The sequence below is a fragment of the Cibotium barometz genome, chromosome 25 (assembly GCF_041138505.1).
Source record: "Cibotium barometz isolate CiBa-2024 chromosome 25, ASM4113850v1, whole genome shotgun sequence".
Taxonomy (NCBI): Eukaryota; Viridiplantae; Streptophyta; class Polypodiopsida; order Cyatheales; family Cibotiaceae; genus Cibotium; species Cibotium barometz.
The window spans coordinates 46,495,746-46,639,924 of record NC_141070.1 but is presented as its reverse complement, the minus strand read 5'-3'; the positions used below and the strand labels follow the sequence as shown (position 1 = coordinate 46,639,924).

General features: G+C 42.6%; 2 protein-coding genes across 4 annotated transcripts; both read left to right on the top strand.

The window, feature by feature from the left end:
- The first annotated feature begins 38,055 nt into the window (after positions 1-38,055).
- On the top strand, positions 38,056-127,523 carry LOC147624635 (mitochondrial fission protein ELM1-like). Of its 2 annotated transcripts, XM_086819653.1 has the most exons (11): positions 38,060-38,416; positions 83,905-84,143; positions 84,329-84,425; positions 90,153-90,302; positions 90,391-90,517; positions 90,620-90,732; positions 126,304-126,367; positions 126,519-126,612; positions 126,694-126,802; positions 126,907-127,007; positions 127,108-127,523. In XM_086819653.1, exons 1-11 carry the CDS (start codon positions 38,231-38,233, stop codon positions 127,265-127,267), a joined length of 1,440 nt encoding a protein of 479 aa, XP_086675779.1. In that variant the 5' UTR covers positions 38,060-38,230; the 3' UTR covers positions 127,268-127,523. The 2 variants fall into 2 exon arrangements, with proteins under 2 accessions (XP_086675780.1, XP_086675779.1); XM_086819654.1 differs by lacking the exons at positions 90,620-90,732; positions 126,304-126,367 and having other exon boundaries at positions 38,056-38,416.
- Positions 115,989-118,758, top strand: LOC147624636 (uncharacterized). Of its 2 annotated transcripts, none has more exons than XM_086819656.1 (2): positions 115,989-117,818; positions 117,926-118,758. In XM_086819656.1, exons 1-2 carry the CDS (start codon positions 117,639-117,641, stop codon positions 118,085-118,087), a joined length of 342 nt encoding a protein of 113 aa, XP_086675782.1. In that variant the 5' UTR covers positions 115,989-117,638; the 3' UTR covers positions 118,088-118,758. The 2 variants fall into 2 exon arrangements, 1 of the variants encoding a protein (XP_086675782.1); XR_015269117.1 differs by having other exon boundaries at positions 116,199-117,818.
- Positions 127,524-144,179: the final 16,656 nt, after the last annotated feature.

Here is a 144,179-nt window from a genome sequence, read left to right as displayed (position 1 = left end):
TAAAAACAACACCCATCATTAGGAAGCACTAGCGTCTCTATATCAATCGGGTGAGTCATTTGCTCTAGCCACAAAGCCAATTTTGGTGAGTAAAGATATCTTTGTTGAGAACTCAGTCCATCCCATGCTTTTATGCAAGAAACATCAAAATGTATGCTCACAGGACTTCCTTATTGATACACTCATTTTAGCCCTTGTTTTTATGCAAAAAATATCAAAATGTATGCATGCTCGAGTAGAATGAAACCCCCCCCCCCCCCAATTAGTGTCAAAATATCATGTTACTACTTAGCATTAGCAATATTTGACACTATAGCTAACACTAATTTCTCGACATAAAAGCATCAGACCTAGAGTCATTTTCCACTTGTATTCCCTAGCTTTTTCAAGTTAAGTTTTTTCAATTTTCATCCCACCCTTGCCCTCATCGCTTTTGTCTCCTTGGCCCTCATCATTGCCCCCTTATCACCTCCTCTTCCTTATTGCCTAACTTCCTTGCCCTCATCACCTCCTCCTCATCCTTGCCACATCTCCTCATCCTTGTTAAGCATCATGCAGCCTCTTATATGTATCATGTTGCTCGGCCTTCTTTGCATATGCTCATTGACCAAGGCTACTACATTCATGATGTCCTCAAGGATACTCTCCATCCATTTAGGGAGGCAATGGTGGATCAAATACGGTATGCAATGGACCTCCTCCAGGGAGAGATCATTCCCTCAACACACCCACACAACTGTCATTCAAGAGGGTGGCTCCTACAGTTATGCAGTCACATCAGCATATTCTCCCGCTACATACCCACAGTAGCTCTCGCTACATATTCAATGGCTCTCTTGCTACATAGTAGTTTACCTTGAAGTTCTGGTTGAGAGATCGAAACACGAAGTTTATTGTGTATCGACCGAGATAGACACTTGTTAATTATCTCATGATCCACCTGACACAACATCCAAATGTGGTTTCATGGGACTCTACATAAATTGACTAATTAGTCATGGGACTCTACATAAATTGACTAATTAGTCCCACTACATAACATAGATCTGGTTTAGTAATGGTCAAGTAAATCAAGTTGCCGACCATCTTCCTATACATAGTAACATCATTCAACTCATCACCAAGATCAGCCCTTAGCTTTATGTTCTACTCCAATGGTGTTGTCATAGGCTTGCTTCCAATCATGCCATACTTTGCCAACATATCCAAGGCATATTGCCTTTCCTGAGACTCTGCATAAACTGACTAATTAATCCCACTACATAACATAGATCCGGTCTAGTAATAGTCAAGTAAATCAAACTGCCAACCATCTCCCTATACATAGTAACAGCATTCAACTCATCACCAAGATCAGCCCTTAGCTTTATGTTCTATTCGTTCTACTCCAATGGTGTTGTCATAGGCTTGCATCTGATCATGCCATACTTTGCCAACATATCTCAGGCATATTGCCTTTGCACCAACCAAATACCATGTGATGCCTTGTAACCTCAATGCCAAGAAAGAATCTTAGCCCTTCCAAATCTTTCATGTCAAACTGGTTGCTTAATGCTACCTTCACATTGGCAATTTCATTCCCGCAATCACTTGTGACTATTAAGTCATCCACATTAATGACAATCAGCACCATACCATTCTTTGTCTTCTTCACATATAGTGAAGAATCCAAATTTTCCACATGAAATCCAATGCTTATGATATACCTACTAATCTTGTGACTCCTCGTGGTGCTTGCTTCAGCCCATATAATGCTTTCTTCAATCTACATACATATGTGGGAAAGTTTAGGTGTGCATAACCCTCTCATAAGTATTGAATTTCCCACATGAAATCCAATGCTTATGATATACCTACTAATCTTGTGACTCCATGCTTGTGGTGCTTGTTGCAACCCATATAATGATTTCTTCAATCTACAAATATATGTGGGAAAGTTTAGGTGTACATAACCCTGTGTCTATTCCGAAAACACTTCCTCTTGCAAATATCCATTCAAGAATGCATTCTTAACATCCATTTGATGCAATTCCTGAGCTTTAGACATAGCCAATGAAATCAAAGATCTTACTATAGCCATTTTAGCCAATGGGCTAAATGCCTCATCATAACTAAGACCATGTGTTTGTGCATAAACTTTAGTGACCAACCTTGCCTTATATCTTTCATCACTGATCCATTTGGCTTGCATTTGACTTTGTAAACCCATTTAGCGACAAAACTTGACTTATATCTTTCCACTAGTCCATTTGACTTTGTAAACCCATTTCCATCCAATCATATTCTTTCCTTTTGGTAACTCAACCAAATCCCATTATGTACCATTATGTTCCAAAGCATCCATCTCTTCATCCATTGTTTTGTTCCATGCATCTTTACCAATAGCCTCATCAAAACAAGAAGGCTCCACATTCTTAACCATAGATTTCATATACATAATACATATCATGCCCACTATATGTGAATCTGTGTACATCTCACCCTTTGTGACCTCCTCAATGGCCATGGGTCACTACGAGCTCCTTGAGCTCTAGCATGTGGCAGTGCATACCTGTCATTTTAGTAGATCTACTCATAGGTTTTTGCTCAAAATTATGGGATTTGCAGGATTTATTATTTCATGTAGCTGCTTGTTCATGGAGGAATTCAAGTGGGTAATTGGTTGTATGTAGATGCACAGAGATGGGGCTTGCAGGAGGTGCTCTAGAGGGAGAGTAGAGACTCTGAAGCACTATATATGTATTTTTCCTAGGGACCATTAAGATCATTAGGAGGGTATCACTTGACCTCGATTTCATCACATGGGGTTCTTTTTACTTATTATATGAGATAGATCTAGGCTACATATTTCTGATGGAATATAATAAGCCTTGTCTTTTCTTGAAAAAAAATAAGACCCAAATCTTGCATGTGCTCTTAGTTTGTTAATACACCTAAACTTAATTGCAAGCAAAAGTTTTCGTGGATGAAATGGCATCTCTCCACACATTCTACTACACCAACCTCTTTGTTGACTATGAGCACATGCTTAAGTTGATTTACAATAGACACAAGCTTAAGTTGATTTACAACAAACACTCTAGTCTAATAATATGAATCTCTCTCTCTCTCTCTCTCTCTCTCTCTCTCTCTCTCTCTCTCTCTCTCTCTCTCTCTCTCTCTCTCTCTCTCTTTCTCTCTTTGTTTTGAGTCTACTTTATAGTTAAAGGTATCTTACCTAAGGTTGTTATGCCTATGGTTCATAATCCTACCTAAGGTTGTTATGCCTAAGGTATCTTATCTAAGGTTGTTACACCTAAGGTATCTTATCTAAGGTTATTATGCCTAAAGTACTATGGTTCATAATCCTTGCCATCCGGGATGTCAAACCAGTCACTCACTCCATTCATCTTCGAAATCTTGTCTATAGTGCAAAATGATTTGCTTTTAGCTATCTTAGATTGGCTGCAAAACCAAACTTTAAGCTTGAAATACACACCAATATAAAATGTATGAAAAAAATAGACTAAGAGAAGTAAAAAATATAAATTGTTAAGATAAAAATGTTTATATTCAGCCAAACAATATGGAAATTTGGTAGATATAGCCAAAGGAGGTCCTGCATGCGAAGTGTGAATGCATGATTAACTATATCGTGCTAGATCGCTCTGGTCTCTTGCTAGATTGTGAGGTCATAGTGCTATTGGTTATAGTGTTGTTGGTGATAGTGAGTACTAGAAGGATAATATTTTTTTGCAAACTTTTGTCTGCGAGCTTTTTAAAAATTTACAAGATTTTTTTCAAAATCTAGATTGTTGGGGAAAACTTTTAAAAGAAAGAATAAGCACACTTTTAAAAACGAGGGCTCAAGGAGTCCCAAATTCCATCATTAGATTTAAAGCTTTTTTGAGTGTAGAATTTGGCTTTTTTGACACTTGAAATGAGCTCAGAAGGCCCAAAAAATGATAGAATCAGTTATGAACACGCCTATGTTCTGACCATCTTTCTCCGGCTCTAATGTTTAGGAAAGGGGGATGTGCTGCCAGCCCCTTGACTGTCAGCATTAGGGGGTGCTGCCAGTCCTTGGACCATTAGTGCCAACACTAATGGTTGAGGGGCTGGAAACACACCTCCCTTTCCTGAATATCAAAGCCAGAGAAAGATGATTAGAACATAGACATATTTATGGTTGATTCTACCATTTTGGGGCCATTTGAGCTCATTTATGATGTAAAAAATGACAAATTCTATAGTCATTAAAAAAATCTAATGTATGTATTTAAGCCCTTTAGAGGCCCCTTTTTCTTTTAAATAGTGTAGCTCCTCAAATAATGTAGGTTACGTCTAAACATTTTGAGTGATAGGTAAATATATTACTGCTTTGATGTTGATCTTAATGCTATAAACTTGGTGTGATGGTTTTGAGAGTTGGAAAAAAGCTCACAAAAATTGGAAAAAATCTTGCATGATGCAGAAGATCGCAAAAAATCACACTCCTGCCATGACATCACAAGGGGCAGTAGAGGTAGACGAAGGAGCGCTTAAGTCAAAGTTGAGGTTAGAGTCAGAGTTAGAGTTGGAGCTGCACCTGTCAGAGTAGCCTTTACCACATGGTAGCTACAGTGAATAGGAAGTGAGGACTTGCATTACAAAAGTCTCTTTGTCTCTATCTCTATCTCTCTTAATATATATACATACTTCTCCAAATATTACAATATCCAAATTTGTTACAAAAACAAAAGCTATCTATTTATGTCTCATTTATGCAACAATTTATCCATCTATCTAAGTTTCTATATATTAGTTAGCTAATTTAGAATCTACCCTCATATTAATATAAGGGCTCAAATCCCATGGGATGAAAGTAGAAATCTCATGAGATGTGTGTATAGAAACCCAAAACCTTTTAGCCTCTTCGCACTCTAAGAAGTCTACAAAGCTAATGACCTCTCATTAAATATGACAAAGAATAAGCTCATTATTATCACAAGACAATCCAACTATTGGAGGTATATCTATATCTATCTATTGATGTGCACATGTATCTATCAATTTACTTATATATCCAACTTTGATCTATCGACCTTTCTATATCTATCTATCTTCCAACTATCGATTTACTGATCTACCCATTCATCCATCCATCCATTCATCTATTGACCTTTCTATATCTATCTATCTTCCAACTATCGATTTACTGATCTACCCATTCATCCATCCATCCATCCATCTACCTACCTATCCATCTATCCATCTATTGGAGGTATATCTATATCTATATCTATTGGAGGTATATCTATATCTATCTATTGATGTGCACATGTATCTATTAATTTACTTATATATCCAACTTTGATCTATTGATCTTTATATCTATCTATCTTCCAACTATCGATTTATTGATCTACCCATTCATCCATCCATCCCTCTACCTATCCATCTATCCATCTATCTAGCTATGTAGGTATGCAATCTATCTTTCTATCTATTGATGTGTTGACCTATCTGTTAGGCATTTTTCTGAAAGGCGTTTTAGGCTTGTGTACATATGGGATGTATGGCATGTGTGAGAGTTTTGCTCTCAGGAACGCCCTGGCAGATGTATAGAGCGGGTGGTTTTGCAGTGAGCTGGTATATGCACGTGTTTTTTTTGGAGCAGATGCTTGAGATTTGGGAGTTTTTATGGCAACAGTGTGGTGTGCGGATGGTTGCTAAAAGCAAAGCACCAACTGGGAAATGATTGTGTCTTGGTAAGTTGCTGATGCTGATGATGAGCTACGGGCAGCTCTCGCATAATTTTGGAAGGTTATGGGCGCGGCGCGATGACCTGAAGCACAAGGAGAAGGAGAGGCTATTGTAGCAATGTTGTGACCATCATTGAGCTAAATAAATAAATAATATAATATAATAGTATGGCCACCTTATAAAGGAGCTTGACGTGGAAGCTTGATGCGCTGCTAGCGGGTTCCCTCTAGAAGAGGCGAAGATGCGAAGAAGTGAAGGGCTGCTTTGAAAGAACAAGACCCCGGGTCGCCGAGGAAAGGATTGCGAAGATGCCTGGCGTGGCGCTGCAGCAGAGGTGAAGGAGTTGCCTCCAAGTTTTGACCGCCAGAAGAGAGGAATCGCCTTGCAGAGTCTGCAGCAGTTGGCGAAGAAGGGGAGGTTGCTCTGGGTACGCAAAGAGGCTGGCTGACAGGCGCAGAGAAGGTGAGCGTGGTCGAGATACGACTGGAAGATGCTGTAGCAGCTGGCGTGAAGACGTAGGCAGCCTGGAGGGACGCTGCAGGCAGACGGGCATGTGTGGAGAGTAGCTGGCTGGCTGAGACCACGGGGAGGCAGCTACAGACTGGTGAAGAGAGAAGGGGTCGAGCTAGTTGCTCTTGGCGGTGACTGGGCACGAGTAGAGGCTGGTGAAGAGAGCAAGAGAGGTGACCGCCTTGCTGCGCAGCCAGGGGTCCATGAGGAGGTCGCGCTTACTGTAGTGAAGCGTCCGGGTGATCGTGAGACCAGAGGAGAGGTGTGAAGCGCTGGAGTGGCCGCCTGGTAGTAGAGGCCTGGCTGGGCGTTTGTGAAAACAGACGCGGGAGTGTAAAGGAGGTCGCCAGAGCCAGGGCCGCCAGGTAGAAAAACGGCCTTGTAGAGGCTCAGCAGAGGAGATGCTGCGGGGACAGGCAGAGTGGAGGCCTTGTGAGAGAGTGATCGTCTCGTCATGGGTGAAGGAGCTCTGGTGAGCTGCAGACAGAAATAAGAGAGTTGCCACCTTGCAGTAGAGGTGCTGGGGCGGCTCTGGTGATTCTGAAGAAAGCTGGATGCAGGCAAAGCGAAGGCTGGTGTAGGCCTTGGGTGATGTGGCTTGGGCTGGTGTTGGTTGATGCTGGGAAGCTGCAAGGTTCTGGTGGTTAGCGAAGCTGCTGGTCATGACACACAGAGAGTGGGAGCTGCTGAGTTGAAGGTTAGTTGGTGTGGGCGCCTTCTGAAGAGAGTAGCTGGTTTTGTGTGGGCGACGATTGCAGGCAGAGAGTGGATGCTGACCAGAGAGAGAGCCTTGGTTTTTTGTGTGCATTGGTGATAGCCTCCGATTTCGTCACCAAAAAGGCTAAAAGATGTGGGGTTTTTATCACATTGTCATTATCTTGTCCATGTTTTTGAGGCATCTATGCCTAGTTGTATCCTTGTTGTTATCATCTATGTAAATGTGCTTGGCTAAATAGCGGGTTCGCAAAAAATTTCAAAGCCAATGCAGAGAAACTCTCTCCATGTTGTGTAAAGGTCCAAGCTATGTATACACACAAGTGAAAGCCTAAGCCTAAAGTTCAAACTTTTGTACCTTTTAATTTTTGGAATCAATAAAAGAAAAGGAGAGGAGTGTGTCGTGTGATTTGAAGAGGTGGGGAGTTGGAAAGTTGGTTACAACTTCTCCCTTCCTATATCTTTCTTTGGCACAACTCATTTTTCTCTCTCTTCCCTTGGCACAACTCTCTCTCTCTTTCTTGTTTCTTGTCTCTCTTGTGCTGCATTGTAAGATCTAATGGAGAGTGAGGATGATGAAGATAGTGAGGATGATATGCATGTGTATTTTCTGCGTGCCATAGCATAGGCTAGGCTTTCTACGTGTGTGTGTGTGGCTATGGCCATTCTAGAGAGAGAAGGAGAGAGATGAGGTGTGTGAGTGTGTGTACGTTTGAGAGTCTTTCCTGCAGTTTTCATGGCTATGGGCTGAGCCCAATACATATACTTTGCATGCTTGAGCCTGGATTTGTTGCAGATTTGGTGTGCTTGGAAGGCCATTCAATTGGCCGCAGAGGTGCTGATGTGTGGGCTGGAGATAATGGGGCTCGCCTACGACACTTGGCAGGTAGCAGCTGGACAGAGAGTAGCCGAGCTACAGAGAAAGTGAAGGAGGGTTAGCTGGTGTGGGCGCCCTTTGGAGAGTGCAGAGATCGGGAGACACAGGCTTGGTTGTCAGACGCAAGGGTGTATTCCCTTGGCAGTAAATCCTGGCCAGAATCCTGGTTTGGTGTAATTGCTGAGTTTGTACATGGTGTTTGGTGCTCTGTATGTTTTTGCTGGATAATCAATTGTTTATCGGGGTTTTGAGTTATCTTTATGGTGTGGGTGGGTGGTGCATGGTCAGAGTGTTCCAACCGGTGGCTGGTGGTGCCCCCATTCGTGTGTGTGTTTCCAAGTTTGCGAGGTGAAGGGCTATAGAGGCAGGTTCTTTCTTTCTTTTTTTCACCTCACACTATCTATACCTATGTATGTATCTATTAATTTACCCATCCATCCATCTATCTAGCTATCTATCCATCCACCCATGTATCTATCTATCCAACTACCTAATTTTCTATCAATCTATCTATGTACTCTAACTTTTTGAATTTCCTAAGGTGCATTAGAAATAAATTATAATCTGCTCAAAAGACCTTAGTCTAAGATCTAGATTTTTTAAAAATTTTAGATTAAGGTTCTGAGGGACCAATAAGATTAATCCAAATGTAGGGAGGAGATAAATTGAAGAAATAAAGAAAAACCTCCCAAAAATGAGTAAATACTCACATAAGATGGAGTGGACTAAGGACCAAAGGAAACATTTAAAAAATGAATTTTTGACACCTCAGAGTGGGGATTCTCCCTCATGAAGGAGGTGCCTTTTTTCTCATCATTTCTTTCCATTTTAAATCAATAAAATGAGATATTTCATCTCTCCTCTCTCGTATTTTAAGGCTAGTTCCAAAAAGTAAGGTGAACTGACCCAAAAATGGTCAAAAATTGACCAAACTGATCTAGAAAATTCTAGAATCAGTTTGTTTCATTTGAGGCTCACTTTTTCCTATAAATAAAAGCCTCCCCCTTTGTAAAAGCTTAATAGTGTTTATGCACTGTTACTCTACTCCTTCCCAGAGCCAATTACATTGAATTCACTTGATAATTCAATTGTTTTTAACTAAATCCTCTCCAAAAGAATTGGTGGCCACTCTTGATCCAAACAAAGAGTAGAACCCTCAATCCCTCAAGCTAAAGGAAAGTTCACAAAACTCCATGTAAGCTAAAAATTCTACTTTTTAATTTCTAATCTATGGTTTTGTGATTTCTTTGCTTTTTTTTGTTGATTAAAGTGAATCTTGATGTTATGCCTTGATGAAAAGGCTACCCCCTTCTCTTCCTTAAAAATTCAGCCCTTCTTTATCTAAAAATGAGTAACAAATAAATTGATTTAAACTTTTCTTATTGTTTACTCTTTAGAAAGTGAAAATTGAATAGATTAGAGAGTGTAAAAATTGAATAGATTAGAGAATGTAAAAATTGAGAAATGGTCAGCCATACAAAGGAGGTTATGGTAAAATTTTCTTGAATTTTATGGAAAATAAAGTTTATCTTTATGTTATTCTAAAAGAGTAATTCCCACCGTTTGTGCATTCTAAAAGAAATATTTTTATTTACTCCATGTACATATTCACCTATGAGTATCCATGGATATCATTGATATTAATTATTGAAATTAATTTCTATGCATAGAAAGATGCATATTGGAAATTTTTTTATTATAAAAGTGTTATTTTCATTAGATTTAATTTCTATGCATGGAAAGATGCATAATAGAAATTTTTTTATTATAAAAGTGTTATAGAAAGATGCATATTGGAAATCTTTTTATTATAAAAGTGTTATTTTCATTAGATTTTATTTTTATGCATGGAAAGATGTATAATAGAAACTTTTTTATTATAAAAGTGTTATTTTCATTAGATTTAATTTCTATGCATGGAAAGATGCATAATAGAAATTTTTTATTATAAAAGTGTTATTTTCATTGAATTTAAATTCTATGCATAGAAAGATGCATATTGGAAATCTTTTTATTATAAAAGTGTTATTTTCATTAGATTTTATTTCTATGCATGGAAAGATGTATAATAGAAACTTTTTTATTATAAAAGTGTTATTTTCATTAGATTGAATTTCTATGCATGGAAAGATGCATAATAGAAATTTTTTTATTATAAAAGTGTTATTTTCATTGAATTTAATTTCTATGCATAGAAAGATGCATAATAGAAAATTTTTTTTTATAAAAGTGTTATTTTCATTGAATTTAATTTCTATGCATGGAAAGATGCATAATAGAATTTTTTTATTACAAAAGTGTTTTTTTCATTGAATTTAATTTCTATGCATGGAAAGATGCATAATAGAATTTTTTTATTATAAAAGTGTTATTTTCATTGAATTTAATTTCTATGCATAAAAAGATGCATAAAGAAATTCTTTTTATTTTAAAAGTGTTATTCCTATTAAATTGATTTTTTTGCATAAATAGATGCATAAAAGGATTTTCTTTTATATAAAAGTGTTATTTCCATTGAAGTTGGATTTTATGCATAAATAGATGCATAAAGAATTTTTATATCAAAATTAGATTCTCTTTAATTCTATGTTTAATTTCCATGAATATTTGATAAAAGAATAAGTAAATACTCTGAGAGGGAAATTTCTATCATTTTATATTCACTCGGATTGTAAAGAGAAAATTCAAAAAATCTATCGAAGTTGGAATTTCAGATAAATGATTAATTTATTCCTCATCAGAATTCATGATTAATTTAGAAATCAGTTAAATGAATATTTAATGAATGAAATTCAGTAAAATAGTAACTGAAATATCACCCCCTTTTTCGAGAAAGATAGTTCAGGAAAAACCTTATCAGACTCGAACCTTGAATCAGACTATAACCAAGACCAAACTCTTTCGTCAATTTCGAGGAAAGAAGATATGACTAGTTCAGGAAAATACACTCAAATCTCCCACCAAATCTGAAACTAAGTTAAGACCCTTCGAATTGATCTGAGAATCAAGGTTATAGAATTCGAGGAATTCTGTTTTGAAATTCAGTATTACGATTATGAAGTTTTGGGGATACTGATTTAAGATATACTCATTGTATTCAAAAGAAAATCAAACTGAAAACTTGTATAGAAACCCTGTTTTGGGGATACTGATTTAAGATATACTCATTGTATTCAAAAGAAAATCAAACTGAAAACTTGTATAGAAACCCTGTTTTGGGGATACTGATTTAAGATATACTCATTGTATTCAAAAGAAAATCAAACTGAAAACTTGTATAAAAACCATGTTTTCTTAAAGGGTTGTCTTACGCCAGAATGCTGGAGGGAGCATTTGGTATGTGTTTTTCTAAGGGAGGTTCGGTTGTTGCAACAGCTGGCGGGGAGTGTTCAAAGGATAGCTCGCGGCAAAACCTGCCCAGGTCTTGACCAACCTCGGTACGATTAAATGGTGCACTTCCAGTATGATGGACGAGGGCCGACAAAGCGGTCCCTGAGTGAAGTGCCAGGACGCCTAAGCAGGATTCTAAGGTTATGACCAGGCGATGCACGGGCTCGTGGTGCCGAGGACACCCATGCGTATGGAAGATATTGTATGATGGACCAATGATTATTATAAACTGTTACTGGATCTCGTTGATGACCAGCTGGTCCTAACGGAGAGTCCAGAGTGATACTATTTTTTTAAAAAAAACAAGGATTGGATGGAAATTTTGAGTATGACATCTGTATTCAATAACTGTTTGTCAATGGATTGTTTTATAAGTTAAAGTTTAAAGAGGAGTGTGTGCGTATCTGTATTCGAAAGCAAAAGTTAAGAAAGGCATTCAATTTTGGGTGGGTGATTGTCTGGTTCTACTAATTCCAGTGGGTTGGTAACCCATGGGCCGAAGGTTGGAATCAGTAGAGTTTTAATAATGAAATTGATTAATAGGAATACGCTTAGAACTCGAGTAGTTAAATAAATACCGAAAGACTTCTCAAATGAATAGATCAATGGCTGTGCTTGATTCAATTAGGAAAAAAGCGTTGATTTCTTCAAGTTAAGTCTGTAATAGTTTTCCTTCTCTCTGGTTTAATCAGGTGAAGGTTAGTTTAGTCTCTTGGCCTCGTTAGAAAATTTGTTAAGGAAATCAAAAAGGTGAAATCATCCCCGTTTTTCGGGCAAGGAAAATTTTCTCGGTTTCGGTTTTCGGAATGACCACCAGATTAGTCTCGTGTCCGGACATTCGAGGGTGAGGCCCCGAGTGCCCGAGTGGGAAACCCTGCCCCCCGCGTAAGAAGAAGCTACTTTCGCTGCTAGCAACCAGGAATCCGGTGCACGGAGGGGGCAGTGGGATCTCACATGTTGACTCTTCTCCTTGCATAGCTCTACGGCCAAATGAGATCTAAACTAGAGTCCATAAAACAACGTAAATGGAGAAAATCTAGTCATGAACAACAAAAAACACATTCCAAAGGTGAGAGATACTCCTCTCCACTAGATTATTCATCTATGCTCAAGAATATTCTCTAGAACCTCGTTGGGTTTTTAGTTTAACCACCATCAATCTGCAGATAGTTGACCTCACTCTTACTTAGAGTATTATTTAAGGCTTTAAATATTTTGCTTCAAAGATCACTATCAAACTTTCTATCTCTACCCCACTGAGATGTTTGATAAAGAGCCTAGCAAGCTCAAATGTTTTCACATATTTTTTGTTAGAAGAAACTTTGTCAACCTATTTACTCTTTTCTTTAAGAGAAGAGTTTTTTCTGCAAAAATGGTTCAAAAAGCTGTAAACAAGTGTCTGCATGTAGACCATATGGTCATCTATGCATGTGACTTCCCTAAGTACTATGACAAGGAAAGCAAGACACACAGCACATATTTTCCTTAAGCACTATGATCGAGGAAACATGAAACACTCATGTTTCATCTAGAACACCAAACCATAGTTTCCACTTGCAACTATGAAAGCTGTCAATAAAACACAAATCGTTACTAAGGCATAGAATAACATCATGCCTTTAGTATAGGCAATAAGTTCTTAAATCCTCAAGAACTTCATAATAAATGTGCTCTGACATTCAAGAAATTCCTTTGCATGTTCTACGACATCAAAGATGTTTTTCTCTTGTGGTTAGAAACCACATGGAATTTAATTCAACAAATTTACATAATTATTACAAGTCTTTAGCAAATTGTTCTATAATGTGGTAAAGTTCAATCAACCTTACACATAGTTAAGGAAAGCTACACTTTCCTCTCTCTAAAAGTTCTTGCATTCTTCAAGAATAATTTACACATTTTGCAACGAAGATGATTTCCACATAGACAACATCTATGTGATGTATAGTGTCTAAGCACTACTAGAAAATCAAGAGTAACGTGCACCAATGAGAGTTCCACTCCCAACCCATGAGTAATACAAATCTACTTCGGCAACCACTTTGGGTACTTGGCAATACATATCTATGTCTCTACGGACATGTTTATAGGCTATCTATGGTCACACATCCAAAAGCTAATAACACCATCCAGACACACCCCTACAAGTGTGGTCTCATTGGACAGCTCTACTAGGTGAAACAATATCATAAACCATTTCAATTATGGGAAATGATTTACTATAAAGTAATGAATGAGAAATTCTTTATTGCTAACCTAATTTGTATATACATATGTGGATTAGGTATACCTTCAACACACCTTACACTGATAGACAAATAAAATTAATCTTTGTACTTTGAGACTGCTTTAACGTGAGTTTAACATCCTTGGAATTTGTGTTCAAATACCAATATGAAGTTCAGAATATAACAAATTTTTGTTGCCTCCTCATTATAGTGGCAATGTACTAGGTGGCAATATACTACCCAATTGTAACCGATGACAACAAAAAAATAACGAGTCCTTGTACGTACTTCATAAACATATTACAAAACACAAATGTGTATAATTTCTCTTTTTGCTAGCAAAGTAAAGAGGAACAACATCCACTTTACCCTGTCTATCAAAACACCAAATCTCTCTCTTGATTTGGTCAAGTAACTCCATACTTTTTATTAATAACTTCGTACACTCAAGGATATACTCTTTTGTGTCAAAGTATCCAAAACTGCCATATCTTACAAGACCGCTAAGCCACTTACTAGAAGTGCTCACCTCAATTGAAGTAAAACCTTTGTCTCCTATGGCACAAAGTCAAGGGCATTCCAGCACCCAATCCTTGTTGATCTAATGACATCTAATCAAAAACTATGTCAATCTCTGAGCTCTACGATTCAGTATCTAGCTATGAGTCCTCCTAGGCCATGATAGTAGTCATAGGCTCAATTTTAATGTAAATAAAAATAGCAAGCCATGCACTTAGCTTGCGTCTCTTACAAACCAAGCAAACAACACTTCGGTTGTTAAATAGCACAACTCTACGATTGTTAATCACCCAAAGATTCATATCATTTAGTGATAAGAGTAGTGGGTCTAGTTTTGCGTCAATCACACTCCCGTGAAACTTAAAGCCAAAGCCAAAGCCAAGCAAGGTTGGTCTAAACTTGAAATGACAAACTAGTCAATCAAGCAAATGTATCGCAGACACGGTTTCCCTCCATAAAAACAATTTCCAAAGAAGGATGGTCAAACGACCATAATTTAGTGTGGCCAAGCGAGCACAACTCCTCGGCCCAACAAATAAAAACCAACAAACATGAGACCAAGAAGCGCAAAGGATTAATATCCTGGTTAGCAAAATCTGATATCCATGTGAGCTAACATAACTTGTTAGCAGAATCTTACACCTCTCAAAACTTATAAAAAGTTTTTAAAACTTTAAAATCTTTACATGTATCGAACAACTGCAGTCGCTTGGTGTTCCACCCAAGATGATCTATTAAACAAAGTACCACTATGTGCACATGTAAAATTTGCAAAGTTTGCAAACTATACATCGACAACATAATTTTTAGGGGCAAGAAAATGAGTCGTGTACATACAAGTACACTCTTCTCATAAATGTATACATATGGTGTGGTTGTATCTTTGTACAATACTCACAATCAATTATATGACAACTACATAGGTCATGAATTCAAAATCTTCATAAGACAAGTGTCTAAATAACATGCCACAAAATGTGTTACCATTGCTGGCTATGCAGCATAACATCACACTAGTAGAGAGAAGTAGATGTGGTAGGTAACCACATCTAGTCATTTGCACATGTGTTGAAGAGCACTATGACTACCCCTAAACATGTACCTTGAGAAACATCTCATGCGATGCATCAAAAATAGCCATGCCTGCCAAAGCCCCACCTACTTTTGAATCCATGATGCTGTCGCGTGTGACTAAGCACACGTGAGAAATTGATGACAAATACAAGTATGTACACTCACAAATTGATGATCACTTGTTTTATAAACGCGCAATTGTGCTTTGCCTTAGCACACACATGCTACCTGCTTAGTAATTATGTCATCGTGTGTGTGTGTAGGTGTGTGTCTCACACACACCTACACACACACTCACACACACCTAAAGTGTGTGCAAGGTTACTTTCTGTGGGAGCCTCCCCCAAAGCTTTTTTTATAGAAAAATTTCCTATGATTAAGGTGGGGCTACACTTTCCTATGATTAAAGTGGAGGATAAGGAGAAGAAGAATAAGAAGGAGAAGAAGAAGGAGAAGAGAAGGAAAAAGAAAAAGTGGAGAAGCAAGGTAATTAGAGCAAACAAGCCAACAACAAACCTGACAACCAAGAAGGAAAGCAACCCAAAAAATCTCTTTCAAGAGGTAAGCATAAAGAGAAGAACGATGTGCACCAAGGTCAATGCTTGGGAAACCAACTGAATCAAAGCTAAGAAAAACCCTTGCAATTACTATATACACACCTTGAAGGTCCAAAAAAGAACTCCTTACCCTTGGGATCGAAAGCAAGGTTACCCTCTTCCAAAACAAAGATCTCATTATCATTTTTTTTATCTTTCTACTTAGTTGTTATCCATAGAGTCTTGTTTTTCTCAAGTCCAACTCTCTTTCTTGTATTGCACTGGAGTTACTTATGGAATAGTCATTATATAGGAGTAAGGTATGAAATAACCATTAAATGAGAATTAGTTTGTATTGCACTGGAGTTACTTATGGAATAATCATTATATAAGAGTAAAATATGAAATAACCATTAAATGAGAATTAGTTATGCAAGCATTTATTATATAGTATAATTATTGAAAATGAATTTTAGATTTTTTGTATTAATGACATTATTTATATAATGATTGCAAATTGTTTTTATGTTTGTCATAATAATGATTATTTTTTAAAAATGAGTATAATATTTTTTTAATCTTTTATATATAGAATTAGTGTTTAGATTTAGAATTCGTTTTCATTAGTTTGTTGTGTGTTTGTGAGCTTGTTTTCTAAGAGCTTGTGTGTTTGTGAGCTGGTTTTCTGTGAGCTTTTCTTGCCATGGAGAACGCTTCTTTTCACATTTTTGTGGGAGGTTTGGAGAGTGATCCTATTGTTAGAACTATACAAGGTCATTTTATATTACTAAAGCTAATTATTTTGATGGCATATTATATCCTCACTCTGGATTGAAAGTTTTTACAATCAAACCACAAATCATCTTATACCTATCCAAATCAGCTAGACCCGCTGGAGAGAAACCATGTTATATCTTTGATAAAGATATAACAATAGAATACCTTGTTACTCCAATAATAGGAGAGTCAATAAACACTACGACAGCACCCTAAAAGAAGTCATTATTGATCTTACAATAGGAGATTCTCCCAAAGGTACACCAATTTAGAAGAGTGTGGTCAAATACTTATTGTCTGAGGAATCTCATGGTGGTGTTCTTCGTAGAATGTTATTAGTAATCACACATATTGATAAAGTAGAAGAGATTCCTCAAATCTATAATGGTAATGTGACTTTTGAGTTGCCGAATGTACGTGATCCTTCAGCCTCTCCCATGCAAGGAATGGAGCAAGCACATGATAGCCATTGTTGGGTGAAACCTACGAAGAGTCATGTGAAGTTTCCTAGAGTTGTACAAAAGAGTTCTTATGGAGCCTTATTTGAGTGCACTTATGCCTTGTGTGGAAGCAAAACTATGAACGGTACACCGAATACAACATCATGGATGGTAAGCTTATTGTCTTGGCTTAAGTTCAATAAACTTTGATTTATAAGAGTATTTATTGAAACTTTATAATTTTTCATATAATAGGCAAGCTCACACAGAAACTTCCCTCTCTCGGCTTAACAACGGATGGATATGGATCACTAGCTTGTTTCTACTACTGCAAGAACAAACCTGTATGTAGAAGAATGTGTGGTGCTACAGTGTACTATTGTATGCTTGCTAACCCACATATGTTGAGATTAATAATACATCAAGGGGAACATTTGCATGAGGTGGAAAGGGACACATCAAGGCAGGCATTGCAAAAAGATAAGAGAACTTGTTCAAGAGGCAATTTCATAGGTGGCTACTAGAGGTCCAAGGAAAGTACAAGTGAATATCACCAAACAACTCGTATTGGATGCAATCATCACGAAGCATGCGAGTAATGAATCAAATATTAGCAATATGGAGTTGTCACTATTATTGGAACACATGCAGTCCCTAATTCAATGTCAAAGGTAATGTTAATTCTATATTGATTTTAATTGTTTGGTAATTCTTGTTAATGAACATTTGCATAGTTTGTTAAGTTGTCCAATTCTCTTGTAGATTTAGGAGGATGGTGCGTGCTTCTAGGATGAACGGTTCAATGCAAGGAGTAGAGTCAAGTATCCTAGAATTGAAGAGACAATGCGCTTTTGAGTTCTTACATGGTAGTCATTTTTCTATGCAAGCTTTGGATGAGTCAGACCGGTGTTATGTGTTCAAAATGTTAACCTTAGGGCCTGCATCAAGTGGTGAACCCGATGCGCCAATTAGGAGATGGGGATTCGAGGAGGGCTTGGATTTGTTTTAATCATGTCAGGCATGTGCAAGGATGGACAACAATGGCTGCATATGTATATGATCCAAGGTACATTTTGGTCTTGTAATGTTCTTGTAAAATTTAATCTTGTTTTTAGTATCCAATTGTTATATGATAGCAATTTAATCTTGTTTTTAGTATCCAATTGTTATATGATAGCATACAGCCTGCAAGAGCTCAATTGCAACTTGCAAGATGAAAGATGAGGACACAGTGGCACAAGTGCTTTTCTGGGAGATGATTAACAATGTTGTGGTTTAAAAAGGCTTTTCCAAGCTAGATTTTTTTGGCTTCATGCGCCTAATGAGGCTAGAGCCAATTGGAGGGCAGTTTAAGACAGTCTATAACAATGGACCAAAGAATATATTGGAAGGTCGTGAGCTTTCGTGTCTTTTTCATTGAAAACAAAGCTTAAACATCCATACAGTATAATAAATAGTAAGGAATTTTCAAGAAGAGCACAAGCCACTATGTCGTGGGTGGCATTGTGCATTGAGTAATGAAGAGGCACTTTTAAAATACAGACACATTAGATCATGGTGGATGAATGGTAGTCACTGATACAAACTTATACCAGCCATGGATTGTTGGCTTATTTGGTGGCATACTAGATATCCCCATTGGAGGAAACATTTTGTAGAGGTAAGTATTACTTTCTTAGTTTTCAAAAAGAATAGCTTGTATTTTCAATGTGAATTGTCAACTTAACTATCTGGTTGGAGCTTGCAATTAACTTATTATCCTGTTGTAGGATGTCGATGACGCTAGTGTACCGCACATGTCGACCACCAATCTAGTAGAAACAAAGCATGCAAGTTGGTTAGCAGGAGAGGGTTTCAGGGGAACCATCTCTTTATATGATGCAGCTGTTTCAAACCTCGCTAATGCCCTCTTGCAATCCACAAAGAAGAATGCCTTCATGCAAGGTAAATATCACGGAGCAGGCCCTACGATAACAAAGTTGATGGAGAAGGCCAAAACATCAAAAGCTCCAAGTTTGTCAAGCACTAGCACATTGGTGGGGGAAGCAATGAGTGGCACACCAATGCACGTACAACCAAACTTTTTTGGTGATAACATTACTGTTAACCGACGTCGAAAACCCATAGTCATAAATCTTGAGGAGATAACTCATCACATTGTCCAGAGTATGTCACAGAAAACCAGCCACGCAAGAAACAAGGTAGGAGATTAAGCTTTCCACCCACTATTCCTTTAGCTATAGAAGCTGGTCAATACAATGCAGAGGGAGAGACAATTGAATCAGAGGTGCAAGAAATTATGGAGAGTGACATACATGATTCAATGTGGGCTATATGTCAAACATCTCTACATAGGAAGGTAGCTTGTCAAGGATGGTTAGGTGGCCAAGATGGCAAGTGCAAAAAGAGCATTAAGAATTGTGGGCAAGGTGTTCCAGCTCCTTCTTTCTATGGTATGAGAGAATGGTCTAGGGGGCAAAGACATCAGTTCATGTGGTTTTGTAATAGCAGCGTGGATAATACTTGGAGAGTATGTAACACCATCTGTCAATCACTTACTAGACCCCTAGTTGTTTGGCCAGTGGAACGAGGTACAAACGTGACTATGGATGAGATCCGAGAAATGGGGGGTGAATGGTTTGTGTTGCAAATGGGAAAATCTCAGAAGCAATTGATGTAGGCCAACGATCAACAAGGTATAGAAGTGGCATATCGGATACGGCAGCCAAGAGAATAGATTCGGCAATTTTAAGCATAGCTACGATCTTTGAGTATTTGGTCATTAAGGTGGTCGGGAAGATGGAAGTGTTTGTAATTGAGATTGAGGAATCACTAGTACCAATGAAAAATATCTAGTGACTATGGGAAAGAATCCATCATGCACATGTCCCTATTTTCAAATCAGGGTAGGCGCTGGACGACCATATTGTACATGCAAGCACCTTTACTTTATATATTTGCGTATCTTTGGGTTAGATGTGAACCATAATATGTTTATACATCAACCCACTCTAAAAGGAGGAGGACCTAATATGAGAATGTTCAGCAGAGGAGAAAAATGTGAAAAGGACCTAGTACTGTTGATGACATTGTACTATAGTTTTGAAAAGATCCTTCATGTTGCAATAATAAAATGTTCGATGTCTCAATTCTCTAGCAAGGTCTATTTACTTTTCTTTTTCTTAATGTTTTAGTGCAGGACAATTAATATGGTTATATGTCAATGTCTTGAATATGTTCATTGCATTCATATTCTTGTTTAAATAAAGTGGATAGACATGTATTTACTTTTCCAAATTTAGGGAAAAGCTATGCATGTACTTTTCTAAATTCAGGGAAAAGCCATACATCTACTTTTCTAAATTTAGTGGATAACCATGTAAAGTAACTTTTTGCTTTTTGCTTTTTGCTTTGTGTATCTATAAATTTAACCCCTGCCTCTTACTCTAATCCTCGCTTCTCCTTTCTTGTTACCTCCCTCTCCCTCTTGTTGCCTCCCTCTCCCTCTCATTGTATTCCTCTCCCTCACTATCGTTCTCTTCCTTACAACCCTCACAACCATCAACTACCTTTGTTCATCTCTAATGGCTTCTTCTAATAGCCCTACCTATACTCTAATAGCCCTACCTATACTCTAAAGGAAACCGTGAAAAGGGTTTGCAAAGATTTATGCAACAAAACGGGCAGAGATGTAGTAGAACAACTCAAAATCATAGCAAAGGCTCGCAATCTTTGGACAAAGATGCTAGCGGATGAGCCTACTGATTCTGGAGATTTGTTCATGTGGAACATGAAGATTGGAAGTGCCATCGACACTTGGCAAAGTTTCAGATATTATTGCTGAAGAGATGGAGGAGCCCCTATGGGAGGCGTTAAAGAATAGAGTAGCCCTAAAAAGTGTATAAGTATAGGATCCGCAGGTAGTTATAGTATGTTTTCAATTTTAAACAATGTTAGACTACAGTAGCCCATGTAATAACCTTTTTTTGGAATAAAGTGATCTCAACTATAGATGGCCTTGTCTTTTCTATTAATTGTCTTTGCTAATTTTGGGTTTGTTGTTCTTTTGATTAATTATGTCAAATGCTTAGTTTATTTTATGTTTTGAATAGCAGCGTCATGTTCTTATCTCTCTCTCTCTCTCTCTCACTCCCTCTTCCCCTCAAATAATTAGCCCATGATCTCAATCATAATTGAAATTTTATTGACGTTAATAAATTTACATTCTTCATTGCTTCTTACTACACAAGGCATAGTAGATATCTAGTATGTATAAATCTTGAAATTATTCACCTTGTTAATTGTACTCACATGCAAGGATATGCCGTCACATGCAAAGGCTTGAAATGATATGAAATCACGTGTAAAGGGCATGAGGTACCATGCAATGGCATGCACATATAATAACATCCACATGTAAAAACATATAGAAGAAAAGATTATGTATAGGGAGGGTGGGACAGGAGAGAGAGAGAGAGAGAGAGAGAGAGAGAGAGAGAGAGAGAGAGAGAGAGAGAGAGAGGGTGGGAGAGCGAAAAGCGAGGGAGAGAGAGGGAGGGTGGGAGAGGGTGGGAGAGTGAAAGGGATGGAGGGAGAGGAGACAGAGGGAGGGTGACAGAAGGAGAGGGAGGGAGGGTGGGAGAGGGAAGGTGAGAAAAGGAGAGAGAGGGAGGGTGAGAGAGGGAGGGTGGGAGAAGGAGAGAGAGAGTAGTGTGGGTTGCCATGGTGGGACAAGGAGAGATATTGAGTGAACAGGGTGGAGAGGGAGGGAGGGTGGGAGAGGGAAGGTGAGAGAAGGAGAGAGAGGGAGGGTGAGAGAGGGAGGGTGGGAGAAGGAGAGAGAGTATAGTGTGGGTTGCCATGGTGGGACAAGGAGAGATATTGAGTGAACAAGGTGGAGAGGAGAGAGAGGGTGGGTGGGAGAGCGAAAGGGAGGGAGAGAGAGGAGAAAGAGGGACGGTGGGAGAGGGAGAGGGAGAGGGAGGGTGGGTGCGACAAGGACAGAGGGAGGGGAAAGAGGGTGGAGAGGAGAGAGAGGGAGGGTGGGAGAGTGAAAGGGAGGGAGAGAGAGGGAGGGTGGGAGAAGGAGGGAAAGGTAGGAGAGATAGAGAGAGTGACATGGGGAGGATATAGAGAGTTAGCAAAGAGAGACAAGGATAGAGAGAGTGTTAGAGGGAGAGTGAAAGGAAGAGAGAGAGGGGGAGGGAAGAGGGTGGGAGAAGGAGAGAGAGGGAGGGTGGGACAAGGACAGAGGGTGGAGAGGAGAGGGAGGGAGGGTGGGACAAGGACAGAGGGTGGAGAGGAGAGGGAGGGAGGGTGGGAGAGTGAAAGGGAGGTAGAGAGAGGGAGGGTGGGAGAAGGAGAGAGAGGTTGGGAGAGATAGAGAGAGTGACATGGGGAGGATATAGAGAGTTAGCAAAGAGAGACAAGGATAGAGAGAGGGAGAGAGGGAGAGTGAAAGGGAGGGAAGAGAGAGAGGGAGAGTGAAAGGGAGGGAAGAGAGAGAGGGGGAGGGGGAGGGAAGAGGGTGGGAGAAGGAGAGAGAGGGTGGTGTGGGCTAGGCTAGGCTGGGCTGGGCTGGGTGGTGTGGTGGGCGGAGATGCTGGTGGCAATAGTTAGAGAGAGATAGTTCAAGTAGAGAGAGAGGATAGGGTAAAGGCACATGATCGCTTTTCTGTTGTCTCTGCCTTCTTTTGCTTTTATTTGCATGAATGTCACAACAAACAAAAGAGAAAAAATTAAACCAAATTCATAACCTTAACTTCTAAATCAACCATGCCACCCATCAATCCTACATACCTAGTTCAGAAAAAAAATTGGCAACCTCTTGTGTTTCATAAACCCATGAGTCATCCCCAACACCTTGAAAACCCTCCCCATGTGTGACCATTGAAGAAGGTGGGGGTTGTTTGTGGCCATGGCTCTCAAGGCAAACTACATGTTTTAACCAAGTCAGTCGTGTATTGGAAAGTCACAGGCTACTGGAAGATATTGGGGGTCAAGTGGAGAGTCAAGTGCCATGGCTCTCAAGGCAAACTACATGTTTTAACCAAGTCAGTCGTGTATTGGAAAGTCACAGGCTGCTGGAGAAGATATTGGGGGTCAAGTGGAGAGTCAAGTGCTTGATGCAAATGCCACACAATGTCAACATGAGGTAGACAATGAGCTCATGCCGCATGAGGTAATTCTCGCATTGGTGCCTTACGTGGTATGTCTGGAGATTCCTTGATGAGGGGAACGAAGCAAACTTGTACCTTACCCAAGGGGAAGACATCATTTAAAAAACCAGGTTATTCAGTTGTCACCCATGAATGTCCACCATGAATGTCCACCAATTCCGCTATGCAGGCTATTACCTCATGCCAAAGTTAGAGGACTTCGAGAGATTTATCGGGTTTGAAAGCAGCATTTGGAAAGGAGGGATATGTGCCTGAAAAAGGAGCATTCATTGTGTCCTTATGGACTTGCTCCCTTGAGCAATCTATGGTCACGGATGTGGTGATGTCTTCTTGGGATCCATTATGGCAAGTAATTAATAGGAAGTTCGAGGATGATCTCTCTCAATCTCTAACCCTCTCAGTACTTTCCAATCACATGTTCTATGTGTGGGAGGGAAACCACCAATTGGTGGCACGGATTGCAGCTATCAACAATGAAAGGTTCTCAATGACAAAGGAGAAACACTATCGAGAGTCCTTTGCGCGATCATAGATCCGTGCAAGGTCGGCGAGATCTTATTGCTCTCAAGTTTGCAATGCATGAACTTGTGAGTCTCTTTTCACTATGATTAACATGAATCAATTTAAGTAATTCATGGAAACTAGCATGCCGTGATGTTTCAGTCTCAATACACATGCCTTGGTTCTCACTACATTAAGGGATGAGATTGTCAATGCAATCAAAGGTCTTATGGTTGTCTCTACTATTGGAGCCAAGTAGGGATACCAAAGCCATGTACCACCTTACCCATGATGATCATTTGTATAGATAGTGAGTGATTTTTCCCTCAATTTGCTTCTCTTATGAATTGATCATTGTGGTTAATGTGCTAATCTTTTGTTCTTGTGTAGTTGGATACATCGGGAAGTTTTGCTCGAGAATATCTTGCATGTGACATCTTGAGGGACTTTGTTAAAATTCTAGGTGGCTTACCTACAGATTTATCTTGGTTTTGAAAATTCGTTGAGTTTACAATGAAGACTCTGTCTATTTTTTTGGTGAAATGTGACTTGATGTAAGATTCCTTCTCAGCCTGAATAATAAATAAGCTTAAGGGTCTAGATTTTCAAAAATTTCTCGATTATGGTCCACTTAAGGTTCCCATGGGCCAATAGGATTAATCCAAGGGTTGAGATGAGATAAATCCAATGAATAAAAGAAAATATCCAAAAATGAGTAAATGCTCACATAAGATGAAGAGTTGACTGAGTGCAAGGTTTATTAGTTAAAAATTAAGACATATTACTAATAAAATGAGATATTTTGGAGAAATGATGAAATTTTGACACCTTGAAGGAGAGGGGGGACCTTTGAGGTAGGTGCCTTTTTCACATGTGTGGAAGGGTTTTTTTAATTCAAAAAATTGTGATATTTTTATCTCTCCTCTCTCCTAGATTAAACTGGATCAAAAAGGAAGCCAAACTGATCCAAATCTTATCCAAATTGAGTCAAACTAAAGCTAGAAAATTCTAGAACCCAGTTGGACTTAGTTAGTGGCCTCCCTCACCTATAAATAGACCCTCATTCCTTTGTATTCTCATCTTTGAGCTATACCATGCCATTATTACATTAAAATAATCATATTTTCTATTATTCCTTAATTTTCCTCTACTTTTGGGGAGCTTGGAGCTTCTCTCTCTCTCTTCAACAACTCTTGGAGTTCTCTTCTCCTCTTGCTAACCAATTGATTGGTTGGGTGCTTCACTTCTAGAAAAAGAAACAAGCTAACCCTTGAGGTAAGAATAAATTTATGGTTTTTTGTTAATTTCCTCAAATGACCTCTTCTCAACCCCTCTCAAGCTTGAGAAATTTTCTAATTGGTTGTTTTAATTCAAATCAAGCTTTTCCTAAGAATCATAATGTTCAATTAAGAGAAAATTAATCATTATGTTTATTTTGAATGCTTTCTTATGTATATCTCTCTCTCCAAAAAGAAAAGTCATCTCTATGATTAATTCTTTAGCAAAAGAATGCTTCTCATTGATAATTTCTTATTTCAAAACCAAACTCTAGGCTTGTTAAGCTAGAGATTAAGAAAATGGTATTTTTATGATTTTGTGTTAAAAAAATAATGGTTAATTCTTTTGGATTATTTATATGGGTAAAATTATGAATGAAATTCATAGTTTAGATTTAAGGTTAAAAATAGATCTTCTATCATATTTTCCTTACATTGATTTATTCTTTTAGAAAAAATAAAAATTATCAGTAAAAATACTGAAGCTATGGTAAATTTTTCTGAAAAAAATACATATCTTAATTTTATGCATAATACTAAAAGAGGAACTCCTACCATATTATAGGTTTAGAAATTTAAAGCAAAAAGAATGATTTTGATCATATTTAGGAAAGAATACTTTTTTGTAATATTGTGTAATTATTTAATTAAGAAAAAGAGAAATTTTTTATAAATTTATTTTATGTATAAGAGTTTTTAAATGATAAAAGGGAAATTCCCATGACATTTGGAATTCAATCATTTAAATGCAAAAAGAGAAATTTTTGGCATATTCAAAATAATGGATATTTTTATTTAATTTAAAAAAGAAAAATTTTAGATAAATTTATTTTATGTATAAGAATTTTTAAATGATAAAAGAGGAATTCACATGACATTCAAAATTCAATCATTTAAATACAAAAAGAGAAATTTTAAGCATATTCAAAAAAATGGATATTTGTATTTAATTAAAAGAAGAATTTTTATGGTATTTTAAGTAGAAAAAGGTTTAAATTAATGACAAAAGAGGAATTTTCACCATAATTCCACCTAGAAAATTAGGTTGATAATTAAATTGGTGGAAAGAATATTCTTAGAAAATTTGATGGATAAATCATCAAATTAATATTTACCCAAAATTTGGATTAATGGAAGAAGAGTATTTTTATAAAATCTCGATATTCTCGTATAGAACTAATTCTTAATCTATTATGGTTAGGAAGGAATGAATTTCATAAAGTTAGAATTCCCTTACAGTTAGAGAAGTTCAGTAGACATTTATCTGAAGAAAATCCTTAAGAATCAAAGTTAGAAGTAAACCAAATAATTTTGGTTAGACCACGACTGTGAGCATGGCGGCGGCTAGTAAACTACTTGCCCATTTCTCGAATCTGAATCAAGCAAAAACCTCGAGACCAATTCCAATTCTTGACACAAAGAATAGACTACCGTTGAATTAGCGTAATTTTTCCTTAACCGAAATCACCAAGAATCTAGTTGGAAATTCAGTCAAATGGCTAGATTACCGTATGAGAGATAAATGATTCTCATTAAGACAATCTGGATTACGAGAAAAGGGTTTTGTGGAACCAATCTTGAACCGGGAATTCTATTTACATAGAACCTATGTTTTCTTTTAAAGGACTGTTTTACGCCAGTATGCTGGAGGAAGCATTTGGTATGTGATTAACTAAGAAGAGACTTGTAGCAACACTTGGCGCCGGGAATCATCGAGGGACGTCCCTCGCGTGGCAAAGCTTGCCGAGGTCTTGACCAGCCTCAGTATGGTTAAAATGGTATGCTTCCGGTACGATGGGCGAGGACTGACAAAGCGGTCCCTGAGTGAAGTGCTAGGACACCTAAGTAGGATCCTAGAGGGTTCTGACCAGGTAATGCACGGGCACGCGGTTACTAGGACACCCATGCGTACATCGAGGAAGATACGAATGAACTCAAAAAATTACTTTTGAGAACTGAATTTTGATATTGGATCTCGTTGGTTGACCGGTTGGTCTTCAATGGAGAGTCCGAATGATATATTTTGTAAAACAATGGCTACATCAGGGGATTCCTGTGATACAAATAGTTACGATTAAATTACGTTAGCTAGATTAAGTTATAGGGAGACTCTTGTTCTGTGGTAGGGAATCAACGGTTGTGCCTCGCTAAAGGGAGAAAAAAGCGATGATTCTATGGACCAAGTGCAAGTCTCTTCCTTAATGTGGCCATGTGACTTTTGAGTTTGGTCGGATCAGTTTGGTTAGTTAAGACTGACTTGTTAGATCAATTCTATCATTAGATGATTTCCTTGGTGGAATCGCTCATGCTTTCCGGGCGAGGAAAGTTTTTCTGGGTTCAGTTTCGGAGGAACCGCTACGCTAGTCTCTTGTCTGGATATCTGTGGGCGAGGCCCCGAGTGTGGATCCCTGCCCCACGCGAGAGGCTGACGCACGCTCCTTCCGCCGCGCCAGCACCCTCTCGGAGGGAGCATCGCAGTCCGGGCGGGGTCCCACAGTTGGTATCTTTTAGGAAGAGGAGGGACGTTTTGCTTTTAGGAGGGGGAGGGCCACAGAGTGTGTTTTGCTTTGGGGGGGGGAGGAGGAGGCTGTTGTGTTCGAGTGTAGGGAGGGGGGAGTGGCTGTCGCATTCACGTGTAGGGGGGGGAGTAGTTGTCGCGTTCACATGTAAAGGGGGGGAGTGGCTATCGCGTTCGCAAGTCAAGCATTTAATGGAAGGGGGGGAGGCGTGTGCGTCCCCCCACTAAGGGCGACGATCGCCCTTAGTGGGGGGGTGCGACACCCCCCACTAACTCAGGGGGTGACAGTCGCTCTTAGTTGGTGGGGGGGAGGGGGGTTGCCCACTAAGGGTGACCATCGCCCTTAGTTGGTGACCCCACCAACTAAGGGCGACCGTTGCTCTTACTTGGTGACCCCCCCCACCAACTAAGGGCGACCATCACCCTTAGTTGGTGGGAGTCACCAACTAAGGGCGACGGTCGCCCTTAGTTGGCAACCCCCCTCCCCCCCGGTGACCAAGGGCAACTGTCACCCTTAGTTGGTTGGGGGGAGGTCGCCAAACTAAGGAACTAAGGGCAACTGTCACCCTTAGTTGGTTGGGGGGAGGTCGCCAAACTGAGGGCGATTGTCGCCACAATCGCCCTTAGTTGGCGACCCCCCATCCCCCCCTCCACCAACTAAGGGCGACCTTAGTTGGTTGAGGGGCTTAGTTGGTGGGGAGGGGGGTGTGTCACCCACCCTTACTAAGGGCGACCATCACCCTTAGTGAGGGTGGGGGGTCATGGTACACATTACACTTTAATACCTCTCTCTCTCTCTCTCTCTCTCTCTCTCTCTCTCTCTCTCTCTCACACACACACACACACACACACACTTTAATTAATTTATCAATCACACGTATGACGTTATTGTCCAGCATCAACTTCATGGGGTGATGGAGAGGCATTGTTCTAGGAAGTTGTGCCTTTCATAGCAAGTTATGGAACTTTGTGCAGGATGGACAGATCTGTTAACTACCCAGTCTTTTCAAGCACATGCCTAAACTACCCACTCTTTCCAAGCACATCTTTACTTGGGGTTATGTTAACTTTGTGCAAGATGGACAGATCTGTTAACTACCCACTCTTTTCAAGCACATGCCTAAACTACCCACTCTTTCCAAGCACATCTTTACTTGGGGTTAAAATCAATGGCTTAAGAACTATACAAGGATGTACTCTTTACTTGAAATAAAAATGGATGGAATCATAAAAAGGGATGACAGTAAGGTTATAGCTTCAATTGGGATCACAGAAGACATAAATGTTATGCAATCATTATATGGGAGTTAGTTATGAAATAATCATTAAATAGGAGTTAGTTATGGAATAATCATTAAATGAGAGCTAGTTATGCAAGCATTTATTATATAGCATAATTATTGAAAATGAAATATAGATTTTATATATTAATGACATTATTTATAATTATTGAAGAATGTTTTTATGTTTGTCAGAATAATGATTATTTTTAAAAAATGAGTATAATTTTTAATTTTTTTAAATATGTATAGAATTAATACTTAGATTTTAAATTCGTTGTCATTAGTTTGTTGAGTGTTTGTGAGCTGGTTTTCTGAGAGCTTTTCTTACCACGGAGAACACTTCTTTTCACATTTTTGTGGGAGGTTTGGAGAGTGATCCTATTGTTAGAACTATACATGGTCGTTTTTATATTACTAAAGCTGATGATTTTGATTGTATATTATGTCCTCACTCTGGATTGAAATCAAACCATGAGATGATGGTGTAGATCATGTTATACCTATCCAGTCAGGCGAGACTTGCTGAAGAGGAACCATGTTATATCTTTGATAAAGATATAACAACAAAATAGCTTGTTATTCCAATATTAGGAGAGTCAAGCAACACTACAACAAGCATCCCAAAAGAAGTCATTATTGATCTTACAATAGGAGATTCTCCCACAGGTACACTAGTTCAAAAGAGTGTGGTCAAATACTTATTGTCTGAGGAATCTCATGTTGGTGTTCTTCGTAGAATGTCATTAGCAATCACACATATTGAGAAAGTAGAAGGGATTCCTCAAATCTATAATGGTAATGTGGCTTTTGAGTTGCCGAATGTACGTGATCCTTCGACCTCTCCAATGCAAGGAATGGAGCAAGCACATGATGGCCATTGTTGAGTGAAACTTGCAAAGAGTCATGTGAAGTTTCCTAGAGTTGTATGAAAGAGTTCATGTGGAGGCTTATTTGAGTTCACTTATGCCTTTTGTTGAAGTGGAACTATGAACGGCACACTAAATACAACATCATGGATTGGCAAGATTATTGTCTTGGCTTAATTTCAATAAATCTTGATTTATAAGAGTATTTATTGGAACATTATAATTTTTCACATAATAGGCAAGCTCACACAGAAACTTCCCTCTTTGGGCTTAACAATGGATGGATATGGATCAGTAGCTTGTTTCAACTATAAGAACAAACCTGTATGTAGAAGAATGTGTGGTGTACATTGTACTATTGTATGCCTGCTAACCCACATATGTCGAGATTGATAATACATCAAGGGGAACATTTGCATGAGGTGCAAAGGGGCACATCAAGGCACACATTGCAAAAGATAAGAGCTTGTGCAAGAGGTAGTTTCAGAGAGGTGGCTACAAGTGATGCAAGGAAGGTACAAATGGACACCAAACAACTCGTATTGGATGCAATTGTTAGGAAGCATACAAAGAATGATCAAATATTAGCAACATGGAGTTGTCACTATTATTGGAACACATGCATCTCCTAATTCAATGTCAAAGGTAATGTTAATTCCATATTGATTTTAATTGTTTGGTAATTCTTGTTAATGATCATTTGCATAGTTTGTTAAGTTGTCCAATTCTCTTGTAGATTCAGGAGGATGGTGCATGCTTCTAGGATGAACGATTCAGTGCAAGGAGCAGAGTCAAGTATCCTAGAATTGAAGAGACAATGCACTTTTGAATTCTTCCATGGTAGTCATTTTCTTGGGTAAGTTAGACTGGTATTATGTGTTTAAAACATCAACCATAGGGGCTGCATCTAGATCTGGTGAACTATATGCGCCATACAGGAGATGGGGATTTGAGGAAGGCTTGGGTTTGTTTTGATCATGTCAGGTGTGTGCAAGGATGGACAACAATGGCTGCATATGTATATGATCCAAGATACAGTTTGGTCTTGTAAAGTTCTTAAAAGATTTGATCTTGTTTTAAGTACTTTTCCAATTGTTGTATGATGGCATACAGCCTGCAATGATAATTGCAACTTGTGAAATGAAAGATTTGATCTTGTTTTAAGTACTTTTCCAATTGTTGTATGATGGCATACAGCCTGCAATGATAATTGCAACTTGTGAAATGAAAGAGAAGAACATAGTGGCACAAGTGCTTTTCTGGGAGATGATTCACAATGTTGTGGTCCAAAAAGGCTTATCCAAGCCAGATTTTTTTGGCTTCATGGGGCTGATGAGGCTGGAGCTAACTAGAGGGCAATTAGGATAGTCTATAATAATGGACCAGAGAATATATTTGAAGGTTGTGAGCATTCATGTCTTTTTCATTGGGAACAAAGCTTAAACATTCATACAGTACAATATGTAGTTAGGAATTTTCAAGAAGAGCACAAGCGACTATGTCGTTAGTGGCGTTGTACATTAAGTAAGAAAGAGGCACTTTTAAAATACAGACACATTAGATCGTGGTGGATAAATGGTAAAGTCACTGATGCAAACTTATCAGCCATGAATTGTTGGCTTAGTTGGTGGCATACTAGATATCCCTAGTGGAGGAAACATCTTGTAGGGGTAAGTATTACTTTCTTGGTTTTCAAAAAGAATAGCTTGTATTTTGAATTTGAATTATCAACTTAACTATTTGGTTATAGAATGTGGTTAAAGCGTGCAATTAACTTGGGATGTCGACGACGCTAGTGTATTGCACATGCTGACCATCAATCTAGAAAAATTGAAACATGCAAGTTGGTTAGCAGGAGAGGGTTTCAAGGGAACCCTCTTTATATGATGTAGTTTTTTCAGACCTCGCTAATGCCCTCTTGCAATCTACAAGAAGCATGCATTCATGAAAGGTAAATATCATGAAGCATGCATTCATGAAAGGTACATATCATGAAGCATGTCCTATATAACAAAGTTGATGGAGAAGGCCAGAACATCAAAAGCTCCAAGTCCGTCAAGCACTAGCAGATTGGTGGGGAAAGCAATGAGTGGCACGCCAATGCACATGTAACCAAACTTGTTTGGTGATAACATTACCGTTAGTCGACGTCGAAAACTCATAGTTACAAATCTTGAGGAGATAACTCATCACATTGTCCAGAGTATGTCACAGAAAACCAGCCACGCAAGAAACAAGGTAGGAGATTAAGCTTTCCACCAACTATTCCTTTAGCTACAGAAGGTGCTCAACACAATGCAGAGGGAGAGACAACTGAAGCAGAGGTGCAGGAAATTGTGGAGAGTGACATACATAATTCAATGTGGGCTATACGTCGAATATCTCTACATAGGAAGGTAGCTTGCCAAGGATGGTTAGGTGGCCAATATGGCAAGTGTAAAAAGAGCATCAAGAATTGCGGGCAAGGTGTTCTAGCTCCTTCTTTCTATGGTATGAGAGAATGGTCTGGGGGGCAAAGGCGTCAATTCATGTGGTTTGGTAACAGCAGCGTGGATCGTACTTGGAGAGTATGTAACACCATCTATCAATCACTTGCTAGACCCCCGGTTGTTTGGCTAGTGGGACGAGGTACAAACTTAACTGTGGATGAGATCCGAGCATTGGAGGCTGGTGGGTTTGTGTTGCAAATGGGACAATCTCAGGAAGCAAATGATGTAGGCCAACAGTCAACAAGGTATAGAAGTGGCATATCGGATATGGCAGCCAAGAGAATAGATTCGGCAATTTTAAGCATAGCTACGATCTTTGAGTATTTGGTCATTAAGGTTGGAAAGATGGAAGTGTTTGTAATTGAGACTGAGGAATCACTAGTACGCAATGAAAAATACCGGGGGACTATGGGAAAGAATCCATCATGCACATGTCCCAATTTTCAAATCAGGGTAGGTGTTGGACGACCATATTGTGCATGCAAGCACTTTTATTTTGTATATTTGCATATCTTTGGGTTAGATGCAAACCATAATATGTTACATCAACCCACTCTAAAGATGGAGGATCTAATGAGAATGTTCAGTAGGCAGGAGAACAATGTGAAAAGGTCCTAGTATTGTTTATGACATTGTACTATAGTTTTTAAAAGATCCTTCATGTTACAATAATAAAATGTTCTTTGCCTCAATTCTCTAGCAAGGACTATTTACTTTTCGTTTTTTTAATGTTTTAGCAAGACAATTATTATGGTTATATGTCAATGGCTTAACTATATTCATTCCATTTATCTACTTTTCTAAATAAAGGGGATAGCTATGCATGTACCTTTATAAATTTAGGAAAAATCCATGCATGTACTTTTCTAAATTTAGTGGGACAGCCATGCAAAGTACCTTTTTGCTTTTTGCTTTGTGTATCTATAAATTTGACCCCTATCTCTCATTCTAATCCTCACTTCCAAATCTTGTTGCCTCCCTCTCCCTCTCATTGTATTTCTCTTCCTCACTATCGTTCTCTTCCTTAAACTCTCACCATCATCAAGTAACCTTTGTTGATCTCTAATGGCTTCTTCCAATGGCCCCAGCTATACTTTGAAGGAAACCTTGGATAGAGTTTGCAAAGATTTATGTAAGAAAATGGGCGGAGATGCGGCATAACATCTCAGAATCACTATGACAGAGACCCGTAATCTTTGGATGAAGATGCTAGCATATGAGCCTATTAATTATGGAGATTTGTATGTGTGGAACAAACATGAAGATTGGAAACGCTCGACACTTGGCGAAGTTATGGGTATATTGCCGAAGAGACGGAGGAGCCCCTAAGAGAGGATTTAAATACTAGAGTAGCCCAAAAAAGCATATAGGTGTAGAAACCATAGGTAGTTATGGTATGTTATCCATTTTAAACAATGTTTGATTGCACTAGCGCTTATACATACGTAGTTGCAGTTGTAATTACCTTTTTTGGAATAAAGTGGTCTCAACTATAGATCGCCTTGTCTTTTGTATTAATTACCTTAATAAATTTTTGATTTATTATTGTTTTAATTAATTATGTTGAATTCTTGGTTTGTTGTATGTTACAGTTATGATATAAGAGTTGTATTTAGAAGGTGTATGTGAATGAACTTGGCTTTATCTGTAAAATTGAAAGTGGTATTTTTGATCCTAAGGATGTAATGTCGTTATGTTCTTATCTCTCGCTCTCGCTCTCCCTCTTCCTCTCAAATAATTAGGCCCATGATCTCAATCATAGTTGAAAAATTTTTAACCTTAATAAATTTACATTCTTCACTACTTCTTAATATCTAGTACGCATGGCATAGTGGATATTTTGCTTAGAATGAAATTACCTTGTATGTATAATTCTTTACATTATTTACCTTGTTAATTGTACTCACATGCAATGATCTGTACTCACATGAAAAGGCTTCAAATGATATACAATCACATACAAAGGCATGCAATGACATGCAACACTATGCAAATGACATGCAATACTATGCAAAGGGCATGGAGTACCATGTAATGACATACAATCACATACAAAGGGCATGGAGTACCATGTAATGACATACAATCACATACAAAGGCATGCAATGACATGCAACACTATGCAAATGACATGCAATACTATGCAAAGGGCATGGAGTACCATGTAATGACATACAATCACATACAAAGGGCATGGAGTACCATGTAATGACATACAGTCACATACAAAGGCATGCAATGACATGCAACACTATGCAAATGACATGCAATACTATGCAAAGGGCATGGAGTACCATGTAATGACATGCACATGTAATAACATCTAGATGCAATGCAATGTATAGTAATGGCACATACATGCATTGATATGCAATTAGATAATAAAGGCATGCAGTGACATGTAACACTATGCAAAGGGCATGGAGTACCATGCAATGAAGGAGAGGGAGAGAGGCAGAGGATAGAGAGAGCTACCAAAGAAAGCAAAGAATAGAGAGAGTTAGAAAAGAGAGACAATGATAGAGAGAGGGAGGGTGGGAGAGTGAAAGGGATGGAGGGAGAGGAGAGAGAGGGTAGGTGGGTCGAATAAAGAGAGAGATGGGAGGGAGAGGAGAGGGAGGGAGGGAGAGGGAAATGAAGGAGAGAGAGAGAGGGGGGGGGGGAGAATAGAGAGAGCTACCAAAGAGAGCGAAAGATAGAGAGAGTTAGGAAAGAGAAGGATAGAGAGAGTGAGATAGGGAGGATACAGAGTGAGAAAAGAGAAGGGTAGAGAGAGTGACAGAGGAAGGATAGAGAGAGTGAGATAGGGAGGATACAGAGAGTGAGAAAAGAGAAGGGTAGAGAGAGTGACAGAGGAAGGATAGAGAGAGTTAGCAAAGAGAGACAAGGATAGAGAGAGTGAGATAGGGAGGATACTGAGAGTGAGAGAAAAGAGAAGGATAGAGAGAGTGTCAGGGGAGGATAGAGAGAGTTAGCAAAGAGAGGGAAGGAGGGAGAGTGAAAGGGAGGGAAGAAAGAGAGAGGGAGGGAAGAGGGTGGGAGAAGGAGCGAGAGGGTGGTGTGGGCTGGGTTGGGCTGGGCGGTGGTGGGCGGAGTGGTGGTGGCAATAGTTAGAGAGAGATTGTTTAAGTAGAGAGAGAGCATCCAAGAAAAGCTCCCTCCACCAAGCTCCCTCAAAAATCACACTCTACTTTTACAGTTTGAGTTTACTTTCATAGTTCAAATTTAGTATCATACTTATGGTATAGTCTCCTTCTATGAAAGTAAACTTAAAACATCCTAGTTTACTTTTTTAGGCCTACTTTACTTTACAAAGTAGAGAACAAGGTAAATTGTAAAAGTTAACTCAATGTATTTCATCTTTGACTTGACTTTGTAAAAGTGATTTTGGGTTTTGAGAGAGATATATAAAGCATTAACATAAAGTAGAGTACTCATTCATTGAGAGACATATATATCATACTTTTAGTATTTGAGAGAGAGAGAGAGAGAGAGAGAGAGAGAGAGAGAGAGAGAGAGAGAGAGAGATAACATAAAGTTGCTCAATTCAATCATTGAGAGACATAATAGAGAATTATTCGTTCAATATACATAACAAGGAAAAGAGACATATAAGACCTCTTGGATTCATACATGTAAATAAAGAGACGTACAAGACATATTTATATTCACCACAAAAGGGATACATGAGATGTTTATATTCACCATAAACAAAATTTTCCTTACATAAGATGACATTGGCATACATGGAAATCAAACACGAATATTATCTACAAAAAGGCACACTATTGTTATGTGCATATACTAGGAGCCTAACCCACCCTAGGCATGTGAGCATGGGAACATGCTCTAGTGGAGCAAGGGTTAGGTCCAACCTTGGATTGAGGTTAGGGTTAGGCAACCAAGGGTCACACATGGAAATGGAGAGTCAAGAGTCACTTGAGGGCCCTCCTATATAATAGGGGCATGGAGCACTCTCAAGGGATGTTCTCTTGTGTAGAGCATTGTGTCTACTCTCTTGCCATTTCATGCTAGAGCTATGTGCTGCTAGAGTGAAGTCATATCTCTTGGTGGTATGAGAAACCAAGGTAAGGTATGTGGTACTTCATTGTATTTATGTGTGCACCCTTGGGCTCAGGGGTGGTCGGGTGGATGAGTATATGTCTGGTTTATGCATAGTTATTAGCTAGAGAGATTTTTAGGGTTTTAACAGTGGTAGCATGAAATGGAAAGAGAGTAGACACAATGCTCTACACAAGATAACATCCCTTGAGAGTGCCCCATGCCCCTATTATATAGGAGGGCCCTCAAGTGACTCTTGACTCTCCATTTCCATGTGTGACCCTTGGTTGCCTGACCCTAACCTAACACAAGGTTAGACCTAACCCTTGCCCCACTAGAGCATGTTCCCATGCTCCCATGCTCACATGCCTAGGGTGGGTTAGCCTCCTAGTATATGCACATATAATGTGCACATAACATACTTTCCCTCTCTCAAAACATTGCACTCTTGCAATGAAAAGAAGGAAAACTACGCTGAATGTTCTCAACTAACTCCCAAGTCGAATCCTCAATTTCCATGCCTTTCCACTTAATTTTAACCTCAAGGATTAAGCAACTACGAAGTTTCCTTTCCATAAATTCAAGTACCTTTTCAGGTTCATGTGGAACATAAGACAAATCTTTGACTTCAACGAGTTCTTGAGAAGTAATTGTGTTATCCTCACCTCCCAGATTCTCTTTCAGTCTACTGACATGAAAGACTGGATGAACTCTGACATGTGGAGGTAGTTTTAGCTCATATGCAATATCTCGGAATGGACCACAATATCTAGGAGATAATTTTGAGCACTTTTCTGTTGACAAAGTCTGAGAATCTTTAGGAACTTTTAAATAAACCAACACTCCTGGCTCAAAAGACCGAGGTGACACCAGCATAAAACCGTGCTCTATCCTAAGCACTCCTGATAGAATCCTGAGCTTGGGTCAGCATTTCCTGATCCTCTCACAGCCCGGTAGCAACAAAGAACTCAGCGATAACTCCTCTCACAAGTCGGCAACAACAAAGCAATAGTAGCAACAAAGATCTCTCTCTCTTCTCTCACAACTTGGCAGCAAAGAAAGAAGTCGGTAGCCCCCCCCCCCCTCCTTAGGACTATTTAACATGGTGTTGGAGTTGTGGGATCAACGGTATGACGAGTAGAAAGGGGATTACATTAGAACTCAAAAATAGGATCTAGACCCAAAGCTATGCATCCTAACCTACACAAACTAAACAAAAAAATATCCTTTCACAATCTTTGATATACCTATTTTGCAGGCTAGTGCTCTTAATCCAATTGTTTAGCTAGTCAAGCGTGCACAATAGCTTTTGCTTAACGTCGGACACTAGAATCAATATTTAGGTGGTGCACACAGATTCGATCGAGAGAGGAGAAAAGCTCTCAAAACGACCTTAGTGCGTTACACTATCGACGTCATGTTCATAGAGCATAGAAAGACTAAGCCTTGCAGCAAGTTTGCTTGCACATCTAGGAGGCGCGTGGGTGGGATCAAGAAGGAAAGGAGAGTGGGATAACACCCAAGATCGAACTTTGGAATATCAAGAGGGGAAGGGAATACCTGAAGAAGCAGCAGACACTCGGATACAAGGCAGGAATATGTGGTTTCCTGCTAGTGGGTATTAGATGCCATTCGGGACGGTTGCAAGGCTAGGGAGGGGATTCTACGAACAGAAACGGAGGGGGAGAAGAGATCTATGTGCTATAGTAAGTAGTACAAGTCAGGCTAGTGGGCGAAGGAAATGAGGTGGTGGTGGTGGTAGTCGGCCATGAAAGGCGAAGAGTTACTGGCCAGAGGAGTTCACTGTTTGGTCCGAGTTTATCTCATTGCATTTAATCGCTCACGTCGACATTATCTAACGTTAGTCCATGTAGAGAGAATTACAAAAATCTTAAGAGTTCTAACATGCCTATTTTAGAGAAGATTTGCTCGCGGGCCGAGTTTACTCGATGCTTGATCGGATTGACTATGCACTGGCTGCCCGAGATCTTTAGTCCGAGTTTATCTCTAGTCCAAGTCCGTATTTACTTTTACGACGCCCAAAACAATCAAGTGGCACGCAGAGCTCGATATTGTTGTGGCCACACTACCCCTACCGTTGATCCATGACTCCAACACCGTGTTAGATAGTCCCACGGTGTTGGATAGTCCCGAAGGGGGTTGTCTCGCAACTTTTCACTGTCTCACCGTACCTTCACAAAACACATTCTCTGGTGATCATTTCACCTCATGAGGTTATGAACAGCAGCAGTTGTAGCAGTGGGCAATGAGGGCCATCAAACTGCCGGAGCCCCCAGGCAGCAGCGGGGCGAGCATACCGGAGATCTTCGGCCGAGGCATCTCCTGCGTCGTCCGGCGGGCTGTCATCATCGGCAATGGTGCCCCTGGCGCCGAACATCAGTGCATAGGCCTCATCAACGCGTTGGGTCTCGCTGACAACTCTTCCTTCTTTGTATGTGGACACACACCTGCCCTCTCCCCCCCCCCCCCCCCTCTCTCTCTCTCTCTCTCTCTCTAACATGAATGCATTTTCGTGTTATTGCAGCCCCTTCAGATCATTATTGGATAGTGGTTCTCAAAAATTCTTTTTTGCCGTTTCTTGCCGTAGCTAGCTACCTAGGGTTTAGTCTTGTCTTAAAAGATCATGGGCTGTTTACAAAAACTATTGAAAAGAAGAGGGTTTTTGTATTCGGCTCGTTTTGAAGGGTTCTTTTTCCGTGTCTGTAGTAGCATTTATTGGCTGGGTTAGGCTTGTCAAAGGATTCTTGGCCAGATGCGTCTGGCGGAAAACCTTAACCCGCCACATAGCACAGATTGAGTAGATCCATTAAATCTAAATGCCATGTCCCGAAAGGGGTCTGCAGCAAAAGTCTTTTGTCACCCTGAGGCCGGACGTGAGGCTTGGCACAGGACTTGTCCTTGGATCGTGTTCTTAGCAAGCTCATATGTCTGACATCCCGATTTGCATACATTCAAGCGGGGAGGAACACGCCACTATAATTTTCGTGTTATGTTGATGGGTTGACCTAAACACCCAGTGGGCTATACGAGTTCTTGTACTATTAGCTAGAACAAGAATGACGATAATTTGTGGAAGTGGAGTTGTAGGTGTAGACACTGACTTCACGACGTGAATGTAAGGGATTCATGTGATGGAAACCGTGTTTCTCACGATAGAATCCTCCCAAGATCTCCTGAACATAAGACACACAAGTTAGTAGTCCAAGCTCAGGCTCATCACCCAACTATAGATCACCATCAAGGATCACCCAACCATAGATCCACATCAAGAATCACCTGCGAGCATCGGGCTAAGGTTCCTATTCATCATAGATCCATGCTTGTCAACCTTGGTGTCCCAAACCACCCAAGTTTGCCGAGCCAAGGCCCTCGACAAGCTATCTGCATCTTGGATGGACATATCCATGAGTGGATCAATCCCTTGGTCTAGGTACATACCAATCTTGCCCTCAAGACTAACATGCACAATAGATCCACTCCCCATAAAAGCATAAAGCAATCACTTATGAGATTTTTAACTTTTAAGTGTTTATAACCTTACGCCATTATAATCAGCGTGCTTTTTTGGTCCTCTAACCCAAGATTAGATCAATTAGCCCTATGTTTAGCATTTGATACGTAACGTGCTTTCCCTCTCTAGACACTTCTACTCTTGGATACGAGTCTGGGAGGAGAAACGTGCATCTAGCATTGCTACCAAGGAGCTGTTGATCGACTCTGGTTGCCAGCCAGTGCTAATTCAAGTTCTCATCACGACTACATTAAATGGGAAAGTCAGCAACGAAGCCCTCTTAGTACAAGTATCCTACTCCAAGCTTCCGCATGTAATAGTGGTATCGAAGCCTAGGACAGTCCATAGGTAGAGTTTGTGCATGCTGAATTAGGGTTTCTTAAAACTAGGGCCTACCAAAATTAGGGTTTCCTTGTTTTGCATTAGTAGCATTGCACTCCGCTCCAGCTTGCATAACAAATAAGGGTTTGTGTTTTTAGGGTTTTAGCCCATTTTTTCATGTAGAGGATAGGTTGCATGTAGTCTAGGATTTACAAAAGTCCCAACCTAGGTCAAGCCTAGATAGGAAATTGTTTATTTTCAAATGCTTCTTTTGCAAGAATCTCACCCCAAGGGAGCATAATGAATGAATTGAGGCTTTTGCAAGGGAGGTTACAATCAACGCGACGGAAAAGATCATGGCAGCATTGGCAAAGGCCAAGATGGAGTCACCTAGGGTTGTGGAGCAGCCCAAGACTGATAGCGTTGATCCAAGTGATGGAGAGCCTTGAAGACGAGGAGCTCTCGGGTGACGCTATCATAGATGGGGAGACCTCAGCAAAGGTACCAATATAGGGCAAGAACCAAAACCCGAGCCTGAACCCAACAAAACAGAGCCAATCGGTGGATCTCTCCGAATCCCATTTGGAGGAGGATGGGATCAACTTAGTTCCCCAAGAGGTGGATTCCATTTTGTAGCATACAATAGGTGGATCTCTCCGAATCCCATTTGGAGGAGGATGGGATCAACTTAGTTCCCCAAGAGGTGGATTCCATTTTGTAGCATACAATAGGTTGATCGTCGTAATGCGCAACAAAGCCTTCTTTATACCCGTGAGTGTGCAATTCCACTTTGAAAGAGAAAAGAAGAGAGAGAAAGCAAATAGGACACAGTCTTGGGTCCCAAGTTACCCACTGAAGGGCCCCCGTGCAAGCAGGAGTATTTTGCTTGTATTTCTTTGGAGAACTTACAATGAAAATGAATGATGACTGAGGACTGCCAAACGCAAGGACGATGTAGACAAACGCAGGCTGATCCAGATGCTGGTCAAGCTCCATTGAATTGCTTTTCGATGACCACTATGCAATCCCAAAACCGAGGGATGCACATAGGCCTGAATGCCGAAGATGCTCTTTGTGGAAGACTTGGGGATGCTGCTGTAAGTATGCACAAGGGAGCCGGTGGCTGTAGGCACACTTGACTTGCGGGGAATGGTGATGGACTGATTGGGTGATGATCGATGAATGCTGAATATTAAGCGCTGCTTATAAATGCATTAAGGATGCTGGTTGGTCCAGGGAGGAGCTGTTGGCGAGGTGCTATTTGGACAAAATATGTCAAATAATCAATAATATGCCGACTGGTTTAATGCTGACTTGCTGTTAATGGTGTTAGCTGCTGCTGGTCGACTCAAGAACTGCTATTCGTGGTCCTTGATGATGGCCGAATGCTTCCCTTGAGCATCCAATGCTGGCCGACTGCAGGTATAGGCTGCCGACTAGCTGCCTATGCCTCATTTAGCCTTTGTTGATGTCCTTAGGGGCTGGCCATGCTATGGGCTAGCCTTTGGCTGGTCCATAGGCTTGTCTACCATGTATTATATGCAACTAACGCAAATCTACTGCTATGTCTTGACTTCTACATGCACTATTTGATGAATTTGCCAAGTGGGTAAGAGGGCTGACACATGCAGACTCTCTATGGCTGTGGAGACTAATCTACGTAGCTTGTGCTTGACATGTCCCGGACTGGGGCTCACAATGGGGCCATGACATACGACAAAATATTCCTAAAAGGTAAATCCTACTAATAAATGATGCATTGATGTAGAGCCAGTGTGTCACATAGCACTCCAGTGCATTCCCTCTTGCTTAGCTTGGCTGCATGTTCATCGCTTCCAAGTAGTCCGTCAGGTGTTGGGGGCACTCAGGGAAGAACTCTTCGTCGAGCCATACTGCTTCATGGGTACCTTGGTCTCGAAACTTCGTGTAGAATTAATTGTCTTTGTCGACCAGAACCATGCTTCCACCTGTGGGGGAGAATCTGTTAAGGCTCAGTAACTTTGGTTTCGTCGGTTGTTACTCATCTTGGTAATATCCTACAAAGGTGGACCAATGTAGGGCTTCAACCAAGAAACATGGAAAACATTATGCATAGTCCAACTATCTGGAAGCTTAAGCTTCATAGAGACATCATTGATCTTTTTAATGATAGGAAAGGGTCCGAAGCTGCGAAAGGAGAGTTTTGGATAATGTTTGCCTACTTGCTTCAGTCTTTGCTTCATGATATACCTGGTCCCCTTCTTTAAAGTTGACATCTCTTCTTGATTTACTGGCTTGCATAGTGTAAGCTTCCCTTGCTTTGGCAAGGCGCTCTTTGACAGACTTAATGATCTCTGAAAATGTTTCGGTGGTCTTGTTGGCCTCCAACTTCCAAGAAAGGTGATACACTTCTTGTCAGAAGTGACGAGAAACGACGACCAAATGCTGTCTCGTACGGAGTTCGACCAATGCTAGATGAATGAGTGTCGTTGAGGATGGCCTGAACCAAAGAAAGATAATGCTCCCACTTTGATTGCTTGTCATGGCAATATGATTTGAGAATATCAAAAGCCTGTTGATTGTAGATTTTTGTCTGGCCATTTGTCTATGGATGGAATGCACTAGACAGATGCAACTTGGTATCAGAGCATTCATGCTTAGCCCACTAAGTAATGTCCCAAGGAAGGTGCACAATTCCAGCAGAAAGGATGGAGCAGGGTAGCAGATGGAGTGGTCTGCAACAGATGAAGCTAGAGGAAGCATTCCTTGAGGGCATGTATGTAGAACAAGTACATCATTAAGCTCTCAGATCAGCCCAAAGGCCTAGCAACAAGCATGATCAGTTTCGGTAGGTGACCCGACGTTGTGTTAAGGGTAAGGGAAATAGAATGATTGCTCAAGTTTCTCCAGTGTACTAGTGTACTGTTGATGCCATGATGACCTCCAACGAGAGAGTCATGAGCATCATGGAGAAGTTCTTGTCGCTTTTTTCTAAGAATGCATAGCCAGTTCTTGTAAAATAACCAGCCATCATGAATGGTGTAGTGACCCGATTCTGACTGCAGGGTGAATCTAAATTTGGGTCCCGAATTTCAACGAATCCTCATATTGTGCCTTCATATTGTTGAGATCTTTTTGAATTGTGCCTTTGTGATTGAGAGCATCGGCAATGGGGTTATTTGAGCCAGGGAGGTACTCAATCATGTCAAAGTCACGCAGCAGCAGCACACACACAACCCTAAGGCACTGAGCAACATTGGCGGCTAGGCTCCCATGTCCCAATCGTTGCTCCCCCACCCCCCCCCCCCCCCCCAAAAAAAAAAAAAACCGATTAGAGGAGATATCTATGACAAGGTGCCACCACGCCCTATATATGGGTCTTCAACTTCCCATGCTCTTGCATATGGGATAATCCACCACAACTTCCAGTCATGCGATAACCCGAGAGTAGCTACGAGAATTGCCACCTCCAACACCCTCCTTCTATTCGAGTACCTCGATCAAACAGAGGTTAGGACCGCCTAGAACCACATAGGCCGAGCTCTGATACCATGTTAAGTCACGCAGGAGCAGTAGCACGCAAACCACCCTAGGACTTTGAGCAGCATCGGCGGCTGGGCTCCCATCTTCCAACTGTTGCTCTCCCCCAAAAACCCAGTTGGAGGAGGTATCTATGACAAGGTGCCACCACACCCTATATATGGGTCTTCGACTTCCCATGCTGCAGCATATGGGATAATCCACCACAACTTCTAGTCATGCGATAACCCGAGAGTAGCTACGAGAATTGTCACCTCCAACAAATCATACCTCGAAACTGTTGGAAGATCTGACTACATCTACCTTGTCTGTCATTCCATTGGGCACTAGGCATGGTTTGCAACCATTTCAGTGCCTGATGATCTGTCTTAACTGTGAACTCTCTCCCGTAAAGGAAATGTTTCCGATGTTTAAGCGTTGTCATCACTCTCAATAGCTCTTTGTCATACACAAAAGAATTCTTTTCTGCATCATTTAATTTTTGGCTATAATAAGCAACTGGGCGCTCTTCTGGCTATAATAAGCCACTAGGTGCCCTTCCGGCTAGAGCACAGCTCCTATGGCTAGATTGCTGGCATCGGTGATTACTTTGAAAGGATCATCCCATAAAGCCAATTTGAGAATTGGAGACTTAGAGGCCACTTTTTTCATTGCATGAAATACCTGGAGTGCTGTGCCCGTAAATAACGAACATCTTTTGACGACGCGTCTTCACGCCCTTGAGCAGATCGGTGAGAGGTGCTGCAAGGTCGGAAAATTTATCCATATGGGTACTATATGCTTGGCAGAGACCCACAAATGAGCAGGGTAGGTGACCATGCACCCACCCCCACACACATAAGACAAGTGTGGCTCCCCACCTTGGCCCCTAAGTGGGTGCCCACTTTTAAGTGTGTGAACAAATAACCTTATAAAACAAAAGGTTAGAAATAAGATATCAAACCAACATGTGCAATATACTTACCACTTGTTCACATGCACCAAAACTCGTCAGAAGACAGAGCAAACTTCACGACTCACTGGCAGGCGTCCCCGCCCAGTAAGTAACACGTCAAACAGGTAAACACAAAAATACAAGTCATGCGAAAACAGTTTCAAACATGCAAAACATGAGTGCATGTGCAAATAGTATCATGGACATATCTCCTGTTCATGGAACAAGCACAAAATATCTGTCGGGCACAAAAATGGCACGACGTGCCTCCCTATGGAGTGACAGTCCCATAGGTAAGACACCGCACGAATATTGGCTCTTCCATGGCGTGACAATCCCATGGATAGAACACAGTCCAGGTCATACACGGGTGGCACTAGTCTGGCTCCCGTCCATACGACACCATCCTGCGAACACGGGTGGCACCACCGTCCATGTCAGCAAAATACTGGCCTCTTCACATGAGACACCGGCCTGGCCTCAAGTGAACAAGACACAAAAACTGGAGATGGACCAAATGGTCGGCCAATTGGTGACAACAACAAACTGCTAACTATGAATATATATCAATGCACACTCGGCTCCTTTTCTGATAGCTCGTTGGGCTTGGATGTGTGAAATTAGGGTAATACTTGGAATGCTCCTATCCCTGGGAATTAGGATAGGCTCAGGAATACCATCAACAATTGTGAAAGTGTCTTGCCTCCAATCAGGAATAGGTGCACAATCCCTAAACTAATAAGTGTTGAGAATTATATCACACCCCAAAAGAGGGGAGACAATAAAGGCTTGTTGGAATGTGGCCTTCTGAACCATAAATGAGAATTGTCGAGCCTTATCAGAGATGTGAGTGTGAAGGCCGGGTGTGAACCGGTCCACGTCCAGATGATGGGGTATAAGTGTACAACTTTTCTTCTTAGCCAACTGAGGAGAAATGGCATCCTTAGAGCTACCCATATCAAAGAGAACAATGAATTGTTGTCCCTTTGCTGTGCCATAAGCACGAATGAGGGCTTTCTTTTGCTCCTCAACCTCGCTCTTTTGCTTATCGTCAAATACCACTGTGGGTACGGCATTTAAAGCGGGCAAGAGTTGGATTGTATTGGTGGCCGATGCAAGAGGTGTAGTTGTAGCTATTGTGGTGGCTAGTGTGGAGGCAGAGGCAGAGGCTTTGGCGGCTTTTGCAGCTTGCCACTTGGTACAATCTTTCTTACCATGCCCCACTGTGTGGCAGAAGAAACATCTGTTCTCTCCCTTGTACCGTGTTTGCTCTTCTGGTTGGAGATATCCACCAGTGATGCCCTCCTTGGCCTTTTCCTTAGGTGTTTTCTTAGGCACGAAGTTTTTATCATTCTTGCCTCTTGATTCTTGAAGTGCTGTGGGATTCTTTCTTGTCGTCTTTGCTATTCTCAGCTCCCTTCCTCGCCTAAGACGATGATTGTTGGGTTGTGGATGATTGTTGTTGGGGTTTGGAGCTAGCTTGGGGTTGCTTAGGCTTACCTCCGTTCAACATCATTCCTGATTCTGAGCAAGAGTGAGAGCCCTATCATAAGACTGCGGCTCAAAATTATGTATAGTAAACCTAATGTTAGTATCCATACCTCTAATGAATTGTTTCAATTTATCCTCCTCGGATATACCTAAATGTTGTGCTGACGCGATTACTTTATTAGAGTATGTTAGCACGGGTGACCCATTTTGGGAGAGCTTATAAAACTCATCCTCAAGGTTGGTCATGTACTGCGGAGGGAGAAACCGTTTCTTTAGGTCAGACACAAAGGTGTCCTATACATACTGAGGAGCCCTTGTGAACGGGTCTACATGGAGACTCGACCAATGTTGCCACCAAGTGATCACTTTGCCAAAAAGGTGAGGTGCCGCCAGGTGAACTCGATCTTGTGGATTTGAAAGCTTAGCCAATGGAAAATATGCGACAAATTGATGAATGAATTGAAATATTGCAGCATGATCACACTTACCATCATACATACGGATGTTTGGTTGAGCTCGTATGACGGTGGTGGTTGGGGTAGTGGAGGAACTTGCTCCTTGGTTCGCTAGTGTAGGGAGAAGAGACAATACATTTGCCTGCATAGCGGCTATCAACTGTTGGTTTTGGAGTTGCATAGCCTCACGTTCAAGCCTTTCTTGGGTAGCTTGGTCTACCCGCCTTTGGTCTTCTTCAACCTTGCGTTTAGCATCCTCGGCCCTTCGTTCATCCTCACGTTGAGCTTCTCTGGTCCGTCGTTCTTCACTTGTTGCTCCATGAGAAGGAATAATCTTTCCAATTCTGAGAGCTCTTTTGGCTTTTCTACTTCTTCTTTGGCTTTTTTTTTTCTTTAGCTTGTTTTTCTTGGACCGTTGCTTCTTTTTTGGTCTCAATTTGTTGCCTTAGCAACTTGTTTTGCTCCAAGAGCAATCTGATGAAGTCTTCATTGCTTTGCGGAAGCGTTTTTGTAGGAGTTGTGTCTTCCCTGTAGATCTCTTCTTCAATATCTTCCTTGTAGCTTGCTAACGATGTCTCTCTTGACATTGTGGAGGCCTGGGTGGTTTTTTTTGACTGTAGTTTTACCATCCATGGAATGCTTTCACTTTAGGGTAGCCAAGTTGGGCTACAACCTGCAGCTCTGATACCAATGTAGCATGCAATAGGTTGATTGTCGTAACGCGCAACAATAGCCTTCTTTATACCCGTGAGTCTGTGCAATTCCACTTTGATAGAGAAGCGAAGAGAGAGAGAGAAAGCAGATAGAAGTCGACACAATATTGGGTCTCAATTTACCAGGAGTATTTGCTTATATTTCTTTGGAGAACTTACAATGAATATGAATGATGACTGAGTGTTGGAATATATATAATCTCCAGAGGGTCTACATACACCTTTTCATGCTTGTACTGGTCATTTTATGAGACCCTGCATTAGAGATATTATTTGGGATGCTTTTTATAGCATTTTTTATGCTACAGGATAGCTGTTGGCCTGCTACAGATGGCCAACCAGCTCTTAGGAGGGATATATAAGGGTGCACACCCTTCCCCTCAGTTTCCATCTCATTCTTGCATATCTGCTGGAGGTCATTGGCTGTAGAGACAGTCTCTTATGCTTGTAAGCACATACGTGCTTCCCTCGTGCTCATTTTCAGCAATAATGAACTGTTCCCAGCCTTGTACAGTATGTGGTTTGGGCCTACAACTGTGTTTGCTCTTTCTTTCATGGTATCAGAGCCAAATGCTGATCTACAGGCAATGAATTGCTGCGTTTTTCTGATTGGAGGAGAGGCTTCATCAATTTGCTGCATTTTCTACATCTGTACTGTTGGACTGTTGCAATTTTTGCTTCTTGTCACCGGTGTTGGTAATGTTTCTCTGGGTTCTTATGCCACCTTACATGATGTTTTATATGTACCATGGATTTCCAAAAATCTGTTTTCAGTGTACAAAGCTTCTTAGAAGGGACTTGGTGTGTACTTTGATGATGAGGTCATTGAAGTGATCGACAGGAAGACTCTTAGTTGTTGCCAATGGAGTCTTTGATGGGGGTTTTCTTCCTTGATCCCTCACAGTGACTCCCATATCATCAGCTTTTCTCCCCCTTGATGGCTTTGGTTTCTGAGGCAGATACTTCTCAGTGACGTTTACGCTTTGGTCATGTTCCCATTGCTGCCTTACCAAAGTTCCATTCTCAGCATGTTGTCAGCGGACTACCTCAGCTCAGGTCTCTTTCACACATTTGCTCATCTTGCATGATGGGCAAGCATCATCGAGATGCATTTCCAGAGGAGGCCACTCATCGAGCAACTTGAAGACTGGAGCTTATACATGCAGATCTTGCTGGACCGATGGAGGTTGAGTCTCTTGGAGGGGCTCTATATTTTCTTCTTGTGAACGATTTCACTCGCAAAGTCTTGGTATGTTTTCTGGCTCGCAAGTCAGATGCGTTTGCCAATTTCAGGACTTGGATTGCGATGGTGGAAAATCAGTCTGGGGGTATAGTTTCTTTTCTCTAGACTGATAATGGTGGCGAGTTTATAGTGTTTGATAACTTCCTTGCATCAAAGGGCATTCATTGATATACTTTCTTAAACTCGTCAGCAGAATGGAGTTGTGGAACGGAAGAACCAGACCGTAAAAGAGATGGCTCGTTCTTTGTTGCATCATGTTGGTCTCCCTCCTGCTTTTTGGGGGGAAGTTGTGGCTACCTCAGTTTATCTCATTAACCGCTCTCTTAAAAGCGGTTGAGGGGATGACTCCGAAGGAGGCTTTTATAGGACACAAGTCTTTTGTTTCTCATGTACGTGTTTACAGTTGTGTTGCTTATGTGCATGTCCTCCTCCTCATCCTTCTCCTCCTGCTGTTGCAACTCCGGTGCTAGTTGCTACTTTACAGCCATGAGTTCTTGTTGCACTAGTTCTGCAGCTTCCAGTCCCTCTACTAGTCTTGCTTTGACTTCGGGATTACCCCCACCACAACTTACTTCATCACCTCTCCCACCAGCATCAGATTAGTCCTCTACTGCATCTGGATCTTCTTCTTCTTCACGCTTTGAGAGGAAGGCTGGCCTACCTTGCTGGGTTGAGCAACTCTTTAGAGGTTTTGGTCTCATTGATGCACAGCTCCATAACCAGATCTCTACCACCACCCCTGGACCTCGTTGTTCATGTCGGGCTTCCACATCTCATCACACGGTGAATTATGCTCTCATGAGTTCTCTCCAGGAGGATCGATGAGCCTGGGAGTCCAGAGGAGGCTCTTTCACAGCCGCAGTGGCGGTAAGCCATGGAAGCAGAGATGTCCTCTATTGAGAGGAATCACACATGGTCTTTGGTGCCACGGCCTTTACATCGTCGTGTGATTGGTGTGAAATGGATTTTCAAAGTCAAGTTTCATGGAGATGGTACTTTGGACAAGTACAAAGCCCGCCTTGTTGCTCAAGGATATGCTCAGAAGGTAGGTGAAGACTTTGATGAGACATTTGCTCCTATAGCCATGTAAACCACCATTAGGATTGTTTTGGCTCTGGTTGCACACTTTAGATGGCCCGTGTTCCAGATGGATGTCAAATCAGCTTTTTTGAATGGAGATCTAGAGAAGGAAGTTTATGTTGAGCAGCCTCCTGGTTTCGTGATTCAGGGAGATGACACCCATGTGTATCTTTTGCAGAAGGCTCTTTATTGTCTCAAACAGGCACCCTGTGCCTGGTATTAGAAGATTGATGCCTTCTTGATATCTCTTGGCTTTGAGAGGGCATATGCAGACAACAATCTCTATGTGCTTCTTTCTAATGGGGATATTTGTGTCATTTTTTTGTATGTTGATGACCTCATCCTTTCTGGCTTAGATCTTTCTGCCAAACCTCTAGCCCAAGAAAATAATGAAGAAGGCCAAGATCAGCCAGCTCAAATGTCGCGGAAAGCTTGGAGTGAACGTGTGTAACCAACTCAATATGACTGTATCTTCATTTCTCAGCAGAAGTATGTGAAGAAGCTACTCTCACTTTATGGGTTGTCAGATTGTACACCTCCCATGGAAATACTTTTCCACTTATTACTTGGGATTTGCAAAGGATGCAACATCCGAGTCTGTCTAAAGCGTTCAGCTTTATTTGCTTGATAAACCTGACACTTGAGGACAGTCTTCTACATACCCTTTCATGTTTGGCCAATAGAAAGTGTGTTTCACTAAAGCTAATGTCCTGTGTAACCCGGGGTGTCCAGCAGAAGGGACATCGTGAGATTGCTTAAGAATCTTGGACCTAATGTCTGGGACATGTGGTTATAGCGACTAGAAACGAGAAACGGGAACGAAAACTGATGGGAAACGAAAACGGGTAGGAAACGGCACACATATATAAATATTTTTTTTCAACGTTTATAAACTATGAAGAGACGTTTATAAAAAAACGTCTATAAAGAAACGTTTATTAAAAAACGTTTTTATTCAATGTTTATAAAAAAATGTTTCTTTTCAATGTTTATAAAAAAACGTTTATTAAAAAAAATCAAAGTTTATAAAAAAACGATTAATAAAAAAAAACGTTTTTTCTCAATGTTTATAAACAAAAACGTTTATGAAGAAATGTGTATAAAAAAAAGTTTATAAAGAAACGTTCTTTTTTCAATGTTTATAAACAAACGTTTATGCAAAAACGTTTTTTCTCAACGTTCATGCAAATACGTTTATAAATATAAGTTTATGAAGAAACGTTATTAAAAAAACGTTTATGAAAAAAACGTTGCCATTCAAATTAATGTTTCTCAAGCTTGAGAGGGGTTTAGAAGAGAAACATTTGGAGATTTAAGAAAAACAAGACAATTATCCACACTTTACCTCCTAAATTACTTGATTCTTTGATCACAGTAGAGGTCCCCAACCAATCAATTGGTTTGGTATGTTGTTGGAGTCTCCAAGGAAGATTGAAGAGAGAGAGAAACTCCAATCTCTTCAATTTGTAGAGGGTTTTTAGAGGATAATAGAAAATAAGCTTAACTTAGAGTAATACCGGCATAGTTTAATTTACAGATAAGAATACAAGCGAATGAGGGTCTATTTATAGGTGAGGGAGACCACTAACTGAGTCCAACTGAGTTCTAGAATTTTTCAGCTTCAGTTTGGCTGAATTTGGACAAGTTTTGGATCAGTTTGGCTCCCTTTTTGATTTGGTTTGATTTAGGAGACAGGAGAGATAAAAATATCCTATTATTTTTGAGTTTAAAACTCATCCACACATGTGAAATAGGCACCTCCTTGAAGGGTCCCCTTTTTCTTACCCATGTGTCAAAAATCTTTCTAGTGAGTTTTTTGAATAAAAAACATGCGGAACGTTTATAAAGACTGATAAAAAACATGCAGATTTTTTTTCAAAAGAGAACTTTTTGATTACGTGTCGTTTCCAGTCGTTTCCACAATATGTAGGGCTTGAAAATGCGTTTCCACGTTTCCAAGGCCCGTTTGTGCCGTTTCTTGTGACTATGCTTGTGGTACAAAAATTTTGTCATTACGGAACAGTAAACCATTCCGAATCATCCACTGGTCTCTCGCAGCATGAATGGTGGGCTGCTCAATCACTGAGTCTTAGTCAATCAATGAGCTTCCGTCTTGGATCCTCTGCCAATATGGACTAAAAATAACTATCAGTCCTGCAAAGCCCTCTCAATGATTGAAATAAGTCGGTAGAAATCTCGGTGAACGACAAAGTATTCACCTCTCTGCTCCTACTAAGCGCATCTGCTACACTATTCATGGACCTGATAGCGTATTTCAAAATCAAAATCTTGCATTAACTCTGCCCATCTAGCTTTTCTTTCTCTCAAATCATCCGCATCACACACATACTTGATTGACTGATGATCAGTCAATACCACAAACTTGGAGCCATATAAATAATGCCTCTAAACCTTGAGAGCGTAAATGACAGCATAAAGCTCCTTCTCAAGGGTTGGCCAACGAGATTGAGTGTCGTCCAGCTTTCGACTCTTGAAAGCAAGAGGTCTATCATCTTGAAATAGAGCGGCCCCGATCGCATAGTCACGCGCGTCTGTAACTCGCGGCGGTGCCCGAGGGACTAGGGCCTTTGACACACTTGTTGATACCATCAATGCATATTAAAACATTTAAACATGGCCACAACCTTAACACATATCCATCATCACTTTGCATAAAACATAAAAGCTGGACAAAACATCCACAAATGCTGAAAATGGAGCTTGCACATGTGACACCGCATAGAGGCCGGAATGGGCCGTCCTCCCCCCCTCCCTTGGAGTATTTTATTACCCAAGGAGAATAATATCATGTACAAGCTTTGAGAGCCTTACTCTCCCCATGGGAGATGTCGGATTATCCATATACAAATGCCATAACAGAGCCCAACACAAGGCAACTGAGCTGGAATATAGGCTGTAGAAATGCCGAGCCAACAACATAATCCATATATCTCTGTGTGGGTACTGATTCTTCCCCAAAAACCACAGGTCTTCATGCAATAGAGCTGGTACAGCAAGTACAACTCTCCATTCAGTCGGTACAGCAGGTACAATGGTTGGTACAGTCGGTACAGTGGTTGGTACAGTAGGTATAGTGGTTGGTACAGTTGGTACGGTGGTGGTTGGTATAGCAAGTACAACAAGTACAAATGCTGGTACAGCATGTACAGTGATTAATACAGTAGGTACAGTGGTTGGTACAGCAAGTATAGAAGTTGGTATAGTTGGTACAATGGGTGGTACAGTAAGTACAACAAGTACAAGGACTGGTATAACCAGTACAAATGGTTGGTACAGTAGGTACAAAGGCCGGTACAACAAGTACAATGGCTAGAAATCATAATAAATGATTAAATACCCTTGCCTTCAGTATTTCTTCGCGATGGAAGCCTCCAAAACAGTCCCCAACAGCTGGTATTCTTCATGGGCAGCCTTCAAGAGAGAGAAAGAGAGTAGCCATCATTAGGGCAGCTTGTAACGGTGGTAGAGGCTAGTGTGCAGCAAGAGAGCCTCTATTAATGAAGAGAGGACTCCAATTTATAGATTTGGGCCTCCCATGAGCTAAAATGGCAAGAGAAGGCTACAATGACAAGTGGAGAGCCACACAATAGCTGAAGTGACAAGTGTGAGGCCACTTGTCTCACTTTGATCCACTTTCTAACAAGTGTCAGGCCACTTGTCTCTCTTTGGTCCACTTTCTTGCCACATGTCCCAATCTAAGAGATGGGTCCTTCCATAAACTTTATCTCAAAAAATATCCCAACTGGTAGACATTTTGTCATAGGCACTTTGCCAACTCTTGGTATCTGCTCAATTCTAGATGTAATGACGTGAACAGAATTTTCATCGGAGTTGGGCCAAGAATAGCAACTCTCCTAAATTTTAGGAGTGTGGTCCTTTGTATTCTAGGATAATCTCCCATTCCCAAAGCTTGTACTTTCCAAATATTTAGACATCCTGGAGTCCACCAGACCCCTTTCATACTGGGAAATGTCCAGGCTGGTGACATCCTCCCTAGCTTCTTAAAAGTTGTCCGCAACTTTAAGCTTCAAGCCGTATGTTCAATATATAATCATGTCCCATCAAGTGGGCGAGACGAGATAGTCTCAAAAATCCAATATAACTGAAGAATCCATGTCCGAAAGAAATCGGTGAGACTAAATAAGTTTCCATAATACCAATATCAAAATCATGTTCCAAAATAAATGGGCGAGAATTCCATGGAAGATATGCCACACACAGGCACAAGAGCCAATTGTGTCTCAATCACCATTATCAATGAGATAATCATATGCCAATGAAAATCACCAACCAGGTGCTAAGACACTTAAATAAGTGCCATGCACAAGAAACTAGTGCCTCGCACAGAAACATGTGCTATGCACACAAACTGGTGCTCATTCAAGAGCAAAAACCATGATGACAGAATTTTGGCAATCCTTTCTCCCAATCCCAACAGTTTCCATGTTCTCCCATACAATCCGAACTCTTATCAACAAGCATGGTGTGGAAACAATGAAACACTCACTCCACAATCGCAATACGAATCCACGTGTATGGTGGAGTGTTCATTGAATTGCCCTCTCACAATCCCAACATGAATACACATGCATGGTGAGATGAACAATGAACCTCTTGGCCTCTGTATGGGGAGATAGTGATTCTAATATGGCATAAAGATAAATAAATCCATGTTCCAATTAAACGGACGAGACAAAACAGTCCCATAAGTCTAGATATCATAATCATGTCCCAAGTAAATGGGCGAGACAAAATAAGTCTCCTGCCAACAAGGCATCGGTCCACATGACCCTTGGCATAGACGTAAGTCCCGTGCCAACCAGGCGTCATGTCCACTTTACCCCTTGCACCCCGTGTAGTTTATAGGCATTTCGGCCACCAACTCACACTATCCTCTCAAGTGTCCATGTTCCCTTCCATCTGCTCTCTATTGTTCCATCCACACATGGTAGAAACAATCTTCAAGAGAGCACGTAGGACAAGAGAACACTACACAGGGTATGTGAACCATGAGTTTCATAAGTCCAATGCATCCCAAATAAAGGGAGCTATATAGAATAATCCATCCCAGTAAAAGGGAGTCATAAACATAATCCATAAACCTGAGGATGGATCCAAATCCCTAGAAAAGAAGTCCAGGAATCCATAGACCTGTATACCATAATCCTTGTATACCATAACTCTTACCACATACTCCGTGCTAACCACACACCTTGGAATAGAGGTGGACTTTTATCCATAAAAGCATCATATCCATGAGATATCCAAATATTTCTTCTTTATAAACTGGGACAGATTCCTCCATAGAAATTGCTTGTAAAGCCCAATATCTATATAAATCTCGTCCAAGAAAGAAATCTCCATAGATATAATCCATCCCAATAAAGGGAGCCATAAACAATGTTTCCTCGAAACCATCTCAAGGCAAACAACAACACCTTTCTCCTTGCATGGCTATACAAGGGTTAGTGAATATCAAAAAACACTTCATAGTAAATAGCCAAAGCACTAACTTTGCAAACTCAAAGTATACTTAGCTTTTCTTTGCCAGGTTGGTCATGAAGCCAAAAGAAATATTTTGTCACCATATCCTTAAGATATCCTGAGATATATCTCCATATAGCTTGCCTGTAAACTTGATAATATAATCCACAATATCCATATGGAAAGAGTGCTAAACGTGTGCACATAAAGCCAACTCCACACTTCCAAGATAAAATTTTGTGAATTCATAAATCCTTAGATCAACAAGTTGTCTACTGCTCATGCTCTTGCTTCATAAGCTATGAAGCGGCTGGCCATGCTTAACAGCAATGATGGTAAGTGTGGTCCCCACTTGAGATCTTTTCTCTTCCTTATTGATAGAAGGAAGCCTTCGCTTCCAAGAAAGCCTATGCTTTGATACCAATGTAACTCGCGGCGATGCCCGGGGGACTAGGGTCTTTGACACACTTGTTGATACCATCAATGCATATTAAAACATTTAAACATGGCCACAACCTTTAACACATATCCATCATCACTTTGCATAAACATAAAAGCTGGACAAAACATCCACAAATGCTGAAAATGGAGCTTGCACATGTGGCACCGCATAGAGGCCGGAATGGGCCGACCCCCTCTCCCCCCCCTTGGAGTATTTTATTACCCAAGGAGAATAATATCATGTACAAGCTTTGAGGGCCTTACTCTCCCCATGGGAGATGTCGGATTATCCATATACAAATGCCATAACAGAGCCCAACACAAGGCAACTGAGCCGGAATATAGGCTGTAGAAATGCCGAGCCAACAACATAATCCATATACCTCTGTGTGGGTACTGATTCTTTCCCAAAAACCACGGGTCTTCATGCAATAGAGCTGGTACAGCAAGTACAACTCTCCATTTAGTCGGTACAGCAGGTACAATGGTTGTACAGTCGGTACAGTGGCTGGTACAGTAGGTACAATGGTTGGTACAGTTGGTACAGTGGTTGGTATAGCAAGTACAACAAGTACAAATGCTGGTACAGCATGTACAGTGACTAATACAATAGGTACAGTGGTTGGTACAACAAGTACAGAAGCTGGTACAACCGGTACAATGGGTGGTACAGCAAGTACAACAAGTACAAGGATTGGTACAGCCAGTACAATGGTTGGTACAACAGCAAGTACAAAGGCTGGTACAACAAGTACAATGGCTAGAAATCATAATAAATGATTAAATATCCTTGCCTTCAGTATTTCTTCGTGATGGAAGCCTCCAAAACAGTCCCTAGCAACTGGTATTCTTCATGGGCAGCCTTCAAGAGAGAGAGAAAGAGAGTAGCCATCATTAGGGCAGCCTGTAAACGGTAGTAGAGGCTAGTGTGCAGCAAGAGAGCCTCTATTAATGAAGAGAGAGGACTCCAATTTATAGATTTGGGCCTCCCATGAGCTAAAATGGCAAGAGAAGGCTACAATGACAAGTGGAGAGCCACACAATAGCTGAAGTGACAAGTGTGAGGCCATTTGTCTCACTTTGATCCACTTTCTAACAAGTGTCAGGCCACTTGTCTCACTTTGGTCCACTTTCTTGCCACATGTCCCAATCTAAGAGATGGGTCCTTCCATAAACTTTATCTCTAAAAATATCCCAACTGGTAGACATTCTATCATAGGCACTTTGCCAACTCTTGGTATCTGCTCAATTCCAAATGTAATGACGAGAACAGAATTTCCATCGGAGTCGGGCCAAGAATAGCAACTCTCCTAAATTTTAGGAGTGTGGTCCTTTGTATTCTAGGATAATCCCCCATTCCCAAAGCTTGTGCTTTCCAAATATTTAGACATCCTGGAGTCCACCAGACCCCTTTCATACTGGGAAATGTCCAGGCTGGTGACATCGTCAGTCTCAAGAATATAAGGCCGACTAGGGTAGTGCTAAGGTAGGGGCTTCCTTGACTTTATCTTTCAAAAGTTTTAAGGCCATATCCAAATCGTTATTCCAAGGGATAGGTTGATTTGACTTACGTCCACGACCTTTCAACAAGTCAGTCATCGGTAGTGTGAGCTGAGAGTACTTTCGCACAGATTTTCGAAGAAAAACAACAAAACTGAGAAAAAACCGAAGTTGTCTCACTATCTGCGGTATCGACCATGCCAAAACCTTATGAACTCGGTCATAGTCAATGCTCAACCTGTCTCTTGTGATCTTGTGTCCCTAGTAAATGATTTCCGTCATAAAAAACTCACATTTACTTAATTTAGCATATAGTCGATTCTGTCTTAAAATAGTTAAGACAATCGTGAGGTGTTTAACTTGATCCTCAAGAGTACGACTATATACTAAAATATCGTCCAAGAACACAACCACGAACTTTCCCAAATGTTCACAAAAAAGATCGTTCATCATTTGCTGGAAAGTGGCTGGAGCATTGGTCAACCCAAAAGGTAATACGAGAAACTCGTAATGTCCATATCTAGTTCGAAAGGCGGTTCTTTTAAAGTGCCTTTCATGAATACGTATCTGGTGATAGCAAGTACGTAAATCTATCTTACTTTGCTCCGACTAAACGGTCAATCAGGTCATCTGATCTAGGGAGAGGATAGCGGTTCTTGATTGTCACTTTGTTCAGTCTCTTGCAATCTACACACATTCGCCAGGTGTTTTCCTTCATTTTTCTAAGTAACACCAGCGCACCCAAAGGTGATTTATTTGGACGGATCTGGCCCATCCTCAAATAATCTGCGAGTTGTTTGGCCAACTCATCTTTCTTGGCCTGGCTCGTCCTATAAGGTGGAATGCTAACAGGTTGAGCGCACGAGGGACTAGATCAATACGATGATCCATTGTCCTTTCGGGTGGTAAGCCCGATGGCAATTCCTTAGGAAATACATCTTGAAACGAATCAAGTAACATCTTTAATTCTTTGCTTTCAAACACACTTAATTCATTGACATCCATAATAGATATGAGAAATGAAGAAAGTGGAATCAAGACAGTGTGTAAAGCAATATACAAAGAAGAATCCATTATATTTCCAAAATCAATGGTATTTACAAGAGGTCCTTGAGAGGGATGTATACAATCACCTAAGATACAATACTAGGTGTTCCTATGTTCAAAAGAAAAAGTATGACTAGACCAATCTATCCGACCTTAAGGGTCTTAAACCACTCAATCCCTAATAGCAAGTCTACATGCTCTAGGTGCATAACATAGCACTCCAGAATATCTTCGTAGTCTCGAATCCGGATCGGTATCTTCTCCACCTTTCGATCCCACACTTGCCGATCCGCATGTAGGCGTACCTCGTAGGTATGATCGCTAGGTGTTGTGTCGAGACTCAATTTCCACACAAGTTTGTAATTAACAAAGTTGTGTGAGCTTTTGGGGTCCAGAAGAATGTGGATTCTATGGCCATTCACTTCTCCATAAACTTGGAGAAGATCATGCAAGCCAAAAACGTTAGAGTTGAACATACAATCAGAACATGAACTAGGGCGAGAAAGTACAGTGACTGAAGTATGTGTCAAAGACAACTGGTTGGCTTCCTTTGTCTTGGGTCCTGTGTTGGTCTTAGCACCCTTCTTCTTCGGGCACTCGTTACGCATGTCCTTTATTTTTGATCTATAAATGGTACGAGTCGGGTAAACTTGCTCTACGAAGAAACCCAAAAGAGTAGTAGAATCCATCTTCGTAGCTTTCATCTGCAAGTCTCTAAATTTCTGGAGGTAGACCTCATAAGTGAGGTTCTGCGAGGGCATAGTCAAACTGGCAAACTGAGCAACTATATCGTAGTCATCCTTTTTTGAGGACTTTCTTGAAGACTTCGTCAAACTGTGCCCAGGTTGTTGGTTTAGGTTTGAGTTCTTTCCACTAGAACAAAGCTTTGCCCAAGAGGAAACTAGCTCCTAACTGAATCTTTTTGTCATCGCTATATGGATGAAATTGGAAGTGGACGTGCCACTTATGTAGCCATGTGTCCACAATCTCCTTGGTATGCTGCTTTTGCTCGGCCCCAAACTATTCCGGAGTAATATTGGGGCCTAAAGCAAACGCCAAGGTATCCATGCCCGAGAGAGTAGATAGGGTAGTGGTCGATAAAGAGAGAGAATTCTATAAAGCTTGCATCTGCGCGGCGACTTGTGCTTGACGCTCCGAGAAAGAAGCTTCGAAAGTAACTTTAAACTTCTGAAAATCAGATTTAGTTACAAAAAAATCTTCGAAAAGATCACCATCAGTGGCCTCGGTAGCGAGTAGGTCTTACGTTCGGGAACGGGTTCCATCTCCGATTCTTGGGTCGACATCTTGTAGAGGGAAAGTGAGAAAATTTTTGCTAGAAGCAAGGAATGGTGCTAGAGAGTTTGAGGAGATGTGTGGCTAGAAGCCCACTCTAGGGGTATTTTATAAATGGTGGAAATAATCCAAACATAAACCCAACATTAAAGCCTAAAGTTCAAAGGTCATTGTCCATGTAACTTCAGCATTGTAAAAGGCACAAGAATCCACTCAAAGAGATGAAAATCAGGCGCCCTCCTTTGTAGAGAATCAAGGAGAAATATGAGGGCAGTGCCCACCTGGCACCTACATTCACTCCACCTCTCCTACAATCACTCCACCTCTCCACATTCCTCTCCACCTCTCCTAAAATGAAGCCACCTCTCTTATATTCAAGGATGTACTCTTGGCCTATAAAAAGGCACCTTTGGGAATGAGAAATTAGTTCAAGGTTTTTGATTCATACCCTCTTCATGCTTGTGTAATTAGCCTAATCATATCTTAATCATATTGTTAATCATCCACTAGTAATGGCATACATATGCTTTGATCCAACATGGTTACATCATTCTTTCAATTTTCTTTCATGGTATTAGCGCTAGACCATCCCTTGGTACCTTAATTACACTCATCTAATCACACTTTCACAATATCATCAATAGATCATTGAGTTTTTTTAATCTAGCTTCTCTTCCCACAGCACACACACTCCTTGGAGGCCTTAGATCTCTATGCATACTTGATCATTTGCTGATCTACAACTTGAAGCCTCTTCATTACATCAGGGCGCACAGCCGTGGTGGTCGGTCAATTGCTGTGAATCTTCGCACGTTGCTGCAGAATTCTATGTTTTTCAGAAAACGCCATCGTCGGTTTACAGAGTCCATAACTCACAGGAGTGTGAGCCATTCAAGAAATTGTTTTGAGGGCTTTTGTAGTCCTAGAAGTCAGCTTCAAACCTCTAAAAGGGTTCTCAAAAAGATCAACCACACAGGCTACACAAGGGAGATCATCAGGCGCCTGTTTTCTACAGAATACCACAGTAAGAGAAAAGTTTCAATTTGCTCAATTAATCTTTGCATAATTGGTTTTTTGAGACATTCAAGGTGCAAATATTCCATTCATGTGTTGCTAAAGTCTTATGTAGCCTCACATCAAGCTTTCCCTCTTATTTGGTACTTCATATGAGCACTCCAAATCAAGGTACCCTCTGCTCATGCCAACAGTGAGCTTATCTCTTTAAAATCAGTAATTAATCCTTATAATTGAAGTGTTTGGTGACCATTGCTTGGTCTAAACCAACATTAGAGAGTGCTATTGATGTTTATGCAAACATTTTTGACTCTACTCTTATTCCCTACCCTAATTGTACCCACCAAAAACATATAGTTTTTTGCATACAAAACAAGATGCTTATCTCAATGTAATTGGGATTTTGGGATAATTAATCACAAATTGTAAGAGATTAGACATTGCCCTTGGTTCATCTCAATGGTAAGACCTTCTCATGGCTTCATCTAAAACTCCAGATAAGTTTAATGGCCAAGGTTTCCACACCTGGCAAACCAAAATTAAGGGGTTTAATGAAGAAGAATCTATGGAGCCTTGTTAAACCACAACCTGATGGAGATGAAGCTTCTGCTGTTACTACTAGAGCAACCACTGTTGCATTGCAAGCCAAAGATGAGCAAGCATTAGGCATCATAATCACTGCACTTGATGATGGTTACATTCATTACATTGATGATGGTGACACTGCTGCAAAGGCATGGGACACTTGAAAAGATCTTTGGTGCTAAGGCTAAACACTCCAAAATTAGTCTTAAAATGCAATTGTATGAGCTTAAAATGGAAGATAGTGAAGGTGTGGCTTCGCTAATCAACAGACTTAAGAGTCTTATGACTCAACTTGTGTATGTGAAGGCTCCAGTCATTGAGGAACATGCCATTGCCATACTGTTAAAGGCTATGCCTTCAAATTTCAATCAAATAGTCACTGTGCTTAACGAGAAGGAATCCATTCCTTCTTTGGAAAGTGTGATTAACTCCTTGTAGGAAGAAGAGAAGAAGTGGGTCAAAGATGACTTTGGAAGTGCCTATGCTGTCTCCTCCAACAATATGAACAAAAAATGTGCAAGTTGTGGAAGAACAAATCATCTTACTAAAGACCGCTTCACCAACAATCCATGTGTGTATTGCGGAAAGACTAACCACTCATCTCAAAGGTGTTACCTCAAGGACAAGAAGAAAGGAAAGGAGGAAGTCAACATTGTTGTAGAAGAAACCAACCTTGCTCAAGTGTGTGAAGATGTGGATGACTCTTATGCCTTTTAAAGCATTATCTAAGTCATGTTTTGGCTATGCCTTAGGTTTGTGGGAACACTAGTTGTTGAGTAAGCCTTGTCGTGTTGTTGGCTTAACTCTTTATTGTGTATACCCACTAGTTGTTAATCCATACCTTGAAGTTTGTAAGGGAAGAGTACACACCCCCATGTTGTGATTAAGGGGGGACTCTATCTCAATGTATCAAGGAGGATTTGTTGTTAGGCAAAGTCAGTCATAAGTCATTATGTTCATGTTTGGCTTATAGGGGGGTGTTGGAAATAATCCAAACATAAACCCAACATTAAAGCCTAAAGTTCAAAGGTCATTGTCCATGTAACTTCAGGATTGTAAAAGGCAGGTGCCCTCCTCTGTAGAGAATCAAGGAGAAATATGAGGGCAGTGCCCACCTACGTCCACTCCACCTCTCCTACAATCACTCCACCTCTCCACATTCTTCTCCACCTCTCCTAAAATGAAGCCACCTCTCCTATATTCAAGGATGTACTCCTACAATCACTCCACCTCTCCTATATTCAAGGATGTACTCTTGGCCTATAAAAAGGCACCTTTGGGAATGAGAAATTAGTTCAAGGGTTTTGATCCATACCCTCTTCATGCTTGTGTAATTAGCCTAATCATATCTTAATCATATTGTTAATCATCCACTAGTAATGGCATACATATGCTTTGATCCAAGGTAGTTACATCATTCTTTCAATTTTCTTTCATGCTTGTGTAATTAGCCTAATCGTATCTTAATCATATTGTTAATCATCCACTAGTAATGGCATACATATGCTTTGATCCAACGTAGTTACACCATTCTTTCAATTTTCTTTCAATAAGTCCCCCTAAAAGCGCTTTGATTTTTGAATGGCTTTTTTGTTTAAAAAAAAACATGCTAAATGGCTTTTATAAAAGCCACATAGAAGGCTTGTAAAAGCCACACTAAAAAAAAAACACATAGGCCACACATAAAAGCCACATATAACCTATGAAAAGCCACATGTTTTTTTTAATAAAAAAAACGTGCTCTTCGATTTAAAAAAATAAATACTCCACGCTATAGGTTCTAAAAAAACGAAAAGCAATGTGTGTAAAAAAAAAAACGAAGGCTAAAAAAAACATTGAAAAGCGGCTGCCCGCCACTTGTCGGCTGTAGGAAATCGTACGCCGATCTCTTCGAACAGCAGTGATGCTGCCCGAGTGATCGCCAACCAGCCCGCCACTCCTCGCCGACAGTCTTTGCTGCCGATTTCACTTGCATGGGCTGACTCTGTTGGTGGCCATAGCTGGGAGCTCTGTTGTTGTAGTAGAAGATCTGCAGCACACGAGGTGCCTACACAGCCAACAAGCACTCTCTCCCTTTCTTTCTCTCGCTATTTCACACAGCTGACTGGTTCTCTTGCTTCTCTCCTTGCCAAAAAGAAAACAACTCTCTACATATGTTGTTCAAATTGACCCTTTGCAAGACCAAAACCCAGCCCGGGTTCCAACGATGCAAACATAATACTATATGCTGAATTCTGAAAAAACAACAGTATATACGAAAAAACAGCAATCATCTCGAACTCATACCTCTTCGTTTGACCTCGTTCTTCTCTACCTACCGACTTGCACGCTCTTTGAGGCATGCTCTGATACCACTGTCAAATCCCCACGGATCTCCTCGTAGAGCGCTCTTGAAACATGACTCGAAACTTGAAAAACAAAGCCAAACAACGTGAAGGGGGGTGTAGGCCTGACTCACCACCCAACCATGATAGCTATGGGCAAAACCCACAAGTCTTGGCTGTCCCCACCGAGCCACGAGCTGAGCTAACTAGCAAGACGCACCGACCAGTCTCTACCCCGTGACGTGCCATACTGCCACGGAGCTACCCTCGTGGGTCTTGAGACTGTTGTCGGCCTCGGCTACATAAAGCAGGTGCGCGTTTGCACCAGATCCAAGCTCTTGACCATAGAGCTCTCACAAAGACTCGCGAGACTCTATGACCAACTGATTGACCTTGGTCACCCTTTTATAGGCTCTTGGCCGGTCACCGGGCATCCACACTTGGGCGCTCGCTCGTCAGTCTATCCCTAGCCCAGCTTGCCAATCAGCCTGCCTAGCTCCAAGCTTTCCCAAGCCTCGAAGCTAGTCTGGTGTGCGTGTTGCACACGGTAGATATTCTCTATGCACATGACAATATGGAACAGAGTTTGCAAACGCAAATCAGAAGTGAAAATGCTAATGATGATGTTCTTCGTGATGGATGTGTGCGCCCTTATGATAAGAAAAATTGGAGCCCTTCATCAAAGCCTGACGTTTTGACACCAATGTAACGAAGCAGTTTAGGATTAGTTATCATGATAGATCTAAAGATTAATGCGCCTAATCAGAGTCTTGAACCCATGCACATAACTTTTTCTTCATGCAAATACACAATAGATAAAGACATGACCTACAATGGAAAAGAGATACTCAATGGTAGCACAGCTCCCAGGCTCTTGATAACTCAATGATGAATGAATGATACGACCCTCAGCCATAGCCGTATATTTATAGTGACTTTTGGGCAAGTTGGCTGGCCAGCCCTAATCTAGGGTGTTCACACCATAATGATAATATTGTTGTCCACATTGGGCTACTCATTGGGTGTGTAGATAAATATACAATGAATTGGCACAAATCTTCTTACACGCAAATGAATCCCGCCACACACTCGACCTCTGAGTTGGCCAATGGTAGAAGCATGTCCAATGTCCATGTCACCTCGAAAGAGTGCACGTGACACCTACGGCACTATATAAGCATGTTCCAGCCACCCAGCTGCCCCTCCTCAGAATCATCTTGCAGTCTTTGCTGTCTCAGCCTTGGCCACCCTGTGTGCACCCACAAGAAGCTGAAAACCCAAGCAAGAATGTCGTCTTTGTGGCTGATCTCTGGCCACCGTCTACAGCAGCCCAGAAGAGATCATGCAAGTCATTGAGAGGTGCCCAACCTGTTCATACTTAGCCCTCTGTTAATACATGCTCGATTCATTACTGCCGCAATACAAGCAAATACTCTCTTTGAAGAGGGGACCGTTCAACGGGTAATTGGGACCCCATTTGGTGTATCAGGCAACACTCCCATTTACTCTTCTCTCCTTCTCTATTGTCTCCCGCCGATTCTTGCAAGTTGACACCGGCTTCTCTCTTGTATTCACAAGCCAAAGTTCCCGTAAGCTTTTGCATGTCACATTGTTATGATAGCTTGACCTTGTGAAGAGCACAAAGAAAAGCGTGAAAATTTCTCTCATTGGTGGATGGTTTATTTTGCTTGGAGCGCAAACTTGTAAGCATCCCACCCAATCCTCTGTGAGTGGATGGTTTACTTTGCTCTAGGCACATCCCCATGAAGCATCCCACTATCATCGGTGTATGGTTCGTTGCGCTCCATAAAATTGTTGAGCCTCCCACCATGGATGAGCAAGAAGAGCAGATGGAAAGAACTACTTTGGAGACAATGCCTTCCTCTTCAAAGAAACTTGTCTCCATTTCTGCTGCAATGATTACCAAGTACACCGGCGCCCACTCACCCTAACCCTCAACCTCTCCAAACCCACCCCTATGGAACATCTTATAACTCTAGAACGATTTTGACAAGAGCACAAAAAATGATGGAGACTTTTACGCTTCCAATTTTAGGTGGAAGAGTCCAAGTAGCAACATGATGCAGAGCATATTGGCATCTATGCTTTGAGTAGTGCCACATGTGAACATGGGCTAACCAAGGGCACTTTTCTCCAACTTTGCAAACCCTTCAAAATCAGGGTTTCGGCCATTTAGGTATTTGATTTTTGGTTTAGTTGATGGGGCTTTTGTGACAAGCTTGCTTTATTGCAAAAATCAAGTGTAGGCAGTAGTGCAGGGCAACATTTGGGTGCAAGATTCAGAGGAAATTTGATTTTTTTTCCAAAAATTTGAGCTTGATTGCACAATTGTAGTTGCAGAACACAGAGAAATTTGGGGCTTTCCTAAAATCAATGCTTAATTGCACAATTAAAGCTCATTGGTACACAGTTTTTTGGGACTTTTGTGAATTATGTGCAATTGACACATAAATCGGCCCATTGGTGCTCAGAAAATTTGGGAATTTTCAACATTGCAATTATTTGCAGCCTAGTATTCAAGGCAAAACATTTGCACAGGACTTTGTGGTTGCCTGACATTGCACTCCGATGCGTTTGGGATTTTGCCTCCAGGTGCTTTTTATAGCATATTTGGTTGCATGTGTTTGCATATCTCTTGGTAAAGAGATTTCAGCAAATGGTTGGAAATACGACCGATATATTCGGGGTTTTGTCCCAAGAGGACAAATTGGATGGTAGTAATTACTTCCTCTGGAGTTTCATGGTCTGAAATCTTCTTGTGGCCAAAGGATTATGGGGTTATGTGTTAGGTGAAGATGTACGCCCTGTTGACATAGCACCTAACACGCCTAGCCGTGGTGCTCAACAAGTGCAGTACCCACTCCTCTCTCTAAGGAGCAGAAGAGATGGGATACTCGCGATGCCCAAGCGATGGCTTTGATTGCTTCGTCGGTAAAGCGATCAATCATACTGCATATCCGATCTTGCGGGACCTCACGACGAGCTTGGGATGTACTTGAAACCATGTATCAGGCAAAGAATGAGCCAGGGTTGCATTTCTCAAGAAAGAGCTTGAGAACTTGGACATGAATGATGGTGATAGTATGGCTGATCATCTTACGAAGATCCAGGATCTTCGGGAGCAAGTTGGAGCTGCTCAATATTGATGAGCTCATTCTGAAAAGGAGCTGGTTTCTAGGATACTATCATCTTTGTCAAAAACTTATTTAAACTTCCACATATCGCTCACTCTATCTATGTGGGGAAAACCGGAACCAATCTTGTTTGAAGAGTTGGTTGGCTTGTTACTACAGGAGGAGCAGAATCGGAAGAACAAATCTTCCAGCATGCGTGGTAGTGATGGTGCTTTTGTTGCCTAAGACAAGGGCAAGGGAAAAGCCAAACACAGTTTTCAGCCAAAGGCTAATTCGGGACAGCCTTCACAAAAGGCTAAAAGTGATGCTGTCACAATTGTGACTAACTCTCTTAATCTCTCTCTAATTATTCCTTAATCTCTCATTAACTGTAAAGACACCTATGAAGGGTCACACCCTTGCACATGGGTCACTATCGAAGGACATGCCTATTCATTAAAGACACACCCCTAAGTCCTAAGGACATAACCATTGATTCAAGAGCCACACTCCTTCAGAAGGATGTGCCTCTTCAGTTGTACCTTTTCGACCTCAGTCTTTTCTTGCAACATTTGTCTTATGTTCATTAATCAAGTCTTAATCATGTTAATAAAGCTATAAAAGCTTTACAGTGGTATCAGAGCAAACTTTTTCTGCCCTGTGACATGCCCAAACCCTAAACCTAACCCTAAAATCAGTCAGCCCAAACCCTAAAATTGAGTGTAGCAAGTACTGAATAGAAGAGTAGGAGAGAATGCCCCATCAAATTCAGCCCCAAACTCCCAATTTTTACTGATTAATGTCGGGCCAGCCATATGCAAAAAACTCTTGAACAGAGGCAAGACAACATGCAACCCCTCAATACGGAGGCTTACCTCTTCAGCCGGCACCCTTTCATGGACAGGCACCCCTCCATTGACTAGTCGCACCCCTTCGTGGATTTTTTCGAGCCGGCTGCCTGTTGAGAAGCACATGACGTTTGTTGTTTTTTTAAGCTCCCCTCTCGGGTCCTTTTGGCTAGAGCCACCCACTTGAATCCGTGGCAATGACTAGAAGTGTGTGAGCACGTTGGTGATGCACAGATCATGCAGATGATGTGAGAGCTCTATGGCCTGCTCGTGAATAGCAGCAGACACTGATTCCGTGCTCCAATCCATCCCCAGTGTTGCACTCAGAGGGAAGGAAAAGATCAGTGCCACCCTTTGGGGTGGACGGCTTGGAGTGATGTAGAACCACACAGATGCGAATGGGGGCCACCTTCTCCTCGAAGATACCTGCTCCCTTGATGGGGAGGCATGGGCTGAAGCTGTAGTCAACTAGTTGCCCCAGAACTCCGAAAGAGAAGGAGGGGGGTTGTTGACTCCGGAGGGAGAGCATGCATCAGAGAGGCAGCGATGGTTGATTGTCTTTCACGATGGAAGTGAAAGAGAACCGTATGCTCTGGTACCAATGTAATTCCATTGATCGGTGTGTTTGGTTGAACACAATGCTAATCAATATGACTAAGTTTTAATGGACAACAAGCACAATACAAGATGTAATTTGTTGAATTGACAAGAGATGAACAATAAGATGGAACGACCAGCCCCTCCCTCAAATAATGCTTATTAATCTTGGAAGAATGAAGTACACAGTGTCATGGGAATTTCTGACCAGATTCCCATACTGATGCATATGAATACAATATTGCAAACAATATGGTTGTCGGTGAAGATCTGCAACTCACACTATCCACTCAAGTGCCCATGTTTCCTACCATCTGTTCTCTATTGTTCCACCAACACATGGTAGAAACAATTTGCAAGAGAGCACGTGGAACAAGAGAACACTACACAGGGTATGTACACGGAGTCTTGCATCTCCTTCGTGCTACTTGCTTCCATAATCGAGCATTAAAGCTTACCAATTGCAAGTAGAGTCGATGATAGTGGAAGTCTTCGCGATGGAAGTGATTGGAGTGTTGAAATCTTCAATCTATCGCGATTCTTCACGAGACAAAAGTCTTCAAGTGGATGAAGGGAACCTTGGAAAAGCTTCCCCTACGGTTCACCTTGAGAAAGGAAGGCTGAAATTAAGATTCTCAGCCAAAAGACCAAAAATCAAAGCGAATATAAGGGTTGTTTTTCATCGTCCGCGCCTCGTGTGTTGGCATCTTCATCATTCACTGTATGGCTATCCATAGTGTTCTAAGTGTACAGATAGCTGTGTTCGTAGTGATCGTCTTTCATGATGGGATTGAAAGAGAATTGTATGCTCTGATACCAATGTAATTCCACCGTTTGGTGTGGAATGTTTGGTTGAACACAATGCTAATCAGTACACTTAAATACACCAAAATTTAATGAACAACATCACAATACAAGATGTAATTTGCTGAATTGACAAGAGACACACAATGAATCAGAAAGGCCGGTCCCTCCCTCAAATAATGTTTATTGAGCTTGGAAGAATGAAGTACATAGTGTCATGGACGTTTCTTGTGAGAATATGTGAATATGAAGCGGAAGCAAGTAGAGATCAAACAAGAGAAAGGAGACAGTCAAGATTGATCCAACACTTGAGCCAAGAACTGAAAATATTGAATGAATTATGAATGAACAATGTCCATGCTTATATACATGTCTGGAGAGCCAGTCTGTTGTAGCAAAAAAGCTACTAATTTGGACAAACGGTAAAATGCCTAAAAAAGCCTAAAACTAAGCTATAAAATAGCTAAAAAATATGGGAAAAATTCCTAATTATATTAGATAAATATCTGGATAAAAAGTGGCATAAAACGAAGTAAAATGGGTTGGAGATTGAAACCAATCCCGTCCAGTGGGAAAGACTCCGTTGGACACCCACACACGTAATAGCACAACTTAATACCACAATTTGAAATGGACAACTTAATAACAACTTGAAATTGAAATGAAATGAAATGAGATAAATGGACACCAGCACTGGGGTCGGAACGGGCCGACCCCCCCCTCAATATATAATATATTTATTGGGAGTATTTAACAAATACAATGCTCCATGGGTTCCAAGAACCAGATGATGTCCATGTACAAGATGAATACAGTACCAAACAAATAGGCTTGAAGTAGATATTCGAAGCAGAACGACCACTAGCGTGGTCCAATCTCTACGGTCCTGTGCTTTCACTGGACTCCGCGGAGAGCGCCCCACTGGTGTTCCAAGACCACGCACAAACAGGCGCTCTCGTACTAACGCCTGGCTCTCCCGATCTCAGCACCTTTGTACTGAGGTTCTCCAATAGCTTGGACTACCCGGAACCGAATGGGTGTTGCCGTGGAGAGAGAGTCTCTTATCAAATTTATCATAAAATACTTTACTTAAATCTGAAAATTCACTTACTTGTGAATAACAGATGGAATACCAATACCCGGATGTGTCTATGTAGAAGGTGTAGCCACCTAGGAGGTGTAAAGTCCTCTTGTAGCCACCAATGGAAAAGAAGTGCAATCTTTTGCAAAAAGGAGATGGAGCCGTCGCCTTAGGAGAGGTAACGCCTCGCTGTAGGAACACAGCTACCAGATGTATAGGAGAAGGTGGCTCAGCCTAAAGAGGCGTGGAAGAGCAACCAATACATAGTCGCCTGGCTACAGTGGAGAAAAGGCAGCCTGGTGGAGGTGATGGAGGCGCACAGTCACCTGCAGCCTGGTGGACAGAAGAAGCAGCCACCTTGTTGAGATGGCACAGCCGCCTTGTAAGAGAACTTAGCGCAGCCACCAAGACCAGTACAACCGCCTGCATAGGGTACAGAGGCGCACGCTGATGAGAGGAAGAGGCGCAGCTGCACTAAAGTGGAGGAGCGTCAGTATGCAAAACACAGCTCCATACAAAGGCCACAGCCGCCTGCTGTGAGAGGAGGAGCACCCGCTTGCAAGGGAGGAGACGCCTGGCTGCAGCGTGGAGGAACCGCTTGGTTGTATGAGCAGCCGCTCGTAGATAGTGGACAGCCCTGCTGAATAACCAGCGCAGGCACCAGCCGTCTGAAACAGAGGCGCCTGGCTGCAGTCTGATTCGAACAGAAACGTGGCCTTCCGCCTGCTGAAGAGACAGCAGTCTTGTGCAGCCTATATGGAAGAGCACATAGCCACTTGTGGGGTTGCAGCCGACCTGAGCATGCACCAGAAATCGCCGGCTTGTTTTCTCTTACGAAAAGATGTTGGAAGCGATCGCCGGTGGTCTACGATGGAGGTGGTGGCTTCTTTTTATAAAAATTAGAGTGGAGTTTAAAAAATTTTGTTGGCTGGCTCCCCACGTTTGCATGTGGGTGGCCAGTTCCAAGGGGGTGTGGGTAGGTGACCATGCACCCACCCCCACACACACACAACCTAAGTGTGGCTCCCCACCTTGGCCCCTAAGTGGGTGCCCACTTTTAAGTGTATGTGAACATACAACCTTATAAATCAAAAGGTTAGAGATTAAAGTATTAAACTAACATGTGCAATATACTTACCACCTGTTCACATGCACCAAAACTCGTCAGAAGACAGAGCAAACTTCATGACTCACTGGCAGATGTCCCGCTCAGTAAGTGACACGTCAAGGAGGCAAACACAAAAATACAAGTCATGCGAAAACAGTTTCAAACATGCAAAACATGATTGCATGTGCAAATAGTATCGTTGACATATCTCCCGTTCATGGAACAAGTACAAAATATCTGTCGGCACAAAAATGGCACGACGTAAAACATAAATCCTGGTCTTCCTATGGAGTGACAATCCCATAGGTAAGACACAGTTCCAAGCACGAGCCTCCCTATGGAGTGACAGTCCCATAGGCAAGACACGGCTTGAATACTGGCTCTTCCATGGCGTGACAATCCCATGGATAGAACACAGTCTAGGTCATACATGGGTGGCACCAGTCTGGCTCCCGTCCATACGACACCTTCCTGCTAACACACGGGTGGCACCAGTCTGGCTCCCGTCCATGTCAGCAAAATATTGGCCTCTTCACATGAGACACCGGCCTGGCCTCAAGTGAACGAGACACAAAAACTGGAGATGGACCAAATGGTCGGCCAATTGGTGACATCCCCTCGGGCTTCTAAAGAGTTGTCCTCAACTAAAAAGCCTCAAGATATGCCTGCAACAACTGTGGGTAATCAACAAAATAGTGCTCATTTACCCACTTGGCATCAATAGGCAAATAATTCTTAAACTTCACAAGGTATCTCGTGGAAAGCTTTCCTGCAGGTAGCTTTCTCTCCTTGTGAAAAACAATCTGTTCTGGCTGGAGGATCTCCTCAAGCTCTTCAATCTTTGGCGGATCTTCTGTGACAGGCTCATCAGGATCTGGCCCCACATATTTCCGAAATAGACTCACATGAAAAGCATTGTGAATCTTCCAGTGACTAGGTAAAGCAAGCCTGTAGGACACTTCATTGATCTTCTGAATCACCTTGAAGGGTCCATAATAGCGAGGAGAAAGCTTAGGATACGATCCTTCTCGTCCTGGCCTCTTCCTAAGCCTAGCTTTCTCAAATTTCAGCAAAACCCAATCACCTTCTTTGACTTCCATGTCCCTTCTATGCTTGTCAGCAGCCATTTTATGCTTATCTTGTGATCTTGTAATGGCTGTCCGCATATGACCAAAGGCTACATCCAAGTCACGAACATATTCATCAGTTGCAAAAATTTCATCCTTTGTACGAAGGATGGGTGGCAATACCACTTTGCCATAAATAATCTCAAACGGAGCCTTTCCCGTGGAGGCATGGATCGTATTGTTGTAGGCAAACTCAACAAGTGGAAGATACTTCTCCCATGCAGTCTTTTGTTCTGCCACATAACATTTCAATAAATCCAACACGGCTGAATTTGCAGCTTCACTTTGGCCATCCGTTTGGGGATGATAAGCTGATGAAAACTCAAGTTTAGTACCCATATTATCAAATAAAGCCCTCCAAAAGAGGCTTGTAGTCCTGGGATCTTTATTCCCAACAATGGATTTAGGCATACCATGATGCTTGAAAATATTAGCAAGAAAAAGCTTTACCATATGATAAGCTTTAATGGTTTTCTTGACGGGCAAGAAATGAGCTTGCTTGCTAAACCTGTCCACAATGTTCCAAACAGCATCATTCCCATGCTGGGATCTAGGCAAGTCCATAATAAAATCCATAGTAATACTTTCCCAAGGTTGCGAGGGAATAGGCAAAGGCTGAAGCAAACCTTGAGGTTTTTGCCTATCAAATTTCACCTTTTGGCAAGTAATACATGCACGTACATAAGCCTCAATGTCTTTACGCATGCTTGGCCAAAAGAAATATCTCTGAATCATGCGTGTAGTAGGCATAATACCTCTATGACCAGCATAAGGTGGAGCGTGACATTCCTCCATAACCTTTGGACGCAAATCCTTTACCACACATAGGCAATTATCCTTCATAAGATAACCCTCGTTGATAGCATAAGAGGCATGTGAATGACCAGCCATCAAATCAGTCCATATATGGCAAAAATCAGCATTCAAGATGATACAAATCTCTCATAGCAGATAAGTCTCCATGAGAGGCCACTGAGACTGCAGCTACGTAAGGCCTCTTGGATAGTGCATCGGCCACCACATTTTTCTTTCCTGGAGTATGTACAATTTGAAAATGAAACATGGAAAGAAAGTTTGCCATTCTCATCTGCTTCTCCGAAAGCTTTGTTTGAGATAGAAAATATCTCAAGCTTTGATGATCTGTCTTGACTACAAATTCAACCCCAAGAAGATAATGTTTCCAAATCTTTAAGGCATGAATTACAGCCAAGAGCTCTTTCTCATAGATATCCATATGAAGCTCAGCATCATGCAAACGACGGCTCTTGTATGCAACTGCATGTCCTTCTTGATTTAGGACAGCTCCTATACAATCACCACAAGCATCACATTCAACTACGAATGACTTGTGTAAGTCGGGAACAATTAATACTGGACCACATATAATGGCATGCTTGAGCTACAAGAAAGCATCCTGTTCTTTTGAAGTCCATTTGAAAGTGATTTTCTTCTTTGTGAGATCATGTAGAGGAGTGGCTATCATAGCAAAATGCCTGATGAAACGCCTATAATACGAACATAATCCCAGAAAACTACGTACTTGATGTACGTTTTGCAATTCGGGCCAATTCCGAATGGTCTCTATCTTTGCAGGATCCATTGTAACTCCATCTTTGGATACAATATGACCCAGATAATGTATCTCTGAAAGGAAGGACTCACTTTTCTTGGCATTAATGAAAAGTTTATGGTTCCGCAACTCTTCGAACACTGTGACCAAATGAGTTCTGTGTTCTTGCTCATTCTTGGAGAAAACCAAGATATCATCAAAGAATACTCCTGTGAATTTGCGATGGGGTCGGAATATCCTATCCATCATATGATTAAAAGTAGCAGGAGCATTGGTGAGACCAAAAGGCATTACCAAAAATTCATATAATCCGAAGGCTGTCCTGAATGTAGTTTTATGGACATCTTGTGGCACCACTCGTATCTGGTGATAACCACTCTTCAGGTCAAGTCTGCTAAAACAAGCCGATCCATCAAGCTTATCCAAAATATCATCAATTCGCGGAATTGGAAATCTGTTCTTGATGGTAAGCTTGTTTAAAGCTCTATAGTCCACACACATGCGGAATGATCCATCCTTCTTTTGAACAAGAAGTACAGGAGAGCAGTAAGGTGAGGAACTGGGCTGAACCAAACCTTTCTCTAAAAGCTCGTTTACCTGCTTCATGATCTCTTCTTGTTGTGCAGCACTCACTTGGTATGCGGGTTTGTTAGGTGGAGAACTACCTGGCACAAGATCTATGCGATGATCTTTGGGCCTTTGGGGAGGTAATTCACGTGGCAATGAATCAGCAAAACAGTTGTTGAATGCATGAAGAAAATTCAGCCTATCATTAGTCATAGCATCCACATTTTGATGATTTGGTACAAGGCTATCACGAACAAAACCAAGTACGTAGAAAGACTCTTTTTCATTGCTTTATTAATTTGGATGTGTGATACAAGTGGGATGGAATCCCCTTCTTTGCCAGCATCAATAAAATGCATGCGGCCTTTATGCATAAAAGAAATCATATTGGTCTTGTATTCTTTGCGGGGCTCAAGCCTATGATGCCACGGCTTGTCCAACAATACATCACATCCATTTAGTGGAGCAACTAGGAAATGTTCATTATTAAGGTAGCCCTGGATGTGTATGTGCAACTTCCCTATCAATGGGGTAACCTGCACCTCTTTTCCAACAAATGTAGCTTCGGCTTCAATCTGAGGTCCCATGTTCTCAACCTCAATACCCAATGCAGCTGCCGTTTGCATAGAGATGAAGTTATCGGTTGCACAGTCATCAAACATGAATAAGGCGGGCTGATCCTTGATTTGTCCCCAAGCCTTGCATACCATCCGCTCTTTTGCATCATGACTTGTATTTCCTTGCACATCAGTCTGCTTGTCCTCGTGCTTTGGTTTGCGATCTGGGCATTGTCGAAACATGTGGTCTTTGCTACCTCAAGAAAAGCATTTTTCCATCCTTGGCATATTGCTCTCTTTGCTCCGGGGTTACGCCGAATTTGTTCTTCCTTGGGCCCTGATCTTTAGATGTGGTATTTTCAGCTTTACCACCCTTGTGGGTCTCCCGGAAGTTCTTTTCAGGTGGCTGTCCACCCTTTTGCAGATTTGGGACAGCCTTGTCTTTCCCCTTTGGACCGCCTTGATCCTGCTTAATTTTGAGCACCAATTGCTCCGTAGCAAGAGCAGAAGCTGTGAGCTGTTGCAAAGTATGTTTCGGGTGCAATTCAATGCCCGAACGATATGCTGGTTGCAGTCCAGAGCGAAACTTCTTCTTTCTTTCATCCTCAGTGATTTGCATAAAGGGAGTTACTTCCAACCACTTTCCAAAACTTGTTGACATATTGTTGCACGCTTTCATTATCTCTTTGCTCCAGCCTGTCCCACTTTTGAGTGAGAGTTTGCTCCGCATTTGGTGGCAAAAACTGAGCATAGAATCTATCCTTAAATTCCTTCCAGGTGCAAATGGGATCCTTGGTGATCTTTTCAGTGATCCACCAATGAGCAGCGGTTCCTTTCAAAAACATGCTAGCACGGCGTACTTTTGACTTCTCAGTGAAGTCCTCATCGCTAAAGGCAATGTCGAACTGTGCCACAAATGCTAATACTTTAGAAGCATCATGTTCTCCATGAAAAACATCAAACTTGACAGATTTGTCACCTGCTTTAAATTCCTTGAGCTTCCTGGCACGAGGCTCATGGTCTTCTCTTTTTCTTTTCCCCTTATCCAACGGGGCAGCCCTATCTGCATGGGCTCCATGGGCCGTCATAGAAGTTTCATGAGGCACGGTGGCATGTGCTCCACGAACTTGAAACTCAGATGCATGTGACTTTCCTGCATAAGGCATTGTCTCTCCATGAGACAACTCAGAAGGCAAAATTTTTCTAGTGGGAGACCTGTCACCCTTACCATGAGATACATGTCTTGAATGCATGTGACTTTCATGCCCTCCGTGAGCACTAGCATACCTATACCTGTCAGGTTTTGTGCCTTGTGGAGAAGATGCATGTCGAGAGGTGACTGTCACCTCTTCTTTTTGCATAAAAGACCTCAGCCTTTGAGATGCGGGATCTCCATGCTTCAAGTGAGGTGGATTTATGAATTTCAGCTCTCCGTCGTCTCCCTCTTTGATGTCACCTTTGCGGAGGAGGTAGGCAAGTGCCAACTCCCTTGGCTTCTTGCCCACTTCCCGTGCCATGGACTCAAAAGTTACATCTACCATTGCATCAGCTTTCCTAGCTTCAATGGCACTTTGTACATGGGGATCTTCATGCAAAAATTTTAACTCTTGCTCTTATGCCTGCAAAAGTTTTCTCATATGTTCCATTTCAGCCCTCATTGCATCAGGCTCTTGTTCAAGCATGACTGTCTTTCCTGGAGATAGTTGACCCTTTGATTCACTATCATTAACCCTTTCAAGGGACTTGTGCCTTCCTCGCAGAGCATGAGAACCACGAGAGGCACTAGATGGACCCCTCGAATTAGGCACTTCCAAAGGGTTGCCTTGGCTGTCCATTGTGTTAGTGTGCTAGAAGCGGGGTGTCCAGTACACAGGTTCGTTTCCCCACTAGGAAGAGGGAAACAACCGTGCTCTGATACCAATGAAACCGATGCCGTCAAGTGGGAAAGACTCCGTTGGACACCCACACGTGTAATAGCACAACTTAATACCACAATTTGAAATGGACAACTTAATAACAACTTGAAATTGAAATGAAATGAAATGAGATAAATGGACACCAGCACTGGGGCCGGAACGGGCCGATCCCCCCCTCAATATATGATATATTTATTGGGAGTATTTAACAAATACAATGCTCCATGGGTTCCAAGAACCAGATGATGTCCATGTACAAGATGAATACAGTACCAAACAAATAGGCTCGAAGTAGATATTCGAAGCAGAACGACCACTAGCGTGGTCCAATCTCTACGGTCCTGTGCTTTCACTGGACTCCGCGAAGAGCGTCCCATGGTGTTCCAAGACCACGCACAAAGAGGCGCTCTCGTACTAACGCCTGGCTCTCCCGATCTCAGCACCTTTGGACCGAGGTTCTCCTATAGCTTGGACTACTCGGCACCGAATGGGTGTTGCCGTGGAGAGAGAGTCTCTTATCAGATTTATCACAAAATACTTTACTTAAATCTGAAAATTCACTTACTTCTGAATAACAGATGGAATACCGATACCCGGATGTGTCTATGTAGAAGTCTATGTAGAAGGTGTAGCCACCTAGGAGGTGTAAAGTCCTTTTGTAGCCACCAATGGAAAAGAAGTGCAACCTTTTGCAAAAAGGAGATGGAGCCGTCGCCTTAGGAGATGTAATGCCTTGCTGTAGGAACACAGCTACTAGATGTATAGGAGAAGGTCACTTGCAGCCTGCTGGACAGAAGAAGCAGCCACCTTGTTTGAGATGGCACAGCCGCCTTGTAAGAGAACTTAGTGCAGCCACCAAGACCAGTACAACCGCATGCATAGGGTACAGAGGCGCACGTTGATGAGAGGAAGAGGCGCAGCCGTACTGAAGTGGAGGAGGCGTCAGTATGCAAAACACAGCTCCATACAAAGGCCACAGCCGCCTGCTGTGAGAGGAGGAGCACCCGCTTGCAAGGGAGGAGACGCCTGGCTGCAGCGTGGAGGAACCGCCTGGTTGTATGAGCAGCCGCCTGTAGATAGTGGGCAGCCCTGTTGAATAACCAGCGCAGGCACCAGCCGTCTGAAACAGAGGCGCCTGGCTGCAGTCTGATTGGAACAGAAACGTGGCCTTCCACCTGCTGAAGAGACAGCAGTCTTGTGCAGCCTATATGGAAGAGCACATAGCCACTTGTGGGGTTGCACCCGACTTGAGCATGCACCAGAAATCGCCGGCTTGTTTTCTCTTACAAAAAGATGTTGGAAGCGATCGCCGGTGGTCTACGATGGAGGTGGTGGCTTCTTTTTATAAAAATTAGAGTGGAGTTTAAACTATTTTGTTGGCTGGCTCCCCACGTTTGCATGTGGGTGGCTAGTTCCAAGGGGGTGTGGTTAGGTGACCATGCACCCACCCCCACACACACAGGCTCCCCACCTTGGCCCCTAAGTGGGTGCCCACTTTTAAGTGTATGTGAACATACAACCTTATAAATCAAAAGGTTAGAGATTAAAGTATTAAACTAACATGTGCAATATACTTACCACCTATTCACATGCACCAAAACTCGTCAGAAGACAGAGCAGACTTCACGACTCACTGGCAGGCGTCCCCGCTCAGTAAGTGACACGTCAAGCAGGCAAACACAAAAATACAAGTCATGCGAAAACAGTTTCAAACATGCAAAACATGAGTGCATGTGCAAATAGTATCATTGACATATCTCCCGTTCATGGAACAAGTACAAAATATCTGTCGGCACAAAAATGGCACGACGTAAAACATAAACCTATGGAGTGACAATCCCATAGGTAAGACACAGTTCGAGGCACGAGCCTCCCTATGGAGTGACAATCCCATAGGCAAGACACGGCTTGAATACTGGCTCTTCCATGGCGTGACAATCCCATGGATAGAACACAATCTAGGTCATACACGGGTGGCACCAGTCTGGCTCCCGTCCATGTCAGCAAAATACTGGCCTCTTCACATGAGACACCGGCCTGGCCTCAAGTGAACAAGACACAAAAACTGGAGATGGACCGAATGGTCGGCCAATTGGTGACAGAGATGACATGTCCAACACCTTCTCTCAGCTCTAGCACGGGAGTCTGACTCCCATATGGGTAAGGAGCTGATCGATAGTATTTGGAGGAAGAGTTTTGGTGAAGAGATTCGCAAGGTTGTCCTGAGAAGGACAATACTCTAGTGTAATGATGCCGTTGGCGACCATGTCATGAATGAAGTGAAAGTGGACCTTAATATGTTTGATCTTGCCTTGAAAGGATGAAGCTCGAGCCAATGCCAAAGCACTCTGTCTGTCCGTAAGAATACGGATCGGAGAATCCGAGAGTACATCAAGATTGGTCAACCATAACAACTCACAATAGGTATCCAAATAAGCACGGTACTCAGCCTCAATAGAAGATAATGAAGCTGTATTGTGCTTCTTGGATCTCCAGGAAACAAGACCAGAACCAAGAGTGAAGCAATAACCTTTGAGCGGCCTAAAAATGTTGAGGAGCGAAAGAAAACAGGTTGACAACATTGACACTATAAGAAATATCTGGCTTGGTGTAAGTCAAATAAATAAGAGAACCAACAAGCCTCTGGTGCTGTGTACTGTCCTTGAAGAGGGGAGAGGTATCATCACGAGAGAGCTTGGAGTTGGGATCCATTGGACAAGAAATTGGATGGCACTTGGTCATCCCAAATGTCTACAAGAGCTGCTGCAAATATCTGTACTAGCTAAGAAACACTCCATCAAAAGACTGATAGACCTCCATTCCAAGAAAGCAATGGAGAAGTCCTAAATCAATCATCTCAAAGGTGAGAGATAAATCTGATCGGAGCTGTTCAGTCTTGGTAAGATGTGAGCGAGTGATCAATAAATCATCAACATATAAGACAATCAAATAGAGCAAAGCATCCTGAGCAAAGACATAGAGATCGGTGTGTGCAAAGCATCTTTGGAATCCAAGGGAAAGAAATAATGCATCAATCTTATCATACCACGCCCTAGGTGCTTGTTTCAAACCATAAAGGGCTTTGTGCAGTTTGTACACCTTAACCCTCATGTCCAGGAACCTGAAAACTTTGAGGTTGTTCAACATACACCTCCTCATGTAGGTCACCGTTAAGAAAGGTAGACTTGACATCCATTTGGTAAAGTGGCCAGTGCTCATGAGCAAAAAGAGCAAGAATTGTCCGGATGGTGGTGTATCTGGTTGTAGGGGCAAAAGTTTCCTCATAATTCACTCCCTCAATCTAAGAGAACCCCTTCACAACCAATTTGGCTTTGTGTTTGTCTAGAGATCCATCAGCACGAAACTTGGTCTTAAAGACCCACTTGACCCCAATGACCTATTGATGCAGAGGCCACTCCACAAGCTCCTATGTACGATTCCTCTCAATGGAATCAATCTAGAACTCCATGGCTGCTCGCCACTTAGGAAGAGCAAGAGCCTCTTTAGCTATAGTAGGCTTTGTATGACTATATCACTATACTCATTAGGGCGAGGTTACAAGAATGATGAAGCTGCTGTAATCTTCGTGCTTGTGTCAAAGATTGTGTTGAAGGATTAGCAAGCTGATGAAGTTCCATATCGGAGAGATGAAATCACAATCAGTGGTTTCTAGCCATCATGGAATCTTGGGGACAATCATAGTTCATATCATATGTTTCATACTGCCATACATCAGGGAGAATGATAGGTATGATAAAGTATGATTCAGCTCGTGGTGAAGTTTCATAGGTGGCCTTAAATTTAGGGCTATATATGCATGTGGGAGTTGGGACTCCAAAATATTGACAGTTTGGCACTTGAAAGTTGAAAGTTGAAGGCTGAAACTTGAATGTGCGTAGTACATAGTACATACTATGTACTATATGTACTAATAAGTATGTACTATATAGTACTATGTACATATAGTACATAGTACATAGTACTATGTACATATAGTACATAGTACATACTATGTACTATATGTACTAATAAGTATGAGTAGTACATTGGTACAATGTAGGGCTTTTTCTGCCCACTGCCCAACCTAAGGCCCAAGTTCTTTATAGCCCGAGTCTAGTACCTACAGGGTGTAGACCAGCCATGGTGTCACGTTCAGCAAAAAGGTCTGAAATTTTTTATTAAAAAAGAAAGAAAGAATGATAGGCCAATTTCATACGCCATTTTAGCAAACGTTAGCAAACGTTTGCTTCACCAATTATACGAGTATGATATGAACTATGGGGACAATCCTTCTTTGCACAGGAGCAGGAGGAGGAGAAGCCGGGGAAGGAGGAAGTGGGGGTGGAGAGGTAGGTGGTAAAGAAGTTGATGGTGGAGAAGTTGGTGGAGGAGTTGGGGTGGCTGAGGAAGGAGAAGGGACCTCAATGGTAAGCTCGGGATGAGAGCAAGAATCATCGGAGCGTTCAACAAAGTGAACATTGTGAGAAATCACCAAGGATCGCAACTCTGGATCCCATAATCTGTAAGCTTTGGAATGAGAGCTATATCCAAGGAATTTGAACTTCCTAGACTTGGGATCAAATTTGGATCAGTCAGAATCAAGGATATGAACATAGGCATCACATTGTGAAGTTTTCGTCCGAGTTGTGGCCAGTTGATATTGTGCTTATTCTTTCTATCTTTAGCGGTGCATTTACCCTATCAACTACTTATTTGTTGTACTAATTCTTTCTATTTGCTACTTCCCTTAGTGCTAGGCTTCATTATGGTTGAGTCTGCCCTGCATCATCTTTGGAGGTTTGACAGAAACTCAGTACGAAGGCCTTTGTGTGAATATATGCTCTTATGTGTGTGTGTGTGTGTGTGTGTGGAGTGCGTGTGTGAGAGCATATCTTGATACAGAGTTCTACACCCACTATTGGGCACTAATGACGTTAGTGGGGATGTTGTAGTATCTAGTCCATACTATGCATAATGGAGTTGATAGTTATATAGTCTTGTGGGTTGACTACCATGAATATATAACATGCACGTTCCTAAAAGGTGAATTTGGGCATGTTCTTGGATTCATCTAGGTATATATATAGGCATCACAACCGAAAACCCTGAAATGAGAGATGGAAGGTTTCTGTCCAGTAAAACCTCCTCTGGAGTCATATGAGAAACCGCCTTTGTAGGAGAACGGTTGAAAACATTAGTGCTCACAGCTTCTCCCCAGAAAGAGGGAGGAAGATCATGGTATAGGCCATCTCCTAAACAGTCTTGTTCTTGCGTTCAACCACACCATTCTACTGAGGAGTGTCGGGTGTGGAAAATTTAGAGCTTATACCTTTCTGTGAACAAAAATTATGGAAGGCTTTGGAGATGAATTCTCCTCCATTGACGGAGCGGACTTGTTGAACATTCTGTGTGGTCGCACTCTCCACCAAAGTCACCACTCTTGGAAACGGGAGGAATCTTGAGATTTTTCTGCCAAGGGATAAATCCAAACTTTGTGAGTAATCATCAATAATAAGCATAAAGTACCTGGCTCCTCCTTGGGTAGTAGTCCACATGGGGCTGCACAGGTCCATATGAATGAGCTCCAGAATATGAGAAGCCTAATGAGTAGCCTTGGTGAGGAAAGGCATCTCGGTGTTGCTTGCCATGAAGACAAGCCGCATAGGTGGAGTGGGAGGGTTTCAGTGGTGGAAGACCCTTGACCATCTGCTGAGAAGATAACAGTTGCAGAGAAGTATAGGGGGGCTGTTGAGATAAATGTTCAAAATGGTTCTTTGACACAACCGTATCCTCCTGGATCTTGCCAGGAGGATAGGGTTCCTCGCAGGGACTGAGGGGGACCCAGCACCATCGGGGGGCTGTTGAGATAACTGTTCAAAATGGTTCTCTGACACAACCATATCCTCTTGGATCCTGCTAGCTTGGCGCGCCTATCAACGCCACTTTGCTATCAAAATCAGCTGGTGGTTCCACCTCGGGCCAGCAGTTTGCCACTCATTTGTGCCGGTCTCAGCCGAGGTTGGGGCGGGGTGCTCTGGTACATGGGGTCTTGTGTCCCACCTACCCCCCGGGGGGGTCTGAGCTAGGGCCGGGTGGGGGGACAACTGGAGGTGGCCTCTTGGACTGTCGATGAGGACAAACTCTCGCGAGGTGTCCCTTCCAGCGACAGATTGAAACATTGGCCTAGGAGGCGAGAGTACTCAACTCTCTGCAAAATGATTTCCCCCGGCAGATTGGGGAGCGAAATGGTGTGAGGCACTGAGTCTGGGGAGGCAATGCAAATACAAAGGGATGGAATCCCAGTTGTCCGTGCAAGGACTGAAGCGGCGGTGGGATCACTCTCCCGATAGCACCACCTATTACTGGGAGGGGAGGAAGGTATTCCTTCGTGGGACTTGGAAAGTAGATTGTCACAAGAAAGCCTGAGACGCCAGCCAACGGGTCAGATGGGACGACGGCCTCAGTCGGGGATGACGGAGCGGCTGCCATGGAGTGCTCTTGGGGGTTCAAGACCAGAAGATACCGAAGCTTGCCACAGATAAGATAACCCCGAAAGCTGAAAGCACCTGACCCCGCACGCGTGCGCACCCCCGCGGGCGGGGGGGGGGGGGGGGGGGGGGGGGGGGATGCGCACTGTGCAGGCTGAGGGGGCGTAGAGGACGGGACAAGAGGCGGCGCACAGGCTGGAGGGTTGCGCAGGGGGGAGAAAGGGCTAAAACAGAGGATGAGGAGGGGGGGCAGGAGGCTAGCGAAGGTTGGGTGAGCGCAAAGGGGCGGGGGCTCACAAGGCGGAAGAGAGGGTGGGGACAGGAGGCGACATCTGCAACTTCAGCTATGGGTTCGAAGAGTGGGCGATGGCAAAAGGAACACCAGGCAGAAGGGGTGATGTCGAGAGCAAAGGGTGATGGCAAAGGCAGGGGTGGAGGGTAGCTGGGCAGTGTCGAAGACAGGCGCACAGTCGGGGGACTTCTAGTCGCTTGCATGTATATCAATCAAATTTTTTTTTTTTGTATTCAGAAATTTTGAACCAATTGTGGATGGTAGAAGTGTAGCTTGTGCATTCACTCTTTCTACCAAATCAAGGGAATAGGCAATGTGCCCTTGATTCTAGCCTGCCTCTTCCTTCGCCCGACTCCAGCCTAACCCCCCCCCCCCCCTGCGGGCGCCCTCGTGTGCTTCCTTCCTCCTCTGCCCTTTTGAGCTCCCGACTTCCCTCTCCTTCCGATCTGCCGCCGCCTCTTCTGTTTGGCCCCCCTTCCTTCTTCCGCCCAGCTTTCCTTGCCTTCCTGCCCCCATCAGTCAGCCCCGTCGCACTACGTACAGCCCAAGCCTTCTTTGCGACGTGGCAGCATGGCTTCGACCCAACGTCCAACCCTCTAGCTAGCATCTCAGGCTTTCCTGTGTGACAGTTTGCTTTACATGTCCTGGACCATAAACATGCCCAAATGCCAAAATGTGTCCACCTTTTGGAGTAATCAGGTTCATACATCAAAAAGGGGTGCCCATTCTGTAAGTTGAATTACAGGTGCCAAAATTATAAGTTATCTGGCCTTTATAATAAAGTGACCAATTCTGTACAAAGTTTGAGATTTTTTCTTTTGTGAAGTAAATAACTCTGTTTATAATTCCTGCAGCGTGTCACTCGTCCAAAAGGAGGCTATAATAGATGGTTGAGGTGGTTGCCAGTCGTTATACACAAGAAGATTGATAGTATAATCAAACATATCCAATCAGATCTGAGGTACTTGCTATTGTCTCAACATGTGAAAGGCACTGAAGGTGTACCCATTCTAAGAGATCAGGAGTTTTCAACTTTTGTTCCTGAGGCCGATGCAAGGAAGATTGCAGCATTGGCGAGACAGGATGTTGAAAGGTATTTGGAATACGTTGCTTTTTTTTGTTGTAAATCTAACATCTTTTTTCAAGTATTTGTTCATACTTCTTAGAATATAGACTTAGATTGTAAGGTTTTAGGCAAACTCTATTTTAGAGTTAAATTGAGTAATCTTATTTTTAGTTTTTTCTAAGAAGGCCCTTGGTTTTGATGGGGCATTGTAGAGAGGGGCCATTATTGGTGGTTGCCTCGGGCCGTGACACAGCATCTGTTGCCGCAGCAGTGAAACGGTTGGCTTCTCGAGACACCTTTGTTGTACAGGTATTAGGCTATCCTTCCCAAATTAGTGGACATGCAGATTTCTTTTGAAGTCTTCGTCCAAGTTGCAGGCAGCTGGCTTATATTAATTGTTTCTATCAGAAGTGCTGCAATTGACCAACTAGCTATCGCGCGCGCGAGTGTGTGCGTGTGTGTGTGTGTGCGCGCGCGCACCGTAGTGCTAGCTTTCATCATGGCTGAGTCTCTCATTTATCTCCAGAGAAGTGATAAAAAGTTAATTTAGTGATTTGACTATGAAAATGTCTATCATAGTGACATGTCTTTATGCATAAACCTGCCCTTACTCTCGGGTCCTGATGACATGAGTGGGGATGCCATAGCATGTAGTCTATGCCATGCATGATGGAGTTGATAATTTGAAGCTTCGTGAGTAGATTCTCGTAGAGTCAAGATCGCACTTTGGTTTTTGTTAAGTTTGGGAAATAATACAGACTTACAATTGCTATATATTCTTCTTAAATAGGGCAATGTTTTTAATTAGGGGAGGTTTGTTCTAAATGTTTGTGGTTAGCTTTTTTTGTTCTAAATTTGGTAGCATGTAACGAAGGCCATAGGTCTTAGGGTTATGGTAAGTAGTACACAGCCCTAAGGGGGATGAAAGATATTCTCCATTGTGGTGGAGAAAAGATAGATAGAGTGAGAGAGATAGCAACCAAAAAATATGAGGCAATCCTAGCCTTTAACCATGCAACATGCCATCTCCGTCGGAGATCTGTTCTTCCTCTGAGCCACACCATTTTGCTGAGGTGTAAAAGGCACTATGCATTGATGCTTTATGCCTCTTTCAGTCATATATACATGAAACTCCTTTGATATATACTCCCCCCCCTCCCCCTCGATTTGTCTGAAGGGTGCCAACTTTACATGCAGACTTATTTTTAGCCATAGAAACAAAGTGTTTAAAGCATGTAAAAACCTCTGATTTTGTCTTCAATGGATACACCTAGGTGTGCTTGGAGTAGTCGTTAATAAAAGTCACGAAGTAGAGATATCCCCCAATTGATGGTGTCTCCATGGAACCACATACATCACTATGTATAAGCTGTAATTTTTGGACAGCCCTAAGTGATTCATCTTTCGGGAACGATGCCCGTTGTATCTTGCCTAAATGCACCCCTCACGTACATGTTTGACGAGGGTCTCAAGCTTTGGCAACTTTGACACAATCTCTTGCCTTTTGAGGAGCAACAAACTACCAAAGTTCAAGTGACCAAAGCATGCATGCCATAGCTCTGCGTCACACATAGCACGTGTGGTAGTAACTGAGCAAGCATTATGTGTCAATATCTCTTACCTGTCCAACCTGTAAAGCCCATGGCTTAAAGTACTAGATACCATAGTGATATCTCCATCACTTCGGTCATGAACTGCTCACATGTCATCAATAACTCTGACCGTTAGGCCTGCCCTAGTAATGGTAGAGACTGACAAGAAATTCTTTTTGATGCCTAGCACAAACAAGACTTCTGAGAGAGTGATTGTCCCACAATTTGCAGCAGTGAGAACAACCTTACCAACTCCTTTTACTGGATATGAGGAGTCGTTTGCACATGTGACTGTTCCTCCTTGAGGAGCAGACTTAATAAGGAAAATCACGTTGAGAAGTAATGTGCTTGCTAGCACCACTATCAAAGTACTAGACATGCTTATCTGTCACACTGACATACACACATCATGGATAGGAGGATCATAACTGCAGTGCACAATGAATGCCCAATCATCCTGTGCATAGTTCGCCGGCTCCTTCTTTTCGTTGATGCATCAGCCACGACGATGCTTGACTCTTTCTTCTTCTCCTTCTCCAGCCTTGTTTTGCATTCATTGATGTAATGGCTTGGCTTTCGACAAAAGTTGCATTTGCCTTTCTTCTGAGGCTTATCGTTCCCTTTCTTGGCATCCTTTCCAGAAGATTGGGCTGATTCTGTCTTTGGCTTATAGCCGCTCTGAGAAAAGGCTTTGGCTTTACCTTTGTGATTGGCAGCAAATGCCTGATCTTCGACACACATACTAGTTCGGTTTTGTCAAGATTGCTTGTCTTGCAAGAGCACTTTAACCAACTCATCAAAAGTAAGGGCATTGGGGTTACCCTTCGTCATGAGCCGAAGTGTAGATGCAAAACCTTCGTATGAATTCGGTAGAGCTGTGAGAATAGTAGATACCAAAGAACTGTCTGGATAGGCCTCATCAATACATGCTAGCTGTCCCTTGAGATCTTTAGTCCTTGTGAAGAACTCATCCATTTAATCTCCCTCATTCATATGCTCGGACTCTAACTGCTTACGCAAGTAGGCCACTTGTGTCTCATCACGCACTTAGTAAAGCGCAACAAGTGCATCCCAAGCATGTTTCGTAGTTTTACATGAGCGAATATGAGGAATAATGCTCCTTTTCCCACTAATGCATGTGCTTATGTCTCCCACCTAGCTTGTTCTGCTATGGGAGGTGCAAAGGCGGACACCATATTTACATCGGAACTTGTATCACCATCCAAAGTACCTATACTATGCTGTTGTGCTGGCGAGACAGGGCGTGTCTCAATGCCAATAACAACATTCGAAAGCGCTTTGGCGACCAATACATGGCGTATCATACAGGACCATAATGGGTAATTGGTTCTTTCAAGTTTATTGTGAGCGGACTCCTAAATACATCACTGCCTGCCATTCAGCTTGCAAATAACTAATTTCCGACACCGAATGCAAATATCCCAACTACTTGTAGGTATTGCCAATGCCCACTGAATGCAATTGAAATGGTTGCCAGCAGAATATTGATGACGATGGAAACCTGCACAAAGTGTATGAAAAAATGCAGTGTAGAGTGTGGGAATGATACTTAGCAGGAATGCAGAAATCGATGATAATGTTGAAGTTTGTGAAGAGAAGCTCCAAGATGCGATGTCGAAGATGACGACGTCACTGTCTGCACACCAAATGCTGCTGCTTATGTGCAAAAAATCTAAAATCGAACAAAAACAGTTCGAATATACAATCCCTCAAGATGCTTGCGGAAACCTTATAGCACGAAACACGCTTAAAACGCTCCGAAACGCGTAAAAATTCAGTGAATATAGTTAACAACACACTATATGGTATATTTTCTCCACCTAAGAGGATAGCTCAATTTGAGACAATCAAAAGAGCAACACAAGGAGAAGATGACAAGGGGGTGAGAGCCAAGAGAACTTGTTGTGATACCAATTGTTGGACTGGAGAATCGAGATTAATGTAGTAACACATACATAGATGCAACAAGGAAGGAGAGATAGATGGAAGCACAACACTCAAAGTAGATTGATGAGAATGAGTGAAGTACAAGGGAAGTGACATGATAAGGTCACTTACACACTCAAGAGTGCGTATATATGCTTGGGAAAAAAACCTCCTAAAGAGGGAAAAAGTGCTCCGGCCTTTTATCAGCTTACATCCACACATCACTACCATATAAATGCTACAATTGTTTAGTATCTTTAGCTTCATGTAGACATGATTGATCTTTTTGATGACCGGGAAAGAGCCAAACCTTCGAAACAAGAGCTTGGGACAACACTTGCTGACTTGCTTCAATCTTTGTGTCATGATCGGGAGATACGTCCAATCCCCTTCTTTGTAATGGACATCTCTTTGAGACTTGTTGGCTTGCCTAGTGTATGCTTCCTGAGCTTTGGCAAGGTGCTCCTTTAATGACTCAAAGAAGATTGATGAGAATGAGTGAAGTACAAGGGAAGTGACATGATAAGGTCACTTACACACTCAAGAGTGTGTATATATGCTTGGGAAAAAAACCTCCTAAAGAGGGAAAAAGTGCTCCGGCCTTTTATTAGCTTACATCCACACATCACTACCATATAAATGCTACAATTGTTTAGTAGCTTTAGCTTCATGTAGACATGATTGATCTTTTTGATGACCGGGAAAGAGCCAAAGCTTCGAAACAAGAGCTTGGGACAACACTTGCTGACTTGCTTCAATCTTTGTGTCATGATCGGGAGATACGTCCAATCCCCTTCTTTGTAATGGACATCTCTTTGAGACTTGTTGGCTTGCCTAGTGTATGCTTCCTGAGCTTTGGCAAGGTGCTCCTTTAATGACTCAATGATTTTTGAACGCGTTTCTGTGGTCTTGTTGGCTTCCAAGAGAGGCAACACCATCCTTGTAAGAAGTGACGAGCAACGGCGGCCAAAAGCTGCCTCATAAGGAGTTCGACCAATATTTGATGAGTGAGTATGTTATTACCCGCTTTGGTCTCTCCTAGAAAACAATGAAAAAAGCCAAAGGATTGCTCCTCTGGCAGTGGCGCCAAAGCCCGCTGGATAGAGGCCTACAAAAAACGGGATCTCGTGAGCATTCTTGGGAATGTCCCATTCGAGAATTTCCCTTACCTTTTCAGGGACAAGGCTAATTCTGTCTACACTAATGACATATCCACTACTCCAAATTCGCTCTTCTCTAAATTTATAAAGAGGTCATTGTCTCGCAATAGTTGCAAGAACTTTGCAACATCTATGTCAACTCCGCTACCTTCTACTCTAACATTTATACTCCTGATTACTTCGTCCCATACCACCCCAGCCCAGCCCTCCGAGGTGTCGATCTAGGCCTCGTTGGGGTCATGATTCCTCACTGAGGGGTAATCATTTTTGAGTCCTCAAGTCACTTGTATAGGCCTTGGGGTCCAATAATGGAGTAAAAGCTCACTTATTAACAATTATAAGCTTTCACACCATCCTGTACGCATAAGTGTCCATAAGTCACTTGTAACCTATTCGCACGCACACTAGGCATAAACCTAGCCTCAAATATACACACCAACCCTAGGTTGTAATCTGCTTGTGAGAAGATGATTTACCTTTTACTAATAGGAGGAGAAAAAAAAGAGAGAATAGAATAAGAATACGCACCTCAAATACACACACCAGCCCTAGGTTGTAATCTGCTTTTGAAAAGCGGACTGGTTCTTGAGCTTCCCCCAAGCTTTGAAGAGCTTTCTGGTGTGTTCTGGCCGTCCAGTAATATTGTACTTTTTAGCTCCTTCATCTCTGTGCCCTTCTAATGGGCAGCATGGGAAGTGGGGTGGGAGGAGGAGAAGTGGGATGAGGGAAAGGAACAGAGGAATCAAATTGGGAGAAGGGAAAGGAGATAGGATAGAAGATGAGTTTGGAAACTAGTTCATTGATTTAAACTAAATTTGACCTAAGCCTAACCCAAAATCTAGGGTGCAAAGGGAAATTGCAAAGTGTTTTTGGGCAAACGACTGAAACAGCAGAGGAAAAACGATTGAAATGGGGGAAATGTGCTGTTTCCAAAATTGAAACATGCTTCAAACGTATGGAAATGGCTGTAACACGCTTCTGATGCTCTTAGTGGGCAATGACCGATCCCCTTAAGCAACTGGGTTGAGCTTGTCATCTCAGGTATAATGTGGTTGTGGTACAGGTCCAAATTTTGTCAAGTATTAGGGCATATTTTTTTCATGCCAGTTGAAGCTTCTTAAAGGGGGTGGGTTTTAGCAGTGTCTTCCTGTATTTGCATAGTCGTTGACTGATGCATACCCTTTTTGGATCATTCAACTTAGCGAGCACATGTTCATGAGAGCTGAGTGGCAGAAATTGTGTGCAGAAGTCCAATGTAAACTCTTCCCAGGTGGTTAAAGTTTTCATAGCAGGACCTGAATAAACATCAGTGTCTTACTTAAGCTCACTGTCTGCAGGTACAACTACCTAGGAGACGCCTTGACCAGTATGATATGGTGATTACTCCTCAACATGACTATCATGCATTGACGTCAGCAGCAAGTCAAGAGGTTCCTCAATTCCTTCTACGATGGATTTCACCTCAGCATCCACCGAATAAGCATGTGGTGAGTTTATGATCGGGGATGCGTGAGCTTCAAGTAGAAGCAAGTGTATTTTACTGACGGTGTTAGCTTTTGTTACTTGTATTTATAGGTGCTTACCACTGGGGCCCTTCACCATGCTGATCCTGCAATGCTTCGCGTAGCTGCTGTGCGGTGGCATGATGAGTTGGCACCACTTCCAAAACCCTTGCTTGTGGTGAACATTGGGGGCCCCACAAGTATGATTGTATTCTAGTTCCTCCTTTTGTGTCTAGTTCCTCCTTTTGTGCTTTCATGATTGATCATAAACCTTCATGAAATTTGATGAGAGGGTCATGCAGGGCATTGTAAGTATGGGGATGCTGTTGTGCTTGAATTCATTTCTGCATTGAAGATGGTCCTAGCTACTTGTGGAAGTGTATGCATCTCATTCTCACAACGAACCCCAACCAAGGTGGATTTTTTGTTTTTTTTTTTCAACAATGTTATTTTCAACTACAAGAATCTTCAATTAAAAGCATTCATCGTAATTTGTTAGTCACACGCTTTCTAGAATCTTATCTGAAATATTTTGAGAGTATTTTCTTTGGCATATGGTATATCTTCTTGTAGATGTGCTTTGTAAGGGATTTTATTGCTTGCAGGGCGTTTGAGCAAGATCTGTTGGCATGCTGCTGGGTTTGTGCTTGGGGGTATGGGGTCTGCTCAACAAATTTTCTGCAACAGGAATGTCAAATGTGCGAAGCATTGAGAGTACGAATCCTCGTCCAGCTGGACTCCTGTGTAGAGGGATCCGCGGGTGTCACAAGGGCTTGTAGACGGATCTAATGAATGCCCAGGTGCAAGGCTAGCGAGTGCAGTCCTCATCTCATAGTAGAGAGCAGGGCCATTGTCCCCAGGATCTGAGCTACTGCCTTCCACACAACATAGCTGCATTCTGTAATTGTACAGAACTGTGATATCCTAGATCCTTTTCTTACTTGCCGTACAGTTCCATATGTGCTGTCCCTGTACAGAACCAGCTTAAATGTAAAAATAAAGCTGACTTTTTTTTTCATGGGAAAAAGATCCTTAAATTAGTTAAAGAAAAACAGCCACAAAGGGCTAGATACAACCACAAAGGGCTAAATACAAACTCGCCTCATTTAAGAGCGGGAATGAAATGATCATAAGGGGAAGAGACGCTTCTCCTCCGGCTGGCCGCTCTATGAGGAGAAGGTTATCTCATGGGGGGGGGGGACAACCACACAAGTGGTTTGTAATGCCAAATGGGGTCACAGCCGCTATCTGTGAGGAAAGGGCTAGGCCTCCAAAGTCTCAAGAAAGCTTCCTGCCGCTTCCGCATATGGTAGGAACTTCCCTATAACTTCCCCCACTGACCGCGGAGGGTGTGAATGATATCAAGCCATATGCTCCTGATGGTCTCTGCCGGCGGAGTGTGAGTACCCTCGATGGCCTCGTTGCATTTAGCATGCCAAATGTGCCAGGCTGCTATCCTACTGCAAATCTCCCATCTCTGGCATGAGCTTGGCTGCTAGTCGCTTGTAGGTGGGGTTGTGACTGGTACTGCTGCAATACGATGCTGAGAGACTTGAAGGCCTAGCCCTCCCCCATTCTCCTCATAAGCCTTGACCACTCTAGCCTCTGTGGCCCAAGCAACACTGTCCCATGTGAGGATCTGGGTCGGTGCCTTGTCCATAGCAAAGATGTGGAGAATCCGTTGCCAAATTTGCTAAGCCTTCGGGCATCCCCTAAGGCAATGTCTTTGAGTCTCTTGGGGGTGGTTGCACCGCGGGCAAGCCATTGGTCGATGTAACTCGCGGCGGTGCCCGGGGGACTAGGGCCTTTGACACACTCGTTGATGCCATCAATGCATATTAAAACATTTAAACATAAAAGCTGGACAAAACATCCACAAATGCTGAAAATGGAGCTTGCACGTGTGACACCACATAGAGGCCGGAATGCGCCTTACTCTCCCCACAAGAGATGCCGGATTATCCATATACAAATGCCATAACACAGCCCAACATGAGGCTACCAAGCCGGAACATAGGCTGTAGAAATGCCGAGCCAACAACATAATCCATATACCTCCGTGTGGGTATTGATTCTTCCCCAAAAACCACGGGTCTTCATGCAATAGAGCTGGTATAGCAAGTACAACTCTCCATTCAGCCGGTATAGCAGGTACAATGGTTGGTACAGCCGGTACAGTGGTTGCTACAGTAGGTACAGTGGTTGGTACAGTCGGTACGGTGGTTGGTATAGTAGGTACAGCAAGTACAAATGCTAGTACAGCATGTATAGTGACTAGTATAGCAGGTACAGTGGTTGGTACAGCAAGTACAGAAGTTGATACAGCCGGTACAATGGGTGGTATAGTTGGTTCAATGGTTGGTACAGTAGGTACAACGGCTAGTAGTACAAGTACAAATGCTGGAAATCATAATAAATGATTAAATATCCTTGCCTTCAGTATTTCTTCGTGATGGAAACCTCCAAAACAGTCCCCAACAGCCGGTATTCTTCATTGGCAGCCTTCAAGAGAGAGAGAAAGAGAGTAGCCATCATTAGGGAAGCCTGTAACGGTGGTAGAGGCTAGTATGCCGCAAGAGAGCCTCTCTTAATGAAGAGAGAGGACTCCAATTTATAGATTTGGGCCTCCCATGAGCTAAAATGGCAAGAGAAGGCTACAATGACAAGTGGAGAGCCACACAATAGCTGAAGTGACAAGTGTGAGGCCACTTGTCTCACTTTGATCCATTTTCTAACGAGTGTCAGGCCACTTGTCTCACTTTGGTCCACTTTCTTGCCACACGTCCCAATCTAAGAGATGGGTCCTTCCATAAACTTTATCTCTAAAAATATCCCAACATTCTGTCATAGGCACTTTGCCAACTCTTGGTATCTGCTCAATTGCAGATGTAATGATGCGAACAGAATTTCCATCGGAGTCGGGAGCCAAAAATAGCAACTCTCCTAAATTTTAGGAGTGTGGTCTTTTGTATTCTAGGATAATCCCCCATTCCCAAAGCTTGTACTTTCCAAATATTTAGACATCCTGGAGTCCACCAGACCCCTTTCATACTGGGAAATGTCGAGGTTGGTGACAGTCGATCTCCAACTGCCACCCAAGTACCGACCGCCAAACTCCTATGTGCCATCAACCAAAGAAAGAGGGTGATATTTGTAGGCTGAAAGCTGTCCCACTGTGTCTTCCATAAATTTGAAAGGAAACGCTGTGAGAGGCCCTGAGACTGCCAATGACCGCCTTCCATCCCTTCAGTACAGTTTGGGCTCACCTTTCCTCTAGCTCTCTCATGAGGACATCAACTAGGTTAGATCTTCTCAGTCTCTACACCCACTGCACATGGAGCACACCTTCAGAGCTCTCACTGAAGATGCACTTCATCACTTCCTCATGCTGATTGAGGATGGATTCGTCCACCAGCTGGGGTACCTGAGTATTCACATGTCTTATGCCATGTGGATTGCGATTGGCCACAGATGGGTTTCATCCCAACTATAAACAAAGATGAAATGGCACAAAACCAAATGAGATAGCAATACTGAAATTTAAATAATGCTGCAATAGGGCCGGAAAGGGCTGACCCCCCTTGTAATATGATTATACTATCAAGGATTTCTCACTATACAAGCTTACATGCTAGATTTCCATGCAATGAAAACATTTTGCAAACATGTTTTGCCGAAGTCGGGGTTGATTCCACAACTTTTGTCGTGAAGAACCTCACTCCCCAATCCCCAGTGTCTTGCCACAAACAACTATGCTCCACTGGCATCCATACACAGGCATGTGTGTGCCAGGCCAAGTCATAGAAGACCTTAATGGTCAAGCACGCGGATGTAGAGTAGGCGAGGAGAGCTCTTACCGCTGAATTTTCTGATTTTGAGAGAAGAAATCAGCTTTTGATCAAATTGTCGGCGATAGAAATGCTCAAAAGCATTTTCAGCAGGTACATATCCAAGAGAGAGTAGCTGAAAAGGACTCCCAAGGTCTGGACAGCAGTGTAGCACTCATTTGCCGAATGATACAAGAATTGGAGAAGCAAGAAACAATGCCAAAAAGTATGTGTGGATTGGGTATCCTGAAAATTGTCTTCCTTTTCCTCATGAAGAAGGTGCCTATTTCCCTACAAGGGAGGGAGAGAATAAGTCTTTCCATTCATAAGATGGGTGGCCATTGGGCCACCTCAACAAGAGTCACACCTCTCTCATAAATGAAGAGGATGCCCAATAAGTTGTCCACACTCTTTTATTTAAAAAAAGAGTGCTTGATTTATGAGAGTTTGGCCGGCCGCCATCCAATAAGTGCCCAAACTCACTTGTAACCTGTCCGCCCAGTCTTTAATGAAGTGTGGATGCCCAAACTCACTTATAAGTTGTCCGGTCATACTTTAATGAAGTGTGGACCTGCAAAGTAGCACAATGAGAGTTTGGCCGGCCGCCATCCAATAAGTGCCCAAACTCACTTGTAACCTGTCCGTCCAGTCTTTAATGAAGTGTGGATGCCCAAACTCACTTATAAGTTGTCCGGTCATACTTTAATGAAGTGTGGACCTGCAAAGTAGCACAATGAGTTAAAACACAAATAAGCTTAAACAAAGAGTTTAGAGTCACACCTACCACCTGTCTACAGCCCACAAGTGAGGTTAGAATACAGATTCGCGTGCACGGTTCACGAGAGGGCTTTCCTTGCCCGTAAACTAGACACACAGATCTTGTAGGCAGTAAAACATTTCATGTGAAAACAGTTCTAGGCATGCAAGTATGCCATGCATAAGAATGTATTGGACAATCTCCCTGTCATTTAGCTTCTAACAGGTGGTTGTTTCGGGCGTAGACATGACGTCTCCAGGCCAACTGGAGTACTGTAATATGGGTATGGGCGTGGACCAAAATCCCTAGCATTAGACATCAATCCCATACCATGAGGTGCCAGTCCACATGACCCTTGGCGTAGATGTAAGTCCTCTGCTCCACAAGGTGTCATGTCCACACTATGGAGCCCGTCCATAGGTCTGGAAGTGTATAGAATGCCCAACTAGTGACATCTTTAAAGCTGGGGAGCTCATATGGGTACCCAAGGAGATCTGCCGGTTATGCTACGGAGAGGTTGAGATAGCGGAACATTACATATGTCGCTTCCTATCATACTATGAGATGCGCGGGAGGTTTCATTGTCTGTTCCATGAGGGATTTGGCCCACGTCTCAGGATCATTGACTTCTTGGACCAACGTTGCCCAGGGCTCTTCTTCCTGGAACTTCACAGACACGGGGAAACTTTCTTGAGAGAGCTTTGGTCCCAACCACCCCAACCCCTTCCTCGCCATCCAACCATCGCGAGCTGGTAGGAGGGCACCCATACAGTGGATCCCGGGGATCCTTTTGGGCTGCTGGAGATCCGTCTTGCCCTTGGACTTTGCCTTTGCATTCCAGGATGCCTGATGCCCCCGGCTCCCTGGACGTTGGCCACGATTCCCTCATCAGATCCAAGAGATGCTTCATCGCCATTGAGCTATCTTTCCATGTGATGTAGTTGAGGGAGACCGCCCGACCATACTCATTAGCCCGATGCTTGATATTTTGGAGAGTAGTATACCATGTATTGGGGGCTCATGCTCCTCTCATGTTTCATGCTCCTGGTATTCCATGATGAGATTTCCATGGATAGTTTTGTATCACTCGTGACTCCGATGAGATAGTTTTGATTTGTTCTATTTTATTTTCCGTTTCATGATGAGATATGCCATAACATTATTGTATCACTTTGGTCTCATAGGCTCATTGGGCCTTTAGTGATGCTTAATAGATCTTTCTCTCTCTTGCTCTTGTGCGAACACTTCGCACATGGTTATAACACCCTGTCCCCCATCCTTGTAGAGCTCTTTAATAGGGCCTTATGCGAAGACTTCTCCCCTCATGGACCGCCAACACCATTGTCCCCAATAAATCAAGAGACCCTACTGATCCAAACAACTAGACGACCATCATGATAGGGCACATGATGACCAAGATTTATGGGGTTGGAGGTTGAGATTATTTTTTGGCAGAGAGATGCCATAGGGCAGGTTGGCTTTAGGAAGAACTACTCTACCCTAGATCATATTTTCATTCCCAGACATTATCCACTAGGTGAGGGCATGGAAGCAATGGGTATATTGTTGTTTTGTGGATTTTTGGGAGGTCTTTGACTTATGTTGCCGTTTGCAGGGGCTTTAGTTTCCATGGGGAGCGATTTTAAAGCCCTTATGCTAACAGACCCTACAGACCCTATGATTAAGCATAAACAAAAAGGAAACACACAGACAATGGCATCTAGCTCACCACCCAACCGTAGAGCCATTGTGGCTCTCTCCCAAGCACCGGGGAATAGTAGCATTCGAGACATGGCTCCACATGCAAAGTCCTTGGTGTCCCATACCATTAGTACACACCCAATGTGGAAGTGGGTGCGTTGGCAGACTTTTCGGCTTGCCACTTAGTGCAATCCTTCTTCCCGTGTTCCATAATGTAGTGCAATCCTTCTTCCCGTGTTCCACAATGTGGTAGAAGAAACAACGGTTCTCTGCCTTGTATTGTGTTTGTTCATCCGTCTAACCTCCAGTGATGCCCTCCTTAGATTTTCCTCAGGAGTCTTCTTGGGCGTGGAATCTTTCTTATTGCCCGATTGATCGTGAGATTTTTTTTTTTGGTCCTTTTGGTCTTTGTTGGTCTGAGCCCCCTTACACTAGGTGGATGACTGTTGCTGAGGCTTAGGACTAGACTCTACCTACTAGGGCTTTCCTTCGTTCAGCATTAGTTCCTAATTCTGAGCGAGAGTCAGTGCCCATGCATAAGTCTGAGGCTCAAAATTTTTGACTGGGTACCTAATGTTTGTGTCTAATACTCTAATGAACTATTTTAGCTTATCTTCTTCCAATATACCCAACTGTTGGGCCATGGTAATAGGTCAAAAACAGAGGAACCACTTCGAGTGAGTTTGTAAAACTCGTCCTCAAGATTGGTCATATATTGTGGTGGAAGAAAACAGGCTTTGAGGTCAGCCACAAAAGTAGCCCAATCAAACTGAATTTGCCTTTTAAAGGGTCCGTGTGAAGTTGTGACCAATGCTATCACCAAGTAACAACTTCCCCAGTGAGGTGAGGTGTTGTCACATGGAATTTGTCTTGTGGATCTATGATTTTAGCTAAAGGTAAAGGTGCTTCAAACTGATGAATAAAGTGAGTAATAATAGCATGATTGCACTTACCATCATACTTGATTAAATTTGGAGAGGTTCGTTGGTGGTAGGGGCGGTGGAGGACGAGGTATTTGGAGTCATCTTGGCGAGGTATTTTGTTGATGTTGGATTTGCATATCCTCCCAATTGAGTCTTTGCTGAAACTCTCGGTCGGTGGCTTCTCAACGGCGCTGGTCTTCCTCATACTTGCGTGTGGCTTCCTTATCCCTTTGTTCCTCTGCATGTTTGTTTTTTTCTTTTTTTTTTCTTCTTACTTCTTCATGTCTTTCGTTGTCTTTTCTTCTTTGTTTCTCCAGACTGAAGAACATTTTTGTTAGATCTGAGAGGCCTTCTTTGGGCTTCTCTTTTTCTATTGCCAGCTGCATCCTCTATGAATTTATTTGCTCCATCATTATTCTCAAGAGCTCTGTGCTTGGCGGAAGTGTACTTTCTTTGGGTGTGGTGCTTTGGAGGCTTGTGCGTCCACATCCTACTGGCTTTCTTCTTGATGAGATGTCTCTCCTAACATGGTGGAGGCTTGGGTGGTTTCTTTGGACCTCATTATTACCATCCACCGTATGCTCTCACTTCTTTAGGTAGTTGAGTTGGGTCACCAACCTGATGCTCTGATACCAATGTTACATGCACTGATGTTGATCGTGGTAACACACAACAAGCCTTCTTTAAACCTTTACTTTGGTAAGATCTTTAGCATCCATTCACTGAGTAGAGAGAGAGAGAGAAGAGAAAGTAAACGACATAGTATTGGGTCCCGAATACCCACTCAAGCCCTCCCTCCTCCACAGGAATATTTTCTTATATTATTTCTTTGGAGAACTGCTGTAAAATGCTTTGGAACAAGATCTAAGATTGCCCAACGCAAGGACGAGGAAGATCGTTTGTCGGCTGAGAATCCACCAATCCAAGGGCATTGTAGAAGACTCTTCTGGGTCACTTATGCAAGTCTAGGATAGCTGTAAGACTGCACATATGCTGGCTGAATGTTGAAGAGGACTTCAATAATTCCTTGGAGAGGAAGGAAATTGTTTGTTAACTTGATGCCTGAATTTCTGCTTGATGACTTGATTTCTGATGGATGAATTATGCTGAATATCATGTGCCTGCTTATATATGAACATGTTCATAAGCCTCAATGAACTTCTTGAAAAAGCCAGTGAAACCAAGAAATGATTTCACTTACCTAATCGTCCGATAAATTGGCCGCTCCAAGACCTCACGAACCTTATCTAGATCAATCCTCACACCATCAATAGAGATGACATGACCCAGATACAAGAGTTCTCTCTTGACGAAGTCACACTTTGACTCCTTCGCATAAACTTTTCTCGTTTGAGAATGTCAAAATTTTATAACGTTGTATGCACTCTTCCAATGACCTAGTGTACATCAGTATGTCATCCAAGAAGACAATAATCCACTTTCCGAGATAGGGACACAATAAATCATCCATCATCTCCTAAAAAGTAGTAGGAGCATTGATGAACCCAAAAGTTAGGACCAAAAACTCATAGTGGCCAGAGCGTGTCCAAAATGCAGTCTTAGGCACGTCCTTAGGTTTAATCCTTATTTGATGATAGCTGGACTATAGATCACTCTTACTTGGCGCCTTGAAGATGATCTATGAGGTCATCCATCCTTGGCAAAGGATATGTGTTCTTGACAGTGAGTTTATCCAAGCTGTAATCCACACAAAAGCACATGCTACATCTTTCTTCCGTGACAGAAGAATGGGAGTGCCCCATGGAGACTTACTAGATTGAACAAAATCTTTATTGAGATAATCTTGCAGTTGCTCTTCTTCCTCCTTCTGGCTAAACAGATAAGATTGCCGGGAAACGGGATTACTACTAGGCAATAGCTCAATCGCTTGATCAATGTTCCTATCGGGTGGCGGACCATCTCGTAACTCGCTCGGAAAGACATCACGAAACTCTTAAAATACCATCCACTGCCATGAAGTAGAAGATGCAGAGATCTCAGCTACCATGCAGGAAGGGAATTAACGAGGGTGGAAAGTTAGAGATAGTCGCTCTGAGTGGGTAGAGCACTTAAGCTTCAGCTTTTAGTATAGGCACAACTCACAGAGGTTGACTTTCAGCCCACACATCAAGCATGTAGGCTTTTTTTTTTTCAACTGGCCTTTGGCCCAAGATCCTCCCATAGTTACCAAATTTCACCGTCCGTAGACAGGTGCTTATTTATCCGCCTGTAGTAGGTGATGCCGCCGAGGAAGCACCAAGGGGGGTTTTGAACCCAGGACCTCTTGGTCCTAGGCAAACACCTTCACCGCTTGAGCTATCACCTCATTGGCTCAAAGATGCATGCTTTTATGAGTATGTACCCAAAAAAAGCAAGCATAACTCCAAAATAACAGGGTGCCCAACGCTCAGCTTTCTTTTCCCCTTTTTATAAGCTTGAAAGCCTTTTATGGCCAAAGATGCCCAAAATAACCTGTGCACATGCTTATTTTAAATGAAAAGCGGTGTATCCCTGTAGTGTGCCCATGCACCCGTGCTCCAGCCATATTCAGCCTTGCTGTCCACTCTGCAGACACATATGTGTGGGCCTCTAATGTACACCATTCGTACAGAGGCTTCCATTCTTGTGTGTATGAAGCAAATAGTGCTGTATGGCAGTCAAAAAGCATGCCTAGCATGCTACAGTTTACAGAATTTCTCTCTCTCTCTCTCTCTCTCTCTTCCATGCACCTTTCTCTCTACAGATGCCACAATATACGTGTTAAGGTTGTCTTTCCCACAGTCGTTTTCTGATTTTCAGATGAAGGTGCTGATGTTCACAGCCATACAGAGAAGAAGCACGCAGTAGAGTCCCAAAAAACATAAACTCCTACGCACAACCAAATGGGCATAGGTTTCAGCTATCTTTTTGTGAAAACGTCCATGGCCCAAGGTGTTACCCTCATACACATGCATACCGGTTTTGTTAGAGAACAAGCAAACACAAATATGACAAAAAGCTCATACTTTTCCCATAGATATGCAATGTTTGCGAAAACCATCTAAGCATATCTAACCACAGCGTCTTCTTTGTTCACGTCTGACTCTACTCCGCCGTCCGCCCTAGGTGTCCCATACCACCGGGCCTTGGAAGACAAAATGCAACCCACAGATTAGAACCTAGAAGATCCACACGATGGACTTTCTGGTCTCCTTTCAGAGTGTTCCCAACTTAATCCCAGCAGGTTTGGTTCTGATACCAATGTAAATCCCCCTGGCTAATAGACTTTGCGATTAAGCATAAACAAAAAGGAAGCACACATGGACATTGGCATCTAGCTTACTGCCCAACCGTAGAGCCGTTCAGGCTCTCTAGCATTCGAGGCATGGCTCCACGTGGAAAGTCCCTGGCGTCCCATACCATTGGATGTAAGCATGTAGTAGTCTCAAAGCATGGCTCCACGTGGAAAGTCCCTGGCGTCCCATACCATTGGATGTAAGCATGTAGTAGTCTCAAAGCCTCCAGTCCAGTTCTGAGGAGCTCTCTCTCAAATCGACTCATAAAGTCAGTTATATAGGCCTCCTGTAAACCAGGATAAAAATATAGCATGTCTTATAAAAGCTACTAACCCCCACTTAAGATGCCTAACCCCTAGGCTAAGATTAACCTAATGTGAAGGGCTTAACCCTCGTTAGCCTTAGGACATAACAGTGATGGTCTATATAAGGCCGTGACTAGTAGGGTTCGGGTACCAGGACTCTCCTGGGACATCAATTGTGCTATTGGGCTCAAACAAGGTTTCCCGCTCTTTCCTATAGTGTTTGGGATATATCTAGATGTGATCTCATCTTTTGTGGACAGATTTGGGGTAACAGGCTCATGATTGGCTCAGGTGGTGGTTCCCATTTTGTTCTATGTGAACGACATATTCCTGATCTTTGATTCTATGGAGGGGTTATAGAAACACCTAGATGCATTGTAGAGGTTTTGCGACTATAGAGACCTCTGGGTTAATCTCAGGAAAACCAAGATCATGCTCTTACTGTGCGAGAGTTGGTCAGTCTTCTTTGTACAGCGGGGCCCAGGTGGAGATTGTCTCAATTTATGCTTACCTGTTAGTGACCTTTACAGGTCTGTTCTTCTCAGTGAGACCAGCTGCTCAGTTCTGCCTTGTGAGAGGGTATGCAGCTCTGGCCTGTCTAGAGACAGTTTTCCAGGCCCACTTCCAGAAGCCCCACACCAATTACTGGATTTTTGACACTATGGTGCACCTTGCAGTGATGTATGGTGCCTCTTTCTTGGGACCAGATCTAGGAGAGGACTGGAGAAGAATAGAGTGAGTGCAGGTTCAGGTCTTGGTATTCACGGGTGGTCAACTGGTTTGACTGACATGGCCTTCCAATGGACTGCCTTTCCCCTTCCAGTCCAACCTCGACTCCCCCTTTTTTGGATCTCTCTCTGCAAGGGATTAACTGTCTTATCCATCTCTATCTGCTGACAAGGCTTCACACGAGCCGCACATGGATGTGCCCACCAGATTCCCTACGAAACTAGGAGAAGAATAGAGTGGGTGCGGGTTCAGGTCTTGGTATTCACGGGTGGTCAACTGGTTTGACCAACATGGCCTTCGGATGGACGGCTTTTCCCCTTCTTCTCCAGCCTCAACTCCCCTTTTTCGGATCTCTCTCCGCAAGGGATCAATTGTCTTATCCGTTTCTATCTGCTGACAGGGCTTCCAAAGAAATGCATCACTGTTTCCTTTATGCAACGACAAGAAGGGCATTTCGTAGCAGCTATGTGTCTTTTTTCAAGAAATTCTCCAACTGGGAGAGCTCCCAACAAACATTGCCATAAAAATAATCTAGATTTGAGTGGTAATTTACTATGCCAGATTTTCTTCAGGTTTGTGTCCACCAACGAGCTGTCTTAGTGAGGAGCCAAATCTTCTTAACTCAATTGACAAACCAAGGCGCAGGAATAATCAACTTGTAGATCAAAGCAACCGAAACATGAGAGAAAGAGAAAGTAGGATAAGGTCCGGGATCTGCCCTATGGAAAATCCAATCCTCTGTCCTTTCACCATCCAAAACAACCGTAAGAGGACTAAAGGTCTGTAGTGCATACCTAGCTGCCAACGGTTGTGAGCTCGAGGAAAGGAGAGAACATTTCCTTCAGCATCAAGAACATCTTAGCAAACCCAAATGCCTTTTGTAGAAAGAAAGTAAGCTCGTCATGGAGAACAGAGAGCCAAAAGGAGCAGGGAATGCACGGCTCCGAAAGACACTTCCTTGTCTCAAGGTATCGCCAGTCTCTTAGGAGGTCTACTCGACCGTTGAATATATTGCAGAACCAGCTTCCAGTTTGCAAGGAGACGAGAGATATAAGGGCATCTAGAAATCTTACCCTCCGCATAGCTAAATAATAGTTCCGAGTGTGTGAGCTGCCATTTGCCAAATGCATCTATGTTCACATTAAAGTAGAGAAGGAGCCTCTATTTATTTGCATCACAGAGGCCCTGCACATTATATGTAAAGCATTTGATTGGTATATACATATTTACAAGGAGTGTAAGAAAAAACAGGTCAACCTTCAACTTGCATGGTTGCCTGGCTCCCTGTATCACTATGCAATGTATAAAGTGGAATATCATTATGAACATTGCTTGGATGTAAAGGAGTGTCAGTGCTAGCAGATACATCATGATTTATCGTAGTGTGTAAACGGATTTATCGCAGTGTGTGTAAACAAGGGGTTACTCCTCACAACTATAGTCCACATGCTGCCCTCACCTGTAACATTACCTGAGATATCAGGCACCCAAGAAGTTTGCCCCGTCGTAGAGGTTCCTTCTGTCCAATTATGAGGCACTACAGGTCTTTGTCTAAGAGGGACAATTTTCGTAGGTGTCTGTCATGCATTTGGCTCTTGTTTTTCCTTTTCTTTCCCTTTTATAACAAGAGGGCTGCTTGTGCAAATTTTTTCTTTTCCCTTATCTAGGGTGAAATTTGGGGCCGGCACTACATTTAGCCCCTTCTCCTACCACACGGGTACAACAGGAACCACCTTTGGAGGTGGCATTGCGGCTATTGGCAGTTGCAAGAGTACCAATGGGCATTTTGATGCCATGTGTCCAAACTTTTTGCATGTGAAACAAGAGCCAACAAAATTCCCCCATTTGAGCTTGAAGAAAGCTTCCTGTGTCTGAAGTCTTGGGGCAACCATTTCAACACACACACACACACACACACACACACACACACACACACACACACACACACGTGCGCGCGCATTTGTGTGTGTGTGTGTGTGTGTGTACCATAGTTTCCTAGTGTGTGTGTGTGTGTGTGTGAGGCTGTACCACCTTCTGTCAATATCAGCCCGTTCCTTTTCACAGCCTTTCCCTTTCCGTGGTTCTATCAATGGCTTCAGCCTTAGATGTTTGTACATATGCCCGGAAAGAAAGATCTGCAGATGCTAAGCGCCGCCTATCAGAGCCGGCTTTACAAGATGATGCATTTACGTTGGAAGCTCAGTATGTGTTTGATACCCTTAAGGATGACTTTCAACAGTCACGACAGGAATGGGGCAAACCGATTCCAGAGGTCACCTACAAATTGAAGTTGCCGTCCCTGGTAAACCCTCTCAGAAAGTTGTCTCAAACTGCGGTTATAATATTCTTTCCAGGAAGAATCCTTGCGGCCAGCGATGTCGCGCAGTGGATTAAGTCCATCCTTGGAGGATGTTTTGTAGAGGGAGTGTATTTTGCTTCCAGAGGCTTTTATGAGGTGCATTTATCAGATGCTTCATGCAAGCAGAGGCTTCTTGAGTTCTCTCCCCTGTTTTATGGGAGGCAAATGGTACATGCTATGCTCTGGTCCCCAAACAAGGACTATCAAAGTCTTATACGGCATCACTGCCCTGTATGGGTTGAGGTTGCAAACTTCCCGGACTATATGCGTGAAGAGTTGCCTGGCCTGGCTGCTTCCTTGGGACAGGTCATTTGTCCACCACGCCCCATGGGAAACCGTAACAGGTTCTGCATTCTCTGGGACACTGACATACCTACTCCTCCTTCTATTGCGGTGGAAGTTGAGGGAGTGCAATTGGGCAAAAAGTATTTTGAATTGAAGTGGGGTGTGTTTGCAGGTGCTTGTTTTGCCTGTCACAAGTTTGGGCATCTAGCCTCTGAATGCCCAATGGTTCTGCATCAGCCCCCCCCAAATGCCTTGCCACCCCAGACACGGGAAAAGAATGAGAATTTGCAAGTCAAGACAGCAAATACAAATGGAGCAAAGAATGCAAAATCAGTTAATCAGATGCCCGCACTTCCAGGAAAAGAAAAAGATAAAGGGAAAGAGAAGATGAAGGAAACTGTGGGGATTGATCAGGACGGTTTTAAACAACCCAAGAAGGTGGTTGTATTGAAGCAACGCTCCCTTCAATCTCGTCAATGGGATGCTTCTTCTCCCTCACCAGGACAAACTTCTACTTCAGCCTTTGCTCCTATCCTTCAAAATTGGGTGGGCGTATTGAAGAAGGGCATCCCCATATGTGATTCAGAAGAAGAGGAAAATGCTATGTCTTTCATGGGCAATGAAGGCATGCAGCCTATGCAGGCAGAGGCCTAGCCTCTCTGATGTATGGTTCTTATCCTCACACTCTGCTGTACATACCTTTTCATGCTTCAAACACTTAAGTGCTTTACATACAATGTACAGAGCCTTTGCAATGTCTCAAAGTGGAGGCTTTTCTGGATTTATGTACATAAAATGCAGCCAGATATTGTTTGTTTGCAAGAGCATAAACAACACTCCATGGCTGGACAACATGGTTTTTTGCACGGTTATGATATATATTATGCTGGTACTGCTACCTATTCAGGTGTATGCATACTGGTTAGACATGAATTGCAGCCTCATTTGGCCTTCAATGACAATAGTGGCAGATGGATAGTAATACAATGCAATGTTAATGGTGATATTTTTGAGTTTGCATCAGTCTATGCCCCCCAGACCTCTGCCATGAGGGCTTCTTTGTGGGATTCTTTATGCAGATATCCATGGAGATCCAATGCATTCATCTGTGGGGATTTTAATAATTCCCCTCTGCCTAGAGATAATACCACTTCACGATCTCATATGCTATCATTGGAAAGGCACAAATGGGATGACATGCTTCTTTCTGTGCAGGCTGAAGATTTATGGATACTTCTCCAAGGGTCAGTCCCTGGATATACTTTTCATCATAATGCACTTACTACGTATTGGGCAAGGCTTGACAGATGGTATCTGTTTTATCCACAACAATTTTGCAGATTTTAGCCCTCATCTCCTTATAGATTTCTCATTGAGCTTGTCAGATCATGCTCCATTGTGGATAAATTTGCAGCTTGGCATGCCTCTGGATGATTTGCCATTTCTCTTCAGTAGACTATTGCATGTTAATCGGGCTTATTTTCAACATCACAATTTTCAGCAAATGATCAGATTGGCCATTCATCCTTTGCCAGTTCATGCCCAGGAGGACATGAATTATGCTTGGGACAGCTTCGTCTCTTGTATTCAGAATGTCATTAGGGAGTATGGCAAATGGCATATGACAAAATGGAGGAATGAGGTTAAATGGGCAAAAAGGACAGCACAACATTTGACCGAATTTTCTCAGTCGAGGCCACTCTCTGATTCAGAAAAGGATTCCCTTTCACATGCACAATTTAAACTTGCTGTTAATGATCAGAGGAAATTGCACAAATGGCAGATTAGGGCAAGAATGAAGCCCCTCTTGGATAAGGGCTGCTCTTCAAAATCCTTTTTCCAGGGCTTGCATGCTACTCGAAATAAAAATTCATGTCTAAGGGTTAGGAAACTGGATGGCTCTTGGACTCACTCTTTCTCTGATCTCCAAGACGAATGCCACAATTATTTCCAGAAATTGTTTTCTGCTCCTGGTTCCCCATCTAATCAAGTGACTGATGCCAGGACTGAATTTCTTCAATATGTTTCTGGAATAGTTGAAATGGATGATGCTCTTACCTTGGAAAGGCCTTTTACTGACACAGAACTTGATAATGCTTTGTTCCACCTCAGCAAATACAAGTCCCCTGGCTGGGATGACCTCACAGTGGAATTTTATATTTCTTTTTGGGATGATTTGAAAGAGGTCCTTTTGCAAATGATCAATGTGGCTTGGGAAGAAAATCAGTTGCCGCACTCTTGGAAGCATGGTATAGTCAAGCTTGTCCCCAAAAAACATCTGTGTGATCATATATCAGATTGGAGGCCTATTACTTTGATGCCTGTACTCTACAAACTTATTGCCAAAATGATTGTACATAGGCTTCACAGGATATTGCATGCAGGACTTCATCCTCATCAGTATGGTTTTGTGCCGCGAAGACAAATCCATGACAATATATCCAATGCCTTGACTGCAATTGAATATGCTAAGTATTCGCATCAAGATGTGCTCATATTGCAGGTGGATATTGCCAAGGCATTTGACAATGTTCAATGGGATTTCATCTCTCAGATCATGACAAAGTTGGGGTTTGGTCCCAAGATGGCAAATGCTGTTTACTGGCTTTATTCTGACTCTACTGCTCAGTGCATTCTTGGGTGCCATCTGTCTCGGTCATGGATATTGGGTCGATCAGTTAGACAGGGCTGTCCTCTCAGTGCTCTCTTCTATGCGACCCATCCTCTTTTGATGTATCTTGATCATCTTACAAACACAGGACAGATGACTGGTCTCAAAATCCTAGGGGCTACATCTTTTTTGGCACAAGCATATGCTGATGATTCCTTCTTCATGCCACAGAATTCTCCTCAGGAACTTCGCATGCTTATGGCCACTCTTTCTTTATATGGGTTGGCAGCGGGATTGCATGTCAATTTTGAGAAATCTAAATTACTCCCCCTGAAACAATGTGACTGGCATTCTATTCTTTGGCCGGGTCAAGTGGTGCATTCCAGAGATATTGTCAGGCATTTGGGATATCCCATAGGATGGCATATCACCAGAAAGCAGCAGTTAAAATGGATTTTCCAAAGACTTCAACATAAATTGGAATACTGGAAGATTTCTACTTGGCCTCTTCATGTCAGGCTCAGAATAGTACAATCCATTGTGATGTCTTATGTCCAGTTCTATTTGCCCTTGCTGCATTGGTCCTCCAGGGATATTTCAGCTTTTATGTCTCAAGCTATGGAGATATTATGGAAGACAAAAACTGCTGTGAAAGCATTGAGACTGATGAAGATGGAAATGGTGTGCTCCCCAAGGATGCATGGTGGACTTAATGTCCTCAATATAAAATATCATGTACTTGCAAGGAAGGCTACAATGTTGCATACTTTTTTCCGTCAACAGCAGCCATGGACTTGTATGTTGGCATCCATGTGTGTCAACATGAGGACTTCTGCTTATGGTCTTTGGATTACGGATCATTGGGAGGTTGTGATTGGGAGATTTGTAGGGAGGATGCCTGGTTGTCCTTTCTCTACTGCCCTCATACTTGACTGGAAACAATTTCTCTCTAAGGTCAAATGGGCTCCTGATAATTGCTTGGAGACAAACTCGATGAGGAAAGAAAGTATTCATTGGAGTGCCATCTTTGACACTCCACTGGCTTTACAGGAACCTGTTCGGGCATACAATCTTATGAAATTGGGAATTAGGTACGTACATGATGTGGTAGATGATCGGGGATATGTCTTATCCTTTCCCCGGGCCACTGCTTCCTATGCATTGGGAATGCATCATAGGTTGATATGGAAGAAAATTGCTGATTTATTGCATCCCTTTTTACCTATTCCACCCGTGGCTGACACAGACAGGCTTCTGGATTGGCAATTGCAACCATCTGCTACATGCATTCATCCTGTTCCCCTTCCTACCTTAACCTCCATCAAAGCCTACAGGCTTCTTCAGCCTGCCCCATGGATTCATCAACATGCTAATTCTCTGTGGCATATAAGGAAGCCCTTCTCATGGTGGAGAAAGAATCTCCGGATGTTGTGGAAGTGTAAAATGCCATTGAAACAAAGACTTTTTCTTTGGAGATGTTTGACAGGTACATTGTCAGTGGGGGTCATACTTGCTAAACATCACATTGCACCTTCCACATGTCTAAGATGTCAGGCTCCCTCAGAGACTGTTCTTCATCTGCCCTAGCAATGCCCTTGTTCCAGGATCCTCCTCAGGAGAATTTCAGATTTTCTTCGGCCCCGTTTCCCTAGTCACAATTTTGGGAAACATTTCTGGCTTTTTGGCAGATATATGCAGTCCTTGTCCCAATACTCACTATTTCTCTCTTGGGTGAGATATTGGGCTCTTTGGACAATCTGGAGTGAGCATAATTTGGCATACTTGGGTCGGCAGAATCACCAGTCATATGAATCCTTCAGAGCCTCATTGCGGCAATCCTTATATGATGCCTGCCATGAGGGTGATATGGATGCTTCTTGTTTAGAGCTTTTCTCTTTATGTTTCTGACATTTGGGATACTCTCCGCTTCGGAGACTTCCCATTTTGTAAATTTATGAGCATATAAATATACTGCACTGGATATTACAAAAAAAAAAGTGTGTACCATAGTTTCCAGAAACGCCGTTTCTGGCCCACCGAAACGTGGAAACGTTTCGGAAACGTTTCCGTTTCCAGAAACGGCGTTTCCAAGGTGTTATTTTTCCAGGGTTTAGAAACCCGCGTGCTCTCTTTCGCCGGCATTTTGCGCCTTGTTTCCGCCGCCTGTTTGGAGCTGCTCTACCCATCTACCTTGCCCTCTACCCCTCTACCTCCACATCAGCCCTCTACCACGCCCTCTACCTCTCTACTTGGGGCCTCCACCTTTGCCATCTAAGCTCTACCAAGCAAGGAGGAGTCGCACCTTGCTCGCAACCTGCAGGACCAGAAAAACAGCCTCCACTTCTCGAATCTCTCCGAGTCTCCCGACCTCGAACCGCACAAGTAAGTTAAGTAACATGGCTCGGACTCCGGATCCTTTTTGGCAGCATGTGGAGCAAGTGGGGGGTTATGCAGGATCTGGTGGCTCCAGGAAATGGAGATGTAAATATTGTTGGTTGGTCAAAACGGGGAGTGTCACCCGTGTGAAGGACCATCTTGCTCATGTTCCAAACAAAGATGTAGGGCCATGCCCCTCTGTTCCTCTAGATGTTCGGAAAAGCCTTGAAATGTGGAGGCGAAAGCGTTTGGCCATTCCCGAAGAGGAAGTATCTACAGCAATGGGTGGTCAAGAGCATGAAGCTGGTTCAAGTCAAGCAGCAGCAGCAAAGAGGGCTAGAGGCAGAGACACAGGATCAGATTTCTCCTCTACCTCAGTGTCGGGTGTGCATGCAAGGAGGACTCCTTTGCTAGGTGATGTATCACATTCACAAGACACCCCTCCAATAAATACTGTACAAAGGGCTAGCATCCAAGCAGGATTTCAAAAGCAAGCAATTGCAGAGGCAACTAGGGAGCTCACACGGATGTTCATACGGTGTGCCATTCCCTTTCATGTGGCCAAGACAAATCAATGGAGGAAGACCATGAGGGCCATCAGCCGCATTGGATGCGAGTGGGATGGCCCTACATCTGAGGCTCTGCGGACATGAGAGCTAAAGCGGGAAAAATCTGTTGGGGTAAAGGCATTATGCCCACCCTTATAGTGTGTACAAGCCCATAAGTTATAGTACATAGTACACTTAGTACTTTTAATGTACTAAGTGCACTATGTGTACTAGTGCAATATACATGTGTGATAGGGGAGTCACACACTCATCCCCATGAGTTTACTTATCCCCACAACTCTCTCTCTCTCTCTCTCCCTTGCTTCTCTCTGTGTATGTCTCCCACATGAATAACCCTAATTAACTCTCCCATTCAACTGGTATCAGAGCAGGGGTGCGTGTCCACAGCCATTTTGACGCCAACTGCAAGGGCCGCCGGTTTCACCTCTGTAGCTGAGTTTCTTTAGAAACGCCCTGCCATCAAAGAGGAAAGCGTGGCTCTCTCTCCGCAACTTCTGCTACGCAGGCTGCAGCTGAAGCAGGTCGACTAAGTGTTGACGGGCAGAGCTACGCGTAGCACACCACAGGACAGCAGCGCAGCAGCAACGTGGCGAGGCAGGAAATCACCTGGTTTCAGCTTTGTGCGAATTCTGGTCGCCTGTGCGCCTACAAGCGAACCGTCGAAGCCAGGCTGAACGAGCACGTGGCAAATAGGAGTCGGGCGCTGTGCGTCGCCGACTCGATAGCATTTGGAGTCCTTTTCCACGTAAGCTTCGTACGCCTTCGTTCGCTCCACGTCACCTTCTCCAAGGCGAAGCTCTCCTTGTTGGCGACAAGAATGCTGCCCAGCAGCTGGGCGTAGGCAGCCAGCAGACGTGGGCTGCCCAGCCAGCAGCGTGGGCTGCTCAGCTCTGCTGCCCAGCAGCAGCCACGCTGCCCAACCAGGCAGCGCAGAGGGCTGCCCAGCCATCCGTACAACTGCAGCAGCAGCAACAACAGCATCATCGTGCAGCACCAAATTCATCAACCCTTTTTTTTTTGCAACAAAAAATCAGAAATTACAAGGTATTTTGCTTCAATTTTTCTTGGGATTTGCAATTGAGCAGGTACAATCATCAATTGAGCAGGTACAGGTGCCAAATTGCTCAATTTTTGAGCAAAATTGGAAAAATTGGGTGACATTGGTCACAATCAGGATCAATTTGCAGGAAATTGGATGTCAAAATTTGGGGCTTTTGATGTAATTGTGCAATTAAGCACTCATACATGCTGTATGATGTGAGAAATCGCACATTCGGGCAAAATTGCAGCAAATTGCAGTGCAAATCAAGGGGCTCTTGTGCCGATTGGATTGATTTGCATGCAGGCAATCGCATTTGATGCTTTGGGCAATGTGTTGATGCCTGACAAGCACTCAATGTGCCTGTAAATCAAGGGGCTTTCATGTATTGGATGTATATGTGGCCAGGAGGAAGCATCGCGAAGACTCTGGATGCCTTCATGTGCGTCAATGTACCATGTATGATCAGCAATTGATCTTAAATCAAGGGGCTTTTCAAGATCGTATGCTTGTTGAGCTTGGCAAAGTAGCAGGCAAGACATTTATGCCTTGAATCCTCAGAAATCAGCTTGCAGTCAAGGGGCTTTTGCCCAATTTCTGTTCGGGACTGTTGTATGCAGTGTTCGGGACTGTAAAAGTCTGATTTTCACTCATTTGGACAGCCAGGAGAGCATTTATTGCTAGTGTACCTATTGGTACAGATTTGGTACACCTTTGTACAAGTTTTGGCATGGCTGTACACTGATTTGAGTGAGGAAAAGCTTCAATTTCAGCTGCTGTACTTGTCGGTACAGGTTTGGTACATCATTGGTGAGCACTTGGTACTGCTGTACAGTACTTTGGAAGGACAACAGAGCACATTTAAGGTGCTGTCCTAAATCTGCAGCAACCAGATTTTGGTGATTTCATCACATACAGTGGGAGTAGAGTTGCATTTGTGCTTCCGCAGTGGGAGATAAAGTTTGGGAGAACAACTGTGAGCACTTTGTGTGCTTTTGGTGCAGTGTTTGCACATTTTGCAGGGAGTCAGGCATTGACAGGTTGCATATTGCTATGGCAACCACGGGTGAGAGCTCTTCATTGCTTCACATCAAGAAGCTTGAAGGCTCACATAACTATGATATTTGGCAAACCCAGTGCTATAATGTGTTGCTCCAGAAGAAGCAGCACAAGCCTATCAAAGAAAGGGGTGTAATGTCCGCTTCTCTTATTGCTGAAGAGTGGGAAGATATGGATGAGCTGGCAAGATCTACTATCATGTTGTCTGTGTCAGACTCTTTACTTTTCAGCATTCGTGAAGAGAAGACAGCTTGGGGAATGTGGCAAAGATTGCAGGACTTGTATGCCCAGCAAAGTGCCTCAAGCAAAGTGTATTGGTTGAAGAAACTCATAGGTCTTCAGATGAAGGAAGGGGCGTCTATGGCAGCCCATCTAAGTGAGTTTAATGGTATTGTCAGCCAAGTCATTAATCAAAAGTTGGCAATGGATGATGAGTTCAAAGCCACTTTTCTCTTATGCACTTTGCCAGAGAGTTGGGACACATTCAGGACAGCCACTAGCAATTCAAATGCTATGCTGTCATATGCAGATGTTGAGGGTGCTCTCCTTCAAGAGGAGATGAACAGGAAGAACAACTCTGTTGGAAAGTCCAATGCAATGAATGCACGTGGGAGATCCCAACAAAGGGGTAAAAGCCAAGAACGGGGAAGGAGCAAGTCTCGCTCCAAAAAGGACTTGGAATGCCATTATTGTGGCAAGAAGGGACACATCAAAAAGCAATGCTACAAATGGAAAAATGATCAAAAGGAAAAGGGAAAAGGCAAAGGCAAAGACAAAGATGAAGCCGAAGATGTAAAGCCAAAGGGCAAAAGTGGAGTCAAGATTGAAGAAGTCAATGTGTCACATGTAGGTGACAGTGAGGATGAGGTCCTATTCACGTCTTCACTTGATGCCCTTTCACTTCTTACAGGAGATGGTCATGGTATGCACTCATGGATCATTGATTCAGGTGCCTCCTTTCATGTCACAGGTTGCAGAGACTTGTTTGTCAGGTATACTGCTGGCAATGAAGGAGTAGTTTATTTGGGTGATAACCATGCATGCAAGATTCTTGGCAGAGGTGATGTGAGGCTTGTGTTTTCAGATGGCTCACAACTTATGCTCCATGATGTCAAGCATGTGCCTGAGATCAAGAAGAACCTGCTTTCTACTGGACAACTTGATGATGCTGATTATGTTAGCACATTTGGTCGTGGAAAGTGGAAGATTAGTAAGGGCTCACTGGTTGTTGCCAGAGGCTCTAAGGTAGACACTCTTTACTTCATGCATGTAGGTGTTTGTCACCATGCTAATGTAAATGCAACCGAGCTGCCGGAAATCTCTATGTGGCATAGCCGGTTGGGACACATGAGTGTCAAAGGAATGGAGCAATTGTCTCGTTTGGGTTACTTGCCTTCTCTAAAGTTTTCAAGTTTTCAGTTTTGTGAGCATTGTATATATGGCAGGCAACTACAGTGCCCCCACAAGAAGAAAGATGCTCAGTTAGAGCTTGTGCATACAGATGTATGTGAGATGCCTCAGCTTTCTTTGGGAGGGGCAAAATACTTTGTGTCTTTTATTGATGATGCCACACGCAAGGTGTGGGTTTATCCTCTTCGTTTGAAGAGTGATACATTCTCAGTGTTTCAGAAGTTTGTTGCTCTTGTTGAGAATCAAACTGGCAAAACACTGAAGGCTTTGCGTTCCGACAATGGTGGAGAGTATATGTCCAAACAGTTTCAGGACTTTTGTGATGCTAAAGGCATCAAGAGGGAGCTCTCTACTCCTTATGATCCTCCACAAAACGGGACAGCAGAGAGGATGAACAGGACCATTCAGGAGAAGGTCCGTTCTATGTTGTCACATGCTGCATTACCTCATGGTTTTTGGGCTGAAGCTGTTATGACAGCCGTTCATCTTATAAACAGGTCACCTAACACGAGGCTTGGTAGGAAAGTGCCAGAAGAAGTATGGACAGGGAAGCCTCCGTCATACAAGCACTTGAAAGTGTTTGGTTGCGTTGCGTACGTGCACATACGCAGGGAAATGCGCACCAAACTTGATCCTAAGTCTCACAAATGCATATTCCTAGGATATGGTGACAAAGGTGAAATGGGATATAGACTTTGGGATCCCGTGAATAGAAAGATTATACGCAGCAATGATGTCATTTTTGATGAAACATGCATGTATAAGGAGCTTGCAAGGCAACAGGAGCCTAGCAGAGTCATCTTTGATGATGATGGACATCATGGACAACAACCAAGGGCTGTAAATCAGCCATTACAGCAGCAAAACTAGCCCTTAAATGGTCCAAATGGACAGCCAGAGATGGCAGAAAATATCCCTATGGATACGCCACAATTAGAGGAAATACCGGGCATGATATTTCAGCCTTATGGCATGGAACAGGAGCCATGAATGGGTGATATGCAGGCTGGACAGCAACCTGCAAATGATGGTCATTGGGTACGGAGGTCCACTAGACCCTCCAGAGCCCCTGACAGGTTTGTTCCAGGGGTTGACTACTTGATGCTCATTGACTCTGGGGAGCCCTCATGTTATAAGGAGGCTTTACAGAGGGCAGACAAGGCTCTTTGGGAGCGTGCCATGAAGTTAGAGATGGATTCTCTGCACAAAAATGGAACATGGAAGTTGGTGCATTTGCCTACAGGCAAGAAGGTTTTGCCATGCAAATGGGTTTACAGGCTCAAAGTTGCACCAGATGCAAAGCCAAGATACAAAGCCAGGTTAGTGGCTAAGGGCTTCAAGCAGGAATATGGTGTGGACTTTGAGGAGATCTTCTCTCCAGTGGTCAAAATGACCACACTTAGAGCTGTGTTAGCTTTGGTTGCACATGATGATCTGGACTTGATTCAGATGGATGTGAAGACTGCTTTTCTTCACGGTGATCTCCATGAGGAGATATATATGCAACAACCAGAGGGTTATGCAGTGAGTGGAAAGGAGAAGCTTGTATGCAAGCTGAAAAAGAGTCTTTATGGGCTCAAACAGGCACCAAGGGAATGGTATCATAATTTTGATACACTCATGAAATCCCAGAATTTAAGGAGAAGTGACATAGATCACTGCTTATACACCAAGAAAGCTTTGGATGGCAGTCTATTGATCCTCATCTTGTATGTTGATGATATGTTGATTGTCGGGAAATCTCGTAAAGAGATGGATGCCTTGAAGAAGAGGCTGCATCAAACCTTTGATATGAAGGATTTGGGTGATGCAAATCACATTTTGGGTATGCGGATACTTCGGGACAGAAATCAGCATGTGTTGTATTTGTCTCAGAAGGAATACATTGGCAAAGTTTTGCAGAGATTCAATATGGACGGGGGGGAAGAAAACTAGTACTCCTTTGCCTCCATATGTGAAACTCAGTGCTATGGACAGCCCATTGTCAGATAGCGGCAGGGCTGATATGGCCAAGATTCCGTATGCTTCAGCTTGTGGCAGTCTCATGTATGCCATGGTTGCTACTAGGCCGGACATTGCATTTGCAGTGGGAGTGGTTTCCAGATACATGGCCAACCCTGGCAAGAAGCATTGGGAAGCAGTGAAAGGTGTCATGAGATACTTGAAGCGCACACAGGATATGTGCATATGTTTTGGCAAACAGGATGCATTAGTGCATGGTTACACGGATTCGGATTATGCCAGTCATCCAGATAACCGGAAGTCTACTACTGGTTATGTGTTTACATTCACAGGAGGTGCTGTGTCATGGATATCCAGGATGCAGAAGTGCACTGCCTTATCTACTACAGAGGCCGAGTATATTGCAGCCACAGAGGCTTGCAAGGAGGCATTATGGCTATCTCGGTTAGTGGTTGATTTGGGTTATACAGGGGATATTCCATTGTTGCATTGTGACAGTCACAGTGCCATCCAGTTGGCAAAGAACCCTGTCTTTCATGCAAAGACGAAGCATGTGGATGTGAAGTATCACTTCATCAGAGAGGTGATAGAGAACAAGCAAATTCAGCTTGTTAAGATTCATACGGATGACAACCCGGCTGATTTGTTGACAAAGAGTTTGCCTCCGGAGCGGTTTGCTCATTGTAGACACTTGATGGGCATTGGATGAGGCCAGTTTCAGCCTTGATATGGCCTTGTATATTATCATGTACATGTTGATTTTTTCTTTTCCTTCATTTAAGGGCACTTTGCCTCTAAGTGGGAGGTTGTTGGGGTAAAGGCATTATGCCCACCCTTATAGTGTGTACAAGCCCATAAGTTATAGTACATAGTACACTTAGTACTTTTAATGTACTAAGTGTACTATGTGTACTAGTACAATATACATGTGTGATAGGGGAGTCACACACTCATCCCCATGAGTTGACTTATCCCCACAACTCTCTCTCTCTCTTTCCCTTGCTTCTCTCTGTGTATGTCTCCCACATGAATAACGCTAATTAACTCTCCCATTCAAAATCATGCATAGAAGTGCAGCTAGAGCCCTTGAAGGAAACATGGAAAAAGTATGGCTGCACTGTATTGTGTGATGGGTGGTCAGATGTACGCAGGAGAAATGTATACAATGTTTTGGTGTCATGCTGCAAAGGCACTATGTTTTTGAAAGCCATTGATGCCTCCCTCCCAGGTCTCACAGTTACAGGTGCATTTATTTGGACACATATAAGGGAGGCTATAGTGCAAGTTGGGCCTGAGAATGTTGTGCAGGTGGTGACAGATAATGGAAGTAATTGTAAGTCTATGGGCTCTATGCTAGAGGATGAATTTCCAGCCATTGTGTGGACCCCTTGTGCATCACATAGCCTCGACTTATTGATTGAGGACATAGGTCAAATACAATGGGTTGAAGCCATCTTTCGCACCGCACGAAGCATGGTGAAGTTTGTGAAGAAGAGGCCAAAAGTCTTGAGCATGTATCGGGCCTACAGCACTCTTGAGCTATTGCAGCCTGCAGCCACCAGATTTGCATACATGTTCATTGTGCTTGAGAGACTCCTGCGAGTCCGCAGAGAGTTGGTACGCACTGTCTACTCAAATGAATGGCTAGAGTGGGATGAGAGAGAGAGCCCCAAGGCAAGAGCTTTTGTGCGTGATGTCATGAGAGAGGAGTGGTGGGTAGAGGTTGAGGGGTTGATCAAAACTCTCAACCCCATCTACACAGTGTTACGCATTACAGACATGGAGGGCAGTACTCTAGGCCTTTTATACGAGTACATGGACAAGATTGGGGAGGCTCTCAACAAGCAAGACTACTTGAGAGCAGAGCAGTAAGTCTCCTCAGTCATGGCTACCCTTGCTTTACTTCTTATCTTTATTTTACTCTTGAGTCTTTACATTGGTCTCGACTCTTGACTCTTGTTTTTTGTCCTTTTTTATCTTATGGTTTGATCTCTAAAGGGTTGATGAAATCAAGGCTGTGTGGAATCGGCGATGGGATTGGTTTCACAGGCCGATTCATGCAGTAGCACATGTATTGCATCCTTTGTGGCGAGACGAGGAGCAATACGAGAACGAGGAGCTAGAAGAAGGCTTCATGACATACATCAGGAACTTGACATCTGGTAATGTGCACATGCTGAAATGTATAGAGGATGATCTCTTGGCCTTTCGCAACCAGACAGAGAGCTTTGGTCGAGAGACTGCAAAGCTTCGAGAGACTCAGCTACAGCCTGTCTCATGGTGGGAGAAGTATGGAAATTGTGCTCCCACGCTGGTAATTCACTACCCTTAACTACAGTTTACATAGTACACTGTACAATGTGCATCTTTCTTGTTTCCACTTAGTTCTAATTTCTAATTGTATGTGCATTTCAATAACAGAAACGCATCGCCATTCGAGTGCTCTCACAGGATTGCAGTTCGGGTCCATGTGAGAGGAATTGGAGCACTTGGGCCCTCTTCCATACAAAGAAGAGGAATAGGCTGAGTACCGCTCAGCTAGAGCGGTTGGTGTTTTGTCATTGCAACCTCCAGCTCCTTTAGAGGAATGCCCGACATCCGGAGCCTTCGCAGCAGTAGGGAGAGGTTCATCCCAGAGATCCCACGGAATGAGCGTGATATGTACACCTTGCTTTATGAGGAGCTGACAGTGCCGAGCCACAACACCTGCTGCACCACCCATTCTCAGAGGCAGAGGGGGGGATCCATCGCTTCCACTTCAGCAGAGGCAGAGGACCACGATCCTACCATTTCTTCATCTGAGCCTGACTCTCATGAGTCGGAGGATGACTCCTCCATGGATGATCTTGATGAGTGATTTTTGGAGCACTTAGCTCTAGGGTTTTGTCATGCCAACAGCTGCTGCAAGCCTGCCAGCCACATGGATATTTTTTGATCATGTTTTGTATTTACTATAGTCTATACATATGGATTATGGATGATGGATGATGGATGATGGATCTTGTTTTGTATTGACTCTTTTGAGGCTTGAGCCTTGGGCCTACAGTTGTCATTTCTGAATTTTGATCTATCATTTGAGTCTTTGACATTGAACTTGAGCAAAGATGTATTTTTCAAGCTTTTGTAATGTTTTTATTAATTATATATGTATGTATTAAACCCTAAAACCGAAACTCCGTTTCCCCATTTCTTCCCGAAGGCCGATACTCCGAAACTCCGTTTCCCGCCGTGCTCCGCACCCCCGTTTCCGAAACTCGTGGAAACTATGGTGTGTACGTACGTACGTATGTCTGCATGTATATATATGTGTATATGCGTGCGTGCGTGCGTGCGTGCATGCGTGCGTGTGTGTGTGTGTGGGGGTGTGTGTGCACGCGCACACATACATGCGTACGTACATATGTATGTATATGTGCATGCACGTGCGTGCGCGTGGTTGTGCCATCGTGGCTGATTTTGTTGGCCAAGTGGTGCTATAAAGGGAGAAGGGACTAGCTGGGTCACCAACACCACTTTTTGTGGTCCTATTGCAATGATTGCATACTGACACAAGAGAGGCATCCTTTGTTATTGAATTCAGCAAGGGATCCGTGTTTCATGGGTGTCCATGTTATCCTTTGTGAAGCAATTTAACCTCTAGATCCTCCTATGTGGTATCTTGTGTGACGCAGTTTACCCTCTAGATCCTAGGCGAAGTGAAGGGTTGTGCAAAACTTCTAAAAACATGCATTCGGTATAGTTTTGAATGTTCGGTTTGTTAGGAAGGGGGCATCCCCTCCCCCCCCCACCCCCCCCCAAACCCACCCCAAAAAGAAAAAGAAACGATCCTTCCATTAGTTAGCAAAATGTAGCTGAAACGGTTAAGTACATGACCGAGTCATCAATTAAGGAGACGAGAAAAATAGTTGGGGGCAGAGAGGGGCTCTGGCTGGCTGGCTGGCTGGCTGGCCGCAATCGGAGGAAGGCTATCTCATACAGTGGGGTGAGGGTGAGGGATATCCAAACAAGGGGGCTGTCGTGATACTGTGGTTAGAGAGAAGGGCAAGGCCATGCCCCATCTCCTCATATGCTAGGGTTGGAGCTGACTCAGAGGCCTAGGCAACCGCCTCCCCGGTGATGGTGCGGGTAGATGCCTGGTCCATGGTGAAGATACGTAGGATTCGTCACCAGACTTGATGGGCCTTGGAACAACCCCAAAGGCAAGGATGATGTGACTCCTATGGGTGTCCATAGCTAAAACAGAGGTCAGGCTGACCTCTAGGCTCCAACTGCTAGCCAGGTGCCCACTGCCAAGCTCTTGTGAGCTATCTACCAAAGGAAAAGAGTATTCTTCCGTGGCCGGAAGTTGTTCCATAGCTGTTTCTAAAAATCACGGAGGAAACACGTGGAGAATGTCCTGAGTCTGCTACTGTACTGTTACCGTTGGCATACTATCAACCTCTGGCATCCGAATCCTGCGGCCCAGATGACTCAAAAAAGGGGATGTTGGGGGCACTAGGAAGAGTAATCAAGGGGTTCCAGACCGGTGGGACTGATGAAGTCTCTCCTCGTCCAGAGCTGGAGGAGATTGGCGAAGAGCAGAACGAATGTGGTCCCATGCTCGGAAGAGGCTGGCCGCAAAGTCATCCTTGAAGGTTGGGCTTAGGCCGTAGGTCCTCATCTCTGTGAAGATTCATCTCGGGTTCGGGAGCCAAGGAGACTGCCAAGAATTGGAGTGCGTACGGAGATATGGGCAAGAGAAAGTCCTTCAAGGCTCACTACCTAGGAGGAGGCCTCTGATGATCAAGAAGGGTTACCCAGAAGGGTTTTGCTCTGCATAGAAGGATCAATAATGCCCAAGCCGCCTTTGTGGCGAGGTTGAATGATGATTCTCCAAGTCACCTTGGCCTATGCCGGCTTGCCATCACCGCCCGCCCAAAGGAAGTTGTGGATCAACCGTTGTACTTGGCCAATACATGCCTCGGAAAGGGCCCAAGAGGAGGTGATGTACCACATGGTAGTGAGAAGGATCTGGTTCACTACCACTATACCAACGAGAGAGAGCTTGGTCATGCTCGAGTATAGAAGCTTCTTCCAAATGCTCAGGAGGAGGGGGGGCAAGCTGCTGCTTTGAGGCGATGTCGCTCTCGACCTGGCAGCCAAGGTAACGCATTGGGGTATGCCGTGGAATCCACTGGGGGGACTCAACTAGGCGCCAAGCTGGGGTAGGGGATGTGCTGACCCAAAATCTGCATGACTTGTGCTAGTTGATCTGAGTTCCGGAGGTTTGACAAAAGATCTGAACCGCATCCGCAAACATCCAGAGATTCTCCACATTTTCAGAGAGGTAGGTTGTTGTGTCATCTGCAAACTCTAAAGCGAGGAGTTCCTCTTGAGATCTGATAGCCTGAGGCCCTATAGTCCGGTCTCATGTCTCATGGGAGGCTAAAAAACTGCTCATTGCCTCCGCCACAAAAAGGAAGAGGAAGGGCACATCCCTGGTGACCTGAATGAGAAAGTGGAAACCTATCACCCCGAGCGCCCTGGATCAGCACCTGACTTTGAGAGGCTGAGTAGAGGGTGAAGATTGAGGCGGCAGGGAAACCCATAGCGCAGAGTCCCCCAAGAAAGCCCCAATCCATCCTGTTGTAACCTTTCTCGAAATCTAGCAAAAGAATGGCCAAGGCCTACTACCGTAGACAGGTAGTGGTGGACGCCTCCCAAAAGGTGAAGATATTATCTAGGATGCTCCTATCCTAGATAAAACCTATTTGCGTGCCATGGATCAAATCTGGGAGGTGGGACTGGAGTCGACGGTTGATGGTTTTGGCTAGGATTTTGTAGGCTGTCCCCAAGAGGGTCTCTGTCACCATTTGGCCACCCAATTGGTCCACCCGTGCTTTCTTATCATATATGTACATTGGACTGGTGTCCATGGCAGTTGTATATGCCGGGGATTGATGCCACTCATGTGTTACGGTGGACTTGGCTTTTCGTTGGGACTTGTGCCTCCGTGTACATGCTCGGAAATGCTTGGTGGATTGGTGTTCCATTGGGTCTGGTACCTCGTGTACTTGCTTGGAGCACGTCTATTTTGGTAGTCTCATGAACGGGGATTGTCCATACCAATGCTGCAGTGCATAGCATCTTTATGTGCTTACTTACAATTGAAATTGCATGCTGTTTTCATGCTTGCTTGACCAATGTGTAGTTCCGGGTAAGGGGACGCCCGCCCGCAAACCGTGCGTGTGAAACTGTCTGCTGACATGGTTATGTGGCATGTGTGAGGTGGTAAGTATTGGTCATAAACCTAGCCTTAGGAGTTAGCACTAATTTATAAGTGAGTGTGTACACACTTCATTAAGTTTTGGGCGACCAAAACTCACTTATAAATTATGACTAGCCCGGTGTTCACACACACTGATGTCCCGAGGTGGACATAACCCAATGTCCACCGCCCAGACCTTATCCCCTTTGTACAAAGGGAGTAACCAGCCATGTGTCCACTCTAGCTTGCTCCACAAAGCACCTGCCTGCCACCTACATTGGACAACTCACCACGTCTCTCCTCCTCCTCTCTCTAGAGATTGGCGCCTCCTTCATGAGGGTTGTTGGGCTGCATTTTCTGTACATTCTCCTTCCCAACTCCATTTCCAAGCTTGCTAAGGTGATTTTCAAGCTTCCAAGAGTGATTCTAGATACTAATCACTCTCCTACACACTCCCAATGACTGAAATTCAGCAAAACAGCTCTCTTTATTGCTGTAATTTTTGGTCTTTTTGCTGAAAACCCTAATTTCAGCCCTTCGTTCTCAAGCTGAACCATAGGGGAAGCTTTCCTAATAAGGTTCCCTTCATCCTCTTGAAGACTTCTGTCGTGAAGAATTGCGACAAATCGAAGATCTTTTCACTCCAAGGACTTCCATTGTGAAGACTTTCGCTATCATTGACTCTACTTGCTATTGGTAAGCTTTTACGCTTAAATATGGAAGCAAGTAGGAGGAGGGAGGAACCGGATTACAAGATCACATACCCTGTGTAGTGTTCTCTTGTCCTACGTGCTCTCTTGCAAATTGTTGCTACCATGTGTTGGTGGAACAATAGAGAGCAGATGGTAGGGAACATGGGCACTTAAGAGGGTACTGCGGATTGCAAGTCTACAACGACAACCACTTGTTTGCAATACTGTATTCATATGCATTGGTATGGAAATCTGGTCAGAAATGCCCATAACACTATGTACTTGATTCTCCCAAGATCAATATACTTTATTTGAGGGAGGCATCTGCCGTACTGGCTCATTGTGTGTCTCTTGTCAATTCAGCAATTTACTTCTTGTATTTGAGCAAGTGTCCATCAAATCTTAGTGTATTTAAGTGTATTGATTAGCATTGTGTTCAACCAAGAGTTACAGTCTCCATTGGCGAATCTCCATCCTGTCATCTCACTCCTTGGGGATCAAGTGAATCAAACCCTCCGCTAGCGCCTCTGGCATAGATCCTGAACTCATAATCTCAGTAAAGGCCCTGTGGAAGCGGCCCTCCATGAGCTCCCAATGACGAAGAAACAGGGGAACCAGAAGCCCATCCTCACTTGGGCCTTTGCAATCTCCTCGGAAGCAAAGGGTGTCTACAAGAAGTTCCGGAGAGGTGGTGGGACAACCTCATGCGTGTGTTTCTAGACTCTCTCTCTCGCATCCTGTACTAGCAGGGAGTGGGGCTCTGCACTGAGGAGGGAAGTGAAGAAGCTAGTGGCTATGGCTCGAACCTGGGGCGTTTTGGAAACAATGGTGCCGTCCGATCCTCTAAGACTCCTGATGCCATCCCTCCGGTGGTGATGTCCTGTCTGCTCAAAGAAGTCCCATGTGCCTCTGTCTCCAGCCTGAGTCCAGAAAGACGCACGGGTATGGAATCTGTACTCCACTCTCCTCTCCTCTATGGGGCTGATCTCAGTACGGGCTGTGGCCATTTGAGCCTTAATCCACAAGCTGTCCGGGGTGAGCTCCTGCAGGTGCTGGAGGGAGGCTAGGCTCCAGCAGATACGCCTCTCATGCTCTTTAAACTACGATAGCCTGGTTTGAGCTGCCTCCTGAAGAATGATGCTGATCTCACTGAGCCCAATATCCAAGGTCACTGCTGTTGTGCACTCATGAAAGGCCAAGTTCTCCCATAGCTCATCAATCGTCCTAAAAATTTCGGGTCCTGTATCAAGCTCTCGGGTATGTGGAGGTTATGCTGATGATCCTGTCGCCAGGGGTACTCAAGAGAGAGGATGACGGGCGAATGGTCGAAAAAGGTAGTACCGGCTAAAATACCAACCAAACCGTCCTGTCCACAGGCCCACTCATCAATGTAGGAACGGTCTAACCGGGAGAGGTTGGGGACTGCACTCCGCTTTTTTGATGTGGAGAATCTCAGACTCCCCTGACTAGGCCCAAACTCCGGGAGATGCCAGGTGTCCTTTCCCCCTGATGGTAAAGACAAGCTCCTTCCAAGCCGCAAGCACCGCTCCAGAGATGGTATCCTGTCTACCACCTAGTCTATCCTCCGTGGTCTCCAGCATATTGAAGGCTTCCCCCATACACACCAGAAATCAGCCAAAGGAATGCCCTGCCGAATCTTGCTCTAGAGGTATGCTCGACCTGCCATGGAATTAGGGGCATAAATGTTGAGGAGGCCCACCGAGTGCTCCCCCTAGTCTGATAATCACCCACTATGCCCTCCCTGGAACTATGGTGTCGGAATCCACCACTGCTGGAAGAAGCTGCTCACTAATAGAGATACATACTCCACATTGGATCCCATATGGGCCAAATGCGGGTGACCAAAAGGTGTGATTCCTGTCCTTCAAAATCTTCTCGCATTTGCGGGTATGACCAGCTGACAAATGATGCTCCTGAAGAAAGAGGATGTCAATAGATCCTCCCACTACAGCTCTCTGCAGCTCGTCATGAAGGACTCTCCACCTAGAGTGGCATTGCGGGATGCCCAATCCCTGTATGTTCCAAGTGACTATCCGCATCACAAGGGTCTAGTGGGGTAAGATTTGTCTATGCTGCCCTCGACCTTGTGAGACTTGGTGGGGGTTTGGATGGCGAGTAGTCAAAGTCTGTCCTGGTGCGCAGATGACCAAGGTGTTTTTCGATCCTATACTCCATGTGGGCCCATACCGCTCTGGCTCGGTTGTATGCATAAATTGGGCTCCAACTATCACAGTAAAGGTGTCTTTAGGAGGGGGGAAGGGGACCGCCAGCGATACATGAAGGTAGATGAACAGGATCACCTCCAAGCCCGAGCTCATGAGCTCCATTCGGGCCAAGGGCCAAAAGTGGGAGACAATGTTTGTGAGGTGCAGGTTTCCCAGGTGGTGAGAGAGCTCTATCACCTGTCCGTGAAGTGGAGGAGACAGAATCCGGACTCCACTAACGCTGTGCTGCTACACACTTGGGGGGAAGGAGAAGATCACTGCGCCACTCTCCGGAGTGGCTGGTCTGGACTGGTGAAAAATGACAGGGACTCGGAGAGGAGCCGAAGCCCTTGCAAAAGGGCAGGCATCCACTGGAAGACATATGAAGAAACTGTACACCACTGGCTGTCCCATGACTCGAGGAGGGCCACCTGGAGACTCCGCCCGGGGGCCGGGGGGGGGGGGAAACGGTCATCGCTGCAGGCTTTGAGAAGTGATGAATCAGTCTGCAGATGGAGCCGGCTTGGCGGTTCCTCCCAAGGTCAGGGGTTGCTGGTGGTTGGCGGGAGTGCTTGGGAGAGGCCACTGGGGGTTGGGGGGGGAGCAGAGGAGGATCCGGAGGGGAGGATGGGGGAGAGGTTGAGGGCAAAGGCGGAGGGGGGATCAAAGGAGGGAAGCAATGACAAGGGAAGGGGGGGGGTGGTGGTTGGTGGAGATAGGAGGGAGAGGATCATGTGGAGAGGGGAAGGACGGTATTTTGACTCCTGATCCTGCTTGGCCCCTTCGGGCTGTCTCGCCTGGTGGTGGCTTGCTGTTCTAGCTGGGCGTCTGCGTTGCCTCCTCCCAGTTATCTGCCTCCTACCCCCATCCTTCTTGTCAGGGGTAGGGTGCTGGGGCTCTGTCTCACCAGAGGGAGGTGGCTGTAGGCGCTTGGTCCACTCTTGCCACTCTTAGGGGGGTAGGGGGCTGAACCGGCGTGCGGAGCTTCCCTAGCCTGGCGATGAGGGCAAGCTCTGGCGAGGTGACCCATTTGACGGCAAATGAAGCACTGGCCAAGAAGGCCAGAGTACTCCACCTGCTGGAGAATGGGGTCCCGGAGGAGGCATCGAAGAAAGATGCCGATGCGGAGTGAAGGAATCCCAGCCACCTGTGCCAGCACCGAGGCGGATGTCACCAGGAATTCCAACATTTCCCCTATCGTTCTCCCAATGACGGGGAGAAGCGGACTGTGCCTGGGAATCCAAACTCTCGAGCAGGAGGTGGGGGGTGTGAAGGCGAGGCGGAGGGCAGAGGGGCGTGGAGATCGGGGGCTGGTGCAGAAACTCCCGTGTGTGTGTGTGTGGGGGGGGGGGGTTGGGGTTGGAGAGGGGTGCTCCAGCTCATATCCTTCGGAAGGGGGCTTTGTGTGTATAAATGTACTCTTTTCTCTAGGCTGCTTCGTAGATAGCCAAGAGAAGAACAGCCAGGAGTAGAAGCCGTAGGACTGTCAAGTCTTTTGCGCACATTAATGCTTTATGCACTTTCTTTTAAAATAAAGGTGTCTATTTGATGTTTGTCTGGACCATAATCTTGTGTGTTCTAGTCATTGCCAGAAAGTAACTTTGCGTTTAATCAATAAAGATAATGTGTTGATAGATGGAGGATTTCATACGATCTGAAATGAGTCTTTATCCAAAGGTCTACATTTGGGATGGCCAAGGTATATCTGAAAGTTATGTATATAAATATTTAGGTGTCAGGTTTTGAACTCAGGCCCCTCTTCTGGGCTGCAAAGTGTGATGACCCACTCGGGCAAGGGCCTGCCTACAGTATCTGGACCTATTTTGATTACTTACATCATGAAAATGCAGGTCCTAATCCTCACTTAGGTCACTTGGCCTGGGCAGACGCCTTTGTTATTACAGCAGACTCTATCAGTATGCTAAGTGAAGCATGCAGCACGGGGTAAGCTTGAGGGTCTAAAAAGATTTTCTCTGCTGAGCTAAGATTGAAACTCATTGGCAGCAATTCCTTTCGTGCATGCAGAAAGCCTGTTTATGTCACAGGAGCAGAGAAATGCAAATGGAAATTTGCAGCTTTTCACAAAAGCCTGCATCTCCGTGGCGTTGTACAATCGTTTACGGGCGCAGAGGATGTATGTTTCTTGCATTACCACAGCACTTTCCCTATGTAGTGCTCATGGTGGCGGGCATGTTTCTGAGTAGAAGGCACTTTTTGGCTTTGCTTGGTGAGTTGCAGATAGGTGAAAGCTGGAGCTACCCCCCTCTTAATGACAACATAGAGGCTGCAACTCGAGTCCGACAGGCTGTTGCAGAACATGGCTGGAGCATCAGCAAAAGGTGAGCTTATGGCAGTGTCACACTTGTCTCCACACTAAGGCATCAGTTTGAGAAAGGTGTGGTCAGTATATATCAAGCAGCTTGTTGAGCTTTTTACCAGGGTGGTGGTGCTCAATAAGCATAACGAGGCTTTAAAATTAGGTTATCTGGTTGCGAGAGTTTATACAAGCTGGTGGCGTCCATGGATACATTTACTCACTAGGAACACATTATGTACACGTACAAGAACCCTTCTGCAGTGTCTCCTCTCTAGTAGGTAAACTCACACAATATGCAAGGTCAAGAAAGAGTATACTACAAATTCATGGTTACATTTGGAGCTTTTACCATCATAGCCTTTGAACTATAATCTTCTTCGCTGTCAGTTGTGGCGATCACATGCCAATATTGATTGTAAATGTGGTCACATGCTCCATATTCATCCCTTGTTGTATCTAACACTTGGTTCTGCTCTGGAGGAGTTCCACACGTTTAAAAAAAAAATAAAAAAAATTAATTACACCAATTGTCCCCCCCCCCCCCCAAAAAAAAAAAAAAGCTACACCAACTGCTTGGTGAGTTGCAGATAGGCACTTTTTGGCTGTCGTCAGCGGTGCTATGGGGGAGGGTGGTTAATGCTGTATCCTTTTGAACTTTACAAGAGTTGTGATGTTACCTTGTTTCTTTGGAAAAATAGAACGTATGTGGTATCTGTCAACATGTCATGCAAGGCATAGTTTTTTAAAAACAATAGAATTATATTAAAGCTTTTTAGTACTTGTTTGATATCGGGTTAGATCTGCTGACACTGGTCAATGTAACAATCTGAACTGCGTTGTCTTGTTTGATACATATCACAAAGCTGCATCTGTAAATGCATGAAACCTCCAAGTTAGTACCATACCGTGTGCCGTATGGAATGTTGACTAAATGTCATGGCTTTTAATAAGAAATTTTGAACCCGAATCGGTCCTGGTTCTTATACGCTTGTCCATGTGGTCCATACACATCCTGCCTGCCCATTTCTTCAAGCATAGCACATTGTATGCTTCTACTTTTCTTGATTTCAAAGCACCTTGATCAATCTTTTATGTAATTGTATATTTACTGAACCCGATGTTTCTGATACGTGGCCTTACGAAAATGCCATAGTTTATGTAGTCGTGTGTTGTGCGCTGCAGGTTGGGAAACTGCCTTATTTTGTTGAAAACCTAATAAAAGTTGGCCAATAAAGCTTCTCCTTATCCACATTAAGCCCACATGATTATTGTGGTCTATGATAAATGTTGTGATATTGTGGTTACTTTTATAGAGAGATCAAGCTGCTTATGAGAACTGTAGTCCTAGTCTCTCATCAACATTTATAAAGGTGGCAGAAATAAAAATTATCTTTTCTTGAGAGAAGAAACTGTTTGATTACTAGTGCATGTTCTTGTAGTAGTTTCTTTTCTCTCACTCGTTGCATCTTTCCTTTGCTTTAGAGGCCTTGTAGAGATCTATTGAGATGATTCGTAAAGTGGAGCCTTTGGACATTAGAAATGGAAGCATTTGCGCTTGGGATGGCAACTTTATGTAATGTTGCAATGTGTACATAATTATTTGGGCAGTCAAATTTTTCACCTTGTGTGGTCAAGCACTCCTACCTTCAGTTTTCAAGGACCAAGGTTTAGCTCTAGTGAGGTGAGTCGCTAGTAGGATTAGTTTAGATAGAAGTGAAGGAAACTGAGATTAGTCTAGATGCTCTGAATCTTTTGACGAACGACGACAACATTCGCTCACGTGCGACACGAAAGTTCTTTCAAATGTGAGAATACTGAATTACATATGCTACAAGGGTAGATTAGAACCTTGTACTTCCCTTGTGAGAGGCAAGGGTGATGGTGTTGGGCTAAATAAAGCCTAGAAGTCTAGGAACCCTCAACCTCCCTTTTGAGAGACAAGGGTGTTATTATGTTAGGCTAAAACACATTATTGTGGTGAATTACTGAGAATGATGATCTATACAATTAAATCAATATTGATGAGTAAACAAGACTAACTTACAACTGTTGCTTTTGATACCTTTAAGCCCTTTTGATCTTAATCGCCATGTACAAAACGAAAGTTTTTTAATTCAATCCAAACAAAAGTATGCTTCAAAAGTGTTAAATATTTAGCACCTAAAATTTTACAAATTCCAAGATAGGCAAATGAGTGCATGCTGCATTCTCTCTTGCAACAATGGGGAAGTCCAATGTTTGAGAGGTGTTGGCATTGCTATCGAGCTATAGCCAACCTGAGACAAAGAAAGGATAGTTGAGAATAAATAAGCATATAAATGAGGATTAAAATTTCCACATCAGGGATGAAGATTTCCACATCAAAGGCGAGACGTTCTGTGTTGCAAGGAATATTTGGAAACATATAGGAAATGTTGTTTTTATTTTTGATGGTTCCATTATTAGCAATGCTGAATGAAATGAAGCATGCAAACAACAAATTACCCACTTTAAAGTTTCTAAAGCTTCGCATATGGTTAGGTGGGTCATTTTTCGTAACGTAAAACTAACATGTCTGTGTACATTGGTAGGTAGTTGATACACTGCACTTCATCAAGTTGAACATTTTACTTACAAAAGTAGTTTCCTTGTTTGGTGTGCTGGGGATGGTAGCTATACGAGCTCACTCTCAAGCTTGTGGATTTTTTTTTTTCTCTTAAGCTCGCTTCTAACTTGGTTACCCACTCAATTTGCCTCCTGAAGCTGGTGTTGGGAATGGTTGAGCCTTCTGCGTTTCTCTTTCTTGGATAAACTTATCTTGACACTTGAGTTCATGTTGTTGACGAAGAACGTGCCTCTTGGATGCCTCGAGTGATCGCATGGCCGAGTGTCGGTTTTCGAGGTGCTTGGGGGAGGATGGATGTCTCGACCACATGATCGCGTTTTGATTTTTGAGGTGCTTGAGGCCGCATCATCCTATGAGATAAGATGGTTCATGAAAGACCAATCTACAGCTTTCTTTAGAGCTTGTCAGGTGGTGCGCATGGGATGGTGAAGTTGTCGTGAATTTATTTTTGGTTTTGTTGGAGCAGATTCTCCACAAAACTATTTTAGGATCTAGTAAGTTGAATAATATTTTTATTAATATTTGAAATACGATTTATTCTTTTATGAGTTATTTTTAGGCTTCTCAATCAAGCCAAACTTTTTTCTTTCTTACTAAAGAATACTTGTTATTTTTATTTATTTTGTAGCCCTTTGTCCTTCAAATACTCTTGAGGTGAGTTCACTCATATTTACTTATTTTTTTAAATAGTTAATTTAACATTTATTTCTTTTCTTCTCTTTGTATAAATATACATGAGCTTTATGCTTATGTTGCACCCTTGTGTGAATGGGAGTACTTTTAATCAAGTTTTTTTTTTGGGGGGGCCTTTTATGCTTGCATAGAGCTTCTATTGCATGCATAAACCTAGGCATGCATATATCAAATGTATACATTAGAGTTGTTATTGTATATATTAAAGTTCTTATGCACGGGTTGGAGCAATACAATACATTTGGTTGAGTGTTCTCATGGGTGTCAACATTTCTTAATAACGGATTATCATGCTTATTTTTTAGCCTCCCTAATCTACTCTCTCTCATTCTGTGCAGCACTCTACCTATATCGCTAGCACCTTAGATTCTCCACATGGTATTAGATCCATGCTATATTCTTAGGATTTAGTAGAGTGCAGAGTAGATTTGCTCATTGGCTCATTTGATTAGGGGTTTATGTATTTTGTTCTTTGATTTTGGATAACTAGCACACTTATAATCGTAGGGAGAGATTATTTGTGAAATTGCCTTACCCAATATTCTAATAGAACGAATGGAGGTTCCTTGAAGAAGCTGACCATGGAGTAAGCAAGTGAAGATTTCAGCAACATGAAGATTTTTGAAGTTTGCATCCTCAAAGAAGCTACCAAGAAGACATTTTTTGGAGTTAACATCCTCAAAGAAGCTACCAAGAAGACATTTGTGTCTTAAGAAACGTTGGTTTTGTGTGTGTGTGTGTGTGTGTGTGTTTTTGGCCTCATGAAGTGTTGGTTTGAGAATAGATTATGCTCAATTGAAAAAGGGATGCTATTTGATGGGATGTGGAATTTTCATGGTTCTTTGGAATTTGGAATTTTCATGGTTCTTTGGAATTTGGCAAGGAATGAGGTGCAAGCTTGTCCAAGTAAGTGATAAGTGGTTGTGGAGACGGATGTGGTGGTTAAGTTTTCTCATGAAAGATGAGCAAAATGGTGTGAAGGCTATTAAAGGTTTTCATATTGATCATGCACCTCGCTAGTTTCTAAAGAGAAACCTTGTGAGGAGAACCACCCTTAAGAAGATTAGGGATGTGTTGGTTAAGTTTTCGTTTTCTCATGATGATGCACCTGCTGATTTTCTAAAGAGAAACCTTGTGAAGGGAACCACCCTTAAGAAGATGATGGTTGCATGTCAAGAGAAGGAACATGCAAGTTGTGAGCTCTATGACGAGCTTAGGTTGATGCAAGAAGCAAGTAGGAGGCAATATCCAAGGTAGAATAACTCTATATGCTCAGTACAGTGAGCATGTTAACCATTTGGTTAATGCCTTAGCAGTAGGTAGCCTATCATGTCCTAGCATGCAAACATATGCAGCATATCTAATGGAAGGAAGTCTTGAGTATGCTCGTACAAGTGAGCAAGGATTCAGAGAAAGAGAGGGAGCTGCAAAGGAGAGCGTGCCATTTTCCAAAAAATAGTAGTGGCTAGTGTGTGCAGCATGATGGAGGAGAAGAAAAAAGCTTGAAAAATGCAGTGATTTCCTTCACAGACATTGGACACAACATCTTCAATCAGATTTGCTAAAGAGGCGATCTAGCGTACGTCAGCTACCACATGTGTGCTCAAGTGAGAGCTCAGCTAAATAACACGTATAAGTGGGAGGCACAAGGAGGTAACAAAGAGAAGGCCTCAGAGAGATAGCACTCTAAGTGAAGCTTCTCCACAACCAGGTCATCTTTGAAAAAGGTAGCCATCCTTGCTCCTCGTGGCCAAAAAGAGAGAAGTGAGCAACCTGAATTAGATTGCCTGAGACAAAGGATTTATAATGTGTGGTGTAAAGGGGCCCAAATTAAGGGCTTATCTTATGAAAATGCAGGTGGTGGTCACATTGGTGTAAAAGTGCCTAAGCAGAGGCATACTCGGTGTTTTGGCGGTCATATAGAACCATGATGAGATTATGACGAGCCCCATCTTATAGTGCCCATGGGAGACACATAATGGCCACCATGAGAGTCATGTTTTGGGGTTTATTGCATTGTATTCGTATGAGGGTGCCCTACCAAGGCGAAGCAGAGGTTACATGCCTTGAATCTTGTTGGAGGTACATGCAAGGTCAAGGATTCTCTAGGCGATGGGTCGTACCATGGGCTTGGCTTAATATGATGGTTCCCCTTTCAGAGATGTACATGAAAGGTTAGCGTTGACTAGTAGGTCCATGTGTTTGTGCGTGCCATGAGATGTGAGAAAAACAATTGTGATGCCCGTAGTGAAATATGCAGGTGGTGTGCATGAGCAATGGCTGGAAGGTGTGTCTGTGTGTATACATTTCTCCACACGAAGATTTCTTTAACTCAACTATTTTTTTCAACTCTCTTTAACTCAACTACTTTTTTCAACTCTCTTTAACTCAACTACTTTTTTCAACTCTCTTTGTTACTTTCTTCAACATTTATGTGACATCCCTTTTCTTGAGGAGTCAAGATTATTATATTTTTTGAGGCATGGCAAAGGACATTACGCATGGCTATGCCCACTACTAGAATGGAGCTAGACGGCCTTTGTAGCTTGAGGGATTTGGTGTTATCGAGGACTTGGGATAGAGAGAGTGTGGATCAATTGGGTGGTGTGGTCAAGGATGCATCCATGCAAGAATCTCCAAGCGATGGGTCCACCGTGCGCTAGTAGGCTTACGTCTGCCATGGTCCCCCAATTCATAAATCTATCTGGATGGCTATCAATGATGAGACTCCCAATGCATGTTCATGAAAGAAAAATGCCTATATGTCTATTAGATGCAGAGCCTAAATGTATATTGCATGTGGCATGCATGTGTATTATTGGGCAAAAGGTGGACCTGTGTAGGAGCTTCTTCTGGTGAAAACGCTAATACTTTACTTTCTTCGATACTTTTCATTTTGCTTTCTTTGACCCTTACACATGGTTTGGGATAGGAAATTTGTTGTTGATGTGTAATGAGGCTAGCTAATAAGGAGGGTGTGAATGAGGTTGGGTTGTCTAGGAGAATGGAAGAATTTAGGACACCGAGTTTGGTGGGTACATTTGTAAATTACCAACTATGGATAGCTTACTGAACATGATTGAATGAATTTGGGTGCTTCTTGAGCCACTTTTTGAAATATTGGGGACTATGCAGTCCACTTGCTTGAAGCATGGTGAGGTTGGCGAAGAGAAGGGAAGCATTATAGAGCTTCTGGCGCGGTCAACTAAGATAGTGAACCAGAATAGAACTGATTGGAATAAAAAATTACACTCAACTATATGGACATCCAAAACATGTAAGGTAACCACCTGCCAAACTCCGTTTTAGCCTAATTATGGTTTAGAGATAATTGTTCCCATGAAGTTTATATTTCCTATCTTGCAAGTCATTGTATCAGATAGGCTAAGTCTTAGAGATTCATCCATAAGATTCTATGGAGGAACACAAGCTTCAGCACTGCTAACACTGGAAGAAAAAAGGTAGAACTATGCATGGCTAACATAAATAGTTCACAGAAGAAGGAAGATTTTGGTTGACAACAATGCCAAGTAAATTTTTTTGATGTTGCCAATTGGGTTTTGCTGTTTATTCCAAGATGGACCCACATCTAGGAAAGTTAAAGCTAAGGTGACCATGACCTTACGAAATCAAGAACAAACTAGGCATATATACATTTGTGCAAGTGCTACACCTGACAATACCAGCAAGAAACCAGTGAGTGATGGGTTAAGATTGATACCCTCTTATGGTTATGGTAAGGTGTATCAGTGAGCTACATGTAGAGATGAAAAAAATTCAGTATGTGGTGTTTGTTGCCAAAAATTCCATGTCTGTTGCTTACTAAGGAGATGTTAGCATTAGCATTAAAACCACATTTTTTGCTATGTCAATCAGCAAATCATAACCATAAACTCAACTAAGAGGTATGGTGGATGTGTAAGAATAAACGATGGCAAAGTAGGATCAACATAATATAAAGCACTGAATTATATAAAAAGTGGAGAGTAAACAATATTACTACTTGTAAACTTATAAACAATATTACCCCTTGTAATATTACAAGTAGTAAACAATATTACTACTTGTAAACTTTAATTACAAATTAATGGTTATCCACCCACCCGTGTTTTGCGAGTAAAGAGTTTCGATGGTGATCTCTACAGACTCGAAAATGGATGATGCCTTTCTTACAAGGGTGCTTGAACACAATAAACTCGATGATGAACTTGTGATATTGAGCTTAACTAGTGTTTACAAGTTTACAAGTGTTACTACTGTTTATAAGTTTACAAGTTTACAAGTAGTAATATTGTTTACTACTTGTAATATTACAAGTAGTAAACAATATTACTACTTGTAAACTTTAATTACAAATTAATGGTTATCCACCCACCCACCCGTGTTTTGGGAGTAAAGAGCTTTGATGGTAATCTAGATAGACTCGAGATGGATGATGTCTTGCTTACAAGGGTGCTTGAACACAATAAATGCGATGATGGACCTATTGCGATATCGAGCTCAACTAGTGGTGCGCGGACTTTGATGACCCACGTGGGTGATAGTTTCCATTGCACTTATGCCACTAGCTAGGTTGGTGAGATTATGGGTGATATGCTGCCAGTGGTTTAATGGCTATGTGATAGCCACTTTGGTGTACTAGAGTTTGGCATAACTTTAGAGACATCTATAGAGACATCCTAACATAAGAGGGGATGTGCAGCGGGTTGATTATGTGATTTATTTCCTCAAATGTCACCATCCAAGCTGTGGATCAAGTATCTCAACATTATTTGTATTTGTTTACAAGACTTCAAACTCAGGGGTGTACTTTTAAGAAGACCTACATATAACGTGCGTTCAAAGGATATTAAAAAATACCATTTTCTGTGAATTTTGACTTAATAAAATGACCCCCTTTTTTATATATATAAATTATGGGTTTTGTTTTTCAAAATGCCATTAAAAACCCGCTTATGTAAGTTGAGTTTTGTAAATATTTCTCAAAATCTTGGTTTAAAAAAACCCCTCCTACTGGTTGCACAACACGTAGTAGACTTACATATTTTTAAGTAAACCCTCAGAGATTTCAAAGAGGAGAAGGGCCCTAGCAATGGCACACATATGGTGAATCTCATGGATAGGGCCTTGCCTTTGACATCAACCTTGGGCCCACACTTTAACTTTATAGAGTATTTCAATGCGTCAAATTTAGCATTCTGAATGTGGGCCTTTGAGGAGACCTTTTAGGAGATAATCACATTTGAGTTTATCCTTTTCGGCTATAATTCACAACAATGGAAAACCACTTCAACGTCGAAAGGTGGTGTAATATTTTCATATAATGACATCCTCTCATGAAGATAATTGAAGATCATCTAATGTGCATGCCCATCATTCGTAGCTTCTGAGGGACAGAAGTAGGTCTAGGTAGAAAGGGTTTGCTAACTCTTTTTCATACATCTAAGATCCTCACATTTAGCCTATGAATTATTCACATTATGTATGGTGGTGGGCCAACGATGTATCAAAAGCCATATAGCCATAAGACTTTTATATAGAGAGAGAGAAAGGCAATCTCAGGGGATGCACTCCTAAGAAACCCTATGTATCACGTGCGTTCAAGGGGTATTTGAAAAACCCCTTACCCTACGAATTTTTCATGAATAAAATAACCCCTTCTTCTTTATGGAATTGCTGTTTTTTTTTTCAAAATTGATTTAAAATATCCGTTCTATAAATGTATTTCTATAAATTTACCTTAAAATTTTATTTAAAAAACCCCTTCATTTGAACTCACATGCTATACTTACATATTTTTAGGTGAACTCCCCGAGTATGCAATGGACATCCATTTTAAAGCCCATTTGTATATATATAACTTTTGATAATGTGAAGGGGGTGACTAAGCAAAGCCCATTTGTAAGTTGGGTGACTAGGCAAAGCCCATTTGTATAAATAAAACTTTTAATAACGTGAAAGGGAAAATTAAATCATTTGTTAAGTGTGCAAAGCTTTCTTTTTCTCTTGAGCTCTTACCCTCTTGCTTGCATGCTTCAATATATGGATGGAGTATGTTGAGTGTGTATGCATGCTTGCTTGTGTGAGAGTGTGATTGAGGATGATTCGAGAAGAAGGTGGTTCAAACTTTCTAGCTTAACCATCGACTTTAGAAAAGATTACTTGATTAGAGAGTAGAGGAAGGAATCAAACAAGAAAGATTGACACACCTCTTAGCCTCTTTAGTCTTTCCAATAGGGGACTTCCATGATCTAAGATAGGTGGTTTAACCACTGTGAATTGAGTGAGGGTAATTGAGCATGATTGGAGAAGAAGGTGGTTAATTCTTTCTAGCTTAACCATTACCTTTAGGAACGTGGTCTAACCACTGTGCATGCTTGCTTGTTTCAGTGAGAGTGTGATTGAGCATGATTGGAGAAGAAGATGGTTAAGTCTTTCTAGCTTAACCATTACCTTTAAGGATTACTTAGTTGTTTAGAGAGTAGAGGAAGGGCTCAAATAAGATGGATTGACACATCTCTTAGCCTCTTTAGCCTCTTCAATAATAGGGATTTCCATGATCTAAGACAAGTTTTCTAACCAGTAGCACTATGGTTCCTTGATAGAGAGTAGAGGAAGGGCTCAAATAAGATGGATTGACACATCTCTTAGCCTCTTTAGCCTCTTCAATAATAGGGATTTCCATGATCTAAGACAAGTTTTCTAACCAGTAGCACTATGGTTCCTTGATAAAGAGCAAGAAGGTTCTTGACATAAAATGTCTTTAACCCAATTGTCTTATCTCGGCTTCTTCATTGAGTTTTGTTCTTGCTCAAACCATCCCTCTTTCTATCTATGAATCACAATTACCAGCCTCTAGACACTCACAAAGGACTACTAGCTTTCTATCCACACATGGCATGCTTGGACTTTGTTTTCCCACCCGAGAATCCTCCATCTTGACTAATGAAATGGGCATCCAAATCGTGGTCTATGGAGCCAATACCTAAACAAATATCCTCACATAAAACGGTGATTCAATCAACCACACTCTGCATCTCCCTCTAAGGTACAAAACTTGCCTACATCTGTGTGTTAGTGTCAAGCGAGGTAGTGATTACCAAAAGATCAAAGAGTAATGTTTAACCCCCCATCTGCACGGAACCTTGATCCTGGAAAGAAAAAAGGTAGAACTATGCATGGCTAACATGAATAGTTCACAAAAGAAGGAAAGATTTGGGTTGAAAAAAACACCAAGTAAAAAAATTTTGATGTTGCTAATTGGGTGCTACTACTTAATTCCAAGATGATGGGCCCACATCTAGGAAAGTTGACGCTAAGTTGACCATGATCTTATGAAATCAAGAATAAACTAGGCATATGTACATTTGTGCAAGTTGTACACTTGATAGTGTTAAGAAACCAGTGAATGGGTTTAGGTTCATACCCTATCATGGTAATGGTAAGGTGTATCAGCCAGCTGCATGGAGAGCTCGGAGAAAAAACGTAGTATTTGTTGCAAACAATCCATGTCTGCTACAAAGGAGATGCCATCATTAGCATTAAAACCACTTTTTTTGCTATGTCAATTAACAAATCATATGGTGGATGCGTAAGAACACACAATGGAAAAGTAGGATTAACATAATATAAAGCATTAAATTATAGAAAAAGTGGAGAGTAAACGATATTAGTACTTGTAAACTTGTAAATAATATTACTACTTGTGTAATATTGTTTACAAGTATTAAATAATATTACTACTTGTAAACTTTATTTCCAAATTAGTGGCTATCCACCCACCCGTGTTTTTGCGAGCAAAGAGCTTCGATGGTGATAAAATCTAGATGGATAATATCTTGCTTACAAGGGTACTTGAACACAATAAACTTGATGATGAACTTATTGAAATATCAAGCTCAACTAGTGCTACACGGGTGGACATTGATGAGTGATAGTTTCCATTGCAATTATGCCACTAGTTGGGTTGGTGAGTATCTTGCAAGTGGTTTATAGGCTATGTGATAGACACTTTGGTATACTAGAGTTATGGCATAACTTTAGAGACATCTCTTGTACTCAGGTTTACACTATGGAATGACCTTTTACCTCTTCATGTTATGGTTGTCGAGAAAAAAAGAGAATAGAATAAAATTTAGCCATCCATCTCTCTTGTGTAATTGTCTACTCTTATGTGTTTTTCTACTCTTATGTGTATGTGTTTGTTTACGAGGCTCAAGCTCATCCTCTCTCCCGGATTCTTCTCATGGTATCAGAGCGCTAGTTCGTGTGTGAAGCGATTAAGAGGCAAGTAAGGGTTCCAAGCTCATCCTCTCTCTCGGATTCTTCTCATGGTATTAGAGCGCTAGTTCGTGTGTGAAGCGATTAAGAGGCAAGTAAGGGTTCCAAGCTCATCCTCTCTCTCGGATTCTTCTCATGGTATTAGAGCGCTAGTTCGTGTGAAGCAATTAAGAGGCAAGTAAGGGTTCCAAGCATACATGGGTAAGGGTAACTTCATCTCTTTTCCTTTAATTTGGAAGAAAATCTCTACCAGGTAGTTGTGCTAGGTAAGAGCAATAGGAAGACACCCAGTAGAGGCACAACAGTAAGGTGCATTATTACATCTTGAGGCATGCTTCATGGTGAAGCAAAGGGATACTATATTGTGTGGGAGATGTTTACAGGACCTTAGTGATTTCAAAATTTGGATTTGAGGCCATTTTGGGCCACATTTTTGGCTCTCCTTGGGATAAAAAATTGAGTGTGTATATCTAATTTCTGGTTTGATGCAAAGTTACGATAGAAATTTGGTTGCATGATGATAGTTTGTGTAGAGAATTTGAGATTTGCATGTTATTGATGGATGTATGTTTGTGTGACTATTCCATATATAGGAATAATATAACAAGTTTATAGTACCTCTATGTTGGATGTATGTTTGTGTGACTGTTCAATATATAGGAATAATATAACAAGTTTATAGTACTGCTATGTTGGAGATTGGAGGTCTATTGTAAGTGCTGAAAGTTTTTCAAGCATTATTTGGTAAGTGGTTGATGTGCAGATAAAGATGTCTAACAACTTGTCACAAATTATGAGCGAGGAGATGGACAATAATAATTTCGAGGCTTGAAAGTTTTATGATGATTAATTTCCTTATGGGAATAGGATACTAGGAGTTCATCACACATAAGTGATAAAAAGGAGCCAAAGATCGCTAAAGAGAAATCCCACCCCACAGCAAGTGAAGGTGCTATACTGGTTGTTTCTCACAGCAATGAGGTAGACTCTATAATTGTGAATATACAAGATACACAAATGCCCAAGAAGGCTTGAGACACCTTGGTGAAGAATAAATCCTCAAGGCTTGAGACACCTTGGTGAAGAATAAATCCTCAAGCTCAAAATAAATGATTACTCATGAAGATTAAAAGACCCTTGCTTATATTGGATCACTAGTAAATGACGATGACATGGTATCGAGACGATGACCTTGAATGGTCTTGGCAAGGAATACAATCAGTTTTTGGCTCTTCTCATCTGTGAGGAGATGAATATTGGGGGAGGTTTGTCCTTTGGAATTTCACATGAGTAGGTCTTCTACTCAAATACTAAAAAAATTCACGATACCCTAATCAATGGCTATGGAAGCTTGCTAATCCTAATAACACTGATTAACTTAATCTAATCTTATGGATGATGAAGCTTAATTATAAACATAATGATGAACTAACTAAACTAATCAAGCTTGGCTCAAGTTTAGTTAGGTTACAAGATGGAAACTTGTACTCATAGAAAGACTTGAGAGTAGCTTGTGTTCATTGCTTGAAAATGACTCCTTTTATATGAGGGAGGTACACCTCTTACAAATGTGCTCGTGTGGGATAATGTCCAAGTGTGATGTGGTTGCATGATCTTGATCCTAGTTCTCTACTCATGCCTTGCCCTTACCTCGTGTGGGATAATGTCCAAGTGTGATGTGGTTGCATGATCTTGATCCTAGTCCTCTACTCATGCCTTGCCCTTACCTCGTGCTCACAAAGGCACCATAAATCTCAACATCCCCCCCTTGGTGCCATGATGTATAAGCTACTGCTGCAAGGTGGTTGGATGTGAGATACAAAATATTTATCACCCCCTCCCTTAATGCGATATGCTACTTAAGGTGGTCAAGTGTGGTATTAAAATATGTCATCACCTTCCCAGGGTGCCATAATGTATAAGCTACTGCTGCAAGGTGGTTGGATGTGAGATACAAAATATTTATCACCCCCTCCCTTAATGCGATATGCTACTTAAGGTGGTCAAGTGTGGTATTAAAATATGTCATCACCTTCCCAGGGTGCATAAGTTGCTAATCGTAGGTGGTCAGGTGTGATAAAAACCAAAGACAAAGTCTACTCATTTGGCAACCTTTTACAACCATGGGCTAAGGTGGTGAGGCTTGTCAAAGTAGCTTTGGTTTTAGAAGAGATGTTCATCAGGGGTCTTCTCTTTGATTGATGAAGACTCCACATAGTTCGCTTATTGGTTCTTCAGTCTGCATTCCTCTTCTTTGTGCCTGAGTTTGTTGGTAGTAATCACATTTTGGCTTATGTTTGAGTTTGCACTCGCTTTTGAAGTGTCCTTTCCTTTTGCATTGGTAGCATTCTTTTGTGCCCTTGTTGGTGTAGAGTGCTTGTTTCCTTGTGGTTCCTTGTGTTCCCTTATTTAGCTACTTGAAATACAATTCTCAAATGTTGGTTCAGGTAAATGCTTTAGTGTAGTCACTAATACACCATATTTCTCAAGCATGCTTTTTAGAAGTATGGTAAGTGTATCCTTATCACCTATCTTTGCATCAATACCATCTAGTTGGGTCATGATGCTTCTCATTTTGCTTATGAATTGTGCTAGTGACTCATGAAATTTCATCTCTAAGCTATAAAATTCTATTTTCAAATGGATTTCTTGATTCTTGGCCTCGGAACCAAATATTAGATTTAATTCATCCCATGCTTGTTTTGCCATGGTTTTGGAATCACTATGATGAATAAGGTTAGTGACCAAGTGCAATCCAATTAATAATAGTTCTTGTTCATCTTTTTCATTCCAATACATAGTTAAATTAGCGGGTGCATTCTACTTAATAATTTTCATATATTCTTGTACATGAGAAGATACTTCATTTGTGTGGCCTAGGTGTGAAACCATGCCCCAGAGAACTTCTCAATATTTGAGGTAGTGCTTAATGCCATCGCAAAGGTCTTACTACTCTTGGTGTGGCAGTGTCTAATTGGTTAGCAATGCAGTGAACTTTTAAGTGCAAATGTGCGTAATAATGTGATTTAAATACATGTGAGTGTTTGTAAGTGTTAAATGTCACCCCCAGTCATAAGTTACAACATAAATTTTTACTTTGAACTGTTAAATTTGGAGGGCTCAATTGAGAAAATTGGGGAGGTTTTTGATAGGGCCTTTTGCATAGGGTTATTTCTCTAGTTGAGGGAAAGTGGCTTATGACAAATCTCTAGCTCAAATGAACCTTAAAACCTCAGACCTGCTCCAAAGCTAGCAACTGGTTTTTTGTTAAATGTGGCTCAACTAGTGGACCAAATAGCTGAAGCTTTAAACAGTGAGTAGCTCAAACTATACCTAAGCTTGCCCTAAGAAGGCTTAGGCCAATTGTGATCCTATTCAGGAACTAATGAAAAGAATGGTTGCCTAACAAACGACCATGAATTCCATCTACAACGCATGAATCCATCCGGGATGCTTGATGAAAATAGTCGCCTAGGGTTGGGCAAGGTGTGGCCAAAAGAATTTTCTTACAGGGTGGAGAGAATGGGGAGAATAGAGTTGTACAAGATTGGCCACAAAAGGGAAGAAGAGGATAAGATTGGGATTAGGGACCCTAATGGTGTGATTGATGTAAATAATGCTAGAAGTGCTAATGAGAAGCTCAAGGAGAAAGGGGAGGCTCTGATACCATGATAAAAATCATGGTACCCTAATCAATGGCTATGGAATCTTGCTAACCATAATTATATGATTAACTTAATCTAATCATATGGAAGATGAAGTCTAATTACAAACATAATGATGAACTAATTGAACTAAGCAAGCTTGGTTCAAGTTCAGTTAGGTTACAAGATGGAAACTTGTACTCATAGAAAGACTTAAGAGCATCTTCTTTTCATTGCTTGAAAATGACCCCTTTTATATGAGGGACGTACACCTCTACAAATGTGCTCATGTGAGATAATGTCCAAGTGTGATGTGGTTGCGGCTCTTGATCTTGGTCCTCTACTCATTCCTTGTCCTTATCCTATGCTGAATGGTACCACAAATTGCAACAGATACATGTAGAGGTAGATGAATATTGGGGGAGGTTCATCATCCAAAAATTCAAATGAACAGGCCTTCTACTCAAATACAAGTAGAGGTATAGGAAGATTGTCATCTAAAGGACAAGGTGGTAGATCAATTTGGAAATTGAAATGAGAAGTAATAAGAACAACAAGAAAACCAGTCTCATACAGGTGGAAGAGGACACTCGAGGCACATGAGCCAAAGAGTTCAAGATGTTGTGGAAAAGAAATCAAAATGCAAATAGCATATAATGCTATTACTATGGCAAACTAGGTTCTCCTAGCTGTGAGAAAAGAAATCAAAATGCAAATAGCATATAATGCTATTACTATGGCAAACTAGGTTCTCCTAGCTGTGAGAAATTCCAAGCACACCACTACACTGAAAGTAGATTGGTGAGAATGAGAGTAAAGTACAAGTGAAGTGACATGATAGCGTCACTTACACAGTCACTCATTATGTAACTCTTATGAAGGATATGCACTGTAGTGTTAACTACCTCGACCCAATAAAATTATGTAATCCTTTACCTTTGAGCATAATTTGCATGCCATATCCATAGCTCTACGATTCTTGCATTTTGCAACACCATTTTGTTTCATAGTATGAAAAACTATCAAATCCCTCTTGATTCCCCTTATAGTAGGCATTAAATTCACTTGATCTCCTCCTCAATTAATTTGAAACTTCTTCTCGACCTCGTTCTTGTCTCCATCAAGCTATGCCATATTTGAAATTTCTAAAAGCTTTAGCCTTATCTTGAAGGAAATACACCCACATCATTGTACTAAAGTCATCGACTAGTAATAAGGAGTATGAAGAACCACCCAATGTAGTGGGTGACATTTTACCACAAAGATCCTTATGTAAAGCTCTAGAGGAGCCTCTACACGATTCTTTCTTTGTTGTTGTGGAAATGCATGTTAATGCTTGCCTATCATACAAGCTTCACACACATCTGGCATCTTCAAAAATGTTAGTAGATGTGCCATAATCCTAGACCTTTTTATCTATTTTAGGACTACAAAGATCAGGTGCCCAAATATCTTATGCCAGAGCTTACTTATCCTCACATCGGTTGGTGTTGTAAAAGCCAACAACTTGTACAAGGTTTTGCACTAGATTCCTCTCTCAATGATATTGCTACTAGCATATGTGAACTGAACTAGCCTTATCAACAAAACATAACCTTTAACTGACGACGATCAGCTATGCTAATAGACATTAGATTCCTCTTGATGTCTAGCTCATTAAAGGACATCCGATAACTTCTTAGTATCACCATTGCTAGAAACAAAAGAAATGGTACTTGAACCCACAACTAAGCATTTGGCATCGTTCATGATTACTACTAGGATAGACTCCCCTGTAGGCTTAAGGGAGATATACTAGTCCTTTTGACTAGTCGTATGATGTCATGATGCTCCACTGTCTATGATTCATGAGCCATCGAATGCTGAGGAATGTTTAACCTTTACATATCTTTCTTATATTTCCACAAAGAGCTCCAATTTTTCTTCAACACTACTCCCAAACGCCTTCAAAGGCTTCAAACAAAGTGGCATT

Excerpts from the sequence above, each read along its gene's own strand:
- LOC147624635 (XM_086819653.1), top strand. The coding sequence starts at position 38,231 with ATGAGGGCCATCAAACTGCCGGAGCCCCCAGGCAGCAGCGGGGCGAGC. Across the intron at positions 90,733-126,303 it reads CACAACGAACCCCAACCAAG|ATGGAGGATTTCATACGATC; the intron begins GTGGATTTTTTG and ends ATGTGTTGATAG. Across the intron at positions 126,368-126,518 it reads CTACATTTGGGATGGCCAAG|GTCCTAATCCTCACTTAGGT; the intron begins GTATATCTGAAA and ends ATGAAAATGCAG.
- LOC147624636 (XM_086819656.1), top strand. The coding sequence starts at position 117,639 with ATGACATACATCAGGAACTTGACATCTGGTAATGTGCACATGCTGAAA. Across the intron at positions 117,819-117,925 it reads GAAATTGTGCTCCCACGCTG|AAACGCATCGCCATTCGAGT; the intron begins GTAATTCACTAC and ends TTTCAATAACAG.